Below are 144,179 nucleotides of genomic sequence, written 5' to 3' on the forward strand. Positions count from 1 at the left end.
ACATTTCAAACGAAAGGTAAATATTAATTTCAGATAATATACAAGAAAACTTCTAATTCGTTTCCCGGTGCTAAACAAAGTCATTATCTCTTGCATTTACTCCACAAAACATTCTTCAATGTGAAGTCCGGTCTGTTTTGCAGTTAGCGAGCAACATCCACAGCGTAGGCTAACGGCGAATGACTTCCTGGAGCATGTAACTTCCGACTGGTATTTCTTGACTTCTATGTTGCCTAACCTTCCTGGATCCGCTTCCTCCTTCTTTGATGCACGTTTTCAGCTATCTCAACTTTCCTCTTCGGGATTTTAGAAAGAGTGTATGACGGAATCTCGAGAGTTTTCAGTAAATTCACTAGTTTTTCACTCAATAGTCCAAGTCATCAATACCTGCTTCTTTTCTGCGAAATTCAAACACTTGTACTACTTCACAGTTATGTACTGGAACAGATTTATGTACTGTAGTGAGGTCTGCACTGTTGAGAAAAAGGTGTGTCGGAAACAGCTGAACGCCAAAATAATTATCTGAACAAGTGACGAAATAATTCTAATTACCCAGTATTAGGTTTGTGTACATCTTCATGGCACTTTTCCGTATGTTTGATAAACACAACAGATACACTTGGTAGAGACTTTTTGTCATCTGTAACCTACTGTGCTTCACTATTTACAACAGTCTACCAACGCTGGAGTAGCTTTTCGATTCCGCGACTGTAGAAATCACATGGTTTTGAGGCGAAGACCTCTACGACCCATGTTCGGAGCGAATTTCCTTTCCGAAAGCAAAGTTTAGTGAAGGCTGTTCGACTGAGAGCGGATAAGGCCAAAATCTGAGGGCGCAAGAACGGGTGAATAAGGTCGGTGCTGAATGAACTCCCAACGCAATTCCTGTATTGTGTTTTTCGTCAGTCTAAGAAAGAGCGGTCAGGCGTTATCGTGGAATAGCATTACTTCACAGCATCTTCCTTGTCATTATTCTTGGACTGCGGCTGTAAGACGTCTCATTTGTTGACAATAAACGTCAGCAGTGACGGTGACACCTCGGGGAAGCAACTCGTAGTACACCACACCGCCACAGTTCCACCACTTGCATAACGTCATCTTTTGTGGATGAGCGCAGGTCTCTGTATGGGGAGTCGCTGCTTTGTTTGGGCTCAACCACTTCTTTCTTTTCCCTATATTAGCATAAAGACATCATTTCTCGTCACCAGTAACGATACAAAATAGGAGTGGCTGGTATTGTTCACGAGTCAGTTGACGACGAGCAAGCAGAAACGCACAAATGGCCATCCGCTGATTTCTTGTGATTTTGCGTTAGAGCGTGCGGTACCCACACACCCCATTTTCGGACCTTCCCGATTGCTTGTAAATGTCGCACGGTGGTGGAATGATCAGTTCACAGATTCGCCAGTTCTCGAGTACAGTGACGTGGATCATTGTTGATTAAAACGATCTTCATCAAACCCTGCAGGTCTTCCTGAACATGGAGAGTAGCTAAAGTCAAAACGATCCTCCTTAAAACGAGAAAAATATTTTCTTGCCGTCCTCTGTCCAGTGACATTATCCCTATACATGGCGCAAATGTTTCTGGCTGCTTCCTCTGCTGTCACCTCTGTTGAACTCAAAACGGAAGAATATATCGGAAATGTTACAATTTCACCACTTGTCACTCGATTTTCTAGCGTCCACAACTCCACTCACTATCTCCAAATGCCAACATGACAATATGTAAACTAAAATAGCAGCGGTGAATTACACATTAAAAATGACAATCGATAAATAAATCTATAGCAACAGGAATACCAACATGCAAAACAAAAACGCTACGAACTTATCCACAAACCTAAAGTTAAACAGCCTATGTCTTGGAATTATAGTGTGTTTTCAGAGCGGTCTGTGGTGACCACCATCTAGATTTATTGAGTGTAACAAAAGACATACCAATTCCTCAATGGATGTTTTAATTATAGTCTATCCATAAAATCGATTTATTGAACATTTCCTCCCTCTGCGAAGGCGGTACGTTATCAGTGAGGAGTTGTAAACAGTTGCAGACGTCTGCTGTAGTTGTGCAGTAGGGCGACACGCAGAGCTGACTTAGCGCGTGGTCCGGTGGCCCGAGCCCGACTCATCAGCTGCCGGGGTCAGCCCTGCCAGTGATTGCGCAGGCCGGCGTGACATGCTCCAGCTGAGAGGCTGGATCCATCTCGAACCGCATCCCCGGCGGGGAATTACTACCTAGCCACCGCGGGGCTCACAGATTAGAGTGGGGTGGGACGGGGGGTTGGGTAGGGGTTGGGATGATAATGGCGGCCAGTATCCCACTATTCCTGCCTTCCTATCCCCGCCCCCTCCCAATGCCGGGCCACCAGCACATAGTCGACACTCGTCTTCCTGCAGTTGCTAGGCGTCCAGTCTGCCACTATACGCCACTCATGTAACACTCCTCGTTAACAACTATTCGTTGTTTACTTTAATTTGTATTAAATCGAGCCCCCACTTACAACATATCTTTACAAATCTACTCCTTGGACTTAGTTGCTTGTTTTCTATGGTAGCAGATCCACGACTTCAGGTAATCTTTCCGTTTTATAAATGACAGATGAACTCTTCGAATAATGTGTTCGCTGCATCGAACGATTGTAGTTTATTGATCGATGAAGTAATTGATGCAGGTCAAGCTTTGGTTCCACGTCTGTCACCACGCAATGTAATATTCATGGCCTACTCCATGCAGCTCGCGGAGCTCAGACCATATTACATGAGATGTGACCAAAAAGTAAAGTCAATTTTTTAATTTCGCGGGCTTTATCCATCTTATTTTCAAAATCCTTTTTGGCCGGCCGAAGTGGCCGTGCGGTTAAAGGCGCTGCAGTCTGGAACCGCAAGACCGCTACGGTCGCAGGTTCCAATCCTGCCTCGGGCATGGATGTTTGTGATGTCCTTAGGTTAGTTAGGTTTAACTAGTTCTAAGTTCTAGGGGACTAATGACCTCAGCAGTTGAGTCCCATAGTGCTCAGAGCCATTTGAACCAAAATCCTTTTTTTGTTGTAATCCATTTGGAACGTCTTCCTGATACGTGTTTCATGTGCTGAATATTTAATTTATTGTTGAAAATCCGAAAGGTTATACATGTTTTCGAGTGTTCGTCTAATTTTTACTTTCGAAAATGATGAATCAAAGAACCTGCATTACATTTCGCTTGAAACATTGAGTAACGTACAAAACCGCATTTGAAATGATGACTGTGGCTTTTGGTTAATCTACTATAAGTAAAACAAGAGTTTAGAGAGGTATTAACGTTTGAGAGAGGGTCGAGGAGACGTTGACGACGCCCTGGACGCCACAGCACATAAATTACTGACGATAAAGTATAAGAAGTAAAGAATGTGGTTCTGAAAAGTCGCCGAATCACCATCAACAGTTTGCTGATGATGTCGACACATCCTTTGGCACATGCCAAGCAATTTTTTGGGATGTTTTGGTGACGAAACGTATAGCAGCAAAGTTCGTTCCAAAATAGTCGAATTTCGACTAAAACTTATGTCGCGTAGATATCGCTCAGGGATTTCTAAATGAAGTTGACAACGATGTAGAACTTCTTATGGACGTGATCACAGGTGGCGAAACGTGGGTACACGGGTATGACGTCGATACCAAGACCCAATCGTCCCAATGGAATTTGCTTGGAGAGCCAACAACGAAAAAAAATCGACAAGTTCAATTATATGTGAAGATTCTTCTCACTGTTTTCTTCTATTACACTGGTATAGTGTGCATCATGTGTTCCTGCCTCATGGTCGCACTGTCAATAAGGAATACTATCTAGAAGTTACGCGCCGTTTGTATCAAGCAATCCTAAGAAAACGACCAGAACTATGTAAAAACAAAGAGTAGAAATTGCAGTATTATTATGCTCCCACTAACACCTCAATGCTCCATGATTTTTTGGCAAGAAAACAAACCGGTATATTGCCACAGCCACCCTATTCACCAGATGTGGCCCCCTGCGACTTATTTCTATTTCAGAGACTGAAGAGAACCATTAAAGGGTGTTGTTTTGCCACCATTGATGAGATAAAAACAGAATCACTGAAGGAGCTGAACACCATAACTAAAAGTGAGTACAAGAAGTGCTTCCAGCATTGGATAAGCGCTGACACAACTGTGTTACATCTAAGTAGGATTACTTTGAAGAGGAAAACGTTGATGAATATATAAAGATTCCTTAAGCAAAATAAAAATTCCAGCTACTTTTTGACGTATATAGTACAAACTGTAGGAACATTAAAGAATAGATCGTGACTTTTCCAGTGAATTGCTCAGAAACCACATGGATTCAAATAATTCGAGAACCCATTACAAATGGTAAAATCCATGAACTTTCTACTGACCACACTGCTCTATACGAGATAAATGTCCATATAAAGACAGTCCATGTAAGAAAATTCCCTGTTCCATTGCTGACAGTAGCTTTACGCCACATGATGAACAATAGGAATGCTGTTCATGGACGATTCACGGACGGGCCGGAACTCGAACGCTACGAAGAAGACAGAAAGCTACCAATGGGAGTAAACCAGGCATATCCTTTTAATGCAGCAATACGACACAAGCGATCCTGTGGAAGAATATCCGTAACTTGGGTGTTGGAAAGGCAAACTTGTTTTCTGACTTCAGCACACGAACTAAAATATTTTTTTTTTTTTTGGTATTCTAATCAACCATCGCCCACAATAATTCCCTGACAGTGTAACCAGTCACGACACTTCCCATCTAAAACACGTAAAATTAAATCCAAGAACAAAAGCAATAATGAGAATCTCCTCCGAAGCGATAGCCAATGACGGAATTACCGTAACTATGATCAAGAATGTTGCCTATAGCTTAATATCTGTGTCAACAGATTTATTAATTTTTCTCTCGTGAATAGACTACACTGTACTTCATGGAAAAGAAGCATAGCCCGACCTGCCTCCAAGATCGAAAGATCACCTGCTGAATAGCATATTACTTGTTTATTATAAACCCTTGGAATATACTGTTCACGATAGTAGTACTGAACACTTGTGGGAATTGAACTTATTTAACAAACATCATCTCAGCTTTCGTAAACGTCATAGCAAAAATACTACAGGGTGTTTCAAAAATGACCGGTATATTTGAAACGGCAATAAAAACTAAACGAGCAGCGACAGAAATACACCGTTTGTTGCAATATGCTTGGGACAACAGTACATTTTCAGGCGGACAAACATTCGAAATTACAGTAGTTACAATTTTCAACAACAGATGGCGCTGCAAGTGATGTGAAAGATATAGAAAACAACGCAGTCTGTGGGTGCGCCATTCTGTACGTCGTCTTTCTGCTGTAAGCGTGTGCTGTTCACAACGTGAAAGTGTGCTGTGGACAGCATGGTTTATTCCTTAGAACAGAGGATTTTTCTGGTGTTGGAATTCCACCGCCTAGAACACAGTGTTGTTGCAACAAGACGAAGTTTTAAACGGAGGTTTAATGTAACCAAAGGACCGAAAAGCGATACAATAAAGGATCTGTTTGAAAAATTTCAACAGACTGGGAACGTGACGGATGAACGTGCTGGAAAGGTAGGGCGACCGCGTACGGCAACCACGGAGGGCAACGCGCAGCTAGTGCAGCAGGTGATCCAACAGCGGCCTCGGGTTTCCGTTCGCCGTGTTGCAGCTGCGGTCCAGATGACGCCAACGTCCACGTATCGTCTCACGCGCCAGAGTTTACACCTCTATCCATACAAAATTCAAACGCGGCAACCCCTCAGCGCCGCTACCATTGCTGCACGAGAGACATTCGCTAACGATATAGTGCACAGGATTGATGACGGCGATATGCATGTGGGCAGCATTTGGTTTACTGACGACGCTGATTTTTACCTGGACGGCTTCGTCAATAAACAGAACTGGCGCATATGGGGAACCGAAAAGCCCCATGTTGCAGTCCCATCGTCCCTGCATCCTCAAAAAGTACTGGTCTGGGCCGCCATTTCTTCCAAAGGAATCATTGGCCCATTTTTCAGATCCGAAACGATTACTGCATCACGCTATCTGGACATTCTTCGTGAATTTGTGGCGGTACAAACTGCCTTAGACGACACTGCGAACACCTCGTGGTTTATGCAAGATGGTGCCCGGCCACATCGCACGGCCGACGTCTTTAATTTCCTGAATGAATATTTCGATGATCGTGTGATTGCTTTGGGCTATCCGAAACATACAGGAGGCGGCGTGGATTGGCCTCCCTATTCGCCAGACATGAACCCCTGTGACTTCTTTCTGTGGGGACACTTGAAAGACCAGGTGTACCGCCAGAATCCAGAAACAATTGAACAGCTGAAGCAGTACATCTCATCTGCATGTGAAGCCATTCCGCCAGACACGTTGTCAAAGGTTTCGGGTAATTTCATTCAGAGACTACGCCATATTATTGCTACGCATGGTGGATGTGTGGAAAATATCGTACTATAGAGTTTTCCAGACCGCAGTGCCATCTGTTGTTGAAAATTGTAACTACTGTAATTTCGAAAGTTTGTCTGCCTGAAAATGTACTGTTGTCCCAAGCATATTGCAACAAACGGTGTATTTCTATCGCTGCTCGTTTAGTTTTTATTGCCGTTTCAAATATACCGGTCATTTTTGAAACACCCTGTACATTACTTACGGTGACACATAACCTGAAATATGCCACAGAAAACAGTGAGACTAGACTTCAGCAAAGGTTTTGATACTCTCAACTTCGACAAAATGGTCATCTGGCTAGCATGATGCGCCCAGCCACGAATTCCTCTCCTGGCCCAACCTCTTCAACTCAGAGAGCACTTGCAACACATGTCTTCCATTATTTGTTGAATGTAATCCAATCTCTGTCTTCCTCTACAGTTTTGCCTTCTAAAGCTCCCTCTGGCACCATGGAAGTCATTTCCCGGTGTCTTAACAGATGTCCTATCATCCTGTCCCTTCTCCTTGCCAGTGTTTTCCAAATATTTCTTTCCTTTCCGATTCTGTGCAGAACCTCCACATTCTTCACCTTATCAGTCCACCTAATTTTCAACACTCGTGTATAGCACCACACCTCAAATACTTCAATTCTCTTCTGCTCCGGTTTTCCCACAGTCCATGTTTCACTACCATACAAATGAGTGCTCCACACGTACAGCCTAAGAAATTTCTTCCTCAAATTAAGATCGATGTTTGATACTAGTAGAGACCTTGTGAGTTAATGAACATTGCGCTCTCATTTAAATACATGGCCGAAAGAGTGAGCCTACAGGAATTGTGAAACGAACCCTGTCGTCCAGGACCGCGTGCCACAAAGGGAGCAGATTCACCACGAGATGGGGAAACTCACAGGCGTCTATTGTCTATTGAGATCCAAGCGCTATAGTGTGCGAGTGAGACATACGACAATCTACGTCATAGGGAAACCCAACAGAGCCATTTGTGGCGAAGGAGACGTAGCAGTGTTAAATATGGCGGTTCTAAGATCGGCTATAAAGGTAAAAATTTATGAAAACTATTTAACTCCGTAGTAATGCAGGGAAATAAGCCACAGTTATTTTAATCTACCATCCTTCATAAATTTTCAGGGTGATCCCCATAAAACTTGAATATTGATCATATCTATAATAGTTTAGGATTTACACTTAAGTTAACAAGTTTTGTAATAAAGACCTGAATGCTAAAATCTGAACGCTTTGGTAGATCTTAACGATCGACATTTCATATAGAAGCGCAACATTAAAATGACAAACATTGTAAATATGAACTCTGTAACTTTATTTGTTTAAATTATATAGTAAATTTAAATTATCATTATTTACAGTCAAGCATTAGATCATCATTTCCTCTACACAAAACACTTTGAACAATGACAGGATGACGTCTTTTAGAATCATTAGGTAATAGAATATTTGTTGCAAAGTTTCGTGCATAATAGTTACTTTTGTTCTTTATTTAATTGTCAGAGAGCATATTGGTGCAATGCAACTGGCCGTGGCATTCAAAATTAAGAAGGAAATTGTGTTGGCTTTATGTAAATGAATTTAACGGTTATTATGTAATGGATATTATTGTTACTTTATTTAGAACGTGAAAGTGGTCAAGCTTTGATTATTTAAATACGTTAAAATGTAAACTAATGTAGAATAGACTGTAGCCAATCAGATGGACGGCTTCTGGAGAGGGAGCTGCCCTAGTCAGCTGACCGGCGGTGCTCGGCACGCCGGAAACGCGGCCGGGGCGGGCAGATTGCAGTGGTGGTACAGACGCGAAAGCGGACGGTGGGTCTTTAGGTAGCTAGGAAGTGAAACAGAAAATTTCGCGTTGTGTGGTATCGCGGGACTTAGTCTCTGAGAGATGATCAGCCGCGCACTTGGTGTGAAATCTGACTTTACGCGTAGTTAACGAGGTGGGGAGGGGAGTTGAACTTGTAATTTGCGATGAGATTGTGAATGATCGAATTGTGTCAAATGGATATGCGCTCGAGTGTAATAGTAATTCTAAATACGACCACTTTCGCTATTAGTTTGCTTTCTGAATAAAGATTATTCTAACCATTTCGCAACTGTGTGGCCTACATCTTTTAGGGGTCATTAATTTAGTTCCCGATATTATTATTACTGTTATTATACGTTATGTTAACTTCGTATTTCGCAAACTTGCCATCAGCCAGACAACTTAACCAAAGGGTCACAAGTGTCTAATGTGGGGCGTGTAATGCGACACGTGTGGTTCAACCCCTAGACGAGTTTGAGCCAAGATATTTCGACGGAGAGGAACCGCATGTGAGCCCGAAGATCTTTGGGATGCTAGCTCCCAACCGCTTGTCCAGCAATGTCCTTTTTGCCAGTGCTAGTGTGCTTTCGATGTCCTCGTTGCTCCGTTCCTCATTGGTTGTTCTGCTGCCTAGGCAGCAGAATTCCTTAATTTCATCTATTTTGAGACCATAAATCCTGATGTTAATTTTCTCGCTGTTCTCATTTCTGCTATTTCTCATTACTTCCGTCTATCGTCGATTTATTCTCAATCCATAGACTGTACTCATAAGACTGTTCATTCCATTCTTCCTCACTTTTACTGAGGATATCAATGTCATCAGCGAATCGTATGATTGATATATTTTCACCTTGAATTTTAATTCCACTGTTGCACCTTTCTATTATTTCCATCATCGCTTCTCTCTGACGTATAGACTGAACAGCAGGAGTGAAAGACTACATCCCTGTCTTGTATCCTTTTTAATCCAATCATTTCGTTCTTGGTCTTTCGCTCTCATTATTCTCCCTTGGCCATTTTACATGTTATTTATTACCCCGTCTCTCTCTATAACTTACCCTTAATTTCCACAGAAATTCAAATATTTAGCACCGTTTTACCTGTTAAATTCTTTTTCCTGATTGAGTTGTGGGAACAGGCGGCTCATTCCACCTGCAAGCCATAAATACTGAGCAGAATGATACAAATTTTTATTACTACAAGGTTTTTACGATAACATCTCAAAACGCGTGATGAAGTGATGCCTCCTGATTAACTGTGGCACAATGTGCAGAAATAAAAATGATAACTGACACAAATATACTATATCTTATCAGTTTTCATAAACGATTTGCACCTCTCGTATCACTAACAGAGTGCACGAGATTCAAGTTGATTTACCTATCAACATGAAGTTATTGACATACGGAAGGAAACTACAAAAAAAAAAAAAAAAGGGTTCAAATGGCTCTGAGCACTATGGGACTAAACATCTGAGGTCATCAGTCCCCTATAACTTAGAACTACTTAAACCTAACTAACATAAGGACGTCACACACATCCGTGCCCGAGGCAGGCTTCGAACCTGCGACCGTAGCAGCAGCGCGGTTCCAGAATGAAGCGCCTAGAGCCGCTCGGCCACACCAGCCGGCAGGAAACTACCCTTTGAGCAAGTACTGCACTGCATATATTATGGCCTACAACTAGCCCTTCTCTATCTGTCTCGGCACGAGCCATTTGAAAACGGCCAGAGCTGCAGATATTTCCCTTGTGATGTTCTCTGCAACGTCGAAACCGCAGCGGGCGGTCCCCTCGTAGTGTCGAGGTGTGGATCAGAATCTTGTTGCAACGGTGACTGCCCCATGCGATCGCTAGTGTGCAAAACTAATGTCCGGGCTGTTATCGGAATACAGAACTTTTTCTATCACTCCTTCACACGGACCGGACCAAAAGTGAGTGCTTCTCTCCAAAGCCATTACGCGAGAGTCTAATTTCTGTTGCTATCAGACGAACTTGTTGGTCCATATCAGGGCCGGTCCAATAGTAACGATTTTTTTACGAACTACCCAATCACCGAGGCTCCCGCTCGCTGTCTGGAAGCCCAGTGCCCGTCCAATCAGCGGTGCTTTTGGGAGGCGCCCGTTATCTGAGGTCACAAGCCCGAGCGCCACACCGTCGCCGTTTTCAGAATTCGCGAAAGGTCTGTCTGCCGCCCGGCGACTGCGCCGCCATTGTCTGGTAGGGGCGTCCTGGCGTCCGTTCTAGGATAAGATCAGAGGGACGCTTCCACACAGGATGCCGCCTAGTGTGGTGCTCTCTGTGAATGTTATAAAATCCTCCCCCCAACTGCTCAGCACCGAGCCCACTTGCAGTGGTTTGCAGCACAGAAGGTCTTCACAACACATAAATTTTAGTGCAGTGCAGCTTTTGCCCGTTGTGGGTTTAGTAGTCCTGTGATACTGCTAATTTTGCGTGCAGAACCCTTAACATGACCTCCGCACTTTTGTAGTTGCCATGGCAACCCTCAGTTCAGTAATAAAAATGTAAATTAGCGGATAATGTGGGCCTTGCACTTGCAGTGCATGGGCCAGATGGGACGCCACCTTGTATATGGACACCCGTGCTACTAGCATTTCGTGCGGCTTTGTGCACAGCTTGTGAGTCAAGGACACGTGCGCAGAACAAAAGAAATTCTACAAATATATGCGCAAACGACTGGCCAAAGAATGCTTGCCAGTGCTGAACAACAAATCGGAACGAAAATGAATGAGCCCGCATCTCGTGGTCGTGCGGTAGCGTTCTCGCTTTCCACGCCCGGGTTCCCGGGTTCGATTCCCCGCGGGGTCAGGGATTTTCTCTGCCTCGTGATGGCTGGGTGTTGTGTGCTGTCCTTAGGTTAGTTAGGTTTAAGTAGTTCTAAGTTCTAGGGGACTTATGACCATAGCAGTTGAGTCCCATAGTGCTCAGAGCCATTTGAACCATTTGAAAATGAATGAGGTAGTAACGTACATATCGTGACAATGTAAACGTATCATAAATGAATCGCAGTGTTTTCCCGTGTGATGCATCTTATCAGCAGCATTCCCCTACAGATACATATACAAAAGCTCTAATTTTGCGTTTTATGAGCAGGACGCGAAGAATGCATTTTGAAACTGTCTTTGCCACGTGACAGGATGTAATGGACCATTCTCTTTGAATGTTGCGAATTTCCTAATAAATAGGTAAACATCCGCTGATACATTCTGTAATTGTGGTTGCTGTTCAAAGTGCGTGTTTTCAGACTGGCTTTATCACTATGATTTCTCACTGGAATACAGCTGTCACTGAGATTCATTTGTGGTGCACCTAGAATATTTGCCATTGACTGCAGTGAGGGAGCTCTTGACACCGTTCGTTGGGGTTTGTTTGTGTCCACTGGTGCGAAAGTGTGCAGTGACATTGGTGTATGATTAATTGATGAGGCCGGCCGGAGTGGCCGTGCGGTTCTAGGCGTTGCAGTCTGGAACCGCGAGACCGCTCCGGTAGCAGGTTCAAATCCTGCCTCGGGCGTGGATGTGTGTGATGTCCTTAGGTTAGTTAGGTTTAACTAGTTCTAAGTTCTAGGGGACTAATGACCGCCGAAGTTGAGTCCCATAGAGCTCAGAGCCATTTGAACCATTTGAATTGATGAGTTGTAGATACGCAGACTGTGTTGATCGTCTGTTCTGATTCTATGATCCTTCGATCAATTAACTCGGATTTTCGCATATTGTTTTGGTGAGTGGAGAGTTGTTCAGAAATGTTCTGTTTTCGTGCAGAAAAACAATCGTTGACTGCCTTAGGAGTAACCGTGGCCGCGGAAATTGCAAGTTTCTCTTTGTGTATGGCAACATGTGACTTTTTCTAGCAATGGCGGCATCCACTTTTGGTAGATAGGTGACTCTTTTGGCAGAACTTGCCGTTCGTTTTACTACCGCGACTTCTGCACATAGTGTATCTATATTTTCGTTCTGTTTACGTAATGTCTCGTTAACAGTGGAGATTTGGGCTTATTGTTTCTGTCGGCGTTTTCTAACTTATCAAATTGAGTATGGAGTTCTGCTTTGCCTGAAATGCGTTTTTGTTCTTTCTCTAACAGCTTGTGCTCCCGTTTTTTCGCGTCTTCTGTCCGTTGTTGTTGGCACATTGCATAGAAGCAATTCCAGAATGCACTCATTCTGTCATCCTCTGCGTCACATTGTTCACCAAGCATGGTTGGTGAGTTTAGTCGTGATTCGGGTGCGCTGTGAATAACATGTGAGTGTTGCTCACTGTTTCGCCCCAATTCATGTGTAGTATCCCCAGTGACTAAGTTAGAAATAGGCACCTGTTGTGTTGTTTGGGTTGTACACCAGAGATCTCTACCGCCCACGTGTGAATGACTGTGTGTGGTATCGGTGACGTCATTTTGAAAAATCGTACTGTTGTGCGACTGTACAGACTGTGGGCTGATTGTACCAGTTAAGAAATCTCATCATCTGCAAACTCCATCTCGCTCTTTATGAAACCGGCCTGAGTGTCTGCCGTGTATACTTGATTGTTCTCACTCAATAGTTTGGCACTTCTGGACGTCACATTGTATCACGGTATGCAAATGACCCTAATGGAGTTCCTAGCCAGTAATACGTTCACATTTAAAGTAATCAGCGGCTTATGAACAACGCTGGTGTCTACCGCGCTCAAACAGACGTGACAATCAGATCACGAAAACCTCCAGTCACCGTAGAATGTAACACCTATTGGGGCAAAAATACACTGTATTTGTAAATACGAGGCCTGTTCAGAAAGTAAGCTCCGATTGATTGCCAAATTGAAACCACAGTGAACATCAGAAATGTTTTACTTGTAACAATTAGCTACACCTTTCAGCTACTTCTCTACGTAGTCGCCGTTCTGACTTAGACTTTTGTCATAGCGTTGTACCAACTTTTCAATAGCCTCATCATAGAAGGCAGCCGCCAGTGCTTTCCACCAATTCTCCACGCTGGCCTACACCTCGTTGTCTGTGTCAAAATGTTGTCTTCAAAGACAGCGGTTCATGTGACCAGAGATGAAACTCAGGGGGAGACAATTGCGGACTGTATTGTGGGTAATCTCACATTTCCATTTGAAAACGATGCAGGAGCATCTTCATTGCCCCTGCAGAATGCGGCTGAGAATTGTCTTGAAGAAGAAACAGCACGACAGTTATGTAATGTTAGCTGCATAGCTTCAGGCGAAATTTCTCACCAGGCCCTCGTACTTGGCGGCAGACACTATTTTCTAGACATCTTTACGCACTCACTGCGAGCTCAGAAATGAGAAGAGCGACGTGATGCTAACTGGGGTTATACTAGAGACACTACCCAACACATCTGTGCAAAGCTTTATCGGATTTTCATAGTCGTTTCCATTTCGCGACCGATCGGAGCTTACTTTCTGAACACCCCTCGTATATGCCAGTTGTGACCAAAATGCGGAACTTCTAATAGCATATTATGTGAATTTCCTCAAGTACTGACTGGCAAAGTTCAGATAAAAATAATTTTAGTATTGGATATATGTATAAAACTGAGTATCTTGATATATTTATCTGAAGATAGCAGGGAACGTATCTAAAAGCATTGTCGCCAGTTATGGAAGGCCTACTCAGAGTTGAGCTCTCCGTGGGGCGGTCTGCAGATTGCGCATTAATCTAACTCGTATTTCTACAAAGAATCCCCCTGACATGACTCCTATACGCAATATCTGACTTTTAATCCCTTCCCCGTATTGAAGAATGATGCCAGGCGAGGACGCAAACCCCACATTTACTTAGAATTAATTCAATGAAACCAGAAAAATAATCCCGCAAAAGAATGACTGAGTTGCGGTAACTGGTGCGTAATTTTAGCTGAAAGCCAGAAATACTGAGAAGAATGAAACAAATTTTTATTACTAATAGGTTTCTACGTTAACATCTCATAATGAATGATGAGGTGACGCCTCCTGATTAATTATGGTACAGTGTGCATACGTAAAAATGAGAACTAACACAAAAGTACTATTTTTTATCAGTTTTAAATAGGGATTGGCACCTCTCCTATCACTGACAGAGTGTACGAGATTCTAGTTGACTTACCTATCAACATGAAGGTTATTGACATAAGGAAGGACACTGCACCGTGAACGTGCACTGCACTGCATATATGGTCCAAACTAGACTTTCTGTACCTAAGTCGGCAAGAGCGATCTGAGTACGACCGGCTGTGATGTGGCGCCCGCGTGGTGTCGAGATGTCGATCAGCATATTGTTGCAATGGTAATTGCCCACGCGATCACGTAGGTGGGGAATGTCCGGGCTGCCGGACGAAATACGAAACTTTGCTATCATTCCGGTGCACGGACAAGATCAAAAGTGACTGCTTCTCTTCAAAGCCAAAGCGCGAGTGTCTGATTTCTGTAGCTATCAGACGGACATGGCACTCTGCGACAGGGCCCGTCCAGTAGTAACAATTTTCTTATGAACTACCCATTCATCGTCACTCCTGCTCGCTGTCTGGATGCCCAACGGCTGTACAAAATCAACTGTGCTTTTTGGAGGTGCCCGTCGTCTGAGGTCACTGGCCCGAGTGCCACACCAGCGACGATTCCAGAATTCGGCGAAGGCCGGCCTGCCGCCTCGCGATGGCACCGCCGTTGTCTGGTTGAAACGTTCGGTCTAGAGTAAGATCACAGGGAAGCTTTCGCACAGGGTCCCGACTTGGACGGTCTTCCCTGTGAATGTTATAAAATCTCCCCCTCCCCACGACTGCTCAGAACCGAGCCCACTTGCTGTGGTTTCCGACAGAGAGTTCTGCCACAGAAAAGTTCCTCCTAATACGTAATTTTTACTGCATTGCGGCTTGTGCTCATAGTGCATTTAACAGACCTGTGACAGTTATAATTACGCTTTCGGGACCCTTAACTTGATCTCCGCACTTTTCTGGTTGCCATAGCAACCCCCAATTCAGCAACGAAGATTCAAATTGGTGGTTAATGTAGGCCCTGCTCTTGCAGTATCCCACTACCATATCTTTGGATGAGCATTTAAACTAGGCAGAGAGTAGTACCACCATGTTTCGGAAGACTTTTACTTGCATCTACGCCCTCAGAATGTTTTGGAACGCATTTTCATAGGATGTGAATCTCAGACTCGTAATCACTCGTTCAACTGAACCTAGACTATTGTCATGTAATTCATCATGGTACGAGTGGCAAAAACATAGACAATTACAGTTAACCTTGACTTCACCTGGGCATTAGATCCTCAATATTCGTTGATATGACCACGTCAGCTTCGTGTCCCAGTTAGGGTGGTTGCAACAAGAAAAGTTACCGGAATACCACACGCTGTGTCTATTTCACCGGCTTCTCATCGCGCAAGCAGAGATTAAACACATTTAGTGCCACTATGATATAAATAGAAGACCTCACTTGCCTAGTATCTCGGTTGTGCGCAATCATATAACAAACACATTTTCAAACTCATTTTTTGTCACTGTTGTCCACCTCTGGAACAAGCTGCGCTGCTCTGTTCGCACAATGCAATGCCGTCCTATCTTTAAGAAAAGTTGAGCCACTTCCTTCTAACCCTCATAAGGTTTCCCATAAAATTAACGCGTGTGTGGTCAACTTTCCCTTTGTCAAACACTAAAGCCGATGCTGCTATCTTCCTACCAGTTATGGTTGTTTCTGTTATCTTTTCTCTGTGCGTCTTTCTACTTTCTGGTGCCTTATAATCTTTAGCTGTGTGTATCACATATCTCTATCCCGCCCTCCTAAATATCTCTCTCCATGCCCATTGCTGACAGCGCTCTTAATTACAAACATACCTCATCGCAACATGCAAGTATTGTTGTATTTATCATGTACGAATATAAATTGTGTTTATGTCTATTTTAGTGCTCCGTACTTCACATGCAATTATGGTTGTATTTATCATGTACAAATATAAATTGTGTCTATATGTCTTTTAGTAATCCGTACTTCACTCGGTAAGAATGGAACCCTTAAAGGATCACTTCATTGACCGTCTGTCTGTCTGACAGATAACACCCCTATTTCTGAGGAAGGGGTGGAGATATGAAGTCTAAATTTATGTCAAGCATTATGTCTGCGGTCCCTTGGCGGTGTAAAAAATTTAAGCTACTAAATCAGCGCAATAAAATATAGGACAATTTATGGTACATGTTTTGATACTCGCCAAGTCACTCATCAAAACCCATAGATGGAGAATGTATACACATAATTAACTTCGTATTGAACCTCAGAGAGCGAGTCCTAATCACGCTTTTCCTTTTTTTATTTTTATTTTCTTATCCGTAATACTGTTAATTATCTACGTTTAGAATACTTTGCTTACTCTAACATATTGAATGTAAAATATGTAGAACGACTTGTTAGATGTAAGAGATGGTCTGATGGCCCTAATCCTTCCATGTTAAATAAATAAATATGTAACAGTTCCTGTGGGTCAGTGTTGCCAACTTCACCCAAGGCAAAAACAATCCACAGCCATCTTGTAAACATATACACATCTGACGTCTGCTAAAATGTCTCAGGCTGACTCAGTACAACGACGAGCCACACTACAGCCACTGTCAGAGAAGACTCCCGTTCAGTTGAGGATGCTGCTACACTCCTGGAAATGGAAAAAAGAACACATTGACACCGGTGTGTCAGACCCACCATACTTGCTCCGGACACTGCGAGAGGGCTGTACAAGCAATGATCACACGCACGGCACAGCGGACACACCAGGAACCGCGGTGTTGGCCGTCGAATGGCGCTAGCTGCGCAGCATTTGTGCACCGCCGCCGTCAGTGTCAGCCAGTTTGCCGTGGCATACGGAGCTCCATCGCAGTCTTTAACACTGGTAGCATGCCGCGACAGCGTGGACGTGAACCGTATGTGCAGTTGACGGACTTTCAGCGAGGGCGTATAGTGGGCATGCGGGAGGCCGGGTGGACGTACCGCCGAATTGCTCAACACGTGGGGCGTGAGGTCTCCACAGTACATCGATGTTGTCGCCAGTGGTCGGCGGAAGGTGCACGTGCCCGTCGACCTGGGACCGGACCGCAGCGGCGCACGGGTGCACGCCAAGACCGTAGGATCCTACGCAGTGCCGTAGGGGACCGCACCGCCACTTCCCAGCAAATTAGGGACACTGTTGCTCCTGGGGTATCGGCGAGGACCATTCGCAACCGTCTCGATGAAGCTGGGCTACGGTCCCGCACACCGTTAGGCCGTCTTCCGCTCACGCCCCAACATCGTGCAGCCCGCCTCCAGTGGTGTCGCGACAGGCGTGAATGGAGGGACGAATGGAGACGTGTCGTCTTCAGCGATGAGAGTCGCTTCTGCCTTGGTGCCAATGATTGGCGTATGCGTGTTTGGCGCCGTGCAGGTGAGCACCACAATCAGGACTGCATACGACCGAGGCACACAGGGCCAACACCCGGCATCATGGTGTGGGGAGCGATCTCCTACACTGGCCGTACACCACTGGTGATCGTCGAGGGGACACTGAATAGTGCACGGTACATCCAAACCGTCATCGAACCCATCGTTCTACCATTCCTAGACCGGCAAGGGAACTTGCTGTTCCAACAGGACAATGCACGTCCGCATGTATCCCGTGCCACCCAACGTGCTCTAGAAGGTGTAAGTCAACTACCCTGGCCAGCAAGATCTCCGGATCTGTCCCCCATTGAGCATGTTTGGGACTGGATGAAGCGTCGTCTCACGCGGTCTGCACGTCCAGCACGAACGCTGGTCCAACTGAGGCGCCAGGTGGAAATGGCATGGCAAGCCGTTCCACAGGACTACATCCAGCATCTCTACGATCGTCTCCATGGGAGAATAGCAGCCTGCATTGCTGCGAAAGGTGGATATACACTGTACTAGTGCCGACATTGTGCATGCTCTGTTGCCTGTGTCTATGTGCCTGTGGGTCTGTCAGTGTGATCATGTGATGTATCTGACCCCAGGAATGTGTCAATAAAGTTTCCCCTTCCTGGGACAATGAATTCACGGTGTTCTTATTTCAATTTCCATGAGTGTAGCTGATAAAGTTTGTCATTTTCGCCGTTTTTATGCGACCTGGAAAAGAAAAACTTTTTTGTCCTTTATAGACCATTTGCTTGCAAAGCCATACGCAAAACTGAGTAATAGTTATAGTAGTGAAAGTAGAAAATCTAGACAGCAGAAATTTTACTTGCATTACCAGACTCTCAGTGTACTCTGTACGCCAAACGTGATGACTCACATTTTAACTTCTCACAGAAGCACTACAGATGTTCGACAACGGACAAAACCGATTAGCACAATAGTCGAGCCAATGACGAAGTAATAACTTTTTACCCAGAAGCAACAAAAGATCTACACATGCAAAAATTACATTTAATTTGTATTTGGCGTACTTCATACACCAGTTCACAATTATTTACTTATTTATTCGATTTTCTTCATCGTTATTTCATCCCCCCTCGCCCCATGAAGTGGGGCGGGGGTGGGGGATTATGGGGGGTGGGAGAGTGACAGCGTTACAAACAACCCGCTCTTCAACCAGTTGAACTTGTCTCTAACGTATTAAAACAAAAACAAAACAAAGACATATATGTACTATGAATTAAGATTATTTTAAAAGGCGATGTTAATGGTGTAGGTTATAAAGTGCTGTCTTACAAGGGGGTGGCATGGGGAGAGTAGGAGGAGGGAGCCCTTGGTGGTGCGGGGGGGGGGGTGGAGTGCATAACGTGGATTTAGAGTAGGTGAGATGGATATACGTCGGGACAAAACTAGAGGTCTGGAAGAGGGAAAAGTTTGAAATGTCTTTGGGAAGGGACATGGAGAGTATGGAGCTGTAGGCTTTATGGGATGTGTAAGTAGGAGAGTGGCAGCACACTAGCTTTGGAGAGGAGAGGGGACACAATAGGATTGCTGGAGTGAAGTTTACAAATAGTGTAGGATATTCGGAGGTGAAACTTCCTGGCAGATTAAAACTGTGTGCCCGACCGAGACTCGAACTCGGGACCTTTGCCTTTCGCGGGCAAGTGCTCTACCAGTTGGTAGAGCACTTGCCCGCGAAAGGCAAAGGTCCCGAGTTCGAGTCTCGGTCGGGCACACAGTTTTAATCTGCCAGGAAGTTTCATATCAGCGCACACTCCGCTGCAGAGTGAAAATCTCATTCTGGAAATATTCGGAGGTGTTCAACGTGAGTCGCTAAAATATCCTTGCGGGGAAGGTAAGCGGTTAAAGCAAGCGAAGTGGAGAGCATGGCTTTCGAGGTCTGGAGGGACTCTTAGAACTTAGGAGGGGCGGATATGCATGCAACATTTGCAAAGCAAACTATGGGGATGATTGTGGATTTGTACGTGTGAAGCACAGTGGACAAGTGTAGGCCCCATGTGTGGCCAGTTATTATGTTTATCATGTGTTTTCTGCCGGACGTTATATAAGGGTCAAACCTCTGATATGTGTGTAACTAAATGATTGATAGAACGAAGACGAAGTACATTTTATAAAAAAGTTCCTCGTTAATCAAAAAACTAAACTCGAAGTCATCATTATAACAAAAAATCGCAATAATTTCTATATGTTACTTATTGCAAAATTATTTTAGTTCGTAATAAGCATCTGCAGAATGAACAGAGTAAATAAGAGATTGAAGGGAAAGTGTTCGCAATTTTCTCCAATTAACTATCGTGGAGTCATATGAAGTGATTTAGATCCATGGCACGAAACAGATTTCTAAGGCAACAACAATTTATACTATAGAAGTGATATCTTTACTCCTGTACGATAGAAAAATGAAGATATTATTTATCATAGGTTAGTCGTTATTTAAAAAGGTCAGCTTCTGTTGGAAGTAAATTTAGTTAAAGGAATACGAGCAGGGGAAGTCCTCATTCTGCGTTGCAATGTTTCGATTGAATCATATTGCAAGAGGAGGAATGAGCTAACAACAAACAAAAGCAGAAGTCACTAGAAAAATGCGAAAATATAAAGTCTAACAGAAGGTTATCATGGTGTATATCAAACGATTCCGTTTTAAAAATAAGATTTCAGAATTGTACATGAATTTCTTGAAGGCGAAGTACGAATTTTATGCAAGTTATTTATGTGTCTTCATCGATGTTTTAATGAATAAATAGTAAATAAAACATCATCTTGAAAGCCAGAAACGAGAAATTTCATAAGATACATAGACACAATATACGTCAATTGCTTCAAAAGACTTTTCTAAAAAAATGTCATAATTGAGATTAGCAATGTTCTCATACCAAGCTTTTCTGCATTAGCTAATGTAAGACATCCTCCACGAACCCTACTGTGTCTCTGCGAATAATAAGTGGTTCTCAAGTCCAGTACACGTTAGTAATGCTGGGGATACAAATACACTTCCCGGGTTTGCCGCAGGATCGTATTGTGCAAATCCCACAATATTTCGTCAATACAACCGTTCTACATCTTCAGGTGGAGGTAGCTGCTATTGTCACTGCTGCAAGAAGCGACTGACGACAATTGCGCTACGACGTCCAAGATTGTTAGGCCAGGACGAGGCAATGTGCCTGCGAGGGAGACACTCTCAATTGAAGGAAATCGGCGCTCATATTGTCCCGTTGCGGGATCCGCAGAAAGGACTATGGCCCGTGTGCTGCGGACATTGTTTTACTGCTCAGAATTTAGAATATGAGAACAAAGCAATTCTCGTAGGAAGCAATCGACTTGGAATAGCTCGTCCGGTCACGCCCGAGCTCGGATTTATGAAAGCCGTGGCTAGTTGTGTCTAATTATATCTCAAGTTCTCTGTCTAACGTGCTGCGGCTCATAAATTTGCCATTGAAGTTCTTCAAATACTGCGATATAATAATGGTATTATTCTCAAAAGACGTTGCGATTTTCGAGAATCTACGTCACTCCAAGTACAATAGCCTACTGTAGCTTCAATTAAATTTCTAACAACTTTGTGAAACCGTTTGTCGAACATTTGCGACATTAGTGTGGTGATACTGACTCCATGCTATGCCGTAAACACAGTGTGACAATTGTTGTTCTCCAAAAGATTTCATGTATCAAAGTTACACACATAAGTTGAAGGACTGACCAGACGGAAATTGGATTAAATGGAATAGCAACGCATCATCTCCCTTCGTTACACTTTTCAACTATTTAGCGTTATAAAAGTGCAACTAAAAATACTAAACAGTATTCAAAGAAGCGTAGTAACACATGATCACGCGTACGTATGCAGTAAAGTAAAAGAAGCAGTTCCGGACAAGCATATATGTGCTCATTTACAGTGCGTAGAACGTGTAAATCGTTCGTGTGAGTTAAGGTATAGCACAATAAGACTTTTCCCCTCCCTTCCATTCTCCAACATAGTGAGAAATCTATTTTCGTGTCTGGAAGCCCATATGAACTGACTGATTGCTATGCCTATCATAGGAGCCATCATCGGGGGAAACCATCATTTGTCAAACGTACAGAAGAGGAATACGAGATGGACTAGCAAAGTATCAGGCTTGAATGACCCATAGTTAACTTCTTATAGAATAAAATATTCAGATATCAGGGCTATGTGGCCTACAGTTATGTTCCTTCAGGATAAAATAATCACGTATGGAAGCAGAATAATGATGTATATAAGCATCAGTGGTATGATATTCATATGTATGCTTTGTCATAGGCAAGGGAATCTTTGTGTCTACCTTAGATATATTAAATGGAAATGAGCGTTTGGCGTCATTGGCCGGGAGGTCCCTTACGGGGCAGGTCCGACCGCCTTGGTGCAGGTCTTATTACATTCGACACCACGCTGGGCGACCTCCGTGCCGGATGGGGATGAAATGATTATGAAGACAACACAGCACCCAGTCCCTGAGCGGAGAAAATCCCCGACCCAGCCGGGAATCAAACCCGGGCCTCTTAGGATGGCAGTTCGTCACGCTGACCATTTTTAATTCTTTGTTGATCTCATTTTGTTCTATATTGTCCGTTGTATATGTTCCGGGCGGACGTCCCATGACACCCGTACAAATTGATAGTTGATCCATTCGCTCAGTTTCTTTTTTATTACAGAGGGTAGCCAACCCCCTGACCGAACTCCACTCAGCTATCGGGGCGGTATATAAATTCATACACATTGTGTCTCATCCCTGGATGTCATTTGCACGTTATTTTTGGTCTGATTATTTTTATTACTACTTCATATTTATCGTTTAATGAAAGTGAGAACGAAATGTTGACAATTCATGTATACAAGATTCCAACGCCAATATCCAAGTGGCTATAGAGAGTGCAATACTGAATTATGAAATTATTACAACGAAATAAAGACACTATTGTTTCCCTTGTGCTATTAAACATTAATCTGAACTGAATAGTATTATAACTGCTCTCTTTAACCTTCTAAGCTGGAAGGTGTTAAGTTTGGGTTCTGCGTCCCTCTCTCTCATTGTCAAAGGAATTTTCCGAGTAAGCAACTCCGTATAACCAAATTTACGAGAACTGGACCACCAGCTAATATTAAATAATAAATCCTGAAAATAAATGTACTTCAGTAATACTAAAATACTTCGTTATGAAATACTTAACGGTAGCTGCCTGTGTTACGCTTTTTTTCTTTTTATTTTGTAAGTCAGCTGTACAGAAAACTACTCCTTGCATTAGTATATAGTCCCTTCATGAACTTTTATAGTACAAGCTATAGTTGTGATTTATGGTCTCTTCTTTGCTCCCTCACGTAATAGTTTGAGAAAATGAATGGCTGGAAGGTAAATGACTTCAGCTGTTCGTTGTGAAATCAGATATAGAGACACTTAGGTTGCAACTGTTACAGACACCTGCTCCCACAAAAAAGAGCATCTGATAGATTCTGATTTAGTGTTGCCAATGGCATCCCAAAAAAATAAGTGTGGTATGTGTTGAAATTTAGCCAAAGCGCTTAACATATGACATAGCAAAATATAGCAAATAACAAAGAGAGAACTTCTTTCCTAAATGCCATAACTAGGCTTTTCCTGCCGTGTGACTGGAGGAACAAGATTCGCTTATAGGCCCAAGATTTTGCCGAGGCTTTGACATAAAAAAAGTTCCCTTTGCTTTTTGCGGCATATGTTCGTGTTACAAAGGTAAGCTGACGAAGTTTTCATTGACATTAATAAATGGTTCCTAGTCAATTCTTGGTCTCTAAACTTTGAAAAAATACATTATAAAAGTTCAGAACTTTTAAGATGTTTTCCCTCGGTATGTGCCTAAAATATGAGCACAAGCAAACAGACGAAGCTGACAATGTTAAAAATCTTGGGGTTACGGGGTGATAAGTATATCTCTTTTTTAAATCAACAGTTCAGTTCACGAAATCAATATTACAAGTAACAATAACCTGCACACATCTTTAAAGTCACTTACTTTGTCCTGTAAGGCGCCCATCGATCAGTAATTTGTCAGCTGCCACAAAAATTAATTGATAACGAAGTTGAAGAGGAACGTAAAAAGTTTATCGGTAATCAACTCCTTCTATTCCAGTCATCAGTGTATTAATAGAACCAGTTGTCTGTATAGACACTGACTGAAAAGAAAACAAAACACCAAGGAGACGTCTACGTCTACATCTACGTGATTACTCTGCTATTCACAATGAAGTGCCTGGCAGAGGGTTCAATGAACCACCTTCATGCTGTCTCTCTACCGTTCCACTCTCAAACGGCACGCGGGAAGATCGAGCACTTAAATTTTTCTGTGCGAGCCCTGATTTCTCTTATTTTATCGTGATGATCATTTCTCCCTATGTAGGTGTGTGGCAACAGAATGTTTTCGCAATCGGAGGAGAAAACTGGTGATTGAAATTTCATGAGGAGGTCCCGTCGCAACGAAAAACGCCTTTGTTTTAATGATTGCCACTCCAATTCACGTAATATGTCTGTGACAGTATGTCCCCTATTTCGCGATAATACAAAACGAGCTGCCTTCTTTGTACTTTTTCGATGCCATCCGTCAGTCCCACCTGATGCGTATCCCACACCGCACAGCAAGACTCCAGAATATGGCGGACAAGCGTCGTGTAAACATTCTCTTTGGCAGACCTGTTGCACCGTCTAAGGGTTCTGCCAGTGAATCGCAGTCTTTGGTTTGCTCTAGCCACAATAGTATCTATCTGAGTTTTGAGACATAAACGAGAGATGGTAGCTGTTTTTCTACATCTGAAAGATGATGTCAGTTCAAGTTTCACGCCAGTCCCATAAGAACGTCACTAGTAGCGCCACTATGAGGATACAAATCAGGTTTGTTTACAATACACGTTAGTTGATCTCGAGAGTGGACGTGGTGAAGTGACGTTAGTCAAGAAAAACTTCAAAGCGACTAAGAGCCATTATCAACTCCTCAGCGATAATAGGGCTACAACTAGCTGGGTGCTGCTTCCATGATGTTGCACAACGACTTTGCAGGAATGTAGCCACTGTACAGGATTGTTGGCAACGGTGGTCACGGGAATGCACAGAAGCAAGAAGACCGGGCTCCGGGCGGCCACTACGGAGAGGGAAGACCATTGCGTCCGGCGTATGGCTCTGGCGCTTCGTACTGCATCTGCAGCGTCAATTAGAGCAACAGCGACAACGAGCTGTTACAAATCTGTTACTTCAAGGACCGCTCCGAGCCAGAAACCCTGCAGTGTGCAATCCGCTGACCATAAACCACCCCCATTTGCGACATGAGTGGTTTCAAGCGAGAATTCATTATAGGGCAGGCTGGAGGTCTGTTGTGTTTCCTGATGAAAGCAGGTTCTGCCTCGGAGCCAATGGTGGCCTTGCGTTAGTTACAAGGAGGCCAGTTGAGGGCCTGCAACCAACCCGTCTGCGTGCTGGACACACTGGACTTACAACCTAGAGTTATGGCTTGCAGAGCGATTTCGTATGACAGCACGAGCACTGTCGTCGTTATACAAAGCGCCGCGACTGAAAAATTTGTCCGTCAGTCAGGTGATTCGACCTGATTCTGAACAGAACAATGACACAGCACAGCATTTCATTCGTCGCAATCTGTTTTAACAGAAAACCTGTGTACTGTTGTTTAAAGATATATAGAGCCCATTTCTGTCCGAAACTTGTGTAAAGATTTGAAGTAAATCATTCACGAACTTTTCGACGTTTTTGCTAGCAACGTTGCTCCTTTATGTACTATATATATTAAATCATGTACTATATATATTAAATCATGTACTGTATACATTAAAAATATGTAGCCTATGTCCCTCCACAAGTTTATTAGAATATCGTGGAAACATTATGGAGTAATTCGGTCAATAATTTTTCGAGATTTGTGTTAACGTTTCTCCTTTATACAAAATACACATTACTTACGTCCGTCCAAATGTTTATTAGAGGTTAAAAAAATCTGAAGTAAATCTTCCAAAAATGTTTCGAAATTTTTCGGACAAATCATTTTCCTTCTGTAAACTGGTATAGATCAATAGTATAAAATAATGTATTGCGTAGAAACTGACTTCTGTTCTTCTTCAGTGCAGTAACGTGGTCCATCTAAATAAGTGTTGTAAGACAATTTCTCTCTCTACCGCTGTGTGGCTGCTATAGCTTACGATTTATTATGAGCACTGCGGTGTGCTATACATCATTTGTTTCGTGCTACGTTTACTACCTCTGATTCCACACACATTAGTACCACTTGACTTGAGTCTGAAGAAGTTACATTGTATTACGTATATTCGTTCGTAAAAATGTGTTGTGTATTCTTATTGTTTGACATATTCTACATCTTTAAGAATCTTCTCACTATTGCTCTATGGAACGAAACCTATATTTAATGTAATCTAATTTAGTCTAACTGCACAGAGTACAATTTCTGGACTAGGAAAGAAGCACTGCAACAAGGAAACTTTCAATCGCACCTCGAGGAGTAACTGGAAAGAAAAACTGTCAGCAGAAAAACATCTCATCCGCTCGAGCAATCGTGTTAGCAGACTTACTCATCATTCATACATACACACAGCAATTACAAAATATCTTAATCTCACGCAATCTACTTAACCAGTGATGGCTAGCAGCGACAGCACAATGCTGTAGATTCATTTCCTGTCTAAATAACTACTCAGAGCAAAGCAGCACAAAATATTTTTACAAATTATATAAGTTGTATCAGTACGTTTAATTATATTGTACACAGACGTTGAATATAGTACGTATCTCAAGTAGTTGATAATTTTAAAGTTACTTTTAGGAAAGAGGAACTATTCATTAGATAAACCAGTTCGCACTAACATACGTTTCAATTTTTTTTCAAATTAATAGTGTGTGCTCCCTGCCGCCGTTGGATAAGCAGCTGCAGCAGCAAGTCGTATACCCCTAGCTTACTTATTTGTTACATAGTTTAATTCTTAATTTCTTTGCGTGTTTTTGGGTACTTGCATTGTTTAATTCATAAATTTCGGGCTTATTATAGTATTTGAGAGTTGTAGCACCGCGCTTTAGTGTTTACTTCGTAGATTCTTACTTAAATTGCGTGTGAGTTTCGTGTAGGAGGTGTAATTTCGAGTTTTAGTTACTGTAATCGTAAATTCAGGCAGATTGTAGCGCAGTCGTTAGGCATTTGTACAGGTTAGTTAACACATTCTTTGCGTGTTTCCCTTGTGTTATCTAGGCACTGACTCGTGTTTCAGTAACTGTTGTTCGACATCGATTAGAATGGACAGGGACTGTGATTGCTGTGTTCGGATGAGGGCTTAGTCGGCATGCCTTCGCTCACAGTTGCAGGTGGCGCTGCCTTCGGTCGCGCAGCTTGAGGCTGTTGCCAATGGGCACCACTGTGGGGAGCCGGACTTGGGTATCACGGCGATGTCAACCTCGTCCCGTCTGTCCCCAGATCGGTCTGCCGCTGTGGTTGCCCCGGTTGCTGCCCGCAGTGGGGCTGAGCCCTCGCCTATGGTTGATTGGGAGGTCGTTCCAAGGCGTGGCAGGCAGCGAAAGACGTCCCCGGAGGCTGATCAGAAAGCCTCCCCGGTGCCTCTGACAAACAGGTTTCAGGCACTGTCTCTGGCTGAGCCAGATGCAGCTGCCAACCCTGTTTCGGAGGATGATTCTCAGCCTTCAAGGTCCGGGCAATCACAGAGGGTGAGCCTATTGGTAGTTGGGAGCTCCAATTTTAGGCGCGTAATGGGGCCCCTTAGGGATATGGTGGCTAAGGAGGGAAAGAAATCCAGTGTGCACTCCGTGTGCATTCCGAGTGGAGTCATTCCTGATGTGGAAAGGGTCCTTCCGGATGCCATGAAGAGCACAGGGTGCAGCCAGCAGCAGGTGGGGGCACATGTCGGCACAAATGACGTGTGTCGCTTTGGATCTGAGGAAATTCTCTCTGGATTCCAGCGACTATCTGATTTGGTGAAGGCTGCCGGTCTTGCTTACGAGATGAAGGCAGAGCTCACCATCTGTAGCATCGTTGACAGAACCGACTGCGGACATTTGGGGCAGAGCCGGGTGGAGGGTCTGAATCAGAGGCTCAGACGGTTTTGCGACCGTGTTGGCTGCAGATTCCTTGACTTGCGCCATAGGGTGGTGGGGTTTCGGGTTCCGCTGAATAGGTCAGGAGTTCACTACACTCAGCTGGCGGCTACACGGGTAGCGGAGGCTGTGCGGCATGGACTGGGGTTTTTTTAGATTGGAAGGCCTCGGGGAAGTACGGGGTGGGCTGAAATCTCAAAGGGTGCATGGCAAATACAGGACGTGCTTGGATCAAGGAACAGTCGGAATTGTAGTTGTAAACTGTTGTAGTTGTGCTGGGAAAGTCCCTGAGCTTCAAGCGCTAATAGAAAGCACAGAAGAAGAAATCGCTATAGGTACAGAAAGCTGGCTAAAGCCTGAAATAAGTTCTGCAGAAATTTTTACGAAGTCTCAAACGGTGTTCAGGAAAGATAGATTAGGCAGAATTGGTGGTGGAGTGTTTGTGTCTGTCAGTAGTGGTTTATCTTGTAGCGAAGTCGAAGTAGATACTCCGTGTGAATCGGTATGGGTGGAGGTTATACTTAACAGCCGAACTAAGTTAATAATTGGCTCCTTCTACCGACTCCGAGACTCCGATGATATAGTTGCTGAACAGTTCAGAGAAAATTTGAATCTCGTAACAAATAAATACCCCACTCATACGGTTATAGTTGGTGGAGACTTCAACCTTCCCTCAATATGTTGGCAAAAATACTTGTTCAAAACCGGTGGTAGGCAGAAAACATCTTCCGAGATTGTCCTAAATGCTTTCTCCGAAAATTATTTCGAGCAGTTAGTCCACGAACCCACGCGAATTGTAAATGGTTGCGAAAACACACTTGACCTCTTAGCCACAAACAATCCAGAGCTGATAGAGAGCATCATGACTGATACAGGGATTAGTGATCACAAGGTCGTTGTAGCTAGGCTCAATAACGTTTCTTCCAAATCCACCAGAAACAAACGCAAAATAATTTTATTTTTAAAAAGCGGATAAAGTGTCACTAGAAGCCTTCCTAAGAGACAATCTCCATTCCTTCCAAACTGACTATACAAATGTAGACGAGATGTGGCTCAAATTCAAAGATATAGTAGCAACAGCAATTGAGAGATTCATACCTCATAAATTGGTAAGAAATGTAACTGATCCCCCGTGGTACACAAAACAGGTACGAACGCTGTTGCAGAGGCAACGGAAAAAGCATGCGAAGTTCAGAAGAACACGAAATCCCGAAGATTGGCTAAAATTTACAGACGCGCGCAATTTGGCACGGACTTCAATGCGAGATGCCTTTAATAGGTTCCACAACGAAACATTGTCTCGAAATTTGGTACAAAATCCGAAGAAATTCTGGTCGTATGTAAAGTACACAAGCGGCAAGACGCAGTCAATACTTCGCTGCGCAGTGCCGATGGTACTGTTACCGACGACTGTGCTGCTAGAGCGGAGTTATTGAATGCAGTTTTCCGAAATTCCTTCACCAGGGAAGACGAATGGAATATTCCAGAATTTGAAACACGAACAGCTGTCAGCATGAGTTTCTTAGAAGTAGATACTTTAGGGGTTGCGAAACAACTCAAATCGCTTGATGCGGGCAAGTCTCCAGGTCCAGATTGTATACCGACTATGTTCCTTTCAGATTACGCTGATACAATAGCTCCCTACTTAGCAATCATATACAACCGCTCGCTCACCGATAGACCTGTACCTACAGATTGGAAAGTTGCACAGGTCGCACCAGTGTTTAAGAAGGGTATTAGGAGTAATCCACCGAACTACAGACCTATATCATTGACGTCGGTTTGCAGTAGGGTTTTGGAGCACATACTGTATTCAAACATTATGAATCACCTCGAAGGGAACGATCTATTGATACGTAATCAACATGATTTCAGAAAACATAGTTCTCGTGCAACGCAGCTAGCTCTTTATTCGCACGAAGTAATGGCCGCTATCGACAGGGGATCTCAAGTTGATTCCGTATTTCTAGATTTCCGGAAAGCTTTTGACACCGTTCCTCACAAGCGACTTCTAATCAAGCTGCGGGCCTATGGGGTATCGTCTCAGTTGTGTGACTGGATTCGTGATTTCCTGTCAGGAAGGTCGCAGTTCGTAGTAATAGACGGCAAATCATCGAGTAAAACTGAAGTATTATCAGGTGTTCCCCAGGGAAGCGTCCTGGGACCTCTGCTGTTCCTGATCTACTCGTATATAAATGACCTGGGTGACAATCTGAGCAGTTCTCTTGGTTGTTCGCAGATGATGCTGTAATTTGCCGTCTAGTAAGGTCATCCGAAGACCAGTATCAGTTGCAAAGCGATTTAGAAAAGATTGCTGTATGGTGTGGCAGGTGGCAGTTGACGCTAAATAACGAAAAGTGTGAGGTGATCCACATGAGTTCCAAAAGAAATCCGTTGGAATTCGATTACTCGATAAATAGTACAATTCTCAAGGCTGTCAATTCAACTAAGTACCCGGGTGTTAAAATTACGAACAACTTCAGTTGGAAAGACCACATAGATAATATTGTGGGGAAGGCGAGTCAAAGGTTGCGTTTCATTGGCAGGACACTTAGAAGATGCAACAAGTCCACTAAAGAGACAGCTTACACTACACTCGTCCGTCCTCTGTTAGAATATTGCTGCGCGGTGTGGGATCCTTACCAGGTGGGATTGACGGAGGACATCGAAAGGGCAGCTCGTTTTGTATTATCACGTAATAGGGGAGAGAGTGTGGCAGGTATGATACGCGAGTTGGGATGGAAGTCATTAAAGCAAAGACGTTTTTCGTCGCGGCGAGATTTATTTACGAAATTTCAGTCACAAACTTTCTCTTCCGAATGCGAAAATATTTTGTTGAGCCCAACCTACATAGGTAGGAATGATCATCAAAATAAAATAAGAGATATCAGAGCTCGAACAGAAAGGTTTACGTGTTCGTTTTCCCGCGCGCTGTTCGGGAGTGGAATGGTAGAGAGATAGTATGGTTGTGGTTCGATGAACCCTCTGCCAAGCACTTAAATGTGAATTTCAGAGTAGTCATGTAGATGTAGATGTAGATGTAGAATAGTTCCCACATTATTGAAAGTTTTCATATCAGTGACAAAATTTACAAATAAATGGTTCAAATGGCTCTGAGCACTATGGGACTTAACTTCTGAGGTCATCAGTCCCCTAGAACTTAGAACTACTTAAACCTAACTAACCTAAGGACATCACACACATCCATGCTCAAGGCAGGATTCGAACCTGCGACCGTAGCGGTCATGCGGTTCCGGACTGTAGCGCCTAGAACCGCACGGCCACTTCGGCCGGCGACAAAATTTGCAATTCAAATCTAGCCTTTGCCCTTGAGACCGTACAGAGTAAACGCATTACTTGAAAGTTTCAGTCCATATCATGAACTGATAGCGTAAAGTACCTCTACTGTTGTACATTCCCATACCTCTCTACCAGACCAGTGAGCAATCCAAGACACCCACTGCAGCACTCTTTCCAAGCAAGCCTTCAGGACGGCTGATGGCAGGCGCTGTCATACTGCATTTTCCATAAAGAACCTAACGTTTACGCGGTATGTCGCATCCAACGTCATTACATGCAACACATTTATAATAACTTTTTAAATCTACAATGCTACTCGCAATTGCCCTCTTCTACGGGAATTGTGAATTAGGACAAAGTTTTCAGTCTTTTTACAGTTCGTATGGTTTACATTTACAAGAACAACACTGAAAGTGCATATTCTGAAATTAGCTACTTAATTAATAACCAAAAACTCATTCATTAAAGAAAATAGAAAGTGTGAGAAAGGCCGCACACAGGTTATGTATTACAGTATTATAGCATTACATCAAATACAATAGTGAGAATAAAAAACTTAAATTACATCTCTAGCTGTTGTGTTACATACAGCCCATTATGTATCTGATCGTTCTTTTCTTTATAGGATACAAACCCTTTTTTCTGTGTGAGATTTTCAGATAATTAAGGTAATGCCCATGTTTATCAGTTATATTTTTGTTTGTCTACATCATTTTCTTGTGATCCAAATTCAGTCCTATGAAGACGAAATATCCTCGTCGAAAGCAGGTCCCCGGAACTTGAAACGCAGCCCTCTAGTTGATGCACTGTTCTTATGGTCTACCGGTAAGACCCGGAGAGCGTCATTGTCTTAACCTCGTGTCTTCTACGGAAATCTGTCGGCATTAAAACACCTGTCATTAGAGCTTTATAAATTTAGTCAGTCACTCGTAACTTATAAGAATATAAGGAACTGTCGATTATGGACAGCATCCCTATTCCTCAATCCTCTTCATGTGCGTCAGTCTGATACTTCCCTCCTAAAGTAACAAAGTGCTCGTTCAACCCAAAGTGCGAGTAAAAGCCGTACATTACGTATTGATACTCACTCTGCCTTCACCAAATATTCTCTCAATGAGTATCAGACTAGGTTGCTAGAAGGAACTGCGGTGAAAACTTCGACAGTTGACACAATCTGAATTATATCATTTTGGACATTAGGCAGTCCAACTAAAAATTTTTTTTGGATCGTCATTCTTCTGACTGGTTTGATGCAGCTCACCACGAATTCCTCACCCATGCCAACCTCTTCGCCTCACAGTAGCACTTACTCGCAACGTCTCCTGTTATTTGTTGGATGGATTTCAATCTACATTTTCCCCTGTTGTTGTTATCCTCTGCAGCTCGCTCTGTGCCACGAAGTTATTCCGTCATGTCTTAACACACGTCCTGTAATTCTGTCCCTTCTTCTTGTCAGTGTTCACCATATGTTCCTTTTCTCGCCAATTCTGCGGAGAACCGCCTCCTTTCTTATCAGTGCATCTAATTTTCAACATTCTTATATCCACCACATCACAAATCCTTCGATTCCTTTATTTTCAGCTTTTCCATCAGTCCTTGTTTCACTTCCTTACAATTCTTTGCTCCAAACGTAAATTCTCAGACATTTATTCCCCAATTTACGACCAATGTTTGGTACTAGTAGTCTCGAAATGTTCTCTTTGCCTGTGTAAATCTGCCTTATACGCCCTCCTTGCTTCGACGACCAAGTGTTATTTTGTTTCCAAAGAATCAGAATTTCTTTACCTGATTTCCTTTGAGTTCAACCATTTTGATTTTAAAGTTTATCGCTTACCTCATTTCTGCTACTCCTCATTACATCCACCTCTCTTTCCTTTACCGTCAGTCAATACTCTGTACTCATTGCACCGTTTCATTCAACAGATCCTATGCTCTTCCTCACTTTCACTCAGGACAGGAATGTCATCAAGGAGACTTATCACTGATATGATTTCAGCTTGAATTTTATTGCCACTCTTGAACCCACTCTTTATTTCCGTCATTGCTTCTTTAGTATATAGATTGAGGTGAAAGACTGCATCCCAGCAGCACACCATTTTTAATACGATCGCTCTGTTACTGATTTTGAAACTTAAACCTGTATGACAACTGCCGCTTCAACAAACTTTGCAGCGGTCCTCCTCAGAGCGACTTCAGGGTCGGCAAAGACGGTGCCTATTGGCATAGAAGTTTTAATCACTTGATAATAGGATAATGTAGTCGCGAATCATATCGGATAAATATTTCAAAACGTTTGAGAAGTGTTGCGTAAGATTCTCAGTAGTGATATACAGGCAACCTGTAAGAAGGCTTCACAAAAGATAAGCAGTACTGATCTGAAACGTCTTCTAGCAGTTATAGTTTCAAACTTTCGCTGCTTAATGCCTAAAAGAATTTTATTCCGACTGGCGGTGAAATCCTTCGCAGTTACGAAATTTGAACTAGTTCTGACGCATAAGGCGCACACACGCATTGTACTGAATCGAAAATCAAGAGACTTAATTTGTAAATCAAGGAAATTAATTGAGGGATTAAAACACTGACACTTGATATAATATCATCGATACATATGTAAATCTCGGGGCGTATTTGACTGAGCACAGACACGAGTCAGGGCAAGGAGGGGAGGGGGAGACGGGAACTGACTGCTTCAATTCATTATTCGACGGAGTCTGTTTTGTGTGATGGCTTGTGCGATGACGCATTAAATGTCCCGTTGTTCTGTGGCGGCGGCTGCAAGCAGCTTTAAGCTAATGTGTTCTGTTGCTTCGAAGCAACGTCACGAGCTGCTTAATTCATTCCTTCTTCTGCGCCGGCTGACTTAATAGCCAGGGTAGTGTGCTCGGCACAGATGTGTTCCGGTATTTGCGCTTCTGGTGCCTATTGTATCTGGTAATTAATCAAATGAAACTGTATGGTTCCAGAGACCTTTTCATGTCTCAAACATCTATGATGTATATATGCTATATGAATGGGAATTTGGATTTAGGAGAGAGCTGTGCTACGGTAGTCCGCGCAGTTGTGCATGGCCACTGTGACACTGTGGCGTACTGGTTAGCGCATCTCCCCACTGAGAAGGACGCCCAAGTTCGAATCCCGGCCTCGTTAGAAATTTTCATTAGTCGCCTCAGCCTGCATGTATACATCATACATATTTGAGACTGGAAAAGTTGTCTGGAACCACAAACTTTCATTTCAAAATGTATATGCTACATACTGTCGATAAATGATTAGAATTAAATTAGGGATCTAACTCATCATCCAAAGATTGAGTCAATAATTGGTAACCATACCTTAAAAAGGCAAACTCACTGTCTCTTCTGATTCCTCTGCCTCCTCACCGTCATATTACTGTCTCTCCTAAATCTGACATCTCTAACTTATCATTGTCTCTTCATTGGCCCTCTGTCTGACCAGTTATCTTTCTTGTCGATCTCACTGACTATCCAGTAATTGCGTGATTGATTGTCCACTGTTAATTCACAGTCTTGGTATTGTTCTCCCTGCGTGAATGGTTGTCCAATCTTGATTCGCCGTTCTGTTGCATTGTATTGTATTGTATGTTAACCGGGGACCTAGAAACGACGGAGAGGCTCCGTCCCCGCCGCAGCCGCAGTGGTCCACAACCCCACGATGACTACCGCAGTCCACTTCATCCCTCCACCGCCCCACGCCAAACCCAGGGTTATTGTGCGGTACGGGCCCCGGTGGAGCCCCCCCCCCCCCCCCCCCCCCCCCGCTCCACCACGGAACGTCTCACACCAGACGAGTGTAACCCCTATGTTTGCGTGGTAGAGAAGTGGTGATGTACGCGTACGTGGGGAACTTGTTTGCGCAGCAATCGCCGACATAGTGTAGCTGAGGCGGAAGAAGGGGAACCAGCCGGCATTCGCCGAGGCGGATGGAAAACCGCCTAAAAACCATCCACAAACTGGCCGATTCACCGGACCTCGACACCGCCGGGCGGATTCGTGAGGGGGACAAGGCGCTCCTTCCCGCTCCGGAAAGCTGTGCGTTAGACCGCTCGGATACCCGGGCGGGCCGCCGTTCTGTTACTTTTCTTCCTCATTCTGTCCTCAGTGCGATTTTCTGTTGTGTCGTCACTTCCAGTGATGAATTTGCAGTCCCACACAGTTACCGACTGACGATGCCTAACGACGCCTCCTAGTCTCGTGCAGGGTGAAAATTTCTGATTTTGTGAAATTGGTGTGTAAGCAGGCAACGTGTGTCTAGTTCTCAGGTCTCTTCCACAGCGAATTATTTCATGTGTTTATCTGCTTTCCAGAGTAGTCAAGAAAGCAGCCAAACAACAGCAAAGATGTTTGTTTGTGACGGGCGTGCCTGTGCCTTGTTCAACTGCCCGCAGGTGCTTACGACGCAATGGCATCCCTCTTGCTGCTCGTCAGAATTCACTCGGAACAGTTGTTTCCCATGCAAGTTAAGCCATCTCTGACTTTTGGTATGGCTTCACACAGTGGTTATGGTTGAAACGTCCCTCCCGTTCACAGCGCCTAGTGGCGGAATATTGAAGCATATTTTAGCGGTCGAAAAGATATACGGAGTAGTTCTAGTCTATGTCATAGCTGTCAGGGGTTTACTTTCTTCTTCATTACACCTACACACTCAGAAAGTGTCCGGGAACACGGGGACTTAAATGTTCATTCATCCATACAATTTTCCTGTGGTCTCAATAAATCACTTGAAGTGAATTTCTGGGTGCTTCATTTATACGAGGCTATCCCTTTCTTCGCCATCCTTATACAATCTGAAGATGCAGTCCCATTTGTTATTATCTCTATGTCGATTATTGATAGTACAGTAAGCTTTTTAATTGCATCCTGCTTACCACAGTATTAACTAATTCGAGGTGAGGCAGAGGTCTTCATTACTATAAGCCGACAGCAACATAGCACTTTTCTTGAAATGTCAGCTTACAAAGTGCATTGAAACTGTCATGTGCCTGCGTATGAATGCTGCTCTCAATGGAGACAAATTCTGAGTCTCCGTTTCATGGAAAAAGCACAATTGACTTACATACAAACTTTTAAAAACAGGAGCAAATTGGCATTTCTCACGCCATTGATAAACTTGAATTACTGAAAATCATTGGTTTCATAGCACAAGAGATGTATTCACCGAAACAGCCAACTAGGTTCTGAATGCGTGTCAGGGCATACAGTTTGTCACATGAGAAAAACCTGATGTTGAATATCCGACTTCGTGATGCTCAAATCCTGTTACAAGAAGAGACAGAGACTAAAAACAAAAGCAGACATAGATCACCTATTTAAAAATGCAGCCGTATTTCTATTTGTCTGCTACAGTCATCTAAAGTTGTTACAGAGGGTGGAATCCCGTTCCCATCTGTGTTGCTTGGAAAACAGCTAGGCCGCTAGGCCATCTCTCTGAAATTATAGACTCTTAAGGTGTTCTGGAAAATTGAGGTGTGTAGTGAAGCAGGAAGACTCGTATCCGAATATCGAGCCGACGCACAGCTTTAACCGGCCAGAAAGTTCCATAACATCGTAAATTCCACCTCAGAGATAGTGTTCGTCTTGGAAATGGTCTCTGAACTTTGACTAAGCCGTTCTCCACCATTTATTGTCTAATGTGAGCGGTAATGAAAAGTATCGTGGCAGCTAAAAATAAATCGCCCAACATTCTTCTCCTGTCCCCTACGTTTGTTGTTTACTTTCCTCACCATTACCCTTCCGGAAAAGTAGCGTGTAAAATTGTTACGGAGGGACAGACCACATATTTAAGCGTTGCTGTTGACGGTATGGATCATTATATGTGAGTTCGTCCACTAAAATCCAATATTTTCACGCGCTTTACCTAATTACCTTTCATTTGCTCATTTTAACGGCCGTGTACAGCCTTTTATTCATTTCTTAGGGTTGCGCAGGTACTCTTGCTATACAGGACAATTTCTTAGTAATAACATCTCTCTGTACACAACATCTAAAAGTCTCTGCAAATCTCTTACATTTAACCACATACCTATTAACATACTTTGGAAGCCCTTTCTTTGTGGGACGGGGAACAGCACATCTAAGCCCGGCCGGCCGGTGTGGCCGTGCGGTTCTAGGCGCTTCAGTCTGGAACCGCGTGACCGCTACGGTCGCAGGTTCGAATCCTGTCTCGGGCATGGATGTGTGAGATGTCCTTAGGTTAGTTAGGTTTAAGTAGTTCTAAGTTCTAGGTGACTGATGACCACAGATGTTAAGTCCCATGTGCTCAGAGCCATTTGAGCCATCTAAAAAAATGGGTCAAATGGCTCTGAGCACTATGGGACTCAACTGCTGTGGTCATCAGTCCCCTAGAACTTAGAACTACTTAAACCTAACTAACCTAAGGACATCACACACATCCATACCCGAGGCAGGATTCGAACCTGCGACCGTAGCAGTCGCACGGTTCCGGACTGCGCGCCTAGAACCGCGAGACCACCGCTGAGCCATCTAAGCCCATGTTCATCCCTATCTATTATGAACAACATTCTTCATTTCGTCTGTAAAAATTCTCATTCAAATCACATAACTGGAGACACAAGCTAAAACATAAATTTGTTGTAATAACTCATCACCTACAACTCAGTATAAAACATCTCGCCTCATCCTCCCGCTCATGTGAGATTCAATTCCAACGATAAAAAACTCTGCTCAAAATGCAGAAATAGAACACCGCAGGATTACCGTTCTTACGCTGATGAGATATAGCAGGGTGACGAAAGTTAGTTGCTTTCTTTTTTCTTGTAATAGTATCCTCACAACTGAGACAGTTCTGTCATCTTCAGATAGGGCTGCCTGTTCGAGTCAGGGACCTTTCAGCCAAATACCAAAACTGGTAATGGGGCATAGTGAGTCCCGATTCGGAACTCTTGGCAGTGGTTTTCTGGAACACTGTTCAGGTAAACAGCAATCTATTAATATTGTAACTTATTTAGCAAACGCAATAGTCGCTGCATTTAAGCTTTTGGGTCAACAGAAAGGTCCGATCTTACTCGTCGGCTTTGACCCGTGACGTAAGCGTGTTGTGGTGTGTGACGTCATTACGGCGCGGAAAACCTAATACATCGTTTGATGTACTCTTGTTTAAAGAACATGTATACGTAATATGAAGCAATTTGATGAACATATTGATCTGTAGCGTAGCCCACTTGAGGTTAGGTTGGGAGTTTTTATTTTGGGAATGCGGCCGCGGCAGCGGCCGCCTATGATTCGAAAATATTGATTTGACACTAATGAAGCCTGTGGGGGGATGGGGGGGCACTGCAGACTCCCCCCACCGCATAACGAAATATTTAGTTTCTCCCCACCCAAAAACCCCCAATTTCCCACGCTTGTCCCGTTACAGTCATTAGGCTTTTTGTGAAACTTGTGTATTTCAGTGTTTACAATACGTATTCGATGTTTTTATATCCGCCATATTGGAATTGTTGTTTATGGTCGTTTCCGCGGTATTTGTGACGTCATGGGTCAAAGCCGACGGGTAAGATCGGACGCTTCTGTATTTCCAAGCTTTTTCTTTTTTTGCCCGGTTTCGGTCTACATTATGTAAAGAGAAAGAAAACATAATGCTTCGGTTGCAATCGAAATGAACAGTAATGTAGTAAAATGCGCAGCATGACATACCTGTGATGATGGTAGGAATTGCTGGCATGGAGAACACTGGTGAATACGGCTCGGCTGCCGGTAGTTAAACAGCTGAAGCCCCGGCCATTGTCTCTCGCATTACGTCATTGGTAGCCAGTGGTCGTGAGACTTTGTTGCACTATGTGAAGAACATGTATTAGATCTACAATTATTAACAGTTCGGTCCTTGAGAAAACAACGAAGGACATTTTGATGTTATAAAGAAAAACATACATGATAAAAGGGACGAAACTGAAAAACAGTCACTACCCAATGACAGGGCTCATTTAAAAGTGGGTCTGCCTTCTGCAGAGCCTTCTAGTAAACGTAAACATAACAGAGACGGTCGGTAGTACGCCAGCTACGTAACCAGGGAGACGATACACGTTCCACCACAAATCAAAGATGTTATGGATTACCATTGGAAAGAAAGAAGCCAGCTAGTAACCATGGAAACAATTTGTAATCGATAAGCACCGTCATTTGTTAACAGATGTAAGTAACCATCTACAACTGTAGTGGCGTAGCAAGACAGCCAAGCCACTCGGAGGTAGCCGAAAGGCACGCGTTAAGCTCACGCATATTGGCGTGAGGTCTGGAAGAAGGTAAAGTAATTATCCTATAAAGAAAAGAATGTAGTTCTTGGAATACTTAACTTTAATCCACAAGTGGAGAACATCGCTCTTGTTTAGACATTATTACACTGAATATAAACTGGTAATGGCGCCTTGCTAGGTCGTAGCAAATGACGTAGCTGAAGGCTAAGCTAACTATCGTTTCGGCAAATGAGAGCGTATTGGTCAGTGTAGCTTCGCTAGCAAAGTCGGCTGTACAACTGGGGCGAGTGCTAGTAAGTCTCTCTAGACCTGCCGTGTGGTGGCGCTCGGTCTGCAATCACTGACAGTGGCGTCACGCGGGTCCGACGTATACTAATGGACCGCGGCCGATTTAAAGGCTACCACCTAGCAAGTGTGGTGTCTGGCGGTGACACCACACGCATTTAGGTAAATTAGCTGCTTGTTATGTAGTTACGTTTTCCAAGCTACGACTGGTCTTTGTTTAAATGGCCAAGTCACTAATTACAGGGACGATACAGTGCTGAAGCGTGGATTACCAGACATACAGCCATTTTGTACTATTGAAGGGTATATTTATATGTCAATAGTGCACCATATTCCGAATCGAAATTAGTTTCACTCGCAAAGAGCGATAAAATTAATAACAGTGATAAAGTGGTAGGTAAAGAGCTATCCTGTGTGGAAATTGGTATATTTACATATTTATGTATAATAAGCAGTTTGTTATAGCTTCACGTTAGCACAGACATCATATTTATCATTTAAATGGCCACATGTCGTTTAACATTATTATAATACTATCTTACAGTATGGATGACAAAATACACATGTAATGTTTATAGAAATGTAAAATACATGCGTACATCAAAAGCCCGAATGACTTTAGATTGGTGACAAGTCGTAGCCACAGAGGTCGATTAAATTAATAACAGTGATTAAGTGGAGTAGTAAAAGCGGTTCTGTGTAACATAAAATGTATGTCAATTGTTACAGACTGAAAACAGTAAAATAATCAATAGCACATGAGTCGGGATAACTTGTAGCCCGTACGTAAACCGATCTTTCAAAATATGCAAGTTGATGGCCTAGGGTAATATCTTCAACCCGTCAATGGTTTTACAACAGGTAACAACTTAACGAGACATTGTAGGTCCTATGCCGCCAATGTTAAATTATCGAATTTTATAACCCATTATCTTGGAAACTTTTTAAGAAACCAACTTACAATTTTCCTTAATTATTGAATGCACCATTCTAGATACACTGAACTAGAATAATTTCTAAAATTGTATTTTGGAGTATGTTATCTCTTTTTTCAAACATTCAATTTTTTGACAAAATTTTGTAAATAAATGAACATAAATACAAAACAACTCAAGATATTTTAATTATTTTAGTTCCATATGTGTCGAATCCCACACTTGGCAAGCTGTGAACATTTCATGTATCTACCATCAGTTCTTTTTTAGAAAACGGGTCATTTATTGCAAAAAATGTAGTTAAGAGACATTGAGGTTTAAACCTTTTTTAATTACAAATTTTTATACAGACTTACATTTCTGCGTCTTTTATGCGCTAATATTGCCCTGGCCCATAGTCTGTGTCTTCTTCAGTGTTACAACAGCTCAGGGCTCGCCCCCCCCCCCCTTTTTCTTTCTTCCTTCTTCTGTCATTTGCTGAGCAGCTAACTCTGCTTCACATGCACGAAACACATCCAGTTCCCGCAGTCCTTTACCTGTGCTCTGTCCAAATCTTACCCCAAATTCTCCAGAACCTTAAGTCGTTCATAGTTCCCACCATTATAAGTTATTACAGCATCAGACACTGCTAACTTTAGACTAATAAGACTAACAAATACATTCTTAGGCGCACTGCACCACACAGCATTATTGAAGTTTAACTTCATCACCACAAAGACAGCAAGAGACAGTTCCAGAAAGAATCTGTGCAAATATTTGCATATGAATAATGACGTTGTCCATAATATCATTACTTTTACCACTGTCACCCGTTTCTAAAGATACTTACCTTTTCGATGCACTAGGGGGCATGGTCACTTCAGAAACATTATTGTGGTTTCCTTCACTTCTAACACACGTGTTTTCAAACATTTCTGAAGAAAACGCAGGTCTCACATATCTGTTACCCGCAAATTTGCGTTTCTTGAAGGTACTCTTAAACTTAGTCATTTTATTTATGTATAAAAAACAATGGAAGTTAGCTTACTACAAAAATAGCTGTTAATCACACTGCTTTCAACGGAAACTAACATCAGAAACAAAGGACTGATTTGTTTATTCGTAATTCCAACTTCTGAGACGTAGCAGTAGATACAAAACAAAGCAATTCACAACCTTCTAGACGGTGTAGCTCCCAAGATATGACTGCTCAACTGTGGCAGCATATGCACAGCCGCGAAATTTGACAGTCACACATCAACAGTCAAAATATTATTTGAAGGTCCCACAATTGTCTGATTTTAATGTATTACATACCAAAATGTTCAGGAATGTCCAAAGTACATTATGAAGTAGAAAACAGAAAAAGTCAAACTGCAACGAATATCATGTACAAAGTCCACTTAATTCAACTGGCTGATAAAGACTGCAATTGATGTCAGGTCATACATCAGTTTTAGTCGCCTAGGAACGATTGGTTGAGAAGAGTGACGACATAGCGCAGTAAATGGTTAACTGCAGCAACTTTGTACTACATTTTTATTACATAAAAAGTAAAAAGCGAAGGTTAGAGCTGAAGTAAAATGTAAAAATAAAAGTCAACAATTTAAATGCGACCACTACTGTATTTACTAAATAACTTGGGTGAGTCTTTCTCGCTCCGTCACTTGCCTTCAAACCTACGGAAATCTTCCAAGAAGCTTGGTCCCTATTGGGAAATGGGAACCATTTTTTGCAGCGACCCATAGCTACACATAGATGATTTTACAGTTACAGTACCCATTGCCATGGAACTTTGATATAAATTAAATTGCCGGATCCTAACATCCCCTAAAAGTCCAGAAGACAACAAACGAAGAAACGAGGAACTAACGTCTGAAGTTACAGAAGTTAAGAGTCTATCATCCGACAATGACGTAGGCTAGTTCAGAGGGTTCCACAAGGCGTATGCCACGATGCCACGATATGCTGGGGAATTGTTTCCGACTCTACAAACTCTAGTCGAGCACAGCTGACAATGTCCCACGGTACTGGGCCTGCAGCAGGACCACAGGAAAAATTCGGAAGAGTCATCCGGAGTGGAGCCATATCGCACTCATAGCCCAGCGGTGATGGCGGCGAGAGAAGGCAGGCGTAGCTTAGCCGACATTGATCTGCTTGAAGTAGCTGGCCCAGTAGAACCGACTTCCGCTTGACCTGTGGCCAGCTGTATTGCTATATTCACAGTTCCCCAGGAGGCTAATCTGCATGGCCGGCGGTCAGGTGGCGTAGTCAACACCGCTTGTGACGGAGACATTAAACCTACGACCTCTGTGGTCTCTGCCATCGATGGATACCTCTTAATTTAATGCCGGTATTATGTCCCAGACCAAATATTTCAAGCCTTAAATACGTGAAAATATATTTCATCATAAGAATTAGGCGTAAAGTCGATGAACTGGTGGACATGTACAGTGTGCTTGTTTGAGGTCCTGTCATCAGATCCGATGACCTCTTCAACTACAATACTGAACGAGGCTGAGAAAAGGACAATCGTTGTGTTGGTATAACAACGAGTTGAACAGATTATAATATGTTAGAGGAGCATTTCCTTGAACATATAATCTGTAAGACGTAGTGCAAGACTTGTGAGATTCATTGACAATAGTGTAACTATGATTTAGGTTTCAACCGTAACTGGAGAGCCAAAGATCCTCGTACACGTGCCTGATACCGTGTAGGGTCCCCGCCAGCACGCAGAAGTGCTACAACATCACGTGGCATGGATTCGACTAATGTCTGAAGTAGTGCTGGAGAGAACTGACACCATGAATGCTGCAGGGCTACCCATGTATCCGAAAGAGTACGAGAGGCTGCAGATCTCTTCTGAACAGCATGTTGCAGAGCATCCCAGGAATGCTCAATAATGTTCACGTCTGGGGAGTTTGGTACCCGGCGGAAGTGTTTAAACTCAGAAGAGAGTTTCGGGAGCTACTCTGCAGCACTTCTGGACGTGTGGGGTGTCGCGTTGCCCTGCTGGAATTGCCCAAGTCCGTCGGAATGCACAATGGACATGAATGGATGCAGGTGATCAGACGGGATGCTTACGTATGTGTCACCTATCAGAGTCGTATCTAGACGTATCAAGAGTCCCATATCAATCCAACTGCAGACGACTCACACCATTGCAGAGCCTCGACTAACTTAAATAGTCCCCTGTTGGCATGCGGGGTTCATGGGTTCATGAAGTTGTCTTCACACCCGTACACACCAATACGCTCGATACAACTTGAAACGAGACTCGTCCGACCAGGCAACACGTTTCCAGTCATCAGCAGTACAATGTCAGTGTTGACAGGCGCAGGCGATGCGTGAAGCTTTGCGTCGTGCAGTCATCAAGGGCACACTAGTGGGCCTCCGGCTCCGAAAGCCCATATCGATGATTTACCGTTGAAGAGTTCGTACGCCGACCCTTGTTGGTGGCCCAGAGCTGAAATCTGTAGCAATTTGCGGAAGAATTGCGCGTCTGTCACGTTGACCGATTCTCTTCAGTCGTCGTTGGTCCCGTTGTTGCAGGATCTTTTTCCGGCAGCAGCGATGTCGGAGATCTGATGTTTTATCGGAATCCTGGTATTCACGATACACTTGTGAAATGGTCTTACAGGAAAATCTCCACTTCATCGTTACCTCGGAGATGCTATGTCCCTTCGCTCGGGCGCCGATTATAACACCATGTTTCAACTCACTTAAATCTTGATAAGCTTCCATTGTAGCAGCAGTAACTGATCTAAAAACTGCACCAGACACTTGTCTTGTCGACCGCAGATCCATATTCTGATTGTTTACATATCTCTCTATTTGAATACGTATGCCTATACCAGTTTCTTTGGTGCTTTAGTGTATAAAGAGTAGCGAGTATTGTTTGGGTGGCCCTCCTCTGCAGTAGCTGTTGCAGCTATTTTCGTTTTTTCCGTGTGATTCATCCTGCATACTAAGAAGCTCATTCACTATAAGTGTTTCGCTCTTTTTACCATCACTACAGTAGTGTGAGAGTACTGTCACATATTGCTATGCTATATCAATTCATTTTTTACTCAGTAAGATCCAGTTAAATTTGTGAGTGCTGGAAATGTGCATTTAAGAGAAAACTTCATACCCTCCTTTTGGTTCTGATGGCCCACGGTACGATCTTCGATATCCTTTGTCGGCAGAGGACAGTCTGTGAATCTCGTCAAGTCAAGCACATCACCCTGGAGTGTTGAGCAACCTTCATGGAAATCAGGATGTGACCAGCTCCACTACATTTGTGTCAGCATGGCCAATGCCTGTTCATATGTTGGAATGCAAACGCCAGTCCTGCCTTGCCATCCCCTCAGGATAATTTTATCACGATATTTTTTTCTCTTTCTAAGCTAACTCAAAGGCCCAGACACCGCAGAACCATTCAGCTAGCTCGGGAGTGTCGGTTCTGTTTCGCTTCAAAAATTTAGTTTATCCGATGAGAATGAGTCGTGCCATCTAGCGCATAAAGTGGACAGGCTGACCAACCAGAGTAACACTGCTTCAGCATGGTAAAAAAATGTCGTGTGACAAGGGCCTCCCGTCCGGTAGACCGTTCGCTGGGTGCAAGTCTTTCGATTTGACGCCACTTTGGCCACTTGCACGTCGATGGGGATGAAATGATGATGATTGGGACAACACAACACCCAGTCCCTGAGCGGAGAAAATCTCAGACCCAGCTGGGAATCGAATTCGGGTCCTTAGGACTGACATTCTGTCACGCTGACCACTCAGCTACCGGGGGCGGACTTCCACACGGTTCCAACCCCATGACGGCAAAATGAGGTCTTGTGAAGTTTGCTGTCCTTTCCCGTACTTTTCGAAAACTTTATTACATGCTTTGCGGCATTCCCCTCCATGATGAATTTTTGAGATGTGGGAAGTGGAGCACGAGGAGGTGCATTTCTAGGGATGGGAAACGACCTGTCGGAGAAGCCTGGAGTGGAACCCCATCTGGGGCTGTTTGACACACTTTGCTGATCTTGAGAAGATTGAGTTTTCAGTGCAGCCCGTAACCTGAGCAGCTCCTTTCTCATATGTTTCATATATACAGTCTGAGTTGAAGAATTCATTTCAGTTCGTAATTTGTTTCTTTAATTTTGTATCCGTGAACTGCACAGATAGGGGTATTCTGGTAGTTCATTCTCCATGCAGTCTTCGTTTCATTTCCTAACTCCCGCGGTGTTAGCATTACTTCTGTTAACGGAATTTCGTAACTGAGTTATTTTAGTTTTTTGATAACTGTTGATTAACCTTTGTAAAACTAAAGAGTAAATAAAATTCTATTAAAGGTAAACTTGACCTTATTTTCAAGATCTGCAACCTGTTCTACTACTATCCTGGTTACCCGACTAATTAACGTACGTATATATCCTGATACAATACAAAGTTGTGGTTTGCTGTGTCGGCATTATCCTTTGCACACAGTGGCCAGATTAGACGCTAGCTTATTCATTATTTCGTCCTGTAACAGCTACGAGCATGACACTCTACTAGAAATCACTAGGACACGTACTTTTCAGTAAATAATATTCCTTTTAACATTATACACTGAAAAACAGTTGTCTTTAAGAATGGTATCATTTTCTCCACCTCAAACACATGACAACGCGCATGGAAACTCAACATATCTCTGGTTACAAAATTTGAACATGCACAAAGAAATCTCTTAAGCTGCAAGTAACATGCAGTTTCAAATTAGGAAAACAAACTGTGCAAGTAAACTTTGCACAATATTCAAAATATAGCTCTCAGCACTCACTGAAAGAAATGAAGCAAGTGAACGAGTTCTGTGCAAGTTCAGTCATATTAGATAATGTACGCTTGTTCGTCCACTGCTTGAATACTGCTCATCAGTGTGGGATCCGTACCAGATAATGTACTGATGATGATTTACATCTACATCTACATCCATACTCCGCAAGCCACCTGACGGTGTGTGGCGGAGGGTACCCTGAGTACCTCTATCGGTTCTCCCTTCTATTCCAGTCTCGTATTGTTCGTGGAAAGAAGGTTTGTCGGTATACTTCTGTGTGGGCTCTAATCTCTCTGATTTTATCCTCATGGTCTCTTCGCGAGATATACGTAGGAGGGAGCAATATACTGCTTGACTCTTCGGTGAAGGTATGTTCTCGAAACTTTAACAAAAGCCCGTACCGAGCTACTGAGCGTCTCTCCTGCAGAGTCTTCCACTGGAGTTTATCTATCATCTCCTTAACGCTTTCGCGATTACTATATGATCCTGTAATGAAGCGCGCTGCTCTCCGTTGGATCTTCTCTATCTCTTCTATCAACCCTATCTGGTACGGATCCCACACTGCTGAGCAGTATTCAAGCAGTGGACGAACAAGCGTACTGTAACCTACTTCCTTTTTTTTTCGGATTGCATTTCCTGAGGATTCTTCCAATGAATCTCAGTCTGGAATCTGCTTTACCGACGATCAACTTTATATGATCATTCCATTTTAAATCACTCCTAATGCGTACTCCCAGATAATTTATTGAATTAACTGCTTCCAGTTGCTGACCTGCTATTTTGTAGCTAAATGATAAGGGATCTTTCTTTCTATGTATTCGCAGCACATTACACTTGTCTACATTGAGACTCAATTGTCATTCCCTGCACCATGCGTCAATTCGCTGCAGATCCTCCTGCATTTCAGTACAATTTTCCATTGTTACAACCTCTCGATACACCACAGCATCATCTGCAAAAAGCCTCAGTGAACTTCCGATGTCATCCACCAGGTCATTTATGTATATTGTGAATAGCAACGGTCCTATGACACCTCCCTGCGGCACACCCGAAATCACTCTTACTTCGGAAGACTTCTCTCCATTGAGAATGACATGCTGCGTTCTGTTACCTAGGAACTCCTCAATCCAATCACACAATTGGTCTGATAGTCCATATGCTCTTACTTTGTTCATTAAACGACTGTGGGGAACTGTATCGAACGCCTTGCGGAAGTCAAGAAACACGGCATCTACCTGTGAACCCGTGTCTATGGCCCTCTGAGTCTCGTGGACGAATAGCGCGAGCTGGGTTTCACACGACCGTCTTTTTCGAAACCCATGCTGATTCCTACAGAGTACATTTCTAGTCTCCAGAAAAGTCATTATGCTCGAACATAATACGTGTTCCAAAATTCTACAACTGATCGACGTTAGAGATATAGGTCTATAGCTCTGCACATCTGTTCGACGTCCCTTCTTGAAAACGGGGATGGCCTGTGCCGTTTTCCAATCATTTGTAACGCTACGCTCTTCTAGAGACCTACGGTACACCGATGCAAGAAGGGGCGCAAGTTCCTTCGCGTACTCTGTGTAAAATCGAACTGGTATCCCATCAGGTCCAGCGGCCTTTCCTCTTTTGAGCGATTTTAATTGTTTCTCTATCCCTCTGTCGTCTATTTCGATATCTACCATTTTGTCATCTGTGTGACAATCTAGAGAAGGAACTACAGTGCAGTCTTCCTCTGTGAAACAGCTTTGGAAAAAGACATTTAGTATTTCGGCCTTTAGTTTGTCATCCTCTGTTTCAGTACCATTTTGGTCACAGAGTGTCTGGACATTTTGTTTTGGTCCACTTACCGCTTTGACATAAGACCAAAATTTCTTAGGATTTTCTGCCAAGTCAGTACATAGAACTTTACTTTCGAATTCATTGAACGCCTCTCGCATAGCCATCCTCACACTAAATTTCGCTTCGGTTACTTCTTATGGTTATCTGTTTTGTTGAATAAGCTAAACGTTATAATGTATGCACTATACTAATACAAACGAATGGCCACTTATCATAGTAACCTTACTACAAATGTGTGGTATAATAAAGCAAAGTACTCGTACACGTGCTTCCACAAATGAATCAAATTAGAAAGATAATTCACGATTTTGTTATAATAACCGTTCATGCCTATATGCATACCACGAAAGTACGGAAACGTTACAGTCGATGCAGACATTTTATGAATTCCAGTTAAAATATTATTACGTGCCACAATTATATCAATAGAACTACTTCTTTACAAAAGGAATCCCAAACTTATCTCGGCAGAAGCATAAAAAGCAGACATTGGCAAGTTGCCAAGTGTGAAAACTTGCACGTTTTTCATCTATACATCTACATGGTACTGAATCAAGGTAGGGAAAACACTCATGTTCCAGGAGTTTCTGAAAATTTCTTTAGTAATTGTCGATCTGTTTGAGTCTAGCTTTACCACAGAAGAGGTAAAAATCTTGTCTCTAGTGATACTTGAAGCGGTGGCTACCTCAGTCTTCCCTCTGAAGGGAGAGCGCCTTACTGCTAAGCTGGTGTAACTCTATAAGCGCCAGTGATGACTAAGATAGCTAATTCACAACGTAAAAAAACGAGAGTGATTGTGGTTTCAGCTTGGAACGAGCCTCTGTGTCATCCTTTACGCGAGAACCGTAAAGAGTATTTAACCAAAATGAGAATAAAATATGTAGCGAAGAGAGTAGGATAATTCGCAGTCACCCCAGGAAACAAGTCTAAGGCCACAGTATGGCGAAACGTGTTCTGGGATGTTGTCACACCTCTAGCTTACAGCAGGAGGATGCATTTCCACAGCTGAGCTGAGCTGTTTCGTGAGTGCCTGCTTGCGCCTGAAAGACATGGAGTTGCCAACCACGAGCTGACGAAGAGAATAGGTCAATGAATTTCATTAAAATTTCTATAACTATGTGTTGGAGCTAAAGAGCAGTTAACAAGAATATTCAGATTCACCATCTGTAATCCGGCCACCATAAATTACGATCAGGAGGGAGTGTTTGGGTGGCCCTACTCTCCAGTGCCTGATGTAATTTTCTTTTCCTGTCATACACAGAGTTTACAGTCCATTTCCACAGCAGCAGTTCATAGTGTCATGTAAACCATACTTAATCTCTGGCAGTGAAAGAACTGCATCGACGCCTCAAAACCCCACAGAACATATAGGTGCCCCATCTTAGTTGGCAAATAAATTATTCAAATGGTTCAAATGGCTCTGAGCACTATGGGACTCAACTGCTGAGGTCATTAGTCCCCTAGAACTTAGAACTAGTTAAACCTAACTAACCTAAGGACATCACAAACACCCATGCCCGAGGCAGGATTCGAACCTGCGACCGTAGCGGTCTTGTGGTTCCAGACTGCAGCGCCTTTAACCGCACGGCCACTTCGGCCGACAATAAATTATTACCCGAATGTAAATTCTTATTGGAACTAAATCTCTTTGGTTAAGAATTGTTGCAGTAAGGCTTAATACTCACAGCAGCTTTGTGATAAATAAACAAAAGCAGTTAATTATACATGAGTAGTGAACGGAAGTGCCAAAGGAGTGCACCACCTAAGTTAAAATAAGGCATTTAGAGTAGACCACATTCCCCTAAAATTGTTGAGATCCTCGGAAGGAAATACTATGAGAAAATTATTCCCCCACGTGTGAACGATATATGAGGTAGATGAAATACGCCATACTTTAGAAATAACGTAATAATTCCAATTCCGAAAAGTGGCAGTTGTTGACAAATGAGAATATTACCGGACTATTGGTCTAGTAAGTTTTGCTTGCAAAATACTGACACAATTATTGAAAGAAGTTTGGCAACCTAGCAGAATCCGAGCTCGGGGGAGATCAATTTGGATTCCGGAGGAATATAGAAAAACTTGGGCCAATACTGGCCCAGTCTTAGAAAGTAGGTTGGAGAATGGCAACCTTGGTGACGTTGCCCTTTTGTCGAATTTGAGAAATAGCAGAACAAGTGGAAAGCAAATCTTACTGCATAAGTTTTCGCATCCTACCGCATTGTAGTTCGCGCAGCTAACCGTTGTGCAATTTGATTTCAGTGATTACAATATAATTTCAGAAGTGTGTATTCCATGGATCAGGTACCTAATAACTTTCGATGCGGGAAAACAAGGAAATGAATGCTTTGAACACGCTGTAGTAAGTCATCAGGGAACCAAAATTCTCACCAGTATGCTCCGTTGTGGAGCATCCTTCGTTAGGTCATGAACTTACCCCATATGTAGTTTGGTGGTCTGTGGAAATGTTTCTAGTTTGGTAATCGTATGGCCTGGGTTCGATTCGCAACTCAACAAAGCATTTTTAACAGGCATGAACAGACTCTCTTCATCTTTGATAACGACACCTGAACAACGTAGTGTCGCACCATAATACCAAATCTACACTAAACATGAAGTCCATTCGCCACCTACTGGAGAGAATCTGTCTAAATTGGGCCATGACAGAACTGGAGGTTTGACAAGTAGAAACACTGTCAGCAGAAAGCTTCCTTAAATGTATTAATGAGCCAACCGTCATGTACGGTCACAGGTCGCTTATTTTATTTGAAGGTGTAAAGTTGAAAATACGTGTATATGGAAATCGAACTCAGGTCTCCCTTTTGCAGGATCTGATCGCTTTGGGGTGATATTAGTCCAATTTTTGTTGCTTCCACTAGTTTCCGAAGTCCTCAAGGTCTGCACTAAAGGAACGTTTCTGAGCTCGAATCCTGGTTGGGCACAAAAATGTTCACCGTGTCAGTTCAAATTGTAGCATATGCACACCAAACTAAACAATATGATTATGATTTTTAATATCCCTCTGTGCGTTGTCAACAATGACGACTGGTGGCATTTAGCACTCCCAGTCATAAATAGAACGTTTCATCATATCATTTCAGGATCAAACGTGAAACTTCTAGCTATTGGTGAAACACAATTCGAGAGTTAATGTCTCTTCGTGTGTAGTCAACAATGATAAGATGTGCAGAGTTCGACTCCTAGTAACTTCAGACATGTGCACATCTCGCTTCTTCTGAAATCAAAATATATTTAACGTCTATTCCTTGCTAGGAAATGACGGTAGGTGCCAGATTCGAATAACGGTAAGGCAAAAAGTATCTGCTTTATGTCATCCATGCTGGAACAGATTCAAAATTAAACCGCAACAAACAACTGACTGTATCCAGCTAGCACGTATGTAACACAAAAACTTTATTCCAACTGATGATAAAGTGTTAACTCTCGAAACGCGTGCTGGGATGAAATAAAAGAAGTGACGGATGCAGATAATTGTTTTATTTGAACTTTTGTCCAGCATTTAACGATCCGATAAGGTGCTGGGTTCCAATAACCGTCCAAAACAAAACTTCATGCCACATCAGTTCATGCATAAACATGCACACAGTTTGTTATTTATAATGGAAACTCGTCATTTGTTAACAGGGACAAGGATTGCTAAATTGGAGCCAGGGGTTCTGGCCCATTACTGAAATATTCGTCATGTATTTTTTAATTGAAACTGGCTTTATGAAATACAAATTTTTTAATAAATTTGAGTGTTCAAGCGTTAAGTACTGTACCATATCTGATAACTTGTTGCCCAGTATTTATCCTCTAGTGATATTAGCTTGCATCTCGACTGCCATACAGAGCAATTATGTTTGTGGTCTCTTGTAGTAATCATTTTTATAGTCAGACAACTGTACCGAAAAAGCTTATAGGAACTGCAAGACAGTTACGTTAGGTGGGCTGCACACAAATCAGTCGGAGCGCCATTCAGGTCGTTCGAATACTCTTGAGCGTGACATTATATCTAAAAACAGAATCATTTTTCTCCCTTATTGAAGAAATATTGTCGGCAGCCCTCTCTACGAGCCAGATTATCTCTTATTTTATCCCTTCCGAGATGTATGCAGGAGGAAAATACTGTATTTCCTTACAATTAATTCTCTTATCAGAACTCGGTGTCCTTTACGTAGTGTTACCCACTGGGCTTTATATGGCGCTACCGCGTAGTTCATTTTCAACAAAATAATCTTAGTAAGGCTTGGGAACCAGCGATTGGGTTAATCAAGAGTAAAACGAGCAAACGTATAGTTGTGACGACCACGGCGGACAGAGCCATCACACCGACGTCATCTCAGACGCCGTCGCAATTTGTTCCACCGCGCGACCGTGGCGCGGGGCACGGGGCGCGGACGGCGGAGGGAGCGCGCCCCGGGCGGAGGGTATTTAAATTGGCCGCCGCCGCGACCGAACCCAGTTCCCTCCGAGCAGCCATAGCGTACGGATCTCCGTGCCGGCACGTTCACAGAAGCTCAGTCCGTCAGTTCACCTGATGATGGCGACATGTATGATCGCCGAAATATTGTGCCCATTGGACACTATAGACCGGCAGCACACCCGTGGATATTTTGATTATCAAATACGCCGGGAGAAACTCAAGAGTCACAAAATTAAAGTTGTCGTACCAAGCTTCTGACCGCCACGCACATAAATCGTGACAAGGCATCAATGCAAACTTCGGTTCCGTGAACGTGTAAAGTAACATGGACGGAGTTTCGTTAATTTGCCATTCATAGGTTCGCCTAATCCTACAACGTTACGAGAGAGACCTCTTGTAACACAAAGGGACGTGAGCATACGTTATTCATGTTATAGACGCAGGCAGGGTGTTGGACACGGCATGGCCTCGTGCTGCGTGCGCTACCTGCAATCACTCCAATTGAATGGAGCCGCTTAATGCAAATCAGCGCGAGCAGGTGGCCTGGCCGGGATTCGGACAGCCGACACCGTGTTGCCAGTGCTGGACACGAACACGCGTGCGTCACGTCCACAGGCAACTAGTCGTCGCCCCACATTCATTCTGTGAGACACAGCACGTGGTGCGTACCGGGAAGATGACTTGGCGAGCACATATTGTGCTCTAATTTCCATTATATTCGCATAGGGTGAGCCTGAAGAACGGCTGTTGGTACATCTCCGCACAAGCACATTTTTCTCTAATGTCACCATCGTAATCAATACGTGAGATGCATGAGGAAGAAAATAATTTCTCCACATTTGTCTGGAGAGCTTAGCTCTAGTAATTTCTTTACGAACAGTTTCACTAGGTACGCTGAATGGCAGCTTTCTTAAAACGTACTATGATAAAACAAGAAAACGTACTAAATATTTTCGGATTAAAACATTAGTACTGTGTTTATCAGATATTGTCAAAAAGAGAGCGATCTCTGTACCTTGTAAAAAAATCTTCCGAAGGAGAAGTTTTATAGTCCAGCTCCCAGTTGATTCATATCCCGATTACTAGTTTCCGAAAGGTTATGTTGCTTTATAATTTATGATCTGAGGATGACAAGATAACCATGCTGACAGTAGTAATCATAAAATGTATCAGCTAAGAACTGGTGAGTAAAACTTATATTTTGGAAGGTTTTGTACATTAAAAAAAATTAGTAGATAACGCCTGCACCCTGCCAAATACTTTGAATACGAAAAAAAAAGAAATGGAATGAAAAAGGATATCAACAGGATATAGAGGTCATGCAGGACACATTTGTTGCGAGTGTCCTTGGAAAATGCAGATAAATGCATCAGTGTGACCTATTCTACAGTACTTTCCATTCTTCTTCTACCAGAAGACAAGAAGAACTGAAAAACGACAGTGTGTGATTGAAGACAACGAATTCCTTACAACTCCCTCGATTCAATATCAGTCATATACATTATTAACAGCTTGCTCTAGCCTATCTTACATAATTTGTAAACGTGGAGCGTGTAGAACGATACTGCCAATCTTAAGAAAGAGTTGCCTGCCTCCATGAACATGTTTTGCCGTTGTTGAGCTCTCCGAAGTCTAGTTCGATGTAGCTCTCCACGCTACTATATCGTGTAGAAGTCTCTTCATCTCTGAGTAACTACTGCAACAAACATCATTTCAACTGGGTAACTGTATTCATCCTTTGCTCTCCCGCTACAATATCTCTTCCCCCCCCCCCCCCCCTCCCACATCCACCGACCCACTTCCCTCCATTACCAAACTGACGGTGCCTTGATTCCATTAGATGTATCCTATCACAGGATCGCTTCATTTAGTCAAGTTGTGTCATAACATTCTTCTTTCCCCAGTTTGATTCAGCAAGTCTGACATGGTTACTCGATCTATCCATCTAATCTTCAAAATAAAGTTACCCTCTACACAAACACTTCAAGAAAGACTTCCTAAAACTTAAATTTGTATTAGATGTTAACAAGTTCCTCTTTTTGAGAAATTAGTTTTTTGCCATTTTAGATCCTCTCTACATATACCAATATAGCTTCAATAGTAAAATTACTCCATTACATATAGTGTATCATTTCCTTGTTCAATTCCCTTAGCAACGCCATGCTAAATTCGGCAACATTCTGTTACTTTTTTTTTCTTTTGTTGAATTTCATTTTATAATTTCTTTTAAAATCACTGTCCAGTCCATTAAACTGGTCTTTCAAGTCCTTTTTGGTCTCTGACAGAATTACAATGTCATCGACAAATCTCATCGTCTTCTCCCTGAGCTTTACGCCACATCCCCAATTCAACCTTGATATCCTTTACAGCTTGCTCGATGTATAAATTGAATAACATCGAGAATAGGCTCGAATCCTCTCAAACTTAGGCCTCAACCACTGCTCCCCTACTCTTATAACTGCGATATGGTTTCTATGTAAGTTGTTAATAACCATTCGTTCATTGTGTTTTAACCCTGTTACTCCTCAGTATTTCAATGAGTGTAACGCAGTGAACATTGGCCTTCGTCTTTATCTGCGAAAGCGTGCTGAAAAGTAAAGCCTCCGAATTTTTGTACGAAAACTCTTAAAGCTTTTTAAACGAAAGAAACGTTATTGACCCTCTACATGTTTATTCTTCATGTCTGACACTTATTTCTCAACATAGTCACCCTGGTTACGAATGCATCTCTCCCGACAAGACACCAGTTTGTTGATACCATCACTGTCGAATGTTTGTCACAACCTCAACTCTGCTCGCACCTCCTCATCACTATCAAAGTGAAGTCTCCGAAGGCACTCAGCCCCGACCGCTGACGAATAGTTACCTGATTCAATAATAAAGGCGTAAAAAATTAAGTGACATTACTTAATTCTATTTACCTTGCAATGTGTGATAGTTTTGATCACTCGCTGTTTTGTGCGGTGGGTTTTAATAGTGTTATTTCGATTGTGGCTCTGTTGTTGTGACAAAAGGTTCACGTACAGGTTACTTTGGAAGAAACACTGATTTACTAATTATTCAAAAGTATGATAATTTATTCGATTTTTTCAATAAAATTCATTCGCTATGCTACTTCGAAGCCTGTCTATTGGATCTTTTCAGCCACATCCCTGCGAGTACAGAGGGTGACGGTGCCTTACAAACAAAGGACATATCTGGAAAACCGTAGTCGAATCAAAGCAATTTCTTTTTGAAAAAAAGAAAATATATCGTGACGAATGCCAGACGAATGTCTGGGTTGGAGATTAAAGTCGATAATTTACTTCTGTGTTGTCGCGTGCTTGTGAACTTTCCTGAATCTACATATGAATGTCCTTTAGCCTAATATTATGTGTATTCACTGTATGGTATGTAACAACCGCGAGCGGTAATGTTTAAAAGTACAGTAGTGGCTTAGTTCTGCGTTACGCCAGATATGACGACAAGGCACCTATTCAAAATATTTTTTAGCGTCTCATGCATTCATGCACGGCCAGTCGATGCTATCAGCAGAAACACAGCACCGCGGTTCCTTCCATTATTTACCTACGCATGGCAGGCTGATAACAAGCAGTAGTTGGCAAAGCTGTCTCCAAGTTTTCCACTATACCACCTTGCTGACACTCGACTCAGCTCTTTCAAATAAAAAAAATAAAAATAAAAAAATAAAAAAACAGAAACAAAAAATACCCAAGTGAAGTGGGACGGGATTTTATATTGCTTGACAAAAGGAAATCGGATCACGCTCTTTGTGGAATAATTTTTTCAACCGTTCACATTCGTGAAATATCTTTTACACTGACCAGCCAGAACGTTAAGACTACCGACCTGCTATCGATGTAAACCAATCCACGGGATAGGAGCGTCACCTGGCGAGGAACGACTGCTAGTCAGACACACGCATGATGCACGTAGAATCAGTGAGCGTGGTGTCGCTGCTTAGAACGGCGAAGGCGCGCGATCTATCTGAGTTTGACCGAGGGCAGGTTCTGATGGCCCGGAGACTCGGTACGAGAATTTCAGAAACTGCACGACTTGTCGGGTGTTCGAGGAGCGTTGTGGTTAGCGTCTTCAACACGAGGCGACACCAAGGTGTAACCACGTTCACACGTCATGTAGTTGGGCGACCACTCCTCATTAGAGATGTCGGACGTCGTAGGCTGGGCAGACTGCTAAAACAGGACAGGCGGTGAACTGTGGCGAAACTAACATCAGACTTTAATGCTGGGCAGAGTACAAGTGTGTCTGAATACATAGTGCATCCTAACGATGGGTCTCCACAGATGACACCCACACGTGTGCCAACGTTAACACTACGACATCGGCAGCTGCGTCTGAAATCGGCACGTGACCATTGGTACCGTATGCTGGCGCAGCGGCACAGCGTTGCATGGTCTGATGAATCCCGATATCTTCCTCATCATGCCGAAGGGAGGGGAACAGCTCCTTGACACCTGTACTAGGGGATGGTCACAAGCTGGCGGCGGCTCAATTTTGCTCTGGGGAACATTCACGTGAGCGTCCATGCGCCCAGTGGAGCTCGTGCAAGACACCAAGACGGCTAAGGAGTATCGTGCACTGGATTCAGACCACGTACACCCCTTCAGGACGATCACATTTCCCGACGGCAGTGGCATTTTTCAACAAGATAATGCGCGATATCACAATGCCAGGAGTGTGACTGAGTGGTTCGAGGACAGTCGCGTATTCCGGTTGATGTGCTGACCCCTTAACTCGCCAGTTCTGAACCCTTTTGAACACATCTGGGATATGATAGAACGTGGCGTCGGAGCTCATCGCCCCCTCCCAGTGATTTACAGGGAATTAGATAACTTGTGTATGTAGATATGGTGCCAACTACAGCACGCGACCTAGGCCTCAATGCTTCCATGTCGGGACGTGTCCCCGCCGTTCACCTGTGTCAAAAGTGGACACACCGGCTATTGCGGAGGTGGTCATAACGTTCTGGCTGATCAGTGTACACTTTACAGCCAAATGAATGCAAGACGATTTGCAACATTTTGTTGCATAAAACGCATGTTACTGTTCTGGGATCCTTATCAACTCGCTATAGTGATACACGTCATAAGATTCAAAGAGTCGCTGTGCGACTTTGGTGTTCAATTCAGGTGCAAACTAAATCCTAAAATAAAATAATAATAAAAAAGAAATGAATTTGTCTCCTAAAAGCTTATGTCCAAAAAATAACTGAGCTAACTGCCAGCCCCCATCACCATTGTGCAGGTTATCAATGAATAAATGTTCCAGTTAGCAGCACTCTACCAAGGGCCACAGTGACTGGTTGAATTTTATACATGCATAATTTGGCTGCGTTTAAGTCTAGCGACCATCCAATGACTCCAATTCGCAGCAAAATCGTAAACTAAGGGAAAGGAAACTTCCAGTTAAATGCAAGCCGGAATTTGCGTAAAGAGAGTTCACTACACTCACAGCTTAAACTAGATAAAAAAATTGGATTTGTTCCCTTTTCTCCTAACGACAACAACATTATCAATGAGTAGTATTGAATGTTATTACGTCAATGAGAGTGCTTAAATAAGCCCAGGCGATATCTCTCGCACTCCTAAATCTCCCAACACTTCTGAGCCCTACTCAGTTGAATTTGAAGTTAAATCTCCTCAGTTGCGAAATGGCAAAAATTACAAGCCATCCTACCCCCTTAAAAAAAGAAAAAAAAATCACATCGCTGCGGTCGAGGGGAAGTTAAAAAGTTTTTAAGTCCACGTTTAGACACTTAAGGGGCTCCGGAAAGGCTCAAAATCATGAAAAGTTCAATTTTTACTTTTTTGCGTTTTCTGAATCTGCAGACTATTACCTTTTAATAGATATATAATTTATTCAATTCCGAAGACTACAACTATTTTTAAATTTTTTTAAAAATGTGTTCTACATGGGCGTGACCCACTGTGGCGCTGTTAAACTCCTGTCAAATGGTGTTATTATTAACGTCCGTGTTCATCAGGTACATTTTAGTGATGTGACATAAAGTATGTGTTGTGGCTAACCTGTGATGGTTCAATATATATCGCTGGTGTGATTGTCGATTGTTTCATGTTTATTTACTCTGTCGTTATCTCGAAAATATTCGTAATTAATTCTGTTTCTTGAGTCTCTGTTTTGTTGAAGTATAATAATGAGTAAAAGTAAAGTTATTAGAAATCCTCTGAAGGCTTTTAAGAAAAGGAGAAATGTTGGAAAGCCAAAGGTATTTAGAAATATGGGAATGAAGATAGGTTCTAACATGGTACGAGCGATGCTTGCTTTAGACAAGGAACGCCTTCGGGCTGCAGACAGGGCTGTAAAGAGTCTAGAAATACAAGCAAGAGTAAACAGGAGGAGGAACAAGAGGAAGCTGGAGGAGGAGTTTGCAGAGTATGAAGATAATCCATCCTATGGACCTGGAATGCACTAAAAAGTTAATCCAATCTTTGTCGCTCGATTCCCAAAACTTTTATTTTCTCATACTAATTACATGTTTTCTAAGGATCCTCCAAACATATTTGTTTCAAACTTTCAGTAAATGTTACACAGTACCTTCTGCATAATTTAACACAGCCTTTTTCCAAAAAACTGTATATTTTTGAATATATAAATAAAAAATTGCAATAAAATGTTGTGAATTTTCATTACAATTGAAAAAAAATCATCTTTAATAACTGAACTAAAATTTTGTAAAATCCCTGTGTTAAGTTGTAGCTCATATCCCAATAAATAATCTGTAAAAAGTTCAACTTCCTACCTCAAATACTTTGTGAGGAAAGATGTAATTTATAAGCGTTATTTTAACATTGCAAGTATAGGAAGTTCCGGAGCCCCTTAAGAAATTTTCCTTTCGCGAATCCGTGCAAACAAAACTCACCACAACGAGTGCCTGTAAAAACAGCCAGACTATGGGTCCCCATGTGCCGCCAAATGAGACTCTCCGCGCCAAGGTGGCTCCCGGGTATTTATATCCTCGCATTGTAACATTAGTCAAAACAAATAATTTCTTCCTTCTGGAACGTATAAAAACTATAAATATACCGCTACACATTTGTATTGTACATGACGTTGCACGAAAATTTTCTCAGAGTTTCATTGCTACATTCAGTTTTTCATAACATTCATTAATGTTCTAGTAAATTCTAATTCTATCACGAAAAATGTTATTTGTGGAAATATTTTTCTTAATAGATTTAAACAGCTAACAGTAAGCATATTCATACTTCCCTAACTATGTTTGTTTTACAATATTGCTGTTACTTTCAATATATTAATTAAGCTTATGGCAAGAATTCACTGTTTACCCTCGAGGAATACACATACCAACCTTTATTTCAATACTGGATATGGTTATAACGATTCTGTTTTGATTATTTGACAGATCTCGACAAGATAATTGCCATTTCGTTTACAAAACTCAGAAAACAGATCAAGCTATAAGTTTTTAAAATTTATACTGTTAACAAATTATGTAACATGAAATAACTTAGAAACTTCATATCGCACCGAGGGCGCGTCTCAACCCTCTCACTCGTAATAACTTTCTCAATATCTTAATGGGTTTACTTTTTTATAGAGATTTCTCATTTACAACATTTTACCTGGCCCTTTGGCCAGTCATGGCGACGGAAACTACGACCCTGTGTTTTCGGAGCATCCTGAACGTGGTGGAATTCCACAGTTGGTGCCTCTGTGGACGGCTCAGAGCGGCCGCCGCGTGGCTCGTTTCCACACATCTTCTACAGCCAAGCTCGCGCTTGCGCGCTTATGTCTGTCCTTCATCCAATAGCAAACCGTGTGGGTACAGCCGCATGCGCTCTCAAAGCTTATGGGCATCTTTTTGGGGGTTGTACCGTCACAGTTGCTAGGACCGTAACAGGTACAGCCCACGCAACAGTGTAGAGCAGGTTCCCAGAAGCGAATCGCTGAAAGAGACAAGTTGGTCTCCCGAAACCCTGTTGGATGAATGTAGAGAAGCTATATTCCAGACCATGAGGCAATTCTACTCTCTCTCTGCAATACATCTCAGTGGGCCGAGAGAATCGGATAACTGACAATAAGGCGTGAGCAGAGGCATAATGAGCCTGTATTTGTTCTTCAGTATGTGAATGAAATTCAACAGTACGTACTACTGGTACATAGTATCCTTTAACGTTTCCGGGCGGGAAGGAGCGCCTGGTCCCCGACACTAATTCGCACGGCGGATTTCTGTCGAGGTCCGGTGAACCGGCCTGTCTGTGGATGGCTTTTAGGCGGTTTTCCATCTGCCTCGGCGATTGCGGGCTGGTTTCCCTTCTTCCGCCTCAGTTACACTATGTCGGCGATTGCCGCGCAAACAAGTTCTCCACGTACGTGTACACCACCATTACTCGCCCGCATCTCGTGGTCGTGCGGTAGCGTTCTCGCTTCCCACGCCCGGGTTCCCGGGTTCGATTCCCGGCGGGGTCAGGGATTTTCTCTGCCTCGTGATGGCTGGGTGTTGTGTGCTGTCCTTAGGTTAGTTAGGTTTAAGTAGTTCTAAGTTCTAGGGGACTTATGACCACAGCAGTTGAGTCCCATAGTGCTCAGAGCCATTTGAACCAACCACCATTACTCCACCACGCAAACATAGGGGTTACACTCGTCTGGTGTGAGACGTTCCCTGGGGGGTCCACCTGGGACCGAAACGCACAATAATCCTGGGTTCGGTGTGGGGCGGCAGAGGGGTGAAGCGGACTGCGGTAGTCGTCGGGCGGTTGTGGACCACTGCGGGTGCCGCGGGGACGGAGCCTCTCCGTCGTTTATAGGTCCCCGGTTAACAATACAATACAATCCTTTAACGTGAAATGTACATCAGCTTGTTGGTTACCTGTTTGTATTTAGATACAGATTCTCAATATATGTAAATAACTGCTTCAGTTATAAGACTGATATATGTAATAGCTTCAGAATTTAATACACCGTAGGTATAAACCTCGCAATACTAAAGAGTGTACGCCCAGTTTTGAAACTATCGTAATCTAGTCAGTTTCTTTATATTTTAAAATTAAATAAAAATAATTATTGTTTTCAATAAATTCTTGTACCAGACTGCACACTTATTTTAAATTTTTCAGTTAAACTTAACTCAAACATTTAAGTATGTGCATTAGATATCACTTTATCAACAAATGCCTTAATCAGTATTTTCAGGTTAGAGACCTTACTTACACATCAATGTCTCTTTAAGAAGTAAAAGTCTACAACAATAAACGACATTTGTATTCTTTATTTTTTTATATTTTTTCATTTTTTTTCTTTGTGGTCATTAGTTGGAAGTAGGTACACGTTATTGAAAGTGCATTGATACTGCTAAGTGTGTGCTAAACGGTATTTTCAGGTTCTGGACCCTATTCATACATCAGTACCTCTTTAGAAAGTAAGTTATTAATATAATTCGACAACAATCAACGAACTGCACTTCTTCTTTTGGGGGGTTGACATAAAGTACCTCCGTTGGTAATGCATGTTATGGAAAATGCCTCGGTATTGCAAGTGTTACTTATCAAGTTCATACACACTAATGAGCAAAATCACTACGACCGCGGCCCACAGCAGCAATAAAAGGCATATAAACGGAGAAGAGGCGAATGGGTAATTATTTTAGGGACGATGCGGCTACAACTGCTGAATTCCATTGTCATAAGCAGTTTTGACAAAGGACAGACTGTTGTGGTCCGGCGCCTGAGAATGATCATCTCGGAAACCCCGAAACTGGTCGGCTGTTAGTCGTGAGCATCTGTGGAAGGTGGTAAAAGGCCAGTGAAACAGAGAGTAGGCGGTGACGTGTTGGAAGTCGGTCTCGTCATAGTACGTGAAGGTCGTATGCTTGCAAGCTCTGTAAAGCTGGGTAAGCGGGGATCTGAGGCAGATCTGACGAGACAGCACAGTCCTAATGCAGGCACAAGTGTTTAGGAGCACACCACTGAGCGCAGTCGACTCCTGCGTCCTGCCACACTGACCCAACGACATACTCAGTACGTCAGTTACGATTATAGTGTCGACCAGATAATGGATACTGGTACGTGGATCAATGGAGAAGTGTCGCCTGGTCGGATGAATCAGTTTCTTCTTACGTCAGGTCGATGGTGGTGTCCGGATAGGATGTGAACCAGTCGAACGGCTGCTCGAAACATGTATCATGCCACGGGGGCAGGCCTAAGGCGTCAGTATTATGCTGGTGGGGGGGGGGGGGGGGGAGACATTCACCTGGAATTCCAAGGGACCTGTGGTAGTAAACAAAAGCACTAAGAGAGCCGTGACAAAGTGAACTACGTCACTGCGGACCACCTGCATCTCTTCATGCATGATGTCTTCCCAGACGGTGACGGCACCTTCCAGCAGGATAACTGCTAGTGCCACAGAGGCAGAATCGTGCTGTAGTGATCTGTGAAATTTGAAAATGAACTCTGTTTGTGTACTAGGTTCCAAATTAGCCTGATCTGAACCCGATGGACTACATTTAAGAAACTATCGGGTTTCAGCTTTTCGGCAACAAATCATCGGCATTTAATTTACGGAGACCGTGAGATCTGTGTTACATATCTCTAGAAACGTACCAGCAGTTTGCAGAAACCAAGCCACATGGAATAGATGCTGTATTGCCTACCAAATGTGGGCGAACACACTATTAATCAGATGCTCTTGAAGGTTTGGGGAATCAATGTGACGTCTATTCGCAGATCAGCTCCATACAAGCGACAATGACTTTCGTCTTGTTGCAGCTTAATTCGTCCAAACGATTTTGAGACGACAGAGGAACAACGACTAAAGCTAGGACAAAGAAGATAATGAATGTCTATTGTCAGTTTACTAAATGAATGATTAGTGGAAGCAGAACAATTCCTTGCGAATCGCAAATAACGGAGTCGCAGTACTGCAAGGAAAATTTGGAAGGGCTCAACTTAGATTTTTCAGGACTATTAGACACTGAGGGAGCGTGTAATATTGTCGATATTCTGTGAGTCTGCCTACGAGACTTACTGTGGTTATTATGCTGAGTCCGACTAGGGTGACTGCTGCTACTGTGTACTTTATGATGGAAAAGGTTGCACCCCCCAGACACTGAGCAGTTGCTTGACGCCTTACGCTGATAAAGAGTAGTCTCCAGCAACTCCCGTTAGGGCATTACCTCACAATGGTGATAAGGCGCCCTTCTCTGCAGCATATGCACAGCCCTAAATACATATATTATACTTTTGTAAATACTATCCACTGAGCGTCTACACTGTCTCTCATACTTCCCATATTTACTTCATTTGCAATTAATTTATGTGTAAATTCTGTATTTGTGTACCACTTCCGACAATCCACAGTAGATGCAAATAATACACCGCTGTTTACCTGTCATTACTGTTCTTGTTAATTCCATGCGTTCACTAAATAAAGAGACTCAAAGTGTGAAATAACGATATTTACATACTGTAACCTGATTTGTTCGAAGAAATTATAAATTGTTATTCGCTATATTTCGCAATGTACCCCACTGGTGACCTAGCGTGACGGGCTTCGGTTGTGGTGATTAACCGCAACGCTAATTAATTTCTCATGAGTGGAAAAGTCGGTCTGATCTTCGATTAGGAGTCATAGTTTCATAGCAGTCTGCTCATCAGTTGCAATAGTGATTTTATTTGATTATATTTTTAACATTTTGTTTTATTTCTGAGTTAATATTAATTCTTATACGTCAACATGAGTGCTGAATAAGTACGACCTGTTTAGTGTCTCCAAATAACCGGTCTAAATTATGTAGCAATCAACTGAATTTGAATTGATGTAGAAAGACGTGAGACAACAGAGCTGTTTTGTACAATTATGGATTATGTCATCAGGGAAGATATGCAATTTCTGCTATATATCGTTCCGAGACGCTGTAACGAACAGACTTACCTGAAGGAAGGCCTTTGGGAAAGTAGCCCAAAGCAGTAAACTTTCTTTGGCACGTTTTTTCTTATAGTTCTTCATTGTACATTGAAAGAAGTGAGTGGTTAACGTGGGCGAAGGGAAGGGTGTCATAACGACCACTTGCTGAGGCAACCAAAGCCACTGGACAATACGATCGAAACGGACTCAATCATTTCAGTGATTCCACATACTACCGTCGCGGTTAATCATCGATGCATAACCTCAACTCCAGCAACTGTTAAGCCAGATACCGTTGAAGAAATGGAAATATCTGATACTTTAACACATCCTACATCGATTAAGCTATATAATGATTTAGCAGGTAAAGAGAAAAAGAAACAGTGGAAGTTCTAGAAAACTCGACTCCAGGAAAACAAAGGAGGATCACAGGAGAAGAGTGGGATGCAGATGGTCCGAAGACCAAAAAAGTCTTCATATCTCGAAATTAATCTGTTGTACTGCGAACCCATTCCGTCTCAAAATCTACAGTCACAGTTGGTGAGCACCACCAGTAGTCAATACGAACAGTAAGAGTCAGGCCCATTGTAGTTACTTGGATGTCAGCATAGAACGCCAATTCTATGGCATGTATATATGTCAGGGTACATGGAAACAGATATATAATCCACACTGCAGCGGAAAGTCGGACCATACTAAAGGTGTTAGTAACAACAACAATTAATAATAACCTAGCGGGCCTCGTGATTTTCAAGAAAAAATCTGTTTATCTGTGCATCCACACATTGTATAAGACCTCTCATGGGGCTATAAAAACGTCGTGACAGATTTTTCCGAATATAAGATACCGGCAACCATAAACAGCGAGTATCGCAAAATATCTGTACAAATATCTGTAAGTCCAACACGGATGAGTGGTTTGAAGTAACACCAGAAAGGCACAGGAACACCTAAACCCGACCAAGGACGCTCGCAAATCGCTGGAAAACAGCAATAATGTAAAAGATACCGTGCAGCTGTGAAGATGTGTACGTGGATACTACTGAAAGGCTGTTGGAAAAACGCTTAGAAGAACGCAAGAACAACTGTAGAAGAATAGAAACGGACAGATTTACTGTTGCAGAATATTCTTTGCAGCCAGGATACCACCGTATTTGATATCACAAGACTCAGGCACTGCCAGCTATAAGTGGATACTGTGAAAGGCTATACAGGAAGGGGTGAGGGGCACGAAATTAGTACACACACCAATAATTTTTATCGGAAGAAGGAGGCTGTGAAACTGAATGGTATCTGGATTCCGGTGCCGAAGAGGAAATATCCCTTCAGATGGTAGTAATAGCGGATGGCAGTAACCGAAAGCTGCCAATTGCTCTCGAGTTTTCCGAATATGTGACGTCAGGTGTCTGTGGGAGAGCGCGTGTAAATGGGATTTCGGTTCAGTCAGTAGACAGCCACGGCGTACGTCGGACCTTCGGAAACCCTATAACCGCCGTTGAAGATATTCTCGCGGTTATCAACGAAATTTTAGGTTTCAAGAAGAAATCCATCACAGCCCGCCGTGTTTTACTAGGTGTGCCATTCCTTACGGTGTTTTTTTTTTTTTTTTGTAAACAGTAAGGTGTCTGTCCACGTGCTTTCTCGCACTCAGAGTTCACTGGCCACCAGCAGCTGTGTGTATTTTCCGCCACATGGTACATCTTACGTAAGCTAAATAACCGCGACGCTCGTTGACAGGGTCCAATTAGTATGGCACATCTATTTTACTTTGATACGAAGGGAATTAGACTTTCAGTACACATACAACACCGCCCCCCCTCCCCAAAAAAGCCGGCCGCTGTGGCCGAGCGGTTATAGGCGCTTCAGTTCGGAACCGCGCTGCTGCTACGGTCGCAGGTTCGAAACCTGTCTCGGGCATGGATATATGTGATGTCCTTAGGTTAGTTAGGCTTCAGTAGTTTTAAGACTAGGGGACTGATGACCTCAGATGTTAAGTCCAATAGTGCTTAGAACCATTTGAACCCAAAAAGATAAATAAATAAAACAGTGCACCAACAGTACACATTAAGAGGAATCAGATGGATAGCCACTTAGTAGAAAAGTCTTTCCCTGGACACCAGGTAAATAGCAACCGACTCTCGACGGAATAGTCAACCACGTCCAACGCTGAACAGTTGCTGCCGTACACCAGACGAATCACGTATGAAGAGTATGAATACGGTACTGACAGATTATTGGCCGACATGTGCAGGCTGTAAATCCAACTTGCAGCAGACGACGTCCAGCTGCAAAGTATAGAAGCTACATCCGTTTCAGTGCTCCTGCACCGTCATTGTGGCCGAAGCTGAAGGTCCCGTTCCAACATGTCAGCTCTTTTTAAATGATGACGCTGCGGAAATTAGTGGAGCCGCTACGCCACGTTTGGCTTCACAAAACTCCGAATAAATTACTTCCGCTTCCTTGTATGCAAATAAACTTACTTGAGCATAGCCGCTGCTAGCATTTCGTAATTAGATAACTTCTGCAACGTAAACATAAGCATTTAATTAACTCGACACTCATGTAAGCCTACAACAACCGAAAATTTCTAAATGATTCTGGATTAAATCAGAAACAATGCTGTTGTTAAACAGTAAACGACAACTCTGTAAAAAAATAAGAAAGAAACAATGTAGTTTTCGAGAAACGGTGCTTGAAGAAGTTCGTTATAGCAATAGAAATCCCGTTCATATGCGGATTCGTGTCATTATTTCATACTTCGTTTACACAAGCATACGGACACAAAAATAGTGATGCATGCTATAATACAGCCAAATGTAAATAATGTATCCAGTACGAAGGTGCAAAAGTTGTGCCTACACAAATGGTTACGCGACAGTTTAGTGTTCAAATTCGTAATAAGCTAAGAGACACCTGTTTCAGCATAATCTCCATGCAGTCCATATTACGGAATTATGCTGTTCAATCAATTACCCGTACCAAAAATTACTCTAATAAATACAAACTGCAAAGGTGAAGAGGAATGCCGTAGCGTGACAATATTGTGGAACTTTAACACTACTGTACTTCCCATCTAAATGGTACAGGTGAGATGAAGCTGTAGTAACTCAATATACTTTAAAGAGATTTTGTGTGAATTTAAATGATTTTCGTTTGTGTAAGACGATATTGAACGAGTGTGTGATGAAAAGTAATGCCTAAGAACTTTTTATAAGAGAATTCTTGAAACTTTTTAAACAAAAAAATGTTATTAACACTCTACAGCTTTATTCTTCATGTCTACTTCTCTACATATGCACCCTGGTGACGAACACATTTCTCCGAACGAGAAACCAGTTTGTTGATGGCGTCAGTGTAGAATGTTTTCCTTTGTTCGCGGAGCCACAACCTCAACCATGCTGCCGCCGCTTTACCACTGTGAAAGTGAAGTCCTCGAAGGTGTTCTTAAAATTGTGCAAACTGATGAAAATTGGATGGATCCGTATCGGCACTGTGTGGAGGATGACCGGTAACAGCGAACCCAAGGCGTCGGGTTGTTGCAGATGTCGCAGCACTCGTCCGTGGCCGGCCGAGGTGGCCGAGCGGTTCTAGGCGCTACAGTCTGGAACCGCGCGACCGCTACGGTCGCAAGTTCGAATCCTGCCTCGGGTATGGATTTGTGTTAGTTAGGTTTAAGTAGGTTAGGTTTAAGTACTTCTAAGTTCTAGGGGACTGATGACTTCAGAAGTTAAGTCCCACAGTGCTCAGAGCCATTTGAACCATTTGAACTCGTCCCTGGTCTGGCATTGTTACGCAGAATGAGAGAGTGCCCTATGTGTTGACGAAGTCTTTGAATTCATGCCTCAGGAGAATCTTGCAGTATCTTGCAGTGTTTACGCTGGTGAATTTAGGCATGAATTCCAGATGTACCTCATCTTGAACATCCCAGAACACTATGAGCATGACTTCGCATGCTGATGGCATGGTCTTGATCTTGGTTCGGCGTCAGGGATCCTTTATGGTGGATATCCACTGATGTTCTCTTGTTTCTGGGATCAAAATAGCGAACCGAGACTTCATCAACTGTTACAACGTTGTTAAGGTACCCATCAACCAGACGATAAATAAGCACTATAAATTGCTGAGAGATGTCAGATTTCCTTGGTTTCACGACAGGAGTGGACATTCGAGGCACTCATCGTGTACACAGTTTTCTGTACCGCAGTTATGTTTTGGTGGCCTGTACAGACTCTCGTGTTACGTGAGAGCTGTGTCTGTGTTTCCCGACATTTTCTCTATGAGCTCACCAACCCTATTACGATGAGTGTGGTCGGTTGTCGTACACGGTCGTGCACCCCCAGCTCTGTGACATACGTTGAGGTTAGCATCAGCGTTTCCTTCATTGTGATCATGAACAATCCAACGTCACAAATTACTGATGTCGACACAGTCATAGCCGTACACAGCTTTCATTCCTCTACGGATTGAATTTAGAGGAACCTTTTCTGTTGGCAGAAACACAAGTACAGCGCGCTGTTCCTCAAGCACCGACACAGTTACGTTACAAATCACCTTTTATACGATACAATTCGGAGCCCTCTCACGAAAGAGGGTTGCGTCAGCTAAGCTGCAAAACTGACCGGCTTGTATGTGTGACATGTAATAACTCAACTGATGTCGACAAAAGTATAAAAAATTCAGAGGAATTACTTTTCAGCACCTCTCGCCATATTTCATAGGTCTTTCTTTCTCTGTTTCATATCAAGAGTACAAACGATGCAACACGCCAACGGTAGAATCGTCATTAAAAGGGCTATAGATGCTGAGCCGGCGACCACCACAGCATATGCGAGAGCCAGCTATCACAACAATATCCCGCCGCTGCCTGCTGCCGACCTGTGAGTCACTGTGAATTAGAAAAATCAATAGTAGAAGGTTTCAAAAAACTGGCCGGGTGCTAGAAGGCCTCGACCCCTGAGGGTCCAGTACAAACTTAACTATGTATGTATAGAGACTGTTCATGCGCCCAAGAAAATCTCGACGATTTTTGCCTGCTGTCGAAATTGATATTGGTAAGATATCGGTTCCAGAATTCGAAACCTTTCGAAAATGCTTTAAGTTTGGACCTGAATAAAAAATGACAAAAGAAATGTTTGTTTCTTGTGGTATAATAACAAGAATTTCCTGTTTTCTTCCTTTAGTTGTACTGTGAAACTTTGCTTCTTGTCAAATTTTATGATCGTAAGTCAACGGAAAGTACCTTATACGTTTTAATGAGTGAGTTCCTGTCAGAATGAGTGACATAAAAGGATACATCGTTAGACTGCGTTGCGTAGAAGCTTACATTTATTACGCTACCAAGGGACCATAGATTTTAGTATGTGAGAAAACCTTGATACGGCTACCCGTTCCTGAGGAAACGGGCTTTGAACACTTGGGCAGACAGACAGGTAGACAGACGGAGAACAATTTCCGATTGAGGTGTGGAACCCTAAAAAACAATCGAATTCATGTATCTGTGTAGTAATGTTCACTTACCACATTGGCAAACTATGTTATTATGTGTTACGGAATACATTTGTTGGATCTTTCACAATGTTCTGACGATTACAAGTTTGAATAACACACAAACTAATCATGAAAAAACGTGAATATTTTACAAAAGGTACAAAATTTACTCAAGTGTACTTATGAAATACTACATCGAACAAATTACGACCACTTACGGCTACATAATACTAGAAGCTTTCACCCAGTTTTTGAACATATCTTTCGTAACTGCTGGAGAATTTTTTTAAATTTCATCGTGAATTCGATCTTTTATTTGCTGCCAGCTCCTCGGCCGGTCGGAGTACATTCTCGTCTTCAAATAAAGTAAAAGTCTGGGACTGTTAAATCAGTCCAGCGAGGTGGCCATTCGACGCAAGCACGGTTGGAAACCGTGTGCCCGCATCTCGTGGTCGTGCGGTAGCGTTCTCGCTTCCCACGACCGGGTTCCCGGGTTCGATTCCCGGCGGGGTCAGGGATTTTCTCTGCCTCGTGATGGCTGGGTGTTGTGTGCTGTGCTTAGGTTAGTTAGGTTTAAGTAGTTCTAAGTTCTAGGGGACTTATGACCACAGCAGTTGAGTCCCATAGTGCTCAGAGCCATTTGAACCATTTGAAACCGTGCGGTCACCAAACGCTTCACTGAGAACTTGTTAGATCTTATCATAGAATGTAGGCTTTCACGACCGGATGACGTAGCTACTGGTAAACCTCTCGGGACGTGAGGTCGTGGTTCAAGAAACTCTTCTGTTCCTGACGTTTCGTCCAGTACTGTGCTGGACATCTTCAGAGACGCTACTCCGCTGAGTCTTGTTTGATGTGTGGCAATTCAAGCCGTCTTGTTGGAACCAAGTATTCGCAACAAACGACGAGGGTTCGCTCACTGTCGGTGTTCTCGAGAGCTCGGACGGTTTTCCTAAGGCCGCTTGACTTTCGATTAGATGCTCTGGCAGTAGCATAGAAGTTTCTTACCTAACTCAATATTGTTCCACGAGCAGGAATCAGATATTGCAACTGAATCTTGAAATATTTACGAAAGGCAGGTTGCATGCGCACAACAGATTCGATGTAGCGAAAATAAAACTCCACAGCGAACGCGCGATGTTGCTTCGACCAGTGCGACATGGTTACTCACCTGTATATGGGATAAGCTTGACACTCCGCACTACTAATAGATGGCGCTATCGTCACTGTATGTTTTTTTTTCAGCGCGCGTTATTCAAATTTGAAATCGTCGAAATATTGTGAAACATGTTTTATGAAACTTGTTGAGTCCCAAGCCGCTAACGATGCTATTGTAGGCTTCCCATCCATCGTAGCCGAGCTTGGTGTAACATACACCACGGCGAGGCCAGCAGCTGCGCGACATTCAGTGGTTGTTCACAGTGGCCGCTCGCAGCAGTGTAACTTCTTTGCCACACCAATCACAGACACCAACCAGATGCAACGATGGTATCACTCCATTCCGCTTGGAGCGCCAACGGGTTAGTAGCGTGCTATCTCCAGACAGCAGCGACAGCCAGTCGCGCGGATTCAGTGTAGCAATCTGCGTGCGTTAAAACACGGGCCCGGCAGTCTTCAGTCTTCGATAGCCAGTCTTCGGTGAGCAGTCTTCAGTATTCAATCTTTAGTCGCAGTTCTTCGGCAGATTACATCTGGGGCTAGCAACCACCATACTTGCCTTGAGTTAGGAACCGTCATACTGGAATACTCCTTTAACATAAACAGTCTCCAAAGATTGAAACCGCCACAGCCCACAGCTTTGGGACGTGGTTACTGGCCGGTCTTTACTACTGTAAGTGACCTTTAGTTACAGAACTGAGTACGCAGTCCATACACGTCAGGCAGAATTGGATGTTAAGGTAGTTATGAGTCACAGCAAATAAGTGTTCTTGTACTGGACTAATTTCTTTTGCACCGTTGTTATAGAACTCCTACATTTGGCACAGTCATGGGAACCCAACCACATCCATGGAAGTATCGACAGCGTGACCGTTACAACAAAAATAAAATGACTAAAATGGGAAGTGAAAAAAATGCAGTGATGCAGATGTTCTGGATAGGAATTTTAAGGAAAGTATAGAAAAAGAAAAATAATTTATTTTCACGAGCACTTTGAGTGTCACACGGGAATCGTTGGAAAATGGAACAACATTTATTCTTTGAGAAGAGGACAGTACTGCATTCGCCAAACATAAATCTTTCCAACAGCTAGCCTCATGTTATACGATCATACTTCGCTCCAAGTCACTCGTTTTCATTCATCAACAATCCAGTGGCGTCACTGTTTACGCTACGTCAAGTGTCGCTTAGCATTGTCTACATAAATGAGAAGCTCGTCGGCCATTGTACCCCATTCTTTCCACTCCCTACGCACAGCCATTGTTACAGCTGGAGGAGCTGGTTACCGATGGGGATGTTTTCCCTGATTAGGTTGTGGTCAGCTTATCGCAATTAAGGAAAAGATAAATGCAGAAGGATACCTGAACCAAAAGGAACAATTTTGGGTTGCGTCCTAACTTGAGCTCCGCTCAAGACCACAGCGTCCAACACCACTACCTTCACTGGTTTCAGCTGTTGATGAAGAATGAGTGCCGTTTCTCCGTACACATTCAGACAACTCGTTGAAAGTGTCCCCAGCAGAGTTGAAATTGTCATAAGCAGGAAGAGCGGACACAGTAATAGGTACTTAAATAATGAACCACCCGCTTTATTTAAATCCAGTATCGTTTATGCGTTTTAACACGTGCTACCAGTTTCGACACCAAATGTCTTTAGGCCCCAAACATAATGTGCCATCCACAACCGTTTGCAGGTGCACTGAACAGGGTCGTATGCAAAGGGCCAAAACTGACTGGATTCCGTACCTTCCTTGGCAGTAACAAGCTAAGAATGGTCAGATAACGACTGAGTTAGAACTTCAGCTCCGCTCCAGACACAGACGAAACCGGTAGCATGTGTTCGAAAGAATAAACGACGTTGGATTTAAATACAGCCGGTAGTTTTGCTATCAATATTCATAGTCTAGCTGCAGTGCTACTCTCCTTGATGGATTACCCGAGACATTAATAGGTGTCCGAATACTTCTGACCAGATAGAGTACGTGTTGTACGACGAAGCAACGTATTGTGCAATGGAATATTCAGCCGGATAGTATCTATCCGTACGAGTTACCACTCCAGTAAACATGAGAAAGAAATTTACATATTTATTAGATCGTAATGCTCCCGAATATTTCAACTGAGAAAATAACTTCTTAATTGATACTAACAGTTTTAAACGGGGCTTTTAACGTTTACCCTGAAGAAAAGTTAATTTTCCAGGTGGTAACCAGGCCGAACATAAAAAGGCGGATCACTTGCAGGCTGGGGCGAGCCTGCTCGTTAGAGAGCTTTGCGCAGCCGGCGGCGTTACGGGCAGTTTGCGCGGCCATTTGCAGAGCAAACCTCGTTAGTGCTGGTGGCCGGCTGGTGGCTGGTGGCTGTTGAGCGCCGCTGGGCTGGACACCGCCGCGATTTATGGCCGTCAGCAGCGCTAGAGCTGGGTGCGCAGCCACGCGGACACCCACCACCAGTGCAGGCAGCCGTGGGCTGTGTGCGCGTGAGGTAGCGCTGACCGAGCTCCCAAGTTTACCTAAGCATGTGTGCACCACGGAGCACCGTATGGGCCAAGGGGTACCATTATTGCTTCCTTCCCTTCACAATCCAAAGTGGTGTGTGGGACGAAACACAGTCATCATCCCTCTGTGAATTCCGCTTACTGCCACTTCATCGTCGTGATCGTAACGTGTTATGCATTTTGGAGGAAGTTATATGTTTCAGGAGGAATCGTAATTGAACGTGGTATTGCAGATGTTTGAGAGGAAGTACCTCCAGTGCACGCAAAGATTTCCTTATAGCGTCACTAGTCGGACTTTTTTAGTATTTTCGTGCCACTTTTACTCTAACTGAGAACAGATTATTTTTATTTTTGTTTAGAGCTCCCCCTCCCCCCCCCCCTCTCTCTCTCTCTCTCTTCTGTTACACAAAGTTAATAAGGTCCCAGACAGATGACAAATGGCAACTACTTCATGAGTCCACTTCTTTAAATTTCACACGATAGCCCGACCTATCATTAAAGTTTGAGTAACTAGATTTATGTGGTCGTTTTATCTTACAGATCTACAACCATACTTCTCAAGCAACCTTGTGCTTTGTGGGGGGAGGAACAGGCGCTTTTCCTTCCACCGTTTCTCCTGTCCCTAGCTCTTCATCTCACACTTATATCTACCTTTATCAATTAAATCTTGGATTTACAATTTCGGTCTTCCCCTACAGTTGTTATCATATATTTCTCCCTTTGGTACTATTTAAGTTACTCTCTCATATCTTAACAGATGTCGTATCTCCCAGTCCTTGACACTGCTCTCCCTACGTTCCTTTCCTCGCTCATTCTGCGGTGAACCTCCTCTTTCCTTATCGACCCATCGAATTTTCGATGTCCTTCTATATCACGACATACCAAACACTTCCATTGTATACGTCGCTGGTTTTCCCATGGTCCATGCTTCACTTCGGTGGAATACTGTGCTCCAAACTTACTTTCAGGTTACAGCCAATGTGTGGTATTAGTACACTTCATTTGGCCAGGAATGCCGTCTTTCCCCTTAGAAGTCTGCTTTTTATGTCCTCGTTGCTTCGACCGTCAGGTATTATTATCCAAGGAAGTAGAATTCGTTCACTTCATCTACTTCGTCTTATTTCAGTCCCACTCTTCAACCTTTCCTTTATTTCCGTCATTGCCTCTTCAATGCCCAGACTGAACAAAAGATGCTGAAAACTACATCTCTGTCTTATCCCTACTGAATCTGACACTTTCTTATTGGTGTCCCATTCTTATTGTTTCTTCTTAGTTCTTATACACACTGTATATTACCCATCTTGCCCTACTGCTTACACCTATTTTCTGAGAATTTCGAACGTCTCGTACCATTTTTACATTGTTGAACGCTTTTTCTAGCTCAAAAAGTCCTATGAACCTGCCTTGAGAATGGTGTTAACTCTTTCTTCCATTATCAACCGCAATTTTACAACTGTCTCGCTTCTGTATTTTCCGTTCCGAAAGCCACACTAATGGTCGTCTATCAAACTCTCCCCCCCCCCCTCCCCCAGTATTCTTTACCTGTCTTCTGCATATTACCATTGTCCTTAAGTTGGATGCATAAATTATTTGGCTGCTTGTCGATAATTCACGTACTTACCTGCTCTTGCTTTTCCTTTTTTTTTCGGAAGTCTGACGGTATGTCTACGTTCTGAAAGGATCCAAACACTAATGTGAGTAGTCTGTGGTTTGGTTCCCATTTCTTCCATTCACTTCTGAAGAAGTGTTGTTTGTGTGCCCCGTGTTATTTCGCCGCAAGTCTTTCAAAGCTCTCTCAAAGTCTGACTATATAAGTTATTTTATCGCCCTCCATTTCTTCTTCTACCGTGTCTCATAGAGGCCTTCAGTGTTTCCACATATCCACTCTCTCCTCTACACTAAACAACGAGATTCTTACTGCACCCTTAATGTTGACACCTTTACTTTCAATCTCACCGAAGATTATTTTGACTTTTCTGAATGCTGAACTTGTTCTTCTGACTACCATTCCTGTTTCGATTTCTTCCCATTTTTCCTGCAACTATTTCTTTTTTATTCTTACATTTCCGATTTATTCCGTTCTTGGGTAACTTATACTACTGTATTTCTGTCTTTTTCTGATTATTTTCGTATTTACTTCTTTCGCCGTTGGACTCAAGTATATCGTCTGTTACGCAACGTTTCTTCGCTGTTACAAGTATCATTCCTGTATCTATGACTACTTCAGGATTCATTTTTGCATTATCGACCGCCTTAGAGAACTTCAAAAGCACATCATTATTCTTCAGCATCTTCGTACCCGATTTCTTTCCACTTTGACTTTTCCTGGCGATTCTCAGAAACTTGAGGCTACTATTCATCAATTCTAAATTGAAGCAAGAGTCTGTATCCGCTCTTGGCTACTCTTTACAACCCAATATCTGATTTCAGAATCTCTTTCTTACCATGACGTAATATAGCTGGTATTTTACCGTGTACCTATCCCTTTTCCAATGGAGTATTGCTGCACGGTGTGGTATTCACATCAGATAGGATTGACGGAGGACGGAGGACCTCGAAAAAGATCAATAAACAGTAGCACGTTTTGCATTATCGCAAAATAGAGGACAGAGAGCCACGGAAATGATAGGAGAATTGGGTGGCAATCCTTAAAATAAACCGTTCTCGTTGCGGCAGGATATCTTCGTGATATTTTGATCACCAGCTTTCTCCTTTGAATGTGAAAATATTTTGTTGCCACCTACGTGCGAAGAAGTGATCATCATAATAAAAATAAGAAAAATCAGAGCCCGCACGGAAATATTTAAGTTTTCACTTTTCCCGCTCGCAGTTCGAGATTATAACGGTAGAGAAATGCCCTGAAGGTGATTTGATGAAAACTTTGCCAGCCACTCAGCTGTCAATTTCAGAGTAATCATATAGATGTATATTTAGTTGTGCATGAAGGAGGACTGCGGTAAGTGTCCGAATGAGTTCTGTTATTCACGTTTACAAGTAGAACAGTAAAACTGTATCAGTCCAAACAAAAAAATGAAAAATATTACTACGTAAACAGCACTCATATTAAGTTTAAGTATCAGAACCACAATACCTCAGACTCCAGCAGCACTATTGTGCTGCCGCACAGGATGTCTCAGGACGAACGGTTGACATTCATGGATATGACAGGAACGATTATTCGAAGCAAAAATCTCTGGAATGCGTGATCTATAAAATACATATCTTAAGAGCTAAGACCACTTCTTTTTGTAAAACAAAACTCTAGCACTGTATGGTCTTTCATTTCAAAATTTTTAGGAGATGGTAGGGACCAATACTACAAAGAAAAGCCTAGTAAATATGGGCTCTAAAATTCATATCTGAAGTGCTTAACCACTTGTAAAGTACAAGAGATTTGTTCCTCAGCAGCGAAGATGAAGAAGACCTCGTAGTTAAAGTATGCTCTTTATAACCCACGTTCATTGCGTTCTTTTGTCCATATTACCATCTCTCAAAATACAGAAAGCAAAGAGCTTGTAGAGGAAATTCGTTTCACAGTATCGGAGATGAAGAAGTGCTCATACTCGTAGCTCTTAAGGTGTGCATTTTAAAGTCCGTGTTTACTAGACCTTTTTGCTTTGAATGATCGTCCCCGTCATATCCCACCATATTGACCATTCCTTGTAGGACACCTGTAAAATCATCACGAGATTAGACAATTCCAAATACTGAAATGATTATTCTCTACATAGAGTAAGAACATCGTATGAAGTAAAAAGAAACTGTATTCTAAGTATTTTTATATGAATGAAGAACGATGCTGTGCATTTAGGTAAATCTCTTGAGCAGTAAATCAGAACACTTATACTGCATTACGTGGTTAGTGCTGTACCATAATGAGTATCAGGTCTGTGCAGTCTTTTGATGCTTCTTTTTTTACATAGACCACTGTTTCATTCGTTTCCTCAGATTTTTGTTTTGTAATTTTATGGTAGGCTACTTATGAGCACAACGAATTGGACTGAATGTTTTGTGTACAAATGTAATGACGTTGTTATACAGGGTGTTACAAAAAGGTACGGCCAAACTTTCAGGAAACATTCCTCACACACAAATAAAGAAAAGATGTTATGTGGACATGTGTCCGGAAACGCTTAATTTCCATGTTAGAGCTCATTTTAGTTTCGTCAGTATGTACTGTACTTCCTCGATTCACCGCCAGTAGGCCCAATTGAAGGAAGGTAATGTTGACTTCGGTGCTTGTGTTGACATGCGACTCATTGCTTTACAATACTAGCATCGAGCACATCAGTACGTAGCATCAACAGGTTACTGTTAATCACGAACGTGGTTTTGCAGTCAGTGCAATGTTTACAAATGCAGAGTTGGCAGATGCCCATTTGATGTATGGATTAGCACTGGGCAATAGCCGTGACGCGGTACGTTTGTATCGAGACAGATTTCCAGAACGAAGGTGTCCCATCAGGAAGACGTTCGAAGCAATTTATCGGCGTCTTAGGGAGCACGGAACATTCCAGCCTATGACTCGCGACTGGAGAAGACCTAGAACGACGAGGACACCTGCAATGGACGAGGCAATTCTTCGTGCAGTTGACGATAACCATAATGTCAGCGTCAGAGAAGTTGCTGCTGGACAAGGTAACGTTGACCACGTCACTGTATGGAGAGTGCTACGGGAGAACCAGTTGTTTCCGTACCATGTACAGCGTGTGTAGGCACTATCAGCAGCTGATTGGCCTCCACGGGTACACTTCTGCGAATGGTTCATCCAACAATGTGTCAATCCTCATTTTAGTTCAAATCTCTTTACGGATGAGGCTTCATTCCAACGTGATCAAATTGTAAATTTTCACAATCAACATGTGTGGGCTGACGAGAATCGTCACGCAATTGTGCAATCACGTCATCAACACAGATTTTCTGTGAACGTTTGGGCAGGCATTCTTGGTGATGTCTTGACTGGGCCCCATGTTCTTCCACCTACGCTCAATGGAGCACGTTATCATGATTTCATACGGGATACTCTACCTGTGCTGCTAGAACATGTGCCTTTACAAGTACGACACAACATGTGGTTCATGCACGATGGAGCTCCTGCACATTTCAGTCGAAGTGTTCGTACTCTTCTCAACAACAGATTCGGTGACCGATGGATTGGTAGAGGCGGACCAATTCCATGGCCTCCACGCTCTCCTGACCTCAACCCTCTTGACTTTCATTTATGGGGGCATTTGAAAGCTCTTGTCTACGCAACCCCGGTACCAAATGTAGAGACTCTTCGTGCTCGTATTGTGGACGGTTGTGATACAATACGCCATTCTCCAGGGCTGCATCAGCGCATCAGGGATTCCATGCGACGGAGGGTGGATGCATGTATCCTTGCTAACGGAGGACATTTTGAACATTTCCGGTAACAAAGTGTTTGAAGTCACGCTGGTACGTTCTGCTGCTGTGTGTTTCCATTCCATGATTAATGTGATTTGCCGAGAAGTAATAAAATGAGCTCTAACGTGGAAAGTAAGCGTTTCCGGACACATGTCCACATAACATATTTTCTTTCTTTGTGTGTGAGGAATGTTTCCTGAAAGTTTGGCCGTACCATTTTGTAACACTCTGTATAAGATAATACGATACTTCTGAAATTGTCTGTTAAAACGTTTTGTTGGTTGTCAAAGCGGGTGTTCCATTTTCGTAAATAATGTAATTCACGCAATGCTGTACTCATCTATGACAAATGCTTACAAGGAAAATATTGTTAATATTTCGACAATAGGTGACGCATTTACGTCCCTATGGTCTCACTTATTCTTTCTTATGTATATGTATGACGACGTAAAATAGCAGTCACTTTGTTTTAGTCAATGTGACCAAACGTCATACGCAAAATAGTTTCTCTTTAGGTATTCCACTGATCCTTTGTATTTTACCATTGAGTATGTAATATTAAAGTACCATTAGATCGAGTGTTGCCTGATCTTTCAAAACGTGAGTGCCCTTTGATGAGGTGTAGGAGCTATTCCTACCTGTCGAACGTCTTTGACGTTGTGTTCTGTGCTGAGGATCACTTGTGAATTCGATTTTGTCATGTGCTTCATCATAAAATTAAGAGACGCTGTATCAGTTTCTTTTGTTATTAGATAAATGGAGAGGTTGACTTGTTCCATGATGATTCACGATTGTTGCGAGTCGTACTACGTCTGATTACGATTTCAAAGTGTAAATTCTCAATATGTGGTATGTGTTTATTGTATGTGTTAATTACTTACAGCACCTACTATGTGATATTTCAGCGCCTGTGTTATTCTGATTACGATGCAGGCTTCCTTTGGAGTAGCATGCATATCCACATGAACAGGCACTGCGGCTAACACAGCTGTTATGAAATACATTAAATGAATTCGCAATTGTGAGTGAGGACAACCATCACTTGTAAAATTGAATGACGGCAAAGAAAATTTGTATCAGACCGGGACTCGAACCCGAATTTTCCGCTTATCAGCAGCGATCGCGTTACCATTTTTTTCAGCATTTTTTAAAATATATAAGAAGATGACTTTTATAAAATAAAATATTTCTGGGAAACGTAAATAAGTGAACTTTCTTTACATAATAGTAAAAAAAATCCTGCTTCTGTCAGTAAAAAACAATAACAGTCTACATTCCTCTTTTGGGCGCGTACCTCGCTAATCCCGTTATACCTCTCGTTGGTGTCGGGTACGTCTTCACGTGTGGTTGTGGATACTCTCCACTGTCCTGGTTCTTTCTTGTTCTGATACTTATAATCAATAATTACATTCTCCTAGCCGGGACACCCCAACTGGATGGGGGATCAAGCAAGGCACTCCCTAAAATATTTGCGTAATATGTTCGATATCTCGGATGTCTCATAAGCTGTGAGTGATGATCTTGTAGTAAGGCCCAAAAGTCGAGCACATTCTTACTGCCGTCTCGGAAAAGATAACGCACAGTCATACCTCGAATCCAGGTCACTGCGTTTGTCTTTGTTCGGGGATAATATGTCCTATCTGGGAGAAGTAGTATCCGTGGATCTATTGCTTGCGGCCCCACCCGAAGGAGGAAGGCCGAAGGTCCGCATATCAGGCGATGCTCCTCTGTGTCTATAACATTGCACTGCGGACACAGTGGCTCGTCCGCCATATGAATTGTATGCAACCTGGAACGAGTCACGTATTTCCCATTTACCACCTGATACCACAGTGCGCGCGTTCCCCTATCAAGGTGTGAGTGGTGCACTGTACGCCATACCACTGACCACGTAACTCTTGGTTGTCGGCGCTCTACGGCATTATTCGGCCGTCGTCGAGTCAAGATGTGATATATATCACGTGCCGTTGCCGTCCTGGTTGTCGGTAGTTCCATATGTACATAACTGTGTTCCACAAAAAAGGTTCGCATATGGGCAAGCGATGGTGAGATGTGAGACACCGCTACTGGAGCCGAACGTGAAGGTGGAGCGAGTTCGTCTATCAAGGTGCCCGTCAGACTTGTCTTGTGTCGTGTCCACATCTTTATCATTGTGGTTACATAAATAGCCACTGCTCGGTCGCGTACGTGGACTGGTCCAAGACCTCCACGACTACGTGGAAGGGTGAGAGTTTCGTATCCTACCTTAAAAAGCAGACCTGTGCTCACAAAATATCCTAGTGCCGCCAGGATTCGGCGGGCCAACACCACCGGAATAGGAAGAACTTGTGCCAGGTGGGGGATGCGAGAAGCTAGATAAGTGTTGGCAAAGGTGACCCATTGTATCATATCCAGTGCCCTTAACCTGTGACTTCGGACACTCGCACGAATTGTTTGCAGAAGATGTCTGTAACTCAGTGCCGCCGTGAGTCGAACGTCTGTAGTGAAGATAATTCCTAGGCATTTCATCTTGTTGATCGGCTGTAATGGTGCTACACTTCCTGTCGGGAGTCCTCTCCCGATGTTCATTGATCCCGACTTGGCCATGTTCAGGCGACTTCCCGTAGCCATACAATACAAATTAATCCAATGCAAGGCCGCTCTTGCCTCGTCGCCTGACCGTGCTAAAAACACTAGGTCATCCGCGTATGTTCTGCATATAAACTTGTTGTGCCTTATGGTCATTCCTTGGAGTCGATTCCGGAGCCCGCAGAGCAGCGGCTCGACAGCGATGGCATATAATATCGTTGACAGCGGGCATCCTTGTCTGACCGATCGTGAGATGGGCCCCACCAAGCGTCCGTTGATGAGCACTTTGGATGCGGCTCCGTGGAGTAGTCGCATGACGACGGTGACAAAACTTTCCGGAAACTCCATTTGCTTCATCACGTCCGTGGGATAAGCGTGGCTCAGCCTGTCAAATGCTCGATCGAAGTCTATCGATACCAATGCACCCCGGAGACGACATGTTGATGCCAGTGCGATAACATCGCGGTAGTCGCTGAGTGCCGTTTGTATATTGCTATCTCCTCCTAGCTGGGTTTGGTCGAGTTAAATCACTTGGCGTATTACGCGATTAAAGCGTGCTGCAAGTATCCTGGCGTAGATCTTGTAATCGCAATTAAGAAGGGTCAGTGGCCAGTAGGCCTGTATCCCTGTGCCTCCGGATGGTTTGTGGATGGGGATGATCATTCCTTCCACGAACGAGGGTGGAAGAGGCACGTTGGGAGACATCAATTCGCAGTACATGGCAGTCCACCGTGGAGTCATAAGATCTTTAAATGTACGATAAAACTCCAACGGAAACCCGTCGGGCCCCGGCGATTTGTGCGACGCTCCCTTATCAATCGCTTCCAGTACGTCGTCAACTGTGACTTCTCCTGTTAACTCCAGGTTGGCCGTCTCGTCGAGACACGCGGAGAGCGTTCGTCGGACCTCATGAAAGGCTGCCTGATCGTGTTCCGCTTCTTCATAGAGATGACCGTAGTGTTCCACAAAAGCGTTGGCAATGTTCTTTTGCGTTGTCATACGGCGACCATCTGGTAGTACGACCGTCTCTGATAATGTGATACATCGACGGTGATTCTCCACGTACTCGTTCAAAGGCTCTTGCACGGATTGCGACACCCTCCAGACGGCGGCGCGTTATGGAAATTATTTGGGCCTGTGCTCGTTTTATACCGGCACGACGCTCCTGTGAAGGTGCTTGTACAGAAAGTTCGCGGAGCATCGTGAAATAAAAGTCCGTCGTGTGTCGCCTCCACATCATCTGCTCTCTTCCGTATGCAATTAACGCTCGGCGCAATGCAGGCATAACGCATTCCAGCCACCACTGCAATGTCGTCGGATATGTCGGGAGGCGTCGTTCACACACGTGCCAAGTGTCTTCGATTAAGCGTCTGCACTCAGGTTCCCTGAGGTGTGCTGTATTCAGTTTCCATACACTGCGACTCCTCCACACTTGTTGACGACTCAGGGAGACCGTGCATATATATGCTATGTGATCTGAAAAGGCGACAGGCCACAATTCCACATCGAGGATCGCAGGTTCGAGACGACGTGTTACGTAAATGCGATCGAGACGACTTGCAGAGTGACTCGTGACGTAGGTGTATCCACGTCTGTCACCATGTATCGTCTCCTATGTATCAATGAGAAACATGTCCTGTATGAGTTGCCGCAGCTCCGGGCATGAAGTGTAACGTGGGTGTTGATCTCTTGGTGCGAGCACGCAGTTGAAGTCGCCTCCAAATAAGACATGTTCATACCGACCTAAGAATAGTGTTGCAATCTCCTCTGCGTAAAATCGGGATCGATCGCGCCGTCCGTCGGACCCCGACGGTGCGTGAATGTTAACGACCCGCACTCCCAGCACTGTGAGCGTCAGTCCCCGCGCTGACGGCAGGTACATCACGTCCTCGGCTACTATGCCGCTACGTAGAAGTATCGCTGTTCCGCTGCCGCCGTCGGTAGTAGGTGTAATGTATGTATCGTACTCGTATAGGACGGGGAAGCTCTCGACACATACTTCCTGCAGAAGAACGATGTCGACGTCCGACGCATGCAACATTTCTCGTAATAATTGGAATTTGACAGGCGTTCTGATCGTATTAATATTAATAGAGGCTGTTCGATATGCCTGCCGCTGTTCCTCAGTACGTAAAGCGCACATGAACGCTTATGTTAATTGGTGTGCCGCTGCTCGGCCACATGCTGTCTGTGCGGCAGTCTGCATCTTCTGCGTGGTTAACATCCGGTGGATGCAGCACTCGCCATTGCGGGTGCGTCGTCGGTCTGTGGGTCAGTATCGGATTCGTCGGCCCAGTTCCTGTGCTGGTGTTCCAGCTCCCGCCGTGTTTCTCCGGCCTGGGTGACTGAAGGCGGCGGCGTTGCTCCGGTGGGTGGAGGGACTCCTTCCGTCGGCTTTCCGTCCGGTGTGTCTGTATTCAACACCTGTCTAGCATGCTTCGCGTCGTACAGCTGTGTGGGCGGTAGAACCTCTCGTTGCGCATCCGGATGTACTATATCGACGTTACACCCAAGTCCGTCTCACGTGGACTGCAGTAAGCAGGTATACGACGGCGCTAGTCGGTGTTTCTTGTGGTGCTTCGGCGATCGTTGTTTGCGCGTGTGCGCCTCCGTATCCGAGTGCGGAAGTGACTCCCGGTGCTCAGGGACGAAAGCAGCTGTCGGCACAACCGCAGGATCAATTTCCATACCTCCTACCGATCCTTTCCGTTCAGTTAAGGGCGTCGTCGTCTCCGGTGCGGTAGAAGTGTGCGTCGTTTCGTCACTGAAGGCGGTCTCTGCTGCAGTCGGTTGCCGTAAACTGTCAGGATTCTGTAGCTGGTCATTCTTCGGGATGGGATCTGTTCGAAATGCGTCCGCATACGTTAGTGTCAGCGGCGTCAACGTGGACGGAGGCACGGGTTCGCCGGTTGGAACTTGCACTATCCTCCGCTGCATACATTCGGAACGGACGTGGCCCTCTTTCCCGTAGCCTGAGCATGTTTTGGGTTGTCCATCGTAGATGACTATAGCTCTACATCCCCGATGAACAAGTACGAGGGTACATGTTGTGTCAGTTCTATTCTGATTTGACGCACCCTATTGAGAACGGGGTAAGTCGTGAAGTTGGGCCATTTTTCCTCAACATGGCTAAGCACTCTTCCATATGGGCGTAAGGCGTCAATGACCAAGTCAGACGGAACCTCGAAGGGAAGTTCGAAAATACGTATGTTTCGTAAGCCCAGTCCTGCGTGATCAATAGTTACTTCTCCAACATGTCCATCAGAGTGACGAAATTTGAGTCCATGTTTAGTATCTCGGATGATTCTGTCACATACTGCATCGTTAATCAGCTTGACGTAAACGACACTGCTCACTATGGAGAGGTGTATTCCGATAAGTTCGTTGTAGTCAAGTTTAACTTCGTCTCGTAGGAACCTTTCGATTTCGTAGGCTTTCGGTCTCGCATATTCATTCGAAAAACTAATCTTGAGAGTCGACTTTCGGTATGCATGTGCCATTCTACACTCCTGGAAATGGAAAAAAGAAGACATTGACACCGGTGTGTCAGACCCACCATACTTGCTCCGGACACTGCGAGAGGGCTGTACAAGCAATGATCACACGCACGGCACAGCGGACACACCAGGAACCGCGGTGTTGGCCGTCGAATGGCGCTAGCTGCGCAGCATTTGTGCACCGCCGCCGTCAGTGTCAGCCAGTTTGCCGTGGCATACGGAGCTCCATCGCAGTCTTTAACACTGGTAGCATGCCGCGACAGCGTGGACGTGAACCGTATGTGCAGTTGACGGACTTTGAGCGAGGGCGTATAATGGGCATGCGGGAGGCCGGGTGGACGTACCGCCGAATTGCTCAACACGTGGGGCGTGAGGTCTCCACAGTACATCGATGTTGTCGCCAGTGGTCGGCGGAAGGTGCACGTGCCCGTCGACCTGGGACTGGACAGCAGCGACGCACGGATGCACGCCAAGACCGTAGGATCCTACGCAGTGCCGTAGGGGACCGCACCGCCACTTCCCAGCAAATTAGGGACACTGTTGCTCCTGGGGTATCGGCGAGGACCATTCGCAACCGTCTCCATGAAGCTGGGCTACGGTCCCGCACACCGTTAGGCCGTCTTCCGCTCACGCCCCAACATCGTGCAGCCCGCCTCCAGTGGTGTCGCGACAGGCGTGAATGGAGGGACGGACGGAGACGTGTCGTCTTCAGCGATGAGAGTCGCTTCTGCCTTGGTGCCAATGATGGTCGTATGCGTGTTTGGCGCCGTGCAGGTGTGCGCCACAATCAGGACTGCATACGACCGAGGCACACAGGGCCAACATCCGGCATCATGGTGTGGGGAGCGATCTCCTACACTGGCCGTACACCACTGGTGATCGTCGAGGGGACACTGAATAGTGCACGGTACATCCAAACAGTCATCGAACCCATCGTTCTACCATTCCTAGACCGGCAAGGGAACTTGCTGTTCCAACAGGACAATGCACGTCCGCATGTATCCCGTGCCACCCAACGTGCTCTAGAAGGTGTAAGTCAACTACCCTGGCCAGCAAGATCTCCGGATCTGTCCCCCATTGAGCATGTTTGGGACTGGATGAAGCGTCGTCTCACGCGGTCTGCACGTCCAGCACGAACGCTGGTCCAACTGAGGCGCCAGGTGGAAATGGCATGGCAAGCCGTTCCACAGGACTACATCCAGCATCTCTACGATCGTCTCCATGGGAGAATAGCAGCCTGCATTGCTGCGAAAGGTGGATATACACTGTACTAGTGCCGACATTGTGCATGCTCTGTTGCCTGTGTCTATATGCCTGTGGTTCTGTCAGTGTGATCATGTGATGTATCTGACCCCAGGAATGTGTCAGTAAAGTTTCCCCTTCCTGGGACAATGAATTCACGGTGTTCTTATTTCAATTTCCAGGAGTGTATATCGAGTCGTCTAAACGCACGAGTACGCCGAAGAGGTAAACAACTGCGCGAGCGCGAACTTCTCCGACAGGGACGTAAACAGACGTCCGTGCCGCAGCACCGCCGAAGGCAGACTGTATTTGGCTATTTCGGCACGACGCACAGTCAGACAAAGAATTTCATATGTCGTCAACCATGCGTTTACAACCTGTACTCGTACATCCATTGTGTATATTCCCGTACAGGTCACACGTTTTACTTGAAAGTCGCTTACCCGGTATCGGCAGATAAATACGACATTGCAGCGTTTGTGTTGTTCTGATTACGATCCCTCTTCCTTTGGACATACATGCATGTCCAAAAGAACAGGCACTGCACCAATCACAACTGTTATGAGATACACTGAATACATTCGCAACTGCGAATATGCATGCACGCATACACGCATGCATGTTCAAAGAACTTGGCATCGCAATCACAATAACACAGGCATTGCAATAGCCAGGAAGTTTCCTATCAGCGCTCACTCCGCCGCAGAGTGAAAATTTCGTTCTGGAAATAGCACAACTGTTTACATCTGCGGACATACTCTAAACAGTGCGCATCCACTTTAAATGGCATGTAAGGTATGGTTTAAAATGTTTTAGCAATGACAAACCTTTCATAACGTGCTAGTTACATCCACTTGACGCCTTGTGCGTGAGGTCAGCGTAAAATGAACGTGTTTTACAACAAAACATTTTAAGACCTGAAGATAAAGCATAGTATATTGAAACTGGTTGTCTAAAAAAATATTTTATGCGATCTTGACTGTTCAATGGTTTTTAACAATTGTTAAATGCAATGCATTATACTGAATATTCATTACTCAGCACATTACTATCTCTGTCAACGACATTTATCAATACCAGGAGTCTTGACACACATAAGCGCTTATTAATTTTAATTTAACCTTTTTCACCGTTGCACCCATCTTTTGGCACTTTGTGTCTTTATACTTCTCTAAACACGACAGAAGATTGCTGTTGGTTATTTGCCGTCAAGGAATCTTGCTTTTGGGTTTTTGCCCTCAATTGTTGTCTTTCTGTAGTAAGGAAGCTTTCCTTCATCTTATACTCTCTCTCTCACCGTTCATCAGTTAGGAAAGTGCATGTAACAGAGAATTTTATCAATTAGTAACAAGCAATTGTATTCTAATCACGTTATGCAAAGATGTATTCATTAAGTACTCAAATAGGGGCCGCATTGCTATTATTGTCAGTGTCCTTACACATTGTTACATTTATGTGTCATTAACCATCGGTATCGTGTCTCTTTCCAGTCATAAAGCCAACAGCTCTACTGACCCACAAATTTTTTGTGCATCTCACCTGAGGAGTTCTCCTCTATGAGACCGAGGCTGCAACACCGGCTACGGGCCCTGTGGTGTACAGGTCTTCCGAGTTACAGCGACAGTCTCCCGTCGGGAGCAAGTTAATATTTGAGACCACTTTAATACTTCGTAGTTGCGTGCTCAAATGGACTCACGCTCTTGATAACATATGACAAAGTTAAGATTTTTATTCGGTATATTTTAAATGATGCAATTGTTTCCCATGTGGCTCTGGACATAGCCATGCGCTCAAGTTGTATGTCGGACAAGGCAACTTAAGTGACGCCACAACCTAGGCGCGGGGCCTGTATTTCCTGCGAGCCATGGGTTCCATCTACCCAAACATCTGTTTCCCTGGTCATCTTGCATTTACATGTTCACATGTAACATTATATTACTCGTATATTTCATCGCACTCTCTGCCACACAATGCGTACGATCCATTACTCTTTGATCTGCGCATTTAATATCTGAAGAATGTGTGGCCCGTTATCGGTTGATTATAGACTACTGTCGCTTTCTTCCCCTTTCAATATCTTACTTATCTGTGGCTCATTATTTCTTGACTACAGACAGCTATCTGCTCCAGCTGGTTTCCTGTCAGAAATTACTTTTTTTGACTTACTAACACAGTATCGATTTACACTCGTAATGTTATTCACTTACGTATTCTCTCGCTTTGTAAGTATTAATCTTGATGTGTCTTGTGTTTATTTTTGTATGTTCATGCAACTTTTTGTGTATGTCATGTCTGCAAAGCGCAGAATTAATGACAATACATGAAATTTCTTCATAAAACGCGTCCATACTCTCGAAAACACGTATCAGATCTTTATAACTTGACTTACCTTTTGCCCTGTCTTTATAGTCTAGCCTGTCATTCTTCCTTCTGTCACAACCACCATTTTCTAAAGTACAATAAAGTACGGTTCCTCTGTTCAACAACCTATCGTTTTAGGGTTTCATCCATGGATTACCGAAACGATTGCCTTTTGTAGAGTCGACCTCGTGTACCAGGTTACAATATATGAGGATTGCCCAGAAAGTAAGGCACCGCATTTTTTTCTCAGCCGACAACAAAGCTACGAATGCGAAACCTTACTTACGTATTATTTGAAGCCTCCTGAGTGAGCGCGCCAAGTTCCCGTCACTTCCGACAGATAGCGTAGCTGCAGGACAGTTTCAAAATGGCGCCTGTAGGTGATGTACGTTACAAGCAACGTGCCGTCATTGAATTTTTCACTGCAGAGAAAGAAACTGTGGGGAGTATTCATAAACGCTTGTGCTGTTCGCTGGGCACGGAAGGTGAGGTCATCAGAAGGGGGTTCGGCGCAGCTCCACGATTTGCAGCGTCCGGGAAAGTCATCCACGGCTGTCACACTGACATGTTGCAGCGAGCTGACGTTGTCATTCGCGAGGACAGATTAGAAGATGCCATTTTTCGAAGACATTACAGTGTCTATGCTCTCTTCACATGCATGATTAAATTCTTTTTCATGTGTATTAACCAATTTTAATTTCTTGTGCCGCTTTTGTTTTATGCGGGCTCCAGTATAGTCAAGAATTTTCCTTCGTGTGGTCTCTTATTCATTATCGTCCATGATCGGATTCCATCCCAGTCCGACATGTTACGAATGTTCTGAACATGGCTGCACTGCAGAAAAGGTTACAGAACAGCAGGTGTAATAGACTGCCAGCCATTTGCATTAACTGTTTGTTTTCAAATGATTTCGACGGATTTAAACCTGTCTTTCTCAGAAGGACAACCATACAAAAACTTCACATTAGCAATCAGTCAGTAAAGCTGACACATGACACGTGTCGGCATCGGTTTGTTTCACCATACGTAAAAGTTAAGGCCGCTAGAATCAACGGCGTATCACGTCAGTGAAACCACGCAGCCAGCAGCCTCAGTGTCGGCCTCAGGAACGGGATGAGCGGCTGCAGTGCTCCTCCTCTCGATGGTGCACTACAGACAGTGTCCAGGTCACGCAGGTCAAGCTTCCAGCAGGCCTGCAGGGTGACGGCGGCCTCCGCACCCCATCAGTGTTGCCTCGAAGGTTAGCATTGCAGCTGGCATCGGCAGCGTCCTACCAGCTGGACTCGTGGTTCCATAGACGATCGAAGACAGCTAGCCTCCCCTCTCACTGGATAATTGCAACTGACACAAGGGTTGAGACTCATGGGTGATCGGCAATCTGCGCTCTGTAATCAGTCGTTTGTTAAGAAATATGGGGTATTTATGTTGGCACTTCCCATTCGTTCTGTGACGGTGGGGATGACTATGACATCATGTGTTCTGGTTTTGCATCGCTGTTAGCTCCCCTAGTGATTTGCGACTTCCGCAACTTTACTTTTAAGAGGCTCTTTTCCGCTTGCCCGACACTTGAATAGTTATTGTTGCGTTGTACCTAACTTTGCCTTATTAAACTCTGCATTGTCACTAGTATGACAGCATCCCCTGTATTCCACGGTGTCACAATTACTTTCAGATTTGGGCGCTAGGTAGTTCCCCCATGCTGCGATAGCTTCTATTCTTGATGCACTCGCTCAGCATTTATCTCTACCTGACAGTCTACTGGTCATTGACACAGGTGGTTTGGCTATAAGAAACTGCCAAGGTACAATTTGGACGAAATTTAAATGTCCGCCGTGGATACTATCATGGGGCATAACAGTGAGCGTCTGACAAGAAACTTACGAAGCGTTCTCATGTCCCTGATAGTTACTAGAACTGCATTACCTTTTTCTGTGGATTATTCCAACAGCATTCATCCGCTTTATAAATCAGTGCCACTGCTTGAAGAAGTGTGCAGAAGAAACTAATACTGCATCACTTAAAGAAAAAAAAATTCTGTAGTATTATTGACAGGGAGGTTACGAGATGTAGGTTCAGTCATCTACACTCCTGGAAATTGAAATAAGAACACCGTGAATTCATTGTCCCAGGAAGGGGAAACTTTATTGACACATTCCTGGGGTCAGATACATCACATGATCACACTGACAGAACCACAGGCACATAGACACAGGCAACAGAGCATGCACAATGTCGGCACTAGTACAGTGTATATCCACCTTTCGCAGCAATGCAGGCTGCTATTCTCCCATGGAGACGATCGTAGAGATGCTGGATGTAGTCCTGTGGAACGGCTTGCCATGCCATTTCCACCTGGCGCCTCAGTTGGACCAGCGTTCGTGCTGGACGTGCAGACCGCGTGAGACGACGCTTCATCCAGTCCCAAACATGCTCAATGGGGGACAGGTCCGGAGATCTTGCTGGCCAGGGTAGTTGACTTACACCTTCTAGAGCACGTTGGGTGGCACGGGATACATGCGGACGTGCATTGTCCTGTTGGAACAGCAAGTTCCCTTGCCGGTCTAGGAATGGTAGAACGATGGGTTCGATGACGGTTTGGATGTACCGTGCACTATTCAGTGTCCCCTCGACGATCACCAGTGGTGTACGGCCAGTGTAGGAGATCGCTCCCCACACCATGATGCCGGGTGTTGGCCCTGTGTGCCTCGGTCGTATGCAGTCCTGATTGTGGCGCTCACCTGCACGGCGCCAAACACGCATACGACCATCATTGGCACCAAGGCAGAAGCGACTCTCATCGCTGAAGACGACACGTCTCCATTCGTCCCTCCATTCACGCCAGTCGCGACACCACTGGAGGCGGGCTGCACGATGTTGGGGCGTGAGCGGATGACGGCCTAACGGTGTGCGGGACCGTAGCCCAGCTTCATGGAGACGGTTGCGAATGGTCCTCGCCGATACCCCAGGAGCAACAGTGTCCCTAATTTGCTGGGAAGTGGCGGTGCGGTCCCCTACGGCACTGCGTAGGATCCTACGGTCTTGGCGTGCATCCGTGCGTCGCTGCTGTCCGGTCCCAGGTCGACGGGCACGTGCACCTTCCGCCGACCACTGGCGACAACATCGATGTACTGTGGAAACCTCACGCCCCACGTGTTGAGCAATTCGGCGGTACGTCCACCCGCCCTCCCGCATGCCCACTATACGCCCTCGCTGAAAGTCCGTCAACTGCACATACGGTTCACGTCCACGCTGTCGCGGCATGCTACCAGTGTTAAAGACTGCGTTGGAGCTGCGTATGCCACGGCAAACTGGCTGACACTGACGGCGGCGGTGCACAAATGCTGCGCAGCTAGCGCCATTCGACGGCCAACACCGCGGTTCCTGGTGTGTCCGCTGTGCCGTGCGTGTGATCATTGCTTGTACAGCCCTCTCGCAGTGTCCGGAGCAAGTATGGTGGGTCTGACACACCGGTGTCAATGTGTTCTTTTTTCCATTTCCAGGAGTGTAATTCGAAAGGATTTTGTTCTTCTGCACACAATGCCGTTTCCCTCACAGTATACAGGGTGGTCCATTGATAGTGACCAGGCCAAATATTCCATGGAATAAGTATCAAACGAAAAAACTACAAAGAACGAAACTCGTCTAGCTTTAAGGGAGAAACCAGATGGCGCTAGGGTTGGCCCGCTAGATGGCGCTGCCATAGGTCAAACGGATATCAACTACGTTTTTCTTAAATAGGAACCCCTATTTTTATTACATATTCGTGTAGTACGTAAAGAAACATGAATGTTTTAGTTGGACCACTTTTTTCGCTTTGTGATAGATGGCGCTGTAATAGTCACAAATGTGTAAGTGCGTGGTATCACGTAACATTCCGCCAGTGCGGACGGTATTTGCTTTGTGATACATTACCCGTGTTAAAATGGACCGTTTATCAATTGTGGAAAATGTCTATATGGTATTGATGTATAGCTATTGTGATCAAAATGCCCAACGGGCGTGTGCTATGTGTGCTGCTCGGTATCCTGGACGACATCATCCAAGTGTCCGGACCGTTCGCCGGATAGTTACGTTATTTAAGGAAACAGGAAGTGTTCAGCCACATGCGAAACGTCAACCACGCCCTGCAACAAATGATGATGCCCAAGTAAGTGTTTCAGCTGCTGTCGCGGCTAATCCGCACATCAGTAGCAGACAAATTGCACGAGAATCGGGAATCTCGTCGGTGTTGAGAATGCTACATCAACATCGTTTGCACCCATACCATATTTCTATGCACCAGGAATTGCATGGCGACGACTTTGAACAACGTGTAAAATTCTGTCACTGGGCACAAGAGAAATTACGGGTCGGTGACAAATTTTTTGCACGCGTTCTATTTAGGGACGAAGCCGGCATAATATGCACTATTGGGCAACGGAAAATCCACGATGGCTGCGACAAGTGGAACATTAACGACCTTGGCGGGTTAATGTATGGTGCGGCATTATGGGCAATCTAAATGATGCAATGTATGCTGATTTCCTACGTAATGTTCTACCGATCGTACCACAAGATGTTTCACTGCATGACAGAATGGCGATGTACTTCCAACATGATGGATGTCCGGTACATAGCTCGCGTGCGGTTGAAGCGGTATTGAATAGCATATTTCATGACAGGTGGATTGGTCGTCGAAGCACCATACCATGGCCCGCACGTTCACCGCATCTGACGTCCCTCGATTTCTTTCTGTGGGGAAAGTTGAAGGATATTTGCTATCGTGATCGCCGGCCTAGGTGGCCGAGTGGTTCTAGGCGCTACAGTCTGGAACCGCGCGAACGCTACGCTCGCAGGTTCGAATCCTGCCTCGGGCATGGATGTGTGTGATGTCCTTAGGTTAGTTAGGTTTAAGTAGTTCTAAGTTCTAGGGGACTGATGACCTCAGAAGTTAAGTCCCATAGTGCTCAGAGCCATTTGAACCATTTGCTATCGTGATCTACCGACAACGCCTGACAACATGCGTCAGCGCATTGTCAATACTTGTGCGAATATTACGGAAAGCGAACTACTGGCTGTTGAATGTTGTTACACGTACTGCCAAATGCACTGAGGTTGACGGACATCATTTTGGCATTTATTGCATTAATGTGGTATTTACAGGTAATCACGCTGTAACAGCATGCGTTGTCAGAAATGATAAGATGACAAAGGTACATGTATCACATTGGAACAACCGAAATAAAATGTTCAAACGTACCTACGTTCTGTATTTTAATTTAAAGGACCTACCTGTTACCAACTGTTCGTCTAAAATGAACCATATGTTTGTGATTATTACAGCGCCATCTATCACAAAGCGAAAAAAGTGGTCCAATTAGAACATTCATATTTCTTTACGTACTACACGAATATGAATTAAAAAATGGGGTTCCTGTTTAAAAACGCAGTTGATATCCGTTTGAACTATGGCAGCGCCATCTAGCGGGCCATCCATAGCGCCATCTGGTCCCCCTTCAAGCTAGACAAGTTTCGATCTTTGTAGTTTTTTCGTTTGACGCTTATTTCGTGAGATATTTGGCCCGGTCGTGATCAATGGACTACGCTGTATAAGGTTTATGGTCTTAGTGTGCTTTCTATGTATATGCGACTGTAGTGGGTCCGTGTATAGAGTGTGTTTTCTGAGTATATGTGACTGTGTGTACAGAAAGCGGCCATGTTCGTGTATTGTATAGGTGTCACTCAGGGCTGCCCATAACCTAAACCTCTCGCATAACTTTAAGGGAGGATGTCGAGCTTATCATTCCACCCAAAGGGCGGATCACCATCGACAATGTTACGCGCTCTCGATCCAGGAGAGGGTCCAGAGAGATTTGTAATTGAGAAGAAGGTATTGGCGCGAAGTCTCCTGATCAAGAACTTTACGCCACCAATTGTCGGCAACTACTGGCGTTGAAGATTTCTTCCACCAACTGTACTCACTTCCGCTAACTCCGAGTCGAGCCCCACTGGAATGGCGTGCGTTAGCGACCTTGTCTTTGGAGGTGGATACTCACTTTCAAGAAAATATTTCAATAACTGTATCTGGTGTAAATCTATTTGTCAGGCTCTGAGCTCTCAGAGGTGACCCTGTGTTATTAGAATAAAAATTTCTGCAGATTCTGAAAAGTGTAGCTCCATCAGCGTGCACACACGTTTATGACAAAACGAACGTATGAACCTAAAGTGTTCAATTACATGTCTTCTAACAACATAAGCTACCCGCAGTTGCTTGTAATTGATTATAGGTGTGACTAGTACAAAGTACTCCTATTATCGCTGTTATTACAACTAGTGTGTAAGCGGCGATTTTTGTAGCTTTCGGCGGCTGGGGTGGCCGAGCGGTTCTAGGCGTTACAGTCTGGAACCGAGCGACCGCTACAGTCGCAGGTTCGAATCCTGCCTTGGGCATTGATGTGTGTGATGTCCTTAGGTTAGTTAGGTTTAAGTAGTTCTAAGTTCTAGGGAAGTGATGACCTCAGAAGTTAAGTCTCATAGTGCTCAGAGCCTTTTTTTTTTTTTTTTGTAGCTTTCATTCCATTTATCACTAATCTAAGAACCCAATAATAGAACACTGACGTGCGTGCCACCTTTCGACGTATTTTCAGTCTCTCGCATTAGCCTATTGACTACCCTGGTTACCACATCTCAGTAATCTGGCAATATGATTCTGCAAGATAACGAATGCCTTGACATGCTTTAATAATGAGACAGTGGGAGTGTATGATTCAATTTTATATATTACTACTCTTCAGTAATTGGGAGCAGAAGGACTTACTTATCTGAATAAGATTCACACAGCCCAGCACGAGAGAATTAGACAGGCCCCATAATGAGCCACTCAAATCGGGAATGAAAACTTCGGCTACAACATCGTGAATGTGGGTTTTGCAGACGGTACAGAAGGATGGCAAAGTTGTTGATTAATAATTTGATTGGCCATAAGAAGAATATGAGCTAGAAAGGGACATGGCCCCGACCAAGAAGAGATCTTTGGAGAACGCATAGAGATCACCCTAGAGGGACACTTGTCACTGGGACGGGAAATAAAACAGTAGCAGGGGACGCTTCCTGGCGAGAGTAGAGAGAGAGGATACTTGTGTTCCGAGTGTGAGCGGATATCGAGCTCCGGCTGCAGCCAAAGGCATATCTCGCTCGCCCCGTCCGTGCCACAGTCCGGACGTGCAACCAGCCGCCTGCAGCCCGAACATCGCCTTGTAACTGCACGACAGATTTCCCATTCAAGTCTGCCTGTCAGTTCCAGCTGTCTCGGAGCAGGTACGATATAAAACCTTGAGAATCTTGTTAATGATAATGGGCAAATCATTATTTCCATTTCATTAATAAAAGTAATTTGTAAGTTGTGTCTGTAGAGCTGTTGTTCTAAAAAAATGTTTGTGACTAATTAGGTGGCTGGCAAACGTAACTCTTCATATATAAATGCCATATGTCGCAGTTTAAGGTATTGTTCATCCTTTTATTTAATATTAAAATGCGGCGTTCAAGTACAATTTAATATATCGTAATCATCAAAGTCTGGAAAGGTCGACCACTAGAACCTAAACATAGGACAATGTAGAAAGAGACCATTCTTAAACTTAAATCACTTTCGCTGTCAGACTGACACCTTATCAAGTATCCTAGTAATATATCGCACAATTATTTTGCCTAAAGCGTTGCTATCTGAAATTAATACTGTTGTCAGTTACATTCTAACATTTAAAAAAAGACGCACCCTAAATACGAGGGTAATCCCAAAAGTAAGGTCTCCAATTTCTTATAAGTACAGAACTCTGTTTGTGTGGCAGTTGGTCACACTGTTATGAATAGTGCTTCACGCGCTGTGAGTAAACATGGGCACGCCATGCTGAGGCGCTCAAATGGCATGGCAGCCGTTGAGAATAGAGCTCCACTTGGATGTTACCGCCAAGTGCGAATTGCGCGCAACTATTCGGTTTTTGAACGCAAAGGGCACTGTGCCGATTGAAATCCATCGCTAATTGACGGAAGTGTGTGGTGAGTCGTGCATGGATGTCAAAAATGTTCGTAAGTGGTGCAGAGAGTTTGCAGCTGGTCGGATCGAAATTCACGACGAACAAAGGAGCGGGAGACCGTCAATATCTGAGGAGACAGTGTTGAAGGTTGAGCAAAGCTTGCGTGAAGATCGGCGGATCACCCTGGATGATCTCTGACAGTTACTGTGAGACTCTGAAAAAACTCAAACGGGCAATTCAGAACCGGAGACGAGGAATGTTGAGCAAGGGCGTACACATTCTACATGACAACGGTCGCCTACACATCGCTCGCCTACACATCGCTCGGCAAACCGTTGCTCTCCTGCAACAGTTTTAGTGGAACATAATCACCCACCCACCCTATAGTCCTGATTTGGCGCCCAGTGACTATCACGTGTTCCCTAAGTTAAAAGAACATTTGGCAGGAGAGCGATTCAGCTCCGACGACGAGGTGAAAGAAGAGGTTCATAAGTTTCTGAAAAGCGTGGCGGCGACCTGGTATGACATGGGTATACAAAAACTGCCACAGCGTCTACAAAAATCTATCGACGGAAATGGTGATTATGTCGAAAAATAGCTAAATATTCAAGCTGTAAACTGACCTAAACGATTGTAGAAATAAACAGGTCAATGTACTTATAAAAAATAGGAGACCTTACTTTTGGGATTACCCTCGTAATTATCCAAATGGGACGGAAATCATTAGATGTGATGCACACATGCAGTACAAACAAATGATTACAATTCCAGAAAAAGAGAAAAACAGGCCGTAATATCTCGTCGGCATTCTTCTGTGTTTCAAGGGTGCCGCGGATGACAACCAAATGGGTCCTATTAAAAAAAGAAATGTTACCCCAGACCATCACTCATGGATATTGGGTCGCATGGCGGGCGACAGTCAGGTTGGTATCCCACCGCTGTCCAGGGTGTCTCCAGACACGCCTTTGGCATGGACTCTTATTGACTGAAGTACAGTTCTCTTCAATGATGAGCTCCGCTTTGAGCTGAGCCCCGAATGATCACCGAAGAAATGTCTTCAGACTCCCCAGAAGCGGCGGGACACCATCCTGCCTGTCACACACCACACGGTCTGACAATCAGGAGAGATGCTCTGAGGTGCTATTCCTCTCCGTGACAGTACCCCTTTAGTTGTCATCCGCGGCACCCTTCAAACACAGGGGTACGTCGACGTTTTTCTACGGTCTGTTTAGTTTCCCTTCATGGCAAGCCATCCTTGACTTACATTTCAGCAAGATAATGCCCGCCCGCACACGACAAGAGTTTCTACTGCTTGTCTTTGTGCTTGACAAATCCCACTTTGGCCAACAAGGTCGTCGGTTCCCTTCCCAACAAAGAACGTTTGCAGCACTATGTTCAGGGCACTCCAACCAGTTTGGGTTTTTGATTACCTAAAGTAAATGGACAAAATTTACCACGATATCCCCAGGAGGACATCCAGCGACTCTGTCAATCAGTTCCAAACCAAATAAATGCTTGCATAGGAGCCAGAGACGGACCAACACGCTACTGACTTGCTCAGTTTGTGAGGCTCTTTCTATTGAAAAAATCATCAAATTTTCCTGAAATTGTAATCATTTTTTTGTTCGCACATATACATGACAACTATCGACTTCCTACCCATTCGGATAATTCATTCGTGGTGCGTCGATTTTTTTCCCTTTTGTCTTGGATGGTACATTCGTGAGCTGCATTTTAGTAGTTCTTGTACTCGTATTCTCGTTGGTTGTTACTGTCTCATGCGTAAGTCACCTCACTAAAACCGTCATTTCTGTCAATACTGGTAATACCGTCATCAGAGAGAGACAGACAGAGAGAGAGAGAGAGAGAGAGAGAGAGAGAGAGAAATTTCGACATTAATGTGCAGCTATGTTACGGACAGCAGTCGATGAAATACAGTAACAGTACGTCTGCCGTGTAACAACATTGACAGCTTAGTGGCAACAAAACATATTAGAATTTTTCTGTCCATTCTGTTAACGACAATAGCTGCTGCGGAAGAGCTTTTACAAACAACATTGTTTATATCCCTTTTACATTTATATTTAATGTTGAAATGTAATGTACATAAAACATCGTGACCTGCTGAAAACACAAGAAATTTTTGAACCCTGTATACACCGGGAAAACATTAGCGCAAAAGTCGGCAACAGATTAAAGGCTACCACACAGCACTTGTAGGCAGCTCCCCCAGAGCTCCCCCGAAACGGACACAGCGCTCTGGCGAGTGATAAACCCTTATCCGGTAGCTTGTGACACACTTTAAGCCTGTTGGTGGTGACGATGCTTCCTTGCGTGGATTGGTGCTTGCCATCCCCGCCTCCCCTCCTCCTACAACAATTGCACACAACTCTTTGAGGGTGGCTAGTATCACTGCCATAAAAACAAATAACCAGAATTGGCAGACGTTCTATGAATACCATTGCATCAAACGTATTCATTTCTTGAAGTACCAAAACTACTCCGATCTACATCTATTACATCTATGCCCTCGTGGAAAAAACGGGGGAGGGAGGGGGGAGGGCGGGTGGACAGTTGAAGAGAAGAGCTCAAGATACGAAGCAAAACGAAAAAGGTACACAACTCACACTCAACCACAACAAACGTAACACACGTTTTCAATGAACAAAAGGACATCAGCATTGTGAAAGAAGAAATAAATTTTCAATTAGAGGCTCTTTCAACCAAAAATAACACGCGACTCTAAGTTTCCTTTGTAAGTAGAGCACTAGGTAAGAGACCGTGAAGTTCAACAACGAGCCACCGCTACCTTCACTTTAAGTGATTCAGGGAACCTTAATATCTTCTAAAGGCAATTTGATACCTGCTTGTCCAGAGTGCGAGTACAATGATTTACCATCCACGCCACCTCTTCCCGTCTTTACACAAGTGGCAGAAGCCCAGACCAAAATACGACGACATGACAGTGTAAGGCTGCAGACTGTAACTTATTGGCACAAAATCACGGATTACTAAAATCGAGTGAGAGGGCTAAATGATTCCCCTGAGAACTGCATTGAACTACAATTACTACCAGTAAAGGGCATGATGTTGGCCTACAATGTAGATAATTATTAAAAGACAAGATAAATAAATACAAAGAAATTATTAATGTTATTCATACATCAAGTGTCTTCAGTCTTACTTTGTGTAATTAGCGGTGCAGTTTTACAGGCTTTGGATGTCTCTGTAAGTTCCTTTCCTTTACAGTACTTAAGCGTTTGTAAACGATTTAGAAACGTTGCCTTGTAAAGTATGTTTCATTACCGGAAACGATGAAATTAATAGGAAGTATACCGGTAAAGGGGAGGCATGGAAGTACTCTACTGGCCATTAAAATTGCCACACCAAGAAGAAATGCAGATGATAAACGGGGATTCATTGGACAAATATATTATACTAGAACTGACATGTGACTATATTTTCACTCAATTTGAGTGCATAGATCCTGAGAAATCAGTACCCAGAACAACCAGCTCTGGCCGTAATAACGGCACCTTCAACACGATACCACAGTTCATCAAGAGTAGTGACTGGCGTATTGTGACTAGCCAGTTGCTCGGCCACCATTGACCAGACGTTTTCAGTTGATGAGAGATCTGGAGAATGTGCTGGCCAGGGCAGCAGTCGAACATTTTCTGTATCCAGAAAAGCTCGTACAGGACCTGCAACATGTGGTCGTGCATTATCCTGCTGAAATGAAGGGTTGAGCCACGGGTCGTAACACATCTGAAATGTAACGTCCACAGTTCAAAGTGCCGTCAATGCGAACAAGAGATGACCGAGACGTATAACCAGTGGCACCCCATACCATTACGCCGGGTGATACTCCAGTATGGCGATGACGAATATACGCTTCCAATGTGCGTTCACCACGATGTCGCCAAACACGGATGCGACCATCATGATGCTGTAAACAGAACCTGGATTCATCCGAAAAAATGACGTTTTGCCATTCGTGCACCCAGGTTCGTCGTTGAGTACACCATTGCAGGCGCTCCTTTCCGTACTATCCTCCTGAACCTACCGATTCCATATTCTGCTAACAGTCATTGGATCTCGACCAACGCCAGCAGCAATGTCGTGATACGATTAACCGCAATCGCGATAGGCTACAATCCGACCTTTACCATAGTCGGAAACGTGACGATACGCAATTCTCGTCCTTACACGAGGCATCACAACAACGTTTCGCCAGGCAACGCCGGTCAACTGCTGTTTGTGTATGAGAAATCGGTTGGAAACTTTCCTCATGTCAGCACGTTGTAGGTGTCGCCACCAGCGCCAACCTTGTGTGAATGCTCTGAAAAGCTAATCATTAGCTTATCACAGCATCTTCTTCCTGTCGATTAAATTTCGTGTCTGTAGCACATCATCTTCGTGGTGTAGCAATTTTAATGGCCGGTAGTGTAATAACTTTGTCGTATAACCGAACCATTTACGAAAGATTAAGTACTATAAATGTAATAAACTTACAGAGACGTCCAAAACCTGTATAACTACGTATGTACGAAAATACATCACTTGTTTTGGGTCGAGATGGAAAACAAACCCAATGCCAACAATCGAAGTGTTGAACAACAATATAGTTTACCTCCTACAATATTTAATATCTATGTCGCAAAGAAAGATTGGAGAGTGGCTGCACGATCCGTTACAGCCATGCGGATAAGATGCCTGTCATCTCGACTGCTAGTGATACGAGACCGTTGGGATCCAGTGTTGTGGATTGGCAGGAGAGCCAACCCACGAATTTTAGAGGAAGCCGAAAGGCACGCGTTTAAGCTCACGCAGGCTGGCGTGAGATCTGGAACAGGACAAGGAATTTAGACTTCAGAAAATAGGAGGTAACTTGTGGAATACTTAACTTTAATCCATTAATGTTGAACGTAGCTCTTGTCTGTACATTATTTACAATATCAATAGTAACTGAACATGGCGCCTTGCTAGGTCGTAGCACTTGACGTAGCTGAAGGCTATGCTAACTATCGTCTCGGCAAATGAGAGCGTATTTTGTCAGTGAACCATCGCTAGCAAAGTCGGTTGTACAACTAGGGCGAGTGCTAGGAAGTCTCTAGACCTGCCGTGTGGAGGCGCTCGGTCGGCAATCTCTGATAGTGGCGACACGCGGGTCCGACGTATACTACCGGACCGCGGCCGATTTAAAGGCTACCACCTAGCAAGTGTGGTGTCTGGCGGTGACACCACATCCAGCACGGCGTTCTGTATTACCCTCCTGAACCTACCGATTCCATATTCTGCTAACAGTCATTGGATCTCGACCAACGCCAGCAGCAATGTCGCGATACGCTTAACCGCAATCACGATAGGCTACAATCCGACCTTTACCAAAGTCGGAAACGTGACGATACGCAATTCTCGTCCTTACACGAGGCATCACAACAACGTTTCACCAGGCAACGCCGGTCAACTGCTGTTTGTGTATGAGAAATCGGTTGGAAACTTTCCTCATGTCAGCACGTTGTAGGTGACGCCACCAGCGCCAACCTTGTGTGAATGCTCTGAAAAGCTAATCATTTGCATATCACAGCATCTTCTTCCTGTCGATTAAATTTCGTGTCTGTAGCACATCATCTTCGTGGTGTAGCAATTTTAATGGCCGGTAGTGTAATAACTTTGTCGTATAACCGAACCATTTACGAAAGATTAAGTACTATAAATGTAATAAACTTACAGAGACGTCCAAAACCTGTATAACTACGCATGTACGAAAATACATCACTTTTCTTAAGTCGAGATGGAAAACAAACCCAATGCCAACAATCGAAGTGTTGAAAATTAATATAATTTACCTCCTACAATATTTAATATCTATGTCACAAAGAAAGACTGGAGAGTGGCGGGAGTGAGGTATACCTTAGTCCAAAAATACCATTTAACTCAAGGCCAACCCTCACTTGTAGTTATTACAGCACGATTCCGTTTGCTAAGTCACCAAAGCTCTTAGAGAGAACTTGTATCGATTACGTGGCTGTCGCCTGTCTGGATACCGTTCTTGATACAGAAATAGTGCGGGTTGCCTAAAACGAAACATCGGGGGCAGCTGATCAACCTGTAGAGACACATGCGTGTTAGTGAAGTCAAGTGGTCGCAGAATCAAAGCATAAATTAAAAATAAATAAATAAAAATCTTACAAAACTTAGACGTCATCGCTGATGTCAATATCGGCAACATCCTGAAAATAAAGAAACCATCTAAGTCGCTAGATCCAGTGAATTAATCCAGTGCACTTTACATTGGCGGAAAAGGAAGACTTCTTGTCTATAATGTAAAGACAGAATAGTTGACAGTAATCCCACATGAGGGGCAAGGTTACAACTCTCCCACTACAAGAATGAAGCCACAGGACGGAAACAGATTACCTACCTCAGCATACAAGACAATGCCGTAATTAACGAGTATAAGCGCCATTTATTCCTGTAATTATACTTGTACGTGAGGTGTAACAGCCACCATCAAAGTTTTGTTACTCTAACTTGACAGGAAGACTGTGCTGCTAAGGAAATGTAATGTAAAAGTATAAATAAGCAGCAAAACAGATACATAATATCCGATAAGAAATGCAAAATCACCGATACCTACTTTAGTCTCTTTCACTATTACGAAACACTGCTGAAGTTATTGCTTGTAACTGAATCTTACGCCTTAAACAACGACAGATTGAGCCAGAATCTCAGATCCAAAGATAATACTGCTGCAGAAAAATTTTAGAGTCGCAAAATGTAGCTGCAAAGAAACGCTAGAAAATTCTCAGCAAGAACTTCAAACAAAAAATTCCAAATGTCATTTGTTCCAGTCTAGTACACGTAAGTTGGCTCATATTTAACAGTACTTAACACTGAACACTGTATAGAAATTTCACGAAACATAAATTTTTTGTCAATTTACTTAACTGACTGTTGACGCACTAGTTTCTCGTAAAGTCACTGACATTTGTTTCCACGAAACAGTTTCCTTTCTTCACGTAGATAACACCTCACAGCACATCAAGTAAAGTAGCTCGTCACATATTCAATCTTCTGATTAGCGTTTATCCCGCGCTAACAGGATCCTTTTGTTGACACATCTGCCTCAATTTGGGTCTGTCAAGGGAAACCTCATAGGTGGCATTGACGGATTCCAAACCCTTCTTAATACGGTCTATCTGTCGTGTCTTCGGTCTGCCACAAGGTCGTCGGCCATTTGTGTCCAGGTGCATATCTGTTCTTGCCACCCAGTCTGCTTTGCTGCACATGACGTGTCCGTACCCACTTAACCTGCTTTTCTATACTTTGTTTGAGATGGCTGCAATGCTCTGTTTTGATTAAAAATCATTTCCCAAAATTATTCGGATACTTGACCCTTGTTAATTATGTTTACGCAGAGGAGGATGAGCCGGTCTGCTATCGATATTGCTAGATATTGAGGCACATATGTTGGGAAAGCCTTCCCCGGCATCACACTTGGCGACAGCAGGATCGTGCAATGAGGCCTTAATGCGCTGACGCCGATCGGCTGATGGTCAGGTCATCTCCAGCTAATGCAAGAGCGAGCGAGTCTTGTGGAACACTGGGGGATCTGTTCGCATGTGGAGTTGATTACACGAGTTTGCCACAGTGTTACCTTAGACCAGGGGTCTCCAAACTTTTTAGTCCGCGGGCCACATTGACTCCTCCACGAAGTCATAAGGGCCAAGATCTACCTAGCGGGATTAAAGCGCCCTAGCACTCCATGATCACCGTAATGTAAGGCTAAAGGAAAGATGAAATCGCAAAAATCTAAAATTGCGGGAATAGCTAAAACTGAAACTAACGGAGTATGGTCTGTCTGTTTATTGTGGATAGCCACAAGTTTAACCGTAACCTTCCGCTTTGTAAAGATAAAGCTCCGACAATGTCGCGGTGTATTGGTCGCGATAGGCCTCGAAACTCAATTGTTGGCAGTATAGGTACCACCTCAAATATTTGGCGAGCCGGATACGGGGGATGTCCGGCCAGCTAACGCGGGCCGGTTTGCCGGCCCTCGCGGGCCGCTTTCGGCCCGTGGGCCGTAGTTTGGACACCCCTGCTTTAGACCGAAGTTCGGTGGCAGCATTTATCGTAGATGTTTGCAGGGTCAGCTGCAAGAAAAGTGCATTTCGAGTTGTGCTTGGAGTTTAAACTGAGATTTGACACGAAGTGTTATGATTGCTGGTCCAGTTAATTCTCTGTCGAGATTACGAGTTGTGTTGCGCTGTTGAATGTGCTGTCTTTTTCACCTGACGATCAACAGGCGCTACAATTACGTCTTGTGTCATATGGTAATTTCGTTGGATTTCGTCATACTGCTTGTGCGTTTTCATTGTAGCCAGTGGCAATTAAAATCTATTTGCCTGTTTTACTGAAAGCGTAATGAACCCTGTCAACTCGGACCCAAAATTTTGGAAGCCAGGCTCTGTCTGCTACAAGCCAAGACAAAGTGGGGAATGACAGAGGAGTAACATGTCTTTAAGCTCCTTGGTCCAATTAACCCGGCTGGTAGTACCTTGTGAGAGCCGCTACCAAGGGCTACAAGTGAAGATGGTCAACGGGTTTGAAGGCAGGAGAGGACTAAGTTCCTAAGGTGATAATGTGGAGGAACTATCTTCATCCAGCAGCATATGTACCTCAGTGAGGCAACTGCGAAAGGCGTCTTTTCTCCAGAGGAGCGGCCTGCCCTTATACTTGGCATCAAGTATAAAATGCCTTCAGCGACCGGTAGGGTGATGCATCGCCTGGAGCCTACATCAGTCGCACCAAGTGAGCATGGTGGTTTGAAAATTGGGTGCAAATGCTAAGGCGGTCCCATCGCCCGAGAAACGTGAAAAATGGATGTGCTAAAAAGTTAGTCCATCTACGAACTGCAACTGTCAACATTAAAACCATACCCGTAAGAAGCCGGAAATTTGCTGAAACTTTGAAAAACCGGCACAGAGGCATTGCACGTATCCAAGAAATGAAATGGAAAGGAGCGAAGGCCGGGAGATCGACGATGGATACAAACTGTACTATAAAGTCACAAACAGCACTCGTAATGGCATAGGTACTGTGACTATCAATAAGTATCCGGACAGTATCACAAAGGTATGCCGAATGTCTGAACGACTCAGGAGTGTAAAAATCGAATCTTGCACGTTTATACTTCGAACTGTGTCCTGCTACCCGCCCCAAGCCGTATGCCCTGATGAAGAGAAGGATGAATTCTAGACAGAATTAGATACCAATCTACGTACTATTGACCCCGAAGAATATCTGATAATATAAGCGACCTCAACGGTCATGTAGGATGAGCTAGAAATGGGTATGCCATGGTGGAAATGGATATGCCACTGTCAGTGAGGGGGGGACACGGATTCTGGATTTTGCCAAAATACATGAGCCTGTGGTGACCAACACATTCTTCAAGAATAGCCATACACATCAGATAACCTATATAAGTCGTGGATACAAGACTCAAATTGACTTTCTGGTTATTTCTTTAAATTTAAGGAGAAAATGAAAAGTTCCTTCTGTCAACGGAATGCCCAGCAGATGTTTTGTGCAATTAATTTTGAGGATAATAATTTTAATCTGAACCATTTAAATAAAAAACGTATTCTACGGTTACGTCAAATTATAGAGCATATTCCAGAAGTTTTAATCGGAAATCTTGGAGTACCTAATAGAATTCAGTACTGCATTCTATTAAAACAGTACATTCTTGTCAAACAAACACCTTAGCGTTTTTCAATGGATGGAACAGTTACGGAAGGTCTGCAGGGTGGCGTGATTCCGCCTTTGAGATCTTGTGCATTCCCCTTGTTCTTAGTTCTTACGTCCGGTGAGGCGGATTATCGACTGACTGCGGGCTATCGCGTCTAAAATCAGAAGCCCATCAGTATGGTTGCCTGATTTACAAGATTGTTTTTCTTGCTTTGCTGTGGCCCACTTACGAGATTCCGTAAGAGCCAAGACCATAATTTCTTTGAATTTAATCACATTTCCTTTCGGTTGGCCACTGGAGCCCCCGTGCTGTCTAGCTTATTAGATGCAGTTTTTAGGGGATTTGAAAATTCGCTGCATTCAATGCTAGCTTGAATATGTAGTCCTATACATCAAAACCTTGATGAACATCTTTAGAGCTTTAGTTAGGTTTTACGTAGACTTAAGGAAGCTGGCTTGACTATCAAGACTTCCAACGTTAGTTGATTATAATCAATTTCCTTTCTCTGCCACATTGTTCCGGGCAGTGGGCTACGCACTGACCAAAGTAGGACTAAAGCTGTCTACAACCTATGACCACCTAATGATAAAAAATGTGTGCCCGCGATGCCATTTTTCTTTTTTTTTTTTTTTTTTCGCAAGTTGATCCTGAATTTTACTCAGCTTGCCAAGCCCCTCAATGAGCAGCGCCGAAATCCTGTTAGACTCATATTCACCGGCAGCCTTTGTTTCCCTAAAAAGGGCTTGAGCTATCTCTTCCGGTTTGGGCATCTGCACTTCGATCATGATTCTGTGGTGCAAACTGATGCATCTAATTGTGGCCTTGCTCCCGTGTTAGTTCAAGAAAGGAAGCCGAATGCACCTGTTAGTGGATACTTGATGATACCTTTCGGAACCCAAACAAAAGCACTGATTTTATAAGTTGGAAGCCTTACCGGCTCTCTTCGCGCTGGAAAAGCTTAGGTTTTACCTCGAATATAAAAGCTTTGATTTGGTGACGGATAACAAGGCACGAAGCTGGATACTTGCTACGCGAGAAAAACTGGTCACATTGCCCAATGAGTGGCATGCATTACAACCTTTAAATTCCGGGTTAAGCATATTCATGATTCAGAAAATTAGATTAAGCATATATTGAGTTGGATGTTTCAGAAAAAGCCCCCTAGCCAGCCAGCATCACCATGTCACTGAGGAGCCTTCTGAAGGTGTGGATATGGTCTTAACAGAGATACCTATGTTATTTAGCAATCAGAAGGACAGGTTAGGACAGGATGCAGAGCTTGGGAAAATTCTGGAAGATCTTGTTCAATGTGATTTAATTGATGAGGGTGTGTTATCGAACTCGGTACAATAATCAGTTAAAGATAGTTTTGCCAAAGCACCTGATACCAGTAGTTTTCAATAACTCCCATCAGCCATTGAGTGTTTGTCATTTGGATTTCGCAAAACTGTTCAATAAATAGAGTAACACTTCACTTTGAACAGGTTTTACAAAAGCGTTAGGAAAGTAGTTGCTCAGTGTGAGTTATATAAGGTAACTAAATGGAATCTCAACAAGTATCGAGGTCTGTTGTGCTCTTCCACAGAAAATAGCCCAATGGATAAAATCTTCTTGGATTATTTAGGACTGTTTCCCCACACTAAAATATGGGCATCGCTCCATATTTTTTACTATAGGTGTATTCAGTAGATTTTTTTGCCTCGTTCCGAGTAGGTCAGCTACAGCGGATGTTACATACCATTTTCTGTAGGCTTGGGCAGATCAGTGTTTAGGTATCGGATCCTTTCCAGTTCTTTTAGGAAGTTTTCCTTTGACCATATCATTTCTCATGTTAATACTATACCCTATTTTCCCGAGTCTTTTTTTTTTTTTTTTGGAGAAGATCAACCGGAGACTAAAATCAGATTTGATCATTTATCATTCACATAATCATTAACTGTGGGATAGTCCAGCCATTTGGCTGCCTTTCCCGTTTAACATCACAGTACATGAAATGCATAAGATCACTCCAGCCAAGCTTGTGTTGGCTTCATATCATTCGTCGCTGAGTAATTTTTGGACATCTGGCAACCTCTTACCTGAAAAGATACTCTCGGGTAGCATTAAAAATAAATGGAATACGGCCTGTCACAACATCTCTCTCGGGAATCGGGGACTGGCTAGGCGGAACTACCAAAGTCGTAGCATGGATTCTCTTCGCGTTGCCCAATATTAAGAACCATTCGGTGCATAGTAAAGGTGGACAGAGAATTGTGGAAAATGTGTAACCGACTTTCATAGGACAATGTTTAGTTGTCCAAAAAGTCACACTTTGTCCTTAACTCTAAAACCAAGAAACTTGTTCTGGTTCATCGCAACCAGTTTTAATTACAATGAAGGTCATCATGATGACGAATCCATGTTTAACCCTTCTTGGTTTTGTGTAAGAGGGGCAAGATGAGTCCGCTATCGATATTCAGAGACAGAGCGGCGACTCTTGGCAACGTCTTCATCAGTGTCACGCTAGGTAACAGCAGGGTCGTACGATGAGGCCTTGAAGTGGTGTACATGGATCGGGTCGTGGTCCTGTCAGAGAGTGCAAGGGCTACTGGGACTTGAACTTGTAGGGATCAGCTGTACGGATGAGGAGCTGATGCTGTGTGATTGGCACAGTATTGCCGTCGACGGAATCTCGGCGCCAGCAGTTGTAGTAGACGTTTGCAGGGTTACCTCCAAGCGAAGTGGAGTTGCGGTTATGGTTGGATTTTAAACTGAGCATTGATGTACAGTGCTATACTCGCTGGGCCAGTTAACTCTCCTCCGAGGTTTCGAGTTGTGTGTGTGCTGTCGAATATCTGTTTGTTTTATCTAAAGGTCAACGGGTCCAACAACAACGTCTCCATCATTTGGCATTTTGGATAGATTTCACTGTACTGCTGGTGGATTTTCATCGTGGCAAAGAAGAGAGAACGCAAACAAATAAATGGTCAGCCTTACAATTTGATACGCCATTTGTCGGCTTTGGTAGTAATGTACTCCATCGATTAATGTTACTTAGTAGTCTGACTGTGTTTGAGAGCATTGTGTTTAATTTTATATTGTGAGTGGTACACCGTGCGGTCAAATGCTTCCAGATCTTTCAGTACTTTGTTTACCATGAGTTTCTATAACGATTGTGTTCTCATGTTGGTGCCTATTGATTCAGTGCTGTTACAAATTATGTATGAGTAGGCACTTTTATTATTGCTAAATGTTTTTCCAATTGTTTTAAAAGCAAATATTTTTGTAGCTGTCGTCTTAGGTAATTTTCCTTAGAGTCAGATATTTTTTCTAGCCTGTGATTCATGTCAAGCAAGGTTCTTTTCAAATTACGTTGGGGAAAGTTGTTCTAGGCTTATGATGCCTGAGATTTTGTCCAAGTATTGGTAAAAACTCTCTATTTATGGGACAATTAAGCGTAACGTCTTTTCCAATGGGGCCCTTGATTTAAATTCTCTTTTAGCTCCGTTACTTGGTTTTCAGATCAAATTACTCAAGAAAGTGTTAATCCTTTTCTTAGAGCGTAGATATAGTTGCTTATTTCGTTTTAAGTCGTGTGTTATATCTTTTTTACGTGTGTTTTATATCACTTAAGAGTGTGATCCCCTCTGTACAGCAATTAATCTGGAAGGGCGGACCCAGTTATCATTTTTGAAGTGCCTACAAAGGTATTGCATCTGTTTTAATGTTTAAACTGTACATTTTTGCGAACAAAAGTTGATTTTTTCCGCAGGACTCAGCCTTTGCCTTAACATATTCTGTCTTATGGTTCCACTTTAAGTTGTTCGCATAGTTGTAATCCCTATGTACTGAGATGAGTCGATAACCTTTAATTTTGTATGGATTATCATCTTACGGAAATATAAGGGATATTTTTAAGTATTCATGCGGCAGTGTACCCTACACTTTTCACTGTTTAGCGTCAATACCTACTTTTCACATCATTCTGCAATTTTTTTTTTTCTGGTGGTTATACTAGTCGGTAACGATTGCATCATCTACGAGCAATCTAAGATAGCTGTTCAGACTGTCTCCTCGGTCGCTTTTATTAATTAGGAACAGCCGACAGTCTATAATTCTTCCTAGGGAAACCTCTGTTTCTGTTTCACTCCATGACTTCCCATGAATTATTACGAACTGTGACTTTTCTGATATAAAATGACGAATCAAGTCGCACAAATGAGACGAGACTCCATAGCCAAGCAATTTGGCTAGAAAACGCTTGTGAGGAACGGTGTCAAAAGCCTTGTGGAAATCTAGGAATATGGAACCAGCTTGAGATTCCCTGTTCAAAACACTCCTTTCTTCGTGTGAATAAATGGCAAATAGTTTTTCTCAAGAGTGATATTTTCTGAATCAGTGCGTCTTATCTGTCACTAAATCTGCAATTCTATGCCAGTTACATGGGTCCGTAATTCAACGGATTACTCCCACTCGTATTTCCGTTCTTGTGTGTTGATGTTATTGTTTTACTTTCCAGTCTGTAAGTACGGATCTTTCGTCTAGTCAGTGATTATACGTGACTGCTGGAAGTGGAGTTATTTCATCAGCATACTTCGAGATAAATCTAAAAGGAATGCAGTCTCAACAGGAAGTCTTGCCTCTATAAGTGTCTAAGTTGCTTGGCTAGACCGATGGTATCAGTTTCCCATTTACTCATGTCGGCAGCTGTTCTTGATTCGAATTTTGGAATATTTGCTGCTTTTCTTTTTTACTAAGGGATGTAGGGAATCTGTGTTCATTAACTGTGATTTAGTGGCGCTGTCATCAGTAACGTGACCATACTATCGTGCAGTGAAGGTACTTATGTCCCGCTGCTGGTGTTCTTTACATATGACCAGAATCTCTTTGGATTTTCTGCCAGATTTCAAAACTTTCTGCGGAAAATACTGAAAATATACTGCATTGAAGTCTGGTCTCCGTTTCGAGCTTCTATAAAATATCGCCAGTTATTGTTCGTTCTTTGAAATCCGAAATGCTTTTTTCGTTACTTCTGCAAGAGTGTCCTGAACTGATTTGTGTAGCACGAGGGATCTATTCCGTCTCTTACTAATGTACTTGGTATGTTGGTTTTAGCTGCCATCGAAACTACGTCTTTGAATTCAAGCCACATCTGTGCGGTCCTCACATAATTTTGAAGGAATGGTACTGTCTCTTAGGTGCAAAGCAAATCTTTATCTTTTTTTTTTTAAAAAATAGATATACAACTTCTAAGCAAACGAAAGACAAAAAGATTTCAAGATGTAACATAAAATAAAATGTCATCCATTTTAAATTCATGGATGGAAAATCGTAAGCATGATAACTTATAAGGTAAAACAGGGATAGAGGGCTTTTTTTCAACTGCCAATATCAAATCCTAATACACAAAAAACACTAGGAAATTTGCATATATTGCTTTATATAGTCATAAAAAAACAAAATAAGACTTCGTTCAAGAAGTTTTTCCAAATTTCAAATTAACTACGAATTTATTTTATTTCATTTTATACTTTTAGTTGTTTAACACTTGACCATCTCACCCATGTCAGGGTTAGATGGCCAAACACGAAAGGGACAGATGGCCAGCTGGCAAAACACTTTAAAAACAAGGAGGAAATCGTTTTAAATGAGTATCTAAACTTGTTTTCATTGAACTTCTTGTTACAGGTAACTTCCTAGAGAAAATTATAGGAAATCAGGCAAGTCCTTGCTCATTGTCTAAACCTAAACAGGAACTGGATCTATTGCAGTTTTTGTCTCACCACCAGTTTTTGTATTTCGCTCAAGGGTTCCTACCTGGTAACAGTCCCAGATGATGAAGAATATTCAAGAAACGGTTGACGTCTTGTGAACAACTCCTTTAGTGGATGAATTACATTTCCTTAAGATTCTTCCAAAGAATCTGTCTCCCATCTCTCTGCACCTGAAGTAAATCTCATGTCCAAGTCAAGAACGCTTTCTAAATGTTTGCGTAGTATATATCAGAGGTATTAACCTACTTCGATGGGCAAAACCCACAGCCACGTTGGCCAACTTGTCATCTACCCTCGTTAATCCACCGAACACATAAAATCCGAGGCTGACGCCACTCCTCGTCTCCCCGAATCGAGATCTTTAACGAGTTCCGCCGTGCGGGCGGAGAAACAACGGTTGCAATAATTTTAACAATTTTCAAAATGTGTGAACCTTACGAGAGTTTCCAGCATTAATACTTCTCCCGGCTGTCAAACGCATCTGATCCATTAATACTGCTTCCTCTGTATGGTTGCTTGTTAACCTAGCATGGATATCACAGCTAAGGAACATTGCAGTACAAACCTCACAAGAAATTTGTCATCAGGCATGTTTATGAACAAACTACAGTACATAGCATCTTACTAATGAAGTAAGTCTTATCTTTTCAGTACCTAAAACTGACTACACACGATCGCTGCACTTCACATCCCCACACAATTCTTGGTATATCGATCACTTGACTGTTGACTGGCCAGTTGTGATTCATGAACCACCTAGGAGAAGAAAGCTGCATGTACATGTTTTGTAAGACGTGTTACTTTGTTTTATCTTCATAGGAGGTAACTGTCACGTTTCATAACAGTGTGGCATTTCATCAAGAAAAGAAGAAGCCATGAAACTCAGCGATATATGGACAGTGGCGCTACAGAATCGATGACAAGTTTTTATCTTTGACGTACTATGATCGATAGTTATATTTTACCCTTGACAAGGTTTATCTTTGCTATCACGTGAAATCCAGACCACGTCCAATTTCAATGGTATTTGGGCCGTTCTTCGACGTCCGACTCGTCAGTTGGCAAGACTCAGCACAACCAGGAGCACCTCCGAAGATGTCCAACATGGCTTTGGACGAAACGTTAGGGATACAAGCGTTCCATGGAACACGACCATACAACCCAAAAGAATTCTCGGCAGCTAAAATTAGCAGATTTTTAGAACTTGAGATACGACTTTGCTACCGTAGTTACTGCGGACTACGCACATTTCCTTTATGATAACGTTAAGTGTTTTGATTAAGACCTGCTCATTTGCGCGTATATGCTTCATTTGAACATATCTAGCAGCAGCTACTTTTCCTCACGAGATGTGCTGATACTGTTTCTGTGCGAAGGAAAATCTCCGCAGTCTTAAATTAGTATGCTCGGTATATAATTTTCTTCAAATTGAGCAATTATTGAGGCCAACATGAGTCATGTGACCTCTACAAGCACGCATGACTGATTTGAAGGTTTCTATCTCTTTATAAAAAATGTTGACTTTCTCCTCATCTGACGTACCGTACAGGTAAGTGTTGTAACCTTTTTCGTCTTGATTATCATTTTAGATAAAACTCAGTCATGAATATTACAAGTACTGCGCCCAGTTTTTGTGTAGACTTCAAAGTGAGCTCTTTTTTTAAGTCAGTAGTGACATATTCGATTACGTATGTAATCTAGCAGGTGTTTTTCAAACGTTTTGCTGGACTTTTTATCTTTTCTGCCACTTATGTAATTACGTTTATGCACGTGGCGACCCTGCCAGGATAAAACCTGGAATCGTGCATGGGGGCTTAATTAAATGAAATGAAAATAATTTTAATTTCTGCTTTAGTAGCTGTTTGTCCGATTACGAAGTCTCGTAAACGGTTGGCCCTGACTAGTATTATTACGCAATCTGACTGCTTAGAACAATAACAAAGAATGAATGGAAATTTTCATTAACACAATTAATTAATTAAGTCCCCAGCAACTATAAAAACCTACGAAACCAAAGCACAAGTGTAACTGTTCTGTGTGTGGAAGTATGACTCAACGTACGCATCTGGCACGGTTCTTCTTCAACAACACAAGAAATTTTAAATATCATTTGTACTGAATTAATTAAAGAAAATAAAAATACCATAATTATTCAAGAAAACCAGAATTACACTCTAATACAAGAACACAAGCCAGATGCTTTGTTGACTGAACCTGTAATGACGCATTATTTAAAACATGGAAATAATGAAAAATAAATCAAGTTTCGTTACCTTCATATATTGACCAAAATCACTCTAATCATTACAATATATCTCCACACCGACTCGATATTACCACATCTCAACAAGAACTTTTCAGTATCACGTCTCAGCAAGCACTCCCTACTAGCACATCTGAACACGAACTGACTACTACGAGTCCTCGACAAGCACTGCCCACTACGAGTTCTCAATAATCACTGCCAGTGGAGGCGGCGGAACAATGCTCTCTAGCGATCTCTGGCGCTGTGGCTCAGTGTAGCCACCTTTCAAGTTAACTTGGCATTACAATTTAAAATCATTTATATAACAAAACTTTCAGAATGATAATGGCACTTGGCACCATAAAATCAAAGAAGCGCAACACACAACCAATAAATATAAAAACAAAATAATAATTTGATACAACCAAATGGCAAGGGCAACTCCCAACACAGTCACAGACGAGCGAGCTCTCAACACTTCGGAGCCTTCCCATTAGAAACGGTCGCCGAAATAAACCGCTGAGAGCTCCCCGACATGCCTCCCACAACTGCCCATCACTTACTCACCTTGGTTATGTTCTGTAACACACGACAGATAATACCAACACAAGATAAAATTCAAAAATCAAATAACAATATAACATCCCCACAGCACATGATAACCCCGGAGCCGTTAACTCGGGCGCTCTAAACAAGTGCCGGAAGCCAACCTCACCAATCTTAATAAACAATTGTCGCTTCTTAACACAAAACAATAAAAGCCAAGCGCACATGAATAGTCAAACCACAGTCTTAGAAGTGTCTTAACGACATCAAACGCGAGTATTCCACCAAGTTAATAATAATATAGTGAGAAAAAATTACAGAACATACCGCTAAATGCTGTTACACAAACCAAATTGACGAGATCGTGTTGTTCAGGTCCCAGAAGACCACATATACCAAGCAGCAGTAATTCACTTTGCATATACTGTCCAAAACCGCCTTTCTTAGGCAGATTTTACCTAACACATCAAATACCAAATATACCATACATGAACGCAACTAGTTGTCTCCGGGCCAGAGTACCACAGAACCCCACCGGACCTCCACATCAGTCAGGCAGGCAGAACAAGTACGCCGACTCCAAGTAATCACCACCGCATGGCCAGTACAGGGGCAAGTCGCCTCCGCCCCAGACCACTCTGCTCATATTGCGAGGCACAACAACCTCAGCGCTAATCACTAGCAGGTCAGGCAGAGCGAACTTCCCGTTCCGTGCGATACCCGAAAACCGACTGCCCCGTCGCTTTCCGCCGGCCACCGCAAACACACGCCATCGGCGTCACAGCAAATCACCACCGGAGCGCTACCCGCACCAGAACAGCGAACTATAATCGATTATCGCGCGCGATCTGAACAAGATGACAGGATAGCGGCGCGCGCCATATCAGGTGAGGTCTTTACAAATGGAGCATAAATTCCCGTGGAGCAAAGATCAGGAACGAAATCCGTCGTGTCATTTCCCAGCTCGGCTTTTGGCTTATGTGACTTGGGAAAGCCCGACTATCGCAAACAGATTTCAAGAGCGGACCTCACTCGGTCGAGTAGGTAATGTAGATACACTATGACAGATGACCATCCCAAAATATTCGCCATTACACTGTGGCAGTAGTGTTACATATCGCTATGTTAGATGTATTCATTTCAGGGCCAGCATATTTTTCATTTTTCTTTGTTGACCTGGTGATTGTGCGTTGGAAGATAAGAATTCTTCCGGATGGTGGATACATACCGGCCGAAGATCCTATTCTACCTGCAGAGAAACCCATCGATAAATCTCACTGAGACATCTGTGTCTCCCTTGCGGTTGGCCTAGCTTTGGCGTCGGTCTAAACGTCCCACACTACCGCCTTTTCTACGCTGGCGAGCGGTGCAGCGCCAAAGCCTCTCTGTGCCTGCTTCTTGTGGAATGCTACACCGGCGTCAGTGGAAGAGTTGGAGCGGCACCTCTGCTTTTCACTCCAAAACTTTGATTAAGCTATCGGTTCGCCTAACGTAGGGTGTGAACGAATCAACCAATCCAAGAAAGCTGGTTTTCAGTGCAGTAGCAACTTCATGAAAGCTAAATGTGATTTGACTATGTAGAGAGGTGGAAGTTTGCTGTCTTTTCCGTGATTTTTCAAAATTTTGTGGCACTTGTTGGCCGTGATGTTGGCAATAGTATAGAATCAGCCCATTCACCTGCGATTTTTGAGAGGCGGGAAGTTTGGCAGGAGGAAGAAATTTTTCGGAGAGTTAGGAAGGGAGTTTCGAGAAGTGTGAAGGCTGACCATCAGAGAAAGGTGTTGACGCCATCTGTGGCTCTTTTGTAGCACTCTGCTGGCATGGAGTAGGGGAGCTTTTCGCAGTCAGCCGTACAACGATCCGCAGTCTTAGCTGCCCGCGTCTCATATGTTTTGAACATGCAAAACAAGTGGCTGACTTAACTCCAGTTGAATTATTTAACCTTGCTTGCATTAGCGAACTGCGCATATAAGGATATCTTGGCCATATAGCTTCCATACAGTCTTCGTTCCGTGGGGTTCCTACCCCAATTCCATTTGAAGTAACAAATTAAGACTTCTGTTAAAGACAAACAATGTGTGACTCATCCTGCTCAATTTTAGAATAAATAAAAGTTTTGTTAACAGCACATCTGACTTCGACAGCAAGATTCTTAAATTGTTCTATAGCTTTTCTTGTTATGTAGGATGATGATGCCCGTGTATACTACCAAATTGTGCTTTGCAGTGCCGGTGCCGTTCTTTGTGGCCAGTGGCCAGACTGGACGTTAGGGTACTTATGCTTCACTTGCAAGATGATGTTTCTATTTTAATTTCTATTGCTTGAATATTAAATTTTGGTTGTTGGACTTATATTTATTATTATGACTTTATCTCGAGTTCTTTTGAAGTAAAGCTTATTACTATATTAATTACTTGGTTGCTATAACTAAGAGAGCTCAAATTCCATTTTCTTCTTGACTTCCTACTGCCATAGCTACTCCAACTCCTGTTTCTGCCTTGGTTCATTTTTCTACTCTTGTTACTGCTGGGGTCTATTTATTAATTCGTTTTAGACCAATATTAGAGGCTTATAATTGTGGTTGGTTTTTACTTTTAATTGGATGTATAACTGCAACAGGAGCCTCATGAGCACGACGAAGTCAAGGCATTTACTTTAAGATGACCCGCCTTCAACATAATTATGATAACTGTGCACTTATTCTCGAAAAAAAATAAAGTTTTCTTGTAAGACCTTATAAAACTAATCTGCTATTCACTTTTTATGTTGGCTCCAGTGTAATTATTTTGATAATTTTGTTTTTCAGTCCATTCACAGACTCATATTTTCATTTTAATATAGAGAGTGAGTCAACAGCTCTTTGTTTTATGCCGCCTGCAACTCCTTCAAATACCACACACGAGACCGTCATATTCTCTCGCTCGCTCGCTACACACAGGCTATTGTCGTACAGGAAAAATGGACAGAACCTTTTTGTAGAAAATCTAATGTAATTAAACTTTGTACTGGGTTATGTTTCCGCTGGAACCCACGATTTTCGAGTTATTCACGAAAAATACATTTGAAGGTCATTTCTGTACGTTTTTCTTGAATAATTCGAAAACTACGACTTCTAGCGCGTTCGCATCACAGTACCAAATTTAACTATATTAAATTTCCTACAAAGAAGTCTAGTTCATTTTTTTATGTAGGACTAATACTTCGTGCATAGTGAGCGACGAAATACGACGATCTTCCACGTCGTATCTGAAGGCATTTTGTGTCGCATAAAACGCAGCATTAGGGTCAGCTGAATCACCTATTTCATTCGTGCTCTCCGTGACTAAAGCACTCCTCGTAATTTCCTTTCCCACCAGCGAAGACATTAATTTTTGTCTGATCGCATGTTTTTAACATTTTTCTCTCCAAAGTGAGATGTTACGTTCCACATTTTGCTCTTCGTCGAGAGATGTTATGGCCCTATCTCTCTTCTGGATGAAGTGTTGGTGATGTCTGGGGGTTCGATGCTTTGCAGTACGAGAATGAAAAGATTGTAGGAGCAAGTAGTACAGGGATGACCACAGTAATCGACTTCTTCCACAATCCTGCCGTCAAAGAAGTTAAAAGTCCACCTATGATCGGTAAAAACCATACTCGTGAACGATACCAGTTTCCCAGGAAAGTTATAGCTTATCTTGAAATAAAAATATGGTATGGTAGTAGACCAGCAAAATATCATTGTTTACTTCTAGTCTTCATGTTAAGTGCTATCGGCAAGGGATTACTAATTGACTAGAATTCTTTTGACACCATACCTCATAAGCGGCTTGTAATCAAATTGCAGCTTATGGAACATCGCCTCAGTTCTGTGATTGGATTCATGATTTCCTGTCAGAGAGCTCACGGTTCGTAGTAACCGACGGAAAGTCGTCAAGTAAAACAGAAGTGATTTCTGGCGTTCCCCAGGGTAGTGTTACAGGCCTCATGTTGTTTCTTGTGTATATAAATGCTTTAGGAGACAATTTGAGCAGCCGTCTTAGATTATTTGCAGATGATGCTGTCGTTTACCGTCTAATATAGTAGTCAGAAGATCAAAAATATTGCAAAACGATTTAGAAAAGATATCTCTATGGTGCGAAAATTGGTGATTGACCCTGAACAAATAAAAGTTTGAGGTCAACACGAGTGCTAAGAGAAATCCGTTAAACTACTTTTACATGCTAAATCGGACAAATTTAAAGACCGTAAATCCTACTAAATTCCTAGGAATTACACTCAATAACAATTTAAATTGGAAAGAACACATAGAAAATGTTGTGAGTCAGGTGAACCAAGGACTACGTTTTATTGGCAGAACACTCAGAATATGCAACAGATCTACTAAAGAGACTAAGGTGGTCCGTCTTCCGTTGGAGTAGCGCAGCGCGGTGTTGCATCTTTACAAAATACACTCCTGGAAATTGAAATAAGAACACCGTGAATTCATTGTCCCAGGAAGAGGAAACTTTATTGACACATTCCTGGGGTCAGATACATCACATGATCACACTGACAGAACCACAGGCACATAGACACAGGCAACAGAGCATGCACAATGTCGGCAATAGTACAGTGTATATCCACCTTTCGCAGCAATACAGGCTGCTATTCTCCCATGGAGACGATGGTAGAGATGCTGGATGTAGTCCTGTGGAACGGCTTGCCATGCCATTTCCACCTGGCGCCTCAGTTGGACCAGCGTTCGTGCTGGACGTGCAGACCGCGTGAGACGACGCTTCATCCAGTCCCAAACATGCTCAATGGGGGACAGATCCGGAGATCTTGCTGGCCAGGGTAGTTGACTTACACCTTCTAGAGCACGTTGGGTGGCACAGGATACATGCGGACGTGCATTGTCCTGTTGGAACAGCAAGTTCCCTTGCCGGTCTAGGAATGGTAGAACGATGGGTTCGATGACGGTTTGGATGTACCGTGCACTATTCAGTGTCCCCTCGACGATCACCAGTGGTGTACGGCCAGTGTAGGAGATCGCTCCCCACACCATGATGCCGGGTGTTGGCCCTGTGTGCCTCGGTCGTATGCAGTCCTGATTGTGGCGCTCACCTGCACGGCGCCAAACACGCATACGACCATCATTGGCACCAAGGCAGAAGCGACTCTCATCGCTGAAGACGTCTCCATTCGTCCCTCCATTCACGCCTGTCGCGACACCACTGGAGGCGGGCTGCACGATGTTGGGGCGTGAGCGGAAGACGGCCTAACGGTGTGCTGGACCGTAGCCCAGCTTCATGGAGACGGTTGCGAATGGTCCTCGCCGATACCCCAGGAGCAACAGTGTCCCTAATTTGCTGGGAAGTGGCGGTGCGGTCCCCTACGGCACTGCGTAGGATCCTACGGTCTTGGCGTGCATCCGTGCGTCGCTGCGGTCCGGTCCCAGGTCGACGGGCACGTGCACCTTCCGCCGACCACTGGCGACAACATCGATGTACTGTGGACACCTCACGCCCCACGTGTTGAGCAATTCGGCGGTACGTCCACCCGGCCTCCCGCATGCCCACTATACGCCCTCGCTCAAAGTCCGTCAACTGCACATACGGTTCACGTCCACGCTGTCGCGGCATGCTACCAGTGTTAAAGACTGCGATGGAGCTCCGTATGCCACGGCAAACTGGCTGACACTGACGGCGGCGGTGCACAAATGCTGCGCAGCTAGCGCCATTCGACGGCCAACACCACGGTTCCTGGTGTGTCCGCTGTGCCGTGCGTGTGATCATTGCTTGTACAGCCCTCTCGCAGTGTCCGGAGCAAGTATGGTGGGTCTGACACACCGGTGTCAATGTGTTCTTTTTTCCATTTCCAGGAGTGTAGAATTAACGGAGTATATCGAGAGAGTTCAAAGGTCAACACGTTTTGTATTATTGACTATTGAGAAACAGGGGAGAGGGTGTCACGGGCATGATACAGGATTTGGGGTGGACATCATTAAAGCAAAGCCGTTTCTCGTTGTGGCGGAATCTCTTCACGAAATTTGAATCATCACCTTTCTCTTCCGAATGCGAAAATAATTGGTTGACGCCAACCTACATAGGAAGAAAATATCTTCATGGTAAAATGACAGAAGATATAGGTGTTCGGTTTTTCCGCGTAATGTTCAAGAGTGGACTAATAGAGGATTATTTTGAAGGTTGTTCGATGAACCCTCTGCCAGGCACTTAAGTGTTTTTTTCAGAGTTTCGATGTAGATGTAGAGGTAGATTTAGTCGAAATATTCTGCAGGCTCTCTTCGGCCTTACAAGCAGGACAAAATGTATGAGAAATCCAACACACATTATTCAAAGCTATCCTTTAACTCCTCTGAAATGAAAGTCGCTCATTCGATCAGTGTACATTTATCGTCTTCGTCATGCTGATAATCTTAACAAGATCACAGACAGCAATATAAATCTTTCAGTAACAGTGAAACCGTAGAACAGCCTCTTACAATTCTTCGAGAGCCCCACTACAGCGTGTGCGCGCTTCTCTTCAGAGCGATGGCAGTCGGCGCACAGTTAGGTAGTTTCCAAGTACGCGGCGCGGCTCGAGCGGACTGTAATTTTGGAAATTTGTGTTAAGTTCCTAGGGGACCAAACTTCTGAGGTCCTCGGTCCCTAGGCTTACGTACTTCTTAATCTAGCTTAAACTAACTTACTCTAAGGACAACACACACATGACCGAAGGAAGACTCGAACCTCCAACAGGGTTAGCCGCGTGACCGTGGCAAGGCGCCTCGGACCTCGCGGCTACCCTGTGCGGCTCGGGCGAATGAAGCGACACACAGACTCAGTAATCGTCAGTAACAAAGTCTAACATAACACTCACGACAGTCCGTCTCATTTTTGTTACCCACTGCGATTGCAACGCTTCAAATTGGTTCAAATGGCACTATGGGACTTAACTTCTGAGGTCATCAGTTCCCTAGAACTTAGAACTACTTAAACCTAACTGACCTACGGACATCACACATATCCATGCCCGCGGAAGGTTCGAACCTGCGACCGTAGCGGTTGCGTGGTTCCAGACTGTAGCGCCTAGAACCACTCGGCCACCCCGGCCGGCAGACCGTGAGGGATATATAACATATTATTGGACTATCTTGTCAGGATTCACTTGTAACCTACATATATGTTATAATGATTAACGTTTCTATTTTAGCTAATGGCTGGTGAAAGCAGAAGAGAAGACCTCTCAAGAAGAAAGACTCTATTTATCTACACAATAACATGAAGATTTGTTCTCTACACATCGAAGCAAGCCTATTTATGAATTCTGGTGCATTATTTGCTGACATATTGATGGGTATCCTAAATTTTCCACCTGGATGTTGTGAAGAAACTAAGCTTCTGTTAATCAGATTACCTGTCAAAATGATGATATTTTATGGGCTTAAATTATGGCATCGAAACTTAGTATCAGACAACAAGAAACTGAATAAAAAACTGAAGACGTTTACTCATGTGGGCTGCTGATTTATATGTTGTGTATGTCATTCGCTTCTTTTTCTAGCCGCTTAATATTCCTTGTTTCCTTCGTGTGATGACACTGTTCTGTTTAGAAACTTGTACAATAACTTATTGTTTGAAAATGATTATAATACTTGCTTTTAAGTGAATTGTAATCTAGTCAACTTCTTACAAAGTTTTCAACATACTTCTACCAATGACTAAAACTCACAACGGAATGAAAATAGGGCATCGATCCTTTTTGCACGTGTGGGTACATGCCTCTGCTTCTTACGTATTTATCTGGGTGTTTATACTCTTTCGGTATCAAAGTGGGTAGGCTGCAGTTTCATTCAACGTCACATGTATTTCTTCACGAATGCGGTGCAGCTTGTCACTGGGTTTGTGAGTACAGCACTATTTGTGCTTATTTAGTGTGTTCCATGTCTCCTGATATTGCACACACACTTGGAGACACAAAAAATGTTCAAAAAATATTCAAATATGTGTGAAATCTTATGGGACTTAACTGCTAAGGTCATCAGTCCCTAAGCTTACACACTACTTAACCTAAATTATCCTAAGGACAAACACACACAACCATGCCCGAGGGAGGACTCGAACCTCCGCCGGGACCAGCCGCACAGTCCATGACTGCAGAGCCTTACACCGCTCGGCTAATCCCGCGCGGCATAAATATTCTGAAAATCATGTAGGAAAGGGGTGAAGAACGTTATGTTTACGACGGATGTTACTATCTACTTTTTCACCGCTTGGAGCGCTAGTGTCGCTCTAGCTGTCAGATATAACAACTTTCGCAGGAAAGGGTGTCGCAACTTAATCTATTAGGCTGCGGTAGTAGCATAAAAACAGAATAACATCTTCTTGTCGTTAAGAAAAATAATTACAATTTCCCTCCTCTAAAACAAATTAAATAACGAAACAGCTCTTTACAACTACATTGCGTTGGCGATCGCGGAAAGACTAGCGCCGCAAACTAATCTGTGACACTACAGCAACTGACTTACACCTAAACCCATCGGTTTCAACTACGTCCCTACTGATCCTTTGTTTCGTTCACTATTACTACTTCACATCACTTAAGCAAGTAATGTTTCTCGGCTACAAATGAAAATATATACTAGATAAAACTGAAATCGTTTCCAAAGCATGTGTATAAAATTTTCGAACAGACTGCGGCTAGTTTAAACGCTCTAGTACCTAACTATTCATCGTATCACATTATGTGTTTTATGGCTATTTTCTGGACTGTAATTCCGTGATATAGAAGGAAATAAAACTTATTCCCCATAAACAATTAGACATTTTTCAGTCTGATTAATATCAAGAGGTAAAAATGCTATGCCTAACTTGGCTTGAACTGAACGATATTCCAAGTGCACAGTGAACTAAACGTTAATCTGTAACGGTGTTTCTCATGGAAGTAAGTAACCAGCCCTCGATTTGCCATGACAAGTGTGAAAATATGTAAACATTAATACTAGGCTACATCCCCTCGTGATTAGCAGCTGGTTTACAATCCTCTCTGTTTAACTCTTTATGTGATAAAGCATTAGTCAATACACGTACATTCGTGTGCCAAATTGTGAGTCATTCATGTTTTGTCAACAACAGTGAAAATAATAGTAGCCTGCCTCATAAACTGTATTGGGTAAAAGCCTCTAAACGCTGCATGACTGTTTGAATTAAGCCCATTTAATTTTAGTTTAACGAGACTTTGGCGCTGTTACACCATTAAAAAGTTAAATGGAACGTTGCTGCTATTAGCGGCCGTTCGATCAGGCAAGAGGGAAGTGCGAAGCTCGCTGTTGTGTCAGCCACTGTCTGTTGGATAAAAAATTCGTCCAACATTCACTTCATGATAAACAGGTATGCATATCTTTAATGTTAGGAAATCGACATCGAAATTCACAAGGTACAAACAGAAGCATTGCTAAACGCAGCGACGTTGTATCCAGCAATTGCCAAGGGGAGGGGAACTACACATTAAAAGAAAGAATGGTGCGAATTACGCCGTGTATTTAGCGCAAATAATAATTCACAAGTACGAAAGTTGTAACATTAAGAAAATATTTTCTTTGGGCTAGAAACGTCAAGGATATCCTGAATATTGTCTAGAAATACAACTTGAATGACAACATCAAATTCAAGAGACAAATTATGAATGGTTTTTTCCCCCTTTTGGAATACGATTAGTCACTGTACTCAAAAATGTGGTCACATTCACCGGAAACCCAACAATCTACACTGCACCCATTTAATTACTGCGTTCACCATGTGGGCATTTATCTCGATATCAGAGTTACATCGGAAAGTAATATAGATTGTTTGGTTGACGTATAAGACACCAGTATCACTTGTCCAATAGCAGCTGTAGCCGCACTCCTACTTTGCACTGAGGTTAAATTACATCATTTTTTTTTTACCGCGGAGATGTACACACTTGGGTTACTTTACGCAAACTAGCAAAAAAATTATTTCGTAGCAAGTAAGTTGAGTCTCAAGAATTCCATACGGATTAACATGCATGTGGTTGTCAGAAATGCCTCTTAACATCCAGCGAAAATTATTGGTTCACAGCTTAAGAAGAAGAGCATTCTCATATGATCAGTGTGCTTATAATAATTACAGGCCCAGTAACACTAATGTGACCACCTGAAATAATCCTGAATAACCACCTTTCTCAGGGCGGACAGCTTAGGCGTGCAGGAAAAGAATATGTGAGGTCCCGGAAATAAAAAGTGTGGAGCCTTGCCGACTCCGACTCAGATTAGTTTCTCGGTTGAGGATTCATGGTGCGAAAAGATCGATCGAGTTGGCTCCATTCTCCACTGGCGTTTGGTGGCCAGGTAAGTACGGTAAACTCAACCTGATGCTCTTCGAACCACGCACGTCCACAATGAACTGTGAGACACGTTGCATTATCCTGCTGGTAGATGCCATCGTGTTGAGGAAAAGTAAACTGTGTGTATGAGTGGATATGGTCCCCAAGGATAGATACATACCCATTTTGATCCACTGTGCCCTCCAGAATGACGATATCGTACAGGGAATGCCACGGAAATATTCTTCAGACGCTAGCGCTTCCTCCTCTGACCTGAACTCTTTCGAAGACTCTTGCAGGGCGTCTGTTTTCAGACGTTTCACGCCGATGGTGCATAAAACGTGATTCATTTCAAGAGGCCACCTGTCGCCACTCGATGGACGTCCAGTTGTCGCACTGGGGTGCAAATTTCAAGTCTTCTTCGACGATGAACAGCAGTCTAATGGTTGCATGAAGCAGGTGCCTACTTGGAGGCCCGTACACACCAACGTTCTCTGAACGATCGTTGAGGTGCCACTGTTGATAGTTCTTCATATGGGTGGTCAACTGCTCATCAGTAGCTTGTCTATTCGCCCGTGCACAGGCGTCATTCACCCCCATCAACCATGGCCCGTGAATCCTTCACTCCAGGTTTGGATAGCGCCATTTTGCTATGCACAGCATACCTTAACCGCAGCAGCACATGGACAGTCTACAAACTTAGCAATTTACAGCACTGCCCCGATACACAATGATGATGCTCTTTTGGACGTCAAATAAATTGCTCCCGATACACATAACCACAGCGAGTGTACTGTTCACCACGTCCGCCGCACAAGCTTTATATGCCCTCCATTGGCAGTGCTGCCAACTGTCGTCACATAGCATAGCGGTTACCGCACGTTGTGTCGAACATAGGCTGTTGTCGCGTTAACAAGGGTTAACATTACATAGTGTGGCGACGTAAATATTGTTTATTTATTTTGTGATAATGCAGGCTTTATCGGCGAATCTCGATGATAAAATCTTCTCTGGATGACATAGGAGTCAATGCGTCGTTCTTCAACAGCATTTCAGCAAGTTTATTACTTGCCATCTTCAGGCGAAGTGTCGGGCTCGACGCTGACGCTGAAAAAGACGAGCCTGATTTTGGCTCGAGGTGGTGCAGTTTAGACAGAAATTGTCATTCCGGTGGTTCCTAAGGGGTGGGAGAATAGATATTACCATTCTTCTTGATTCGTCCTTGCTGGTGTGTACCTGTAAAAAAAAAAAAGTAAACACACTCTGCGAAGGGATTAGCAAGACCTAATCCCTCAGCAGGTTAGGTCAACGCGTGGCTGGCCTGTGGTGCTGTTATTGGTCCAGTCCTCGTATGAGCCGGTTGCGGGAGTGGCCCACTTTCTCATAGAACTTCCTGGCGATGGCGCGGATCCTATCATTGAGCGACAGGATTCCGGTGTCCTCGTGGAGTTGGCCCGTCGAGTAGCGCCTCGGAAAATGCATAACAGTCTTCAGGGCGCGATTCTGTATCCGCTGCAGAGTCACAATGTGAACATCTGCGGCTTTCTCCCTGAGTACGGCCCCGTACTCTAACAGTGGGCAGACCAATGTTAGGTATAGCGTGATGCCGTGTTGCGATGGCTATGGCGACTGCGGTGAGCTTGCGGTCTAGGGTGAGCCCTAGGTGTTCGCCGTCCCACTCCATTGGATAGGTTCTCCCAGTATATCGACTGGCGTAAGCCCTGGCGGCAGGAGTCTTCTGGTGAAGACAACTGCCTGGCTCTTCGTGGTGTTGAATTTCAGCCGCCATTTTGTTCCCCATGAGCCCATGGTGTTGCACCCGCGTTGGAGGCGGTTACTCAGCACTTGGGCGTTAATGCTGCTAGTGAAGAGGGCTGTATCATCCGTGTACAGCACCAGTTCAACTCCTGCCACTTTCAGGGCGTCGGCAATGTACAGGGAGTACAGCAAGGGGCCGAGTACCGACCCCTGCGGCACCCCTGCAATTATCTGCCGGTCTGTCGACTTAGAAGGTTCGTTCAGACAGGTACGACCGCAGTAGTGTCATGTGGGACGTCGGTATCCCTTGTTCAAAGAGTTTGAACTCGAGACCGTCGTGCCACACCGACTCAAACGCTCGGGAGACGTCGAGGAACACTGCCCCAAGGTATTCTCTTGTTTCCAGTGCTCTCATTCATCGCTGGTTCTACCAGCCGCTGGAGCTGATGGGAAGTGGCATGTTCTTCTCGAAACCCGAACTGCTCGTCCAGGATGATGCCCTCCTGGGTGACGTGCTGCATCAGTCTTCTCGCGTACAGGCTCTCGAAAACCTTCGAGAGGGTCGATAGCTGGATGCCTGGCGTGGGTCCTTACCGGATTTCAGGATGGCCACAACCTCCGCATGTTTCCACACAGAGGGGTAGACACCTGATTGGAGGATCTCGTTGAAAACATCGGTAAGGTTCCAGAGTAATCCCGGCGGAAGGTTCTTCAGCAGGAGGTTTGTGACGCCATCGCTGCCTCCAGCCTTCGTCGGGTTCAGCGAGTGAAGCTGCTCAGCAACTTCTTCCTCCATTATCGGCTCGATAACGTCGCATTCCCCCCTTGCGACGCGGAAGGTTGGTAGTTGCTCGTGGACCCGCAGTATGTGCTCCACGTCGACGACGTCGGCCATCGGTGTGAATTTCGTTGCGAACGCGTCAGCCAGAGCACTGTCTGTCGCGTCCGCGTCGCTGGAGAAGTCGTTCCCGACCTTTAATGGCGGTATTCGCTGTCGCCGACGTAGGAAAGACTTTACCACCCTCCATGCACTACCATCCTCAGGACTGAGGATAGACAGAAGGTCTGCCCATTCCTGGTTCCGGTGTTGCTCAGTTGCTGCCTCAATTTTGAATCTCAAGCGGTTTAAGTGGCGCTTCGTGTCTGGATGGTGAGTGAGCTGTCATTCACGAAACAGTCGGTTCTTCTCGGTGATTGCGTCCAGGATAGGGCGCGGTGGCTGTCGCGAGGAGCCTCGTGGCCCTTGGCGATGTCTCGGCGTGGTTTCATCTGCTGCTCGTAGTATTCTTCGGGTGAAGTATGCTAGGGCGGCGTCCAGCCTGCGATAGCTCGGACGGCTCTCTGGAAGAGAAGTTTGGAGGACGTCGAGGCCAAAGAAGACCGGAACGTCGGAGGAGGACAGGGCGTTTCGCGTCTCGGGGGTTGCGAATTGTCCGATGCCTTTGAGAAGAGCAATATCCAGCACGTCCGTTTGTCCCCGTACAGGGAAGATCGTGGGATCAAATGTCCGCATGGTGATCGCGCCGTTACGGTGAACAGCCGCGGGAGAGGCAGCGCCCGCTGCGGTTGACAGTTCGCGAGTTCCATTAGGTGTGTTTCGCATTGAAATCCCCGGCAATGAAAGCTCGCCCCTCCAACGACAGCAAGGCGTCGAAGTCAACTTCATCTAGCGGTCTACCGGGCTGCCGGTACACCGACACGAAAAGAATCTTTCTGGCGGTGGTGTTGACGGCCACTCCTCTGGCCTTCAGCGCATTAAGAGCAGGCAGTTGGACCCGTCGCAGTGACTTCTTCACGTAGATGGCAGTGTCGCCTTCCGTGGGTGGCTCTGTCATCTCGGTAGCAGCAAAACTTTGCTGCTCGCACGTCGACCGCGGTTTGAGAGACCGCAGAAGCGCCGCCAGTTCGGTGGTGTTTCCCTTCGCTGTTTCGGGAAGGTTTGATTCCATCACGAGGTTTCCCGTACACGGCAGCGGAGCGACGCGCTGGGATCGCCCTGCGTTGGCGGCAACCCTCCTCGCATCCGTGGGCGCCGGCAAGCCAGCTCCCTCGACTGCAGGCGGTGCAGCCGGCAAAGGCAGCTGCGACGGCTGCGGCGCCGGTGCGGCCTCCTCTGCGAGCGGCCGTGGCCTGTCAGAGGGGGCGGCCGGCTTCCCCTTAGCGACGTCCGCGAAGCTGCGGCTCGGGTTTACGCGGCTGGAACGCTTCCCGCGCTTGAATGCAGCGCATCCTCGGTAGCAGGCGATGTTATCCCCGTTGCAGCTGCAGCACGTCGGCCGGTCTCCCTTCTTCTTGGGGCAGTCCTGTGACTCGTGCTCCTCGGCACACTTGTAGCAGCGCTCCGGCATCCTGCAATATTTAGTCACGTGATCCATGCGCTGACAGCTGTAGCACTAGTCTCTCCTGCCTTTCGCACGCAGTGGTTCGACTTTTACTACGAAGTCGGCAATGTTGTTAACCTGAAAAATTTTCCGGTTGTCAACAGTGTCAACCAATACCACTAGGAACAAGAGCATGTCCCTGTGGGTCCTGGGCGACCGCATCAGGCCGACGTGGCGGCTCTGGAAGCCGATCTCCTCCAGCCGCCGCTGTAGGAACGCCTGTTCCATCTTCAGCGGCAAGTGACAAAGACTATCTTCAGCTGCTTCAGCTGTTCAGTACTCTGCCTGAAGCAGTGCCACTTCTCTGTTTCACAGAGCTGCATAAGCTTAGCGTGGTCCTCAATGCTTTCTTCTCTAACCTTGTACGTGCATCCCCGCGACAATCTTTCGCGGTTTTACGACCGAGTAGAGCTTCTCTCGCAGCTCACCAAAGCCCTCGCACCAATGGCTGGTGATCGGCGGCGGGCAGCGGGGCGGCTTTGTCGCCGTGGTCGGTGCGGTCCCGTCCCCGTCAGTCTCGGCTGCTTCCGGCAGTTCTGCATACCGGTTTGCGGCCTGGACCTGTTCCGGCATCACCAGTTCGAACGCCCTGGCCTTCGCTGTGTGGCGCATGGTGGGCGCAATGAAGCCTTTTTCATCGGGTTTCGTCGGCGATGCGGTTGTCCTACGGCGCACCTTCCTCTTCTACCGCCTGACGCGACCGGATCTTGCATGGGGCGAGGGAGTGTTCTCTACCGTCGTGGCTGGCCGCTTCCGTGAGGTTTGCTCGGGCTCTGCAGGCTTGTCTGGTGTTGCCAGACCGGACGCTGACGAGGGCGTGGCGGCTTCTGTTGCCGGCGTGGCTGGTGCGGGTGTGACTGCTGGCGCGGCAGCTGCGACGTGCGCTTGGCTGTCGCGACCCATGGGTACCAAGGACCGGCGTCTCGAGAGTACCTCCTCCCTGCCCTCTTCTGTACCCATGAACAAACACTGCATGTAGCTGCAACTCTCCTGAGGGGTCAGCCTCGCGATGGCAGCGGCAATTTCCTCCTTTGTCAGGGGGACAAAGGCTCTGTGCGTCGTCTCCGTCCTGCGAGTGTGCGGGCGCGGTGCCGAACATACGCGGAAATTTCCACGTCCATCTGGCGGCCGCGCGCAACACTTTCGCTCGTCGTCTTCGTCGGTGGTGATGGGTCAGATGCTGCCGTCGTCTGGGAAACCTCCCTTGGACGGTCATCTACCACACACTGCATCTCGCCGAAGCAATCTTCTCGTTTCGGCTCCTCCTCCACGTCGTGGCCCCAACATGATAACTTTGGTTTTTTTAGAAAGCGACGATAATTTTGCTTTCTTTGATAGAGGGGTCAAGCCAAGTGGATTTTGCCACCCGAGTCCCTAACGGCTATAGCAGGTTGATTTTAATTCCGAGAACGCTGGTGAGGGAGGACAACCAAAGCGAGTAGCCAACTGTGTGAACCCGCGTGAGCGCAACGAAATTACAAGCAAAGGGTTAGTCTCGTCAGCGTCAGCATAAGGCGTCCGCGCGCTTCGGCAGCCACAGCGCGAGTGCGTAAAGTGTCGGCTCACGTCTCTTCCGCTGGACCACAAGTTTCTCTGCATCCTCGGCGCCGGTCGGGCCAATCAGGCGCGAGCGGAATCGGCGCGGCGGCGCCGGGTGGAGGGGAGCCGCGGCCGCTAGATCCTGGCGTCTCGTCTCGGTGCGGCCTGTTTATTCCCTCCGCCGTCACCGACCTGCCTCCATCGGTGCGCTCTTGTCTTGTTATCGCTAATGTTGTGTTTCACACGGTGCTGAGTTAGAAGCCGCTATCCAATTTGACCAGGCTATCACTGACCCTTATCTCCAGTGCCTCTTTAATAACTGAGCCCCGAAACCTTTCGCTCTACATTGCCTCATGATTTGTTCAAATTAAAACGCGTGTTCCTCACTGAGGCTGTGCTCCACTACCGCGAATTTTTCCTTTTGTGCGAGGCGACAACTTCTCACATGTTCAGAGATGCGTTGTGTGATGCAACGTTGCGCCTGTCCGATATATTTTTTATCCACATTCAAAAGAAATGCTGAAGACACCCGGTGTTCTTAGACCCAAGTTGCCCTTCATTGAGCCCAACATATTCCTTATTTTTGCTTGAGGACGGACAGAAGATGGTTTTTATCTTGTTCTTCTTCAGTACGCTGACAATCGTTGCCGTGGGTGGCCCTGCGTACATGAGGAATGCCACACCTTTGTTGTTCTCTTCTTCCTGAAGGTCTTCCTTCTTCTTGTTGCTCATATTGGGACCACATCTAATATTCTTGAAGGTTTTCTTCATGTGCTAAATCTCAGTAGATAAACTGTCCTTGTCGTATATGTCATGAGCTCTGCAGACAAGGGGAGTGAGTACGGATTTCTGTTGTGTTGGGTGATGGCAGCCGTTGCGTTGAGGTACAGGTGTGTACGTGTTTTATTTCGGGAGACCCAGTGTCTCAGTGTGCCGTCCGTTTTCTTCTTTATTAGGATATCGAGGAAGCCTACTCACCCATTTTCTTCTAATTCCATTGTGAACTTGATTTGTATGCTGTTCAGATGGTTGATAAAATCCGTGAGAATGTGCTCGCCGTGCGGACAGACCGTGAAAGTATCGTCCACGTACCGATAAAAGGCCTTGGGCTTACGGCGTGCTGTTTCCAAGGCGATATCCTCGAAGTACTCCATGTACAAGTTGGCGATACATGGTGCCACAGCGATTCCATCCACCTTTTGGTAAGACTTGCCCTCTCACTGGAATGCATGGCGGAATAATCCATTGTGTCTTCGTCGAAATGATTCTCCAGTAGTTTCAAGGAATCCTTAGGCGATACCCTCGTGAATGGGGATGTAATATCAAAGCTGACCATAATATCATTTTTGTCAAGACGCCACTCCTTGAGTGTCTTAATAAATTCCGTGGACTTCCTGATGTGGTGGGGACATTAAGCCACGAGAGGCTTGAGTAGCTGTGCCAGGTGTTTGGCTATACCACAGGTAGGAGAATTGATCGTGTCTACTATCGGGCGTAGTGGTACTCCTCTCTTGTGTATCTCGGGGAGGCCGTATAGCCGTGGTGGAATCGAAGCTCTGGGTAAAGCCTTTTCACCACGTCCTGATCGAGACCTGAGATGTTGATAAGACCTATGGCCTCTATAGTCACAGCTGTTGTAGGGCCCTTCTCCACTTGTTTGTCAGCCGATCTTGGCGGCACCGTCGCATTCCCTTTGTCTGCTGGTATAATGGCAGTATCCTCATCTTCCATGAGACTGCGCATCGCACTGCGTTCCACCGCCGAGATGATGGTTTTAGGCATTCTCACTTTGTCTAGGATTCTGCAGGTCTCCTTTCTGACCTCTTTAGCGGCTTTCGACGGCAGCCCGCATGTGGCCTGTTCGACGCTGCTGCTGATCTGCAGTTTTGGTAATAAGCTCGGAATCGGTGCAAAGTTTAATTCTTTCAATAGCACGGATGTTGTCGCCTCATCCAGTTCCTTGCTGGTCATGTTGACAATAGACATCGAATCCTCGGGGTCACCTCCTGCAGTTGTACCCTTGGTAGTCGTTGGAACTTGTTTTGTTGATTCGTGGTAGCCTTCTGCTTGCACAGTTCACTGGTGGCGAAGGTATTGCCATCTACCCACTCCACGTAAAAGGCGAGAGTGTCGAGGCCAGTTTCAGGTGGCATGCGAGTAAGGGGCATACAAATCAAGTTCACAATGGAATTAGAAGAAAATGGGTGAGTATGCTTCCTCGATATCCTAATAAAGAAGAAAACGGACGGCACACTGAGACACTGGGTCTCCCGAAATAAAACACGTACACACCTGTACCTCAACGCAACGGCTGCCATCACCCAACACAACGGAAATCCGTACTCACTCCCCTTGTCTGCAGAGCTCATGACATATACGACAAGGACAGTTTATCTACTGAGATTTAGCACATGAAGAAAACCTTCAAGAATATTAGATGTGGTCCCAATATGAGCAACAAGAAGAAGGAAGACCTTCAGGAAGAAGAGAACAACAAAGGTGTGGCATTCCTCATGTACGCAGGGCCACCCACGGCAACGATTGTCAGCGTACTGAAGAAGAACAAGATAAAAACCATCTTCTGTCCGTCCTCAAGCAAAAATAAGGAATATGTTGGGCTCAATGAAGGGCAACTTGGGTCTAAGAACACCGGGTGTCTTCAGCATTTCTTTTGAATGTGGATAAAAAATATATCGGACAGGCGCAGCGTTGCATCACACAACGCATCTCTGAACATGTGAGAAGTGTTCGCCTCGCACAAAAGGAAAATTTCGCGGTAGTGGAGCACAGCCTCAGTGAGGAACACGCGTTTTAATTTGAACAAATCATGAGGCAATGTAGAGCGAAAGGTTTCCGGGGCTCAGTTATTAAAGAGGCACTGGAGATAAGGGTCAGTGATAGCCTGGTCAAATTGGATAGCGGCTTCTAACTCAGCACCGTGTGAAACACAACATTAGCGATAACAAGACAAGAGCGCACCGATGGAGGCAGGTCGGTGACGGCGGAGGGAATAAACAGGCCGCACCGAGACCAGACGTCAGGACCTCCTCTCACTCTCATTTATTACTTTCCCCTCTTTGGGGAAGTGTGTTGGGGAGTTTGTAGCCTTCTGGCTTTTACTCCACGTGTTTGCTTGTGAGTGTGATTATTTTCTATGATTTTCGTGTGTCTGCGTAATGTGATGAATGTCTGGTACTTGCCTGAGCTTGGCGAGATAATTGATATTATGGGGGAGGGAACAGGGTTAGGGATTGGAGATAGGGATTTTCCCTTCGGCTTATTCCTGAAGATCGTTATTGGGCGTTTGTGCTTGTCACGGGACATATACCGACCTAGGGACGCGGATGAGGTCACTTTCCGATCTGGAAGATCTCTCAGAGAAAGCCCTTGCCAGTTCTTGAAAACGTTCTGTCAGTAATGGGACGTCAGCTGAGGCGTGCAGATCGTCAGTGGGGAATCTCAGTGGTAGATGAAGTGCCCTCCTGAGGGCGCGGTTCTGCAACCTCTGGAGTTTGTCCAGATGCTACTTCGCCGCGTATCCCCAGACGTTGCATGTTTATTCCATTACTGGTACTATAAGGGCATGATGTATGTTTACTGCTACAGAGCAGGGAAGGGAGCTGATTGTGTTGAGGACTGGGTATAGGGTGGACATTCTGGCACAAACCTTCGTGTAGGCCTCGTCTATGTGGAGTTTCCACATAAGATGAGAGTCCAAGGTTACACCAAGATACTTGGCAATTGTGCGTCAGGGGAGTTGGGTTCCGTTTAGGTGAAGGTGGAGGAGGGGGGGGGGAGGCATTCAAAAATGGTTCAAATGGCTCTGAGCACTATGGGACTTAACATCTATGGTCATCAGTCCCCTAGAACTTAGAACTACTTACACCTAACTAACCTAAGGACAGCACGCAACACCCAGTCATCACGAGGCAGAGAAAATCGCTGACCCCGCCGGGAATCGAACCCGGGAACCAGGGCGTGGGAAGCGAGGACGCTACCGCACGACCACGAGCTGTGGACGGGGGAGGCATTGAGGAGGTCCGCGCCTTCCGAGCCAACAGGTAATCAGCATAGCCTGCGTCTTCTCAGAGTTGATGGTGATGCGCCAACGATGGACCAAGTTTCTGTGTCATCTAAAACCCTTTGTAGCCTATGGATGACCAGGTCCTTGTTGGCAATACGTGTGTAGAAGGCTGTATCGTATGTATATTGTGCTGTGTGCACCATGGGGGCCGTTGGTATGTCCACAGTATACAAACTGTACAATACAGGCCCCAGAACCGATCCCTGCGGCACCCCAACACAAATTCGCCTTTTGGTAGAGGTGGCTGTTTCTGCTTTAACAGAGAAACTTTGTGAGACAGCTTTCAATGTGCTTAAGTATGCTCCTGGGGAACCCTTGGGTCAAAGGCTTTGGCTATGTTTAATAGCACTATCCCGCAGTAGCCTCTGTGGTTGAAGTCCTCTGTGGCTGTTTCAACCACCCTCATGATCTTTTGTGAGGCTGAGTAGTTCTTCCGGAATCCGAATTGGAAATCCGGCAGAAGTCCTTTTCCGACCCGTCTTTTTGTGGGGGAGTGGCCTCTTCCGCTGCCTGCAAGATCGTGCCTGTTACGTCCTGTAGCGTTTGTTCTGCTGTTTCGGCACTAGGTGGCGGAGCGCGAGCAATGTCCGAGGTGACAGTTTTCCGGTATCGCTCCCAGTCTGTGAAATTATGGGACGACTGGTATCACGGGAGTGCTACCTATTCTCCCACATCGACCTTGAAGATGACACGATTGTGGTCGGAGAACATAGTGTTGACTGTTCTCACAGTCATAAACCCTGTGAGCCTCCTAGTGAATGTCTGATACGTTGGGTCTACCTCCATTTTTATGAAAGTAAGTGGGCTCGACTGGACCACATATTTCAAAGTAGTGGGTGCGCGCTAGTTGTTGCAGTTTGGAGCCTTCTCTGGAGGTTATTCTACAATTCCAGTCTGGATGCTTGGCACTGAAGTCGCCTCCGATTTGGAGTTTGCCCCAATTTGGCCTAAAGTTGCTATATCTCCTTCATCCATCTCTTCATTTGGGGGTCGGTAGATTGCAACTACTGTTACGGGTCCAGTGGCAGTGGTTACTTCTGCTGTCACTGCTTCAATTTTATTGGTAGCTGGCATGTATACCTACTGGTAGTGGATCCCTCTTCTTATGTATATGGCAACTCCTCCACCTTGGCCTGCCTAGGTACACGGTGGTAGTTATCGTAATTGAGAATTGTCACTTTGATTCCCAGCTTGAGGTGGGTTTCCGCAATCATGCATATGTCGATTGAGAACTCCTTCATGAGTTCCCTGAATTCGACCACTTGAGTAACAGTGCCGTCTGCGTTAAAGGCGCACATTGTCAGGCCTTGGATATTTGGTCATCTGCCCATGATGGGGTTTTACTGCTACTGAGCATGTTACAGAGGCAAGCGACAGCTGGACTGCTGCCAGGAGGGCAACAAGGATCTATGTTTTCTGTTTCTGGGCCTCCCTGAATTCCTTCATCATCTCCATGATTAGGTTCATGGTCTGGACCATAATGCCCAAAAGTTGATATGAGGGGAGCAGGGATGGGGAATTGGGGCGCTGCTGCTGCAGCTTGTGTTTTTGGTTCCCTAGAGCTTCCTCTTTTCTGGGGGACCTGGTCATTGTTGTTGTGTCTCCCCTGGTGTTGCTCTTCTACATCTACATCTACATCTACATCCATACTTCGCAAGCCACCCTGAGTACCTCTATCGGTTCTCCCTTCTATTCCAGTCTCGTATTGTTCGTGGAAAGAAGGATTGTCGGTATGGGCTCTAATCTCTCTTATTTTATCCTCATGGTCTCTTCGCGAGATATACGTAGGAGGGAGCAATATACTGCTTGACTCTTCCGTGAAGGTATGTTCTCGAAACTTTAACAAAAGCCCGTACCGAGCTACTGAGCGTCTCTCCTGCAGAGTCTTCCACTGGAGTTTATCTATCACCTCCGTAACGCTTTCGCGATTACTAAATGATCCTGTAACGAAGCGCGCTGCTCTCCGTTGGATCTTCTCTATCTCTTCTATCAACTCTATCTGGTACGGATCCCACACTGCTGAGCAGTATTCAAGCAGTGGGCGAACAAGCGTACTGTAACTTACTTCCTTTGTTTTTGGATTGCATTTCCTTAGGATGCTTTCAATGAATCTCAGTCTGGCATCTGCTTTACCGACGATTAACTTTATATGATCATTCCATTTTAAATCACTCCTAATGCGTACTCCCAGATAATTTATGGAATTAACTGCTTCCAGTTGCTGACCTGCTATATTGTAGCTAAATGATAAGGGATCTATCTTGCTATGTATCCGCAACACATTACACTTGTCTACATTGAGATTCAATTGCCATTCCCTGCACCATGCGTCAATTCGCTACAGATCCTCCTGCATTTCAGTACAATTTTCCATTGTTACAACCTCTCGATACACCACAGCATCATCTGCAAAAAGCCTCAGTGAACTTCCGATATCATCCACCAGGTCATTTATGTATATTGTGAATAGCAACGGTCCTATGACACTCCCCTGCGGCACACCTGAAATCACTCTTACTTCGGAAGACTTCTCTCCATTGAGAATGACATGCTGCGTTCTGTTATCTAGGAACTCCTCAATCCAATCACACAACTGGTCTGATAGTCCATATGCTCTTACTTTGTTAATTAAACGACTGTGGGGAACTGTATCGAACGCCTTGCGGAAGTCAAGAAACACGGCATCTACCTGTGAACCCGTGTCTATGGCCCTCTGAGTCTCGTGGACGAATAGCGCGAGCTGGGTTTCACATGACCGTCTTTTTCGAAACCCATGCTGATTCCTACAGAGTGTCTGTGTCTGGTGTTGTGGTGATAGGGCTATGTTTTCATGGCTTCTTGAAGGAGAAACCACTTCCGCGTCTGTTTCCCTCGGTGTGTCTGGTCTTCGTTTTACCCAAGTCTTGTCCATGTTTGTTGACGTGTATTGTTTCTTTGTGAGTCTGAATTGGGTGATGGTGCCTTGTTTGCGTGTGTGAGGGGCGGCCTTTGCGCCCTTTGCTTGCTTTCTGTGTCTTCTGTGGACTTCACAACCTTGGTAATGTCTGTATGGTTTTGTTACACAGTGCAAACCTTATTTGCGGGTTCGTGAGTTTGATTGTTCATTCTCTGGTGTCGTGGGGTTCGGCGCACTTTCTGCTGCGCACCACCATATTACAGTATGCGGTGATGTGGTTTAATCCATGATACCTGAAGCACTGCACTGTCTTGTTCCTGTGGCGCAGGGGCTCTGTGGTGACAGGGGCGGCCAAAACCTTTATTTCCCTTTTGGGGTATATCAAGGAAAGTCAGCTGATACAATGGCCACTTGCTTTCTGACCCGGGTTTGCCTATCTGTTTGAGGACTTTAACGATGTTCCCCTGGGTAGTCAAGTCTGTTTTGATTATATGGGGGGGGGGGGGGGGGCAGCAATCTCGGAAGGCTCCTGATCACTACGTTTTTGTTTCTCGTTTTTGTTATGGGGACCATGTAGTGATGTATGTTCTTGTTTGCAAGAAGGTCATTGATGGTTTTGTACTTTAGTGTTATTTTAATCTTGACTCCTCCAGCTGGCTTGGCTTTGAGTTATTGCCTTTAATAGCCGTTTTTATTATGTCGTAGAGTTCTTCATAGCTACGGGGAAACTCTGGAACGATCGGGGAGAGGTGGTGTGTATCGTGCTTTTGTGTCCTTGGTACATGTTGTGGTGTCTCTGGCTCATCAGCCATCACCTGTAACCTGTTTGGGGTGGGTTATACTCACCAGGCCGGCAGAAGCCTCCGCTGGCGAAAGGTTTTCCGCGCCAACTCGGATCCATCCGAATCCTGCCCGGTTACGCAGTTCCCTTCCAGGGCGATGGTTTCCTGTTTTCCTCCCAGGGCGACAACAGGTGCTGTCGTGTATGTGGGCTCCTCAGAGATTGAGATAGTAGTTGGTGTAGGGGTGATGGACTTCTTCTTGCTCTTTGTGTGTCTAGCCTTGGGCTCCTTCTTTGCACGCCGCTGTTTGGATGAAGTGGACTTGTGTGGGTGGATTTGGTATTTGGATCGGATGGAGGGTTGGGTCGAGGCGATGGGTTTTGGGAGAATTTCGATCGGCTGAAGGGGCGTTGATTGCGTTTACTCACGGAATCTATGTAATCTGGGAGGTTGTTCGTGGCATTGGCAAGCAGGAGCGGACTTACGACAAGGGGAGGAGGTGTGGGATCGCAAATACTGACTCTGTATGATGATGTTGGTGTTTTGTGTATTACAGCATTACGTGTGTCTGTAAAAATGTCCGGAGCGGAAAAGGGAGCCGCTGCCAGGAGGGTGCCAGTTACAACCATCGTCGGCACCACTAGGTTTCCCAGTTGCATTGCTGGCACTATTGCGCTGGTTGAAGCGGAAGTCTGGACGGCGGTAGCGGAAACCTTCTCGTTGGTTCCGCGGCCGGCTTCCAGCACCTGGCCCACAATTTCCCTAACCTTGAAGGCAGCAGAGCCGGCGACGCAGCCCGCGCCAACAAGAAGACGCGCCTTTTGTCGACAGCAGTAGACTGCAGCGATCCCAAGGCACCACTAGTGCACGACATTCCAAAGCGGCGTAAAGACACAACAGTTCCGCTCTCAAGGGTCCTCAAGCTGCTTTGTGCTCAGATGGTCTTCCTGAGCGCCAGGCTCTATTTTAACAAAAAAGCAGTTGGTCGCTCCTGCACCCTAGGTATATGCCATAGGGTCAAAACCCTGCGCACCCATGAGACGTAACCCGCAAGCAGGACACTATGTCTCGATGCAGTAGCGTACGTACTCCCGCAACTCCGCACGCGATCCGCAGAGTACGCCTGTCACCGAGCGACTGACCAGGACTTGCTTGCTGCTCCTTTTATGACTTCCTCACAGTGAGGAGGTTCGTGTGGAAGTTTGTTGCCTGTTAGCCTTTACTCCCCTGGGAATTTTGTAGAGTCTTCTGTCTGTACTGTTGGTTGGATCTGTACTGGCAAGGAGTGCCGGTGACCTATTTCTTGAATTTGACGATATGTCGATTTTTCTTCTTCTTCTTGCTTGTTGCTGAGGGCTCTCCCTCGGTTGGGATATTGTGCGTAACGCATCCTGCTTTATCATATTCTCCGTTGACCAGAGCGATGATGATACAGCGCGTTTGCCACTCTGTGAAGATAGGGTAGGAATCAATCGGATTGAATTCCTCCCTAGAAAGACCAAGAAGGCCTTCTGGATACCCAAGTGGGTGATGTGGGGGTGGAGGTTTGGGATGGTTAGGTGGAACGAAAGGATAAGGGTTGTCGTGGTGGGGGTATGTACCATCGCGAAGCGATGCAGCGATCTTCTTTGTTACAGCGCTTGCGCTGTACATGTCTGGAAGCGGGAGGAATTGGACTTCTTCCCACTCTTCTTCTTGCGCTGCTGCTTCGGTGTCCGTCTTGTGCTGTGTTGCCTCCACTTCGGCAGGCACGTCGGTCTGCGTGGCCACCTTCGCGAACTCCTCACGTGGAGGAGTCGCCTGGGTGGCAGTGTCGACTGTTGTGGCGGAAGGTGCTTTGACTGAGCGAAGCTCTTGCGTCAGCACAGCAATCTGACGCCGAGCCTCGCCCAGTTCCGCCAGCATGGCCGCCCTCTCTTCCGCCATGGCGGATTTGAAGGCGGACATGGCTTCTTGTACGGCGTCGTTAAGGCGCCTGGTGACGACGTCTTCTGTGCAAGTGACCACCTCTTCGTGTGTGGTGGTCACTTGCTTCTGCGTCTTCTTCTCCGGTCCGCGCCAATTTCTTCTGTAGGCGCTGGAACGGGCGTTGGTCGCGTGTGCGCCGCCGCTGTTGGCGCAGGTACAGGGGGCGTCCTTCTGCTTCTTGCAGTCACGTGTGTCGTGTGCTTGCGCACACTTCAAGCACGCAACTGCTCCGCTGCAGTGCTTGGCGACGTGGCCAAGCTTTTGGCAGCGAAAGCACTGCGCTGCAGTCTTCCTCTTCTTCTTCCCGGACGTTCCTGCTAGCGTGAGCAGCAACTCCGCCAAGGCAGCAGCTTTGCGTCCCCTTCCGCGTCCCGACATCTCGAGTAGCAACGGCGACAATCAGCTATGCGTAACTCACCGCAGCGTGAGCGGGAATGACCAGGACTTGGTGACCTCGGCTCCTCTCCACCTCACGCCGACGCGCCGATTCCGCTCGCACCTGATTGGCTCCACCGGCGCCGAGGATGCAGAGAAGCCCGTAGTCCAGCGGCTATAAAGATCCGGACGAGACGTGAACCCGACACTTCGCTTCAAGATGGCAAATAAGAAACTTGCTGAAACGTTGTTGGAGAACGACGCATTGACTCGGCTGTCAACCCGAGAAGATTTTATCATATTTATTTATTGATTTATTTCTCAAGTAAAGGCCTTCTGCTTGTTACTATGTAGTAGGTCGTACGTTTTGTGATTTCACATATTATACCATACAAATTGAATTTTATTACTGGTATATTTTTTCCTGAGAAGTTTTAAAAGTATAAAATAAAAAAATTATAAAAGTACAAACGTATTTACCTATACAATTTTGTTTAAATTTGTTGCTAACTTAGGTAATGATAATAGCTAAGACAGACAACAATTTGTGGATGTACTTTAAGTTAACATTAAAATTATATTTAATAGAAGAAATAAGAGATGACAATAAAATTGACTTAGACATGATGTGAGATTACTTGCCTTTATACCTGCTTTGTGTTTGGTGTAAATCTGTTACATACTTTGTGTCGACTATGGTAATAACTAATAATGTATTGGTTAATTAGGTTACAGCGTGTTTCCGAACATGACTTCACGTTTCTCAACAACATAGGTCCAAACAAAAATATTTTTAGTGTTAATTATTTGTGGCACGCTGAAGACGTAATATGATTTTCGTGTGGTGGAAACTGTCAGCGAACAGGCACAGCCAGCGTTACAGAGTTTCAAGTGGTCACACAATTGTGACTTATTTAGTTTCAAATCGAAAAAATGTCTATCAGACAAACATGTCTTTCGAATATTGTAGCACTTTTGCACTTGGAAAATCTACCTGATAAAAGCAATGTAGACATCGTGGACTGTTTTAACGTAAAGAGATTTGTTATTAAAACCGGAATTACCTTGCAAATCAATCTGTTACACCTGCACAAGTACTGGGGTGATTTCAACTGAAATGGCAAAATCGTCAAAATCTTTATAAAACTATCGTTGCGATTCTTGCAAGGCCATATCGAATTCTTCAAACCTTGTCCTTGCTTTAACGCTGGGAGCTTAGGGATCTGTTTTTGTCAGAATGTACCCCTTCAACAACGCAATTTTCTTTTGAAATGCATCCCCAACCAAATTAAAAACAGGTTACTTTGCAATGTTTTACTGTGAGCAGTGTGCAGACAAGTCTACTTGAAAGCGAAGTTTGCAGTCCGTTCTGTGTGTTTTAATTTTCGTTCCTGCACTCCTTTTTCCTTTGTAAATTCTACAATAATGGGATTTAAATCGAAAAAGCGTTCCAGACACGCCCCTTGACTTAACCGGCGCACATTTCAGCAACATATGAAGTCTTAATACTCTTTGTTCATTTTCACTGAAAACTGTTGCAACTGGAAATGGAATAATGGGTGGGACTTCAGAAATTGTAGTATTCGTACCACGAATTTCTTAAAGTGCTCCATGTGTGCAAATTTCGCAGAAAGTGTTTCTTGAAGTACAGAATAATGAATCCCGTCTGTCGATCATCGTAATTTTTGGCCCTTTCCTTGTCATCTAAGAGTTTAAATTATTTCTGTATGGTACTGTAGTGTCGCTACGTACCAAATAACTAATACCCGTTGCTTATGCGGATTGAGAATTCTCATCCTTCTCTTCTGTCATTCTCAATTATTTTAAAGGAGTCTGACGATACAGCGCTAGACTGCCTCTTTTTGCACAAACAGACATTGGACCTGTGCACGTCCTTCACACCACGAAGAAATAGCGAAGGGTATAAAGCAGTGGCACTACGACTCTGCTGAAGTCCTAGAGTTGTGCTGACAGCAAAATGCCGCATCTAAATGCTTAATGAAATGTTCCGCTGTTTCGGGTATTTCCGAGAAGGACCGAGCAAAGTCAAGTGACAGGGCAGGCCTTGGTCCTTCCGTGGCCCGCACACGCAGCACACGTGCAGTTTAGCACGCCGGGGCCGGACCTGATTTGATGTTAGGATCACTGGCCATCAGGGTACAATGAAGTATTGTTTTCGGTAGCTGCCCACCGAGACATTGATTGCCATGCCGTAGGAATGAAAGCTTATCAGCAGATCAGAGACTGCGGAGACATTCGAAAGGCGATATGGGCCCAACATGGGGAAATCCACTGACGTAAGTGGTTTTCACAAAACGGAGATTCTTATGGTCCGGCACATGAGAACTAGCATGTCGTAAACTGTGAAGCTGAGCGGCTGTTCGCCTGCCACTGTCGTAAACACTAATGTAGTTGAAGGACGATAAAACCACGAGCAGGCGGCAAAGTATGAATGTCCATGCCTCAGCATAGAATATGCAAGTCGGAGGCCTGCCAACTGTGTAAAGTAGGATAGGTGGCGATCTGTCGTACATTGGGCGACTGAGTACAATGCTGGTGCATTTGCAAGTGTTTCGGAGCACACAGGTCAGTGCCCATTGTTGAACATGGGGATTCGCAACGACCGCCATATTAGCTCAGTGGTGTAAATTACAATCAGACTGGACCATGAATTTTAATGGAAACGTATCGCCTAGCAGGCTGACTGTCGTGTCGTGTCGTGTCGTTTCCGGGTATGCTGTGTCCAGATATGCTGTCATCCAGACGGACGGCTGCTCCATACTTGTTCAACGCCATGGACGCAGACCTGTAGGTGCACAGTCATAGTTCTACTACGAGAGAGGAGATAGACATTATTCCATCAGGCTGTGTTTAAAATATTTTATTTGCGCTGTTAGTTTCGAGCATTGTCCACTCTCAAGTGAAGGCCTTGACAACCTCACCATTGAGAACCCGTAAACTCCAAACACGCACACGTTCTCAAGTGCATCTACAGTAACAGATATACACTACTGGCCATTAAAATGCTACATCAAGAAGAAATGCCGATGATAAACGGGTATTCATTGGACAATTATATTATACTA

The sequence above is a fragment of the Schistocerca nitens genome, chromosome 7, assembly GCF_023898315.1.
Source record: "Schistocerca nitens isolate TAMUIC-IGC-003100 chromosome 7, iqSchNite1.1, whole genome shotgun sequence".
Lineage (NCBI taxonomy): Eukaryota > Metazoa > Arthropoda > Insecta > Orthoptera > Acrididae > Schistocerca > Schistocerca nitens.